Raw genomic sequence first — 144,179 nt, 5'->3', positions numbered from 1 at the left:
GACCTATCGCATAAATAGTCACGTGCATTTGTATATATATATATATATATACACAAACTGACAATCTTACAAGAAATAAGGACTTTTTTTTTTTTTACTTAACTTTAACGACCTATCGCATTGTCACCATTACAATCTAATGAAAAGAAAAGATTTTCTAATACTGTAAATTAATCTGATCACTCTTTATTCTCTACATTCCTTAAGAAAAATGCCCCAGCTCAATGTTTATCAAAATTGAAATGTAAAGCACATACACGCGCTACAAGTTAAATAATGTAGCGTACTAAGGTCCTGCCATTCCCTTATTATATTATCAGTCTAGATAGCATTTAAATACGAAGAACCTACGTGTTTAATTCACAAAAAGAACGTGTCTTCTTTGTTTATATTAATTTTATGCTTTCTTGATTTAAACTTTTCTATTATCTCTAGCTAACAGTTGTTTTTGTGAACATTAAGGATTGGTAATTCAGAAACCAGGTTACAGTGTTAGATGGCCTATAAAAGGAGGAGGTAAGGGCCACCATAAGGGCATGCTTTATGAGCAAAAAGGATTTGAGAGATCAAAGGTTGTCTTGAATTGCTATCCATTTTCTTGCAAACCTAGCTCACACATCCATTCATGGCATTGCTTTCAGTTCTCTTTCTGTTCTTCCTTCCTGTCCTGTCTCTTCTATTTCTGAGAGGAAAGAAGAGAACTGGGAAGGCATTCAAGCTTCCACCTTCCCCACCTGGGCTTCCTATTGTAGGCAACTTGCACCAAATTGGTTCACTTCCTCACCACACTGTAGCCCAGCTCTCCAAGAAATATGGTCAGGTCATTTTGTTGTACTTTGGTGTTACTCCTGTAGTGTTTGTCACAACCCCTGAAATGGCAAAAGAAGTACTAAAGAACCAAGATTCCAACATGTGCAGTAGGCCTCCTCTTCCAGGTCCAAGAAAAATTTCCTACAATTTCAAAGATATTGCTTTCACACCCTATGGAGATTGGTGGAGAGAGATTCGCAAGATTTGTTCCCTTGAGCTCTTTTGTTCCAAGGCTGTTCATTCTTATCAGTCCGTTAGAGAAGAAGAGATTGCTAGCATGGTTGCTTCCATTGCCAAGGCTTCTTCGGCTCCTGTAGATCTCTCTGAAAAGATAGCTTCCATCACAGATAAAATAATATGCAGGACTGCTTTTGGGAAGATATATGAAGGACGAGAATTTGATAATGGTAAAATCACTGATGCAGTCAGGGACGTCTTGGTCTGCTTGAACAATTTTTCTGGAGAAGATTTCTTTCCCTCTTTTGGGTGGATGATCAACATGCTCACAGGACACACTGCACTGGTTAATAGGGCTCTCAGAAATCTGGATAGTTTCTTTGAGAAAGCTATTCAGGATCACCTTGATTCTAATAGACCAAAGCCTGAGCGCGATGACATGTTGGTAATACATCAAAAGTAATTCAATTCGATTAATTGATGGGGAAAAAATTCCTTACCTGAATTCGCTTTCCCTTACTTGAAGTATTCGCGGAAGTCTAGATCCACGTTCTCGTTCCACCACCAAAGATTTACCGCGAGATTCCACAATCACGGGGAAGGGATAATATCCACAACCCAATGCCGTGGATTAATGGATGAAGATCAATACTAGGAAGAGATTTCTAGCTGCGATTCTAAGAGAGGGAGAGAGATGGAGCCGCCGTTTTGGAGTTCGCTCGTGCGATGAATCACTCGTTTCTTACTCACTAATGCGGTGGTTACTAAAATATATAACCTATTTTGTAACCGCCCTAATAGTGAGTTTCCAATATTGCCCTTGGGCATTTAATTTATTAATCAAATTAATAAATTCCAACAGCTCCCACTTGCACAGGGCAAGTGTTAATCTTTCAATGTGTCCCGGCACCTTGTATATCCCGGATATACACATTCAATCTCTCTCGCTATGTATCCCGATACATAGACCTCTTGTGTCCCGACACACTGCATATCCGGTTACATATATTTGATCTCTTCACTATGTATCCCGGTACATAGACCACCCGTGTCCCGGACACTATATCCACAATCATCTTGGCAATGGGTTGTGCGACCGGTGATATCCTGCCGCGTGAGCCCCAACTAGAAACCTTCCCGAAGGCCGAATGGCACATCACTCATAGAAACAAATCAATAAGCATTAGTATAACACGTGTCCTAGGTTTATTCAAACTCACCGGACTAAAGGTATCTCGATCCCTCGAGAGATCACCTTCTTGTCCTTAAAATGTTCACTCTGTAACACATCTTGCGCCCAACACTTTTAGGGTGCGGTTGAATCAAACCTTTCCTTTCGCCTGACCATCACTACACTTAGGATTGACTCCTTTCCCGTAGTGCCCCTTTAGGTCGAATCAATCATGACCATAGGTAACACCCCAAGTAGCCACATCAACCCTTCGTTTCATGATGTCGTCGAAAGTCACTAGAACACTAATGGACCATAAGGTCCAGGACTCACACATGAGAGACGGGATCCATCCTCTCATTTCCATGATCGCTAAGCACACATAGTATGATATATGTGCTATGGTGGAGCATTCTATATACAATAGAACTATGTCCATCTCAACACCATACGTCTTAGTCCAGTCCACCCCTTGCGCCTAACCCAGTTTCTTTATTGTCGCCACCCTAGCGCCACTAAGTACTCTTGCTCCTATAGGCAACATGAATGGTGGAACATTCTGTCATTCTCTTCACAATAGAGAAACTCATCTTGATTCCAATCGCACATCTGATTATGAATTGACCTACACAAGTCATTCCAATCCGTCTCATCTCTCTCGCCTCCAGGCGCCGAGGCGATGCTCTGTGAGTGAGCCTTCTCTTGCCTATTGACATATGTTGTTTTATGCTAGAAGAAACACAATCACACGGAAGTGAATAAAAAAAATGCTGAATGAACTCATATTATTCATTATAGAAGTCTCGTCAATGTCACATCTCCAGCCCAGGTTTCACATGAGAATAAACATCCTTGGCTATAGGTTTGGTAGAGGGTCCTCCTCAACTGTAGATATGTGCTTGTACAACTTTCTTTCTTGATGTATGTCTCTAACAAAGTGATATCTCACTTATATGTTTGGTCTTCCCATGATACTTGGGGTCCTTGCATAGCTAGAGCTCCTACTATCCAAACAGGCGCCTCTTTGGATGTCATCACAATTCCGTATGTCAGGAATCTCCTCACCACAGCCTCTCGACGCCGAGCATGCCACTCTCCTTCCATGGTCGGGATATCGCTCTTCTTGCTCCCCTGGCCCCGCCATTCGCAGAGCATATCCAGTTGATTTGCCTCTCATGTCTCCCCCTCGGCATCCTTAGCCAACTCCGCAATCCGATCCTTGGTAACACACTGTTTACTCGTTCCTCGATATCTCTATCCTCTTGGCCCTTTCGTGCTCTTGCGTTTGTTGTCCCTCCACCCCCGCATCAATATCCCCTTCACATCTGCGTCTGGCTCCCCGCCCGTTGGAACTCTTTCCATCTTGGTTTTCTCCTCGGAGTCTTGGACCCATATCGCTCATGCAACCCTTCTCCCCGGGTATCATTGGTTTGCGTTTGCTCTTATCTCTCCATTGTCTATAGGTCTCTTGAGATAAACCCATCTCTTTTGCCTATTTCCGACAATCTTGACACCAGCCATGCTTGCTTCCCCTGTCCTTCATATCAAATCGGGACAACCATTTCTTATGGTTTCCCCTCCTTGCTATTGCTGCCTAGTATGTCATCTCTTTCAATGACATAATTATTATCGATCTCTTGGTGTAAACACGTGGTCTTCCTCGCTGGAACCATTTTCCTCTGCTTTGGAAGCCACTTCCCTGTCTAGATGCTTGCTTTAGCCTATTGGACTTCTTAACTTCCCTTTGCGCTCGTCCTGTCTTCAGCCTTGAGGTTGATCCTTGATCTCTTCCTCGTTCTCCATTGAGAAGCTTTTTCTCCTCCTAGCTCCGTCCCGCACATGCTCTTACTTGAGGCAACCTCCCGGGTTTCCTCTTCCCCCTCTCTTGGTGTAGCCCTTGCCCTCCCTTGAATCTCTCTGTCCTCCCCTTTCTTTTGATCTTGGACCCACTTGTTCCCCGCCTTTCGGCCTCCAGTCCCAAGTCCCGCTGATTAACTTTCATCGACTCCACTCTTCCTTTTTGCTTTTACCATTCCTTTGAGCTTGCCCCTGGCTTCCTTCCCTCTTTGGTTCTGCTCTCGCAATCATCTCCTCATCTCTTCAGTTCCTTGGCTTCATCCTCTTGTCGAGTCCACTGCCCAGCCCACTCGCCAGGCTGTCGTTGCTCCCTCTGGTGCTATCCTCTGCACTCCCACTCCCACTAGGATCTTTTGGATGACCCCAGTTCTTATCCGTCTTCCCTGGGTGACAAGCCACTATCTTGTATCTCAAGATTCCTTCTTTGTTACTCCTGAGATGGAATCTTCTCCAGAATGTTGCATCCCTAGACTCGTTCCTTCTCCTCTCCTCTCATCTAGTCCATGACATGGCCCTTTGAGGGTTCTTCTCCGATCCTTTCTTCCTCGGTCCAGCTTTCCATTTGGTGAGAGTAGAGTGAACATATCTCCATCCCCATGCGCCAGTACTCTCCTTCCTTCCGGTCCACAACTCATTGGTGTGGAGGACCTTTGTTGAACTCGTTAGGATATAGCCCCCAGCATCTCCCCATAGATGGTAATTTGCCTCCCATCATGGATCTCCCATGTCTGCGGTTCTATTCCTCCTCTCCCCCATTTTTCTAGTCCCCTGTTTTCTGATATCCCATTTTCTCCTACCCTTTGAACATTCGAGATACTCTCTCCTCTATCCTTCTAGTTTTATCCTTTTATCTCGATTCTCACTAGCTCATGATTTCTTAAACATTCCCTTCACTTATGAGATTGTATGTGACCATACCTTGTATAGTCATCTATATTGATGATATGCTTCCTTTTCTTATGCCTTCTGTCCCCCTCCTGGTAGTTCTGGAGAGAGGCTCTCAGCCTTTTCTGGTTTTCTAGTTGCTTTTCCTGCTGCTGACTCCTTCTCTTCCTTGGCCTAGAGACCTTCTCTTGCCCCTTTCATCCTATCTGCCTTGTCTTAGTCTCTGCCCTTGACTCCCGTCTTGCAACGCACTACTATATTATGATATCATTGTATCCATACTACCATTCAAACCTACTTACTATCCCCGTCCCAGATTTTTTCTACACTCTAAACCATGTCTCTCCACTCTTTTTCTGTTCCCCCTCTTCTTTCCTCCCCGTTCTCTCTCCTTCTTCCTTGCCCCCTTCTGTGCTTCTTCCCTCTTCTCATCCCCTTCTCCTCCTCTAGCTCGTGCTTGCCTTCTGTCTTGCCTCTCCTGTCATCTTCATTGCTCCCTCTTTGCTGACTTCTCACTTGCTCCTCTCTCTTCCCCCTTCGCTCACTCACTATCTGTTGCTGATGGTTATATCCCTCTGGTGTGACCCGGCCATCTTATCCTCGGTGGTCCGCTCCCTCTTTGTGTCCCTCCTTTGGACTTCCCCTCCCCAGCTTTTCCTTGCTTCTCTCCTCTCTCCTCTGCTCTTGTTCCCCTCCCTCTTTCCTCTTCCCTTTGCTCGTTCCCTTCCTTCCTTCCTCTGGGGACATGGTCTTTTCTTTCCCTGTTCTTTCTTCTGGAGATCCCTTTCTCGGTCTTCCTCTCTTCTTTTCTCCTTTCCTTCCTCTCTTGGTCCCTTTTTCTCTTCTCTTTCTTCTCATCCCTCTCCTCCCTCTGTCCCTTTCCTTCCTGCTCTTCTCTTCTCTCCCCCTCTTTCCTCTTCTTCCCACTTTTCCCTTTTTTTATTTCTCTCTTTAGCTTTGTTCCCCCTTCTCCTCTTCTCCCCTCCCCTTCCCTCTCCCCTCCTTTCCTTTTCCTTCCTTCCCTTCCTCCTCTCCCCCCCCTTTTTTTCCCTCTCGCCGCGGAAATTCCTCGCATCGACCCGATGCCGCCGTCCCCCTCCCCGACGATGACGTCTCCCACATTCCGTCGGTCACTCCACTCGATAATAGCCGCCGCGCTCGTCCGTCGTCCACCGGCGATTTTCAATTTTTCTGAACGAAATTAAAAACGGTAAAACCGTTTTTCACTCAAAAATCATCCAAAAACACATGGAAAAATCCAACAATAAATTTTTTAAACAAAAATTATCATCATGGATTAGCAATTCATGCAAATCATCATTAGGGAATTCACAAGGATCTCCCACCGGATCCGAATCAAAATTAAAAGGTTTCCAAAAACCCTATCAATTCTCCCATGGGTTTCGTAAAACCCTTGATCCTCCCATTGGATCCATACAATAAAATTAAACAATGGGGAGGAACAATAAACGTGGGAACCAATGGCTCTATGCCAATGTTGGTAATACATCAAAAGTAATTCAATTCGATTAATTGATGGGGAAAAATTCCTTACCCGATTCGCTTTCCCTTACTTGAAGTATTCGCAGCGGAAGTCTAGATCCACGTTCTCGTTCCACCACCAAAGATTTACCGGCGAGATTCCACAATCACAGGGAAAGGGAATAATATCCACAACCCAAATGCCGTGGATTAATGGAATGAAGATCAAATACTAGGAAAGAAGAATTTCTAAGCCTGCGATTCTAAGAGAGAGGGAGAGAGAGATGGAGCCGCCGTTTTTCAGAGATTCGCTCGTGCGAATGAATCACTCGGTTTCTTACTCACTAATGCGGTGGTTACTAAAATATATAACCTATTTTGTAACCGCCCTAATAGTGAGTTTCCAATATTGCCCTTGGGCATTTAATTTATTAATCAAATTAATAAATTCCAACATCATCGATGTCTTGCTCCGACTACAAAGAGATCAGTCCACTAACATTCCTATCACCAAAGACCATATCAAGGGAGTACTCAAGGCAAGTTCCTTAAAAACTCAATAGGTTCCTATATAGGTGTCATTCATACATGGTCCCTTCTTTTGAGTTTTGCTTTATAAGCCAAATGTTAGTTGTGGTTGGTCTTAAATAATTTTGTTTTCTATGTGCTTTCCAGGATGTATTCCTTGCAGCCGTGGACACAGGTTGTCTTAGCATGGTGTGGGCAATGGCAGAACTCGCAAGGCACCCAAGAGTGATGAAGAAAGTGCAAAATGAAATTAGAGGTCATGTTGGAAGTAAAGGGAGAGTTGATGAAAGTGATATCCAAAGCCTTCATTTCTTCAGAGCAACAATGAAGGAGAGCTGGAGGTTGCACCCACCTTCCCCTCTCTTGTTTGCTCGAGAAACCATCCGTGATTGCAAGTTGGATGGTTATGACATCCCCAGCAAAACTAGAATCCATGTGGATGTTTTTGCAGTCCAGAGAGATCCAAGATATTGGAAGAACCCAGATGACTATAACCCTGAGAGATTCATTGACGATCCCATTGATTTTAGTGGGCAGAGCTATCAATATTTACCATTTTCATCTGGTCGTAGGATTTGTCCTGGAATTACTATGGGACTCGCAATTGTTGAACCCATAGTTGCAAATCTTTTGTATGGCTTCGATTGGAAACTGCCTGATGGGATGAGTACCGTTGAGGACATCAACATGGAAGAGTGGTTTAATCTCTCCAGCAACAAGAAAACACCTCTAGTTTTAGTACCTACTGCATATGAATTCCAAAAAGCTTGAGTAGTACCTACCAGAGCTTCAATGTAAGCAAAAGTACTAATACCCTATTATAGGCAGTTATTAAATGGTGTGTGGTCTATCAGTCCTTGTGGCGTGCTCAGTTTTCGCCCTTGAGGCGTGTGGTATGTAAGCCCTTGGGGCGTGGTTATGTCTACATCAGTGTCCACCTTTGTGGTGCATCTCCGCAGACGGTGGTGGTGGTTATGTTTATCACATCCATTATGTTTTTCTGGCTCTGTGATTGTCATAACTAGGTTTCTGAGGGTTTATTGGGCTCGGCCCATCCCTTAGTTCTTGTTTTTTTCGGTGTCTATGTGTACAAAAACAAAAAATTTGTAGTGGTATGTTGTCAGTGTTGTTGTCGTTGTTTTTTTTTTTTTTTTTTTTTTTTTGAGTAATAGTTGTTGTGTCTGATTTGTATTAAGAAGTACTGATATGAGGAATAAATAAAAATATATGGAGCTTCAAACAAACTTCACCTACTTGGACATTTACCACATGATTTTTGGTCAACACAAAACGCGAACTCAAGACCAAATATCCAAATAATAATAGTAATAAATAAAAAATAAAAAGCGTGCCTTGTGCATCAGTATGTCTTCATTTGCCAGAGCATACCATTTGATTAAGGTTAGAAAGAATATCCATTGGATATTCAAGGTAGTCCACCATTTTTCACTTCTATGTAGCAAACCCTGACCTTTGAATCAATTTTTAATTAAATCCTGAGGAGCTAACTATTGCCGTTGAACAATCCAAGGAAAATTCCATTTAAACATCAAGATCACAGTGGCCTTAGAATCACATCCAATCCATAGTTTCCAAAGCTGAAACTTTGCCAGTTCCAACACTTTATTGGAGCTTTTAACTCGTCAATAAAATTTATAATGATGACCAAGAACCTTCGCATCACTGTACAGAAATTTTTCCCTAGCATCGTCCTTTTAGGGTTGCCAAAGAACATCCATCAACTTTCAGCTTAACCAACCTTGGATGAGGAAGGCATCAAACTACTTCCATGAATATTTTGGAGAAGAGTGAGGCATTCAGATCTTCAGTTTTTCAGAATACGATTCTGCAATCTAGCTATACTTCCCTTCAAGATTCGTAGCTAAGGACCTAAATTCCCTCAAGGTCATAGAGAGGTGCAGGTTTCAATTTCTTGAGATGCCCTAGATTCTCCTCGAATTTCTTTCTTTCCTACTAAAATAAGGGATTTCTACCACTATAAAGGATATTTCTAGCAAAACACACAAAACCCTAGCCGCCACTTCTTCTCAAACTTATGCCACTAGGGTTGCTCCTACAAAGTCCAAAGTGGATCAAACTCCTGCTACTACACTCAAGATGGATTTTACAAATGATACTCACAAGGACTTTAAGCGATTCAAAAAAGAGTTTGAAGTAGATTACAATTTCTACAAATCTGGTTGATATTTTATGTAATTTCAAATTCTTATTTTCATGTAAATCCAACCTCTAGAAATGTTGTAACACATGGAATCTAAATGATAACAACTATAAGCATCATAGAAGACTAATGAACAGATACTCACCCTATATAACAAGTCATGTGCACACCTCATTAACATAGTGGAAACATCTCAAACTTTCTCGTGGACGTGGGTTGCATTCCACCGAACCACATAAATATTGGTGTGTGTGTGTGTGTGTGTGTGTGTGTGTGTGTGTGTCTCTCTCTCTCTCTCTCTCTCTCTCTCTCCTCTCTCTGTCACACCCCACCCAACCGATTTCGATCATACCCGAATACCCCTAGGGTGATACACCACAAGACCTAGGTTTAATACAATTTCATACAACATATGACATAGCATGATTAAAAAGCTAGGAATAAATCAAGTTCAAATAATAATAAGTTATTAAATCTGAAATAATGATTATAATTATCCAAAACTTCAAATCAAAAGTTAAACATCAGAGTTCTAAGAAAAGAAAGAATGTCTGCAGAAAATAATCCAAGGAAAACTCTAATGGAAGGCGACTCCATAGGAGCAATCCTGATATGAACATGAAGCATCATGTTCATCCACATCTTCTTCGAATTTTGGTGAAGCCCATTTTTTCCGCGAGTGTAATTCATCTCTTTAAGGCTTCGAACTCTAACTCTTAGATCCCTTTGTTCGGATCTGCACCACCAGCAATGACACATAAAACACTTCCCTGGTGATCTCTAACTATGACACCATAGCCCACTCCATCTAATCTTCCAGATGCATAAGTGTTGATAACATATTGATTTTCTCCAATATCTTAATTGTACAATTCAAGTCTTCATTACTAACTCTATTTTATATTCTAACATGTAAAATGATTGAGAGGCTAATGGATATGGTGAATGGTGTAAACTGAATTCTCTTACTAAAAATAAAATAGACAATTTTCCTTTGCACCCTGAGTATGTTTCATGTCATTTTTTATTCAAAAAAAAATTTTCTTTTGCATTTGCTTCCCTTAAGATATTCGAAAAAGTCCAACTAAGACACACCGTTATAAACTAAATGGTCTCCATTGGTTAGTAATTTTTGTGCCAACACTTTTATGTCCTTTTAATTAATTTCTTTTATTTAGACTTATCAAATTTATTTATTTTTTTTGGGTGAATTTTATCAAAATAACTATAGTCTAAAAATTAGATTTCTTTTACTAGAAAAAAGAAAAAAGAGTTTTTTGCTTGGCACCCCCTTAAGTGGGCCCTAAATTCTTGACTACCTCCTTATATGGTTTAAATTGCATGGTGCCCCCATTGGTTAAGTTCAAATATTGCAAGTTACCCCTCTTAACAACCAACCCTTTTGACCGTTAAGTTGGGTTATGAATTATCCAATATATCCTCTTAAGTGTGTAAAGACCAAAATATCCCTCAGTTAATTTCCTTAATTTTGCTTTCTAAATGAATGAAAGGATTCTCCTGTCACCCATCATCTTTCTTCATCTTTCCAGAAACCCCACCACTACCCCTGCCCCTCCCTTGCCAAGGACCACTGATGGGGAGAATCTCCGTTTTCCTCATGGCTACTGCTTTCTTTTTCAAGCGACACTTCTATGCACCATTGCTGTTGCACCTTCTTAATCAGATTGGGACATGCATCAGACAACAAGAGCTTGATCAAGTAGCTTGAGGAGGGTTTTTTTTTTCTTCCTTCAATTAGATGTCTACTGTTGTATTTTTATTTTGGTAAGTATTCTAGTAGATCGTTTTTTGTTTTTTTATTATTTTTTTTTTATAGGTAAGTATTCAGGTAGATAGTTGTAAACTAATTCTGATTACTTCATCTATTAGTTGGAGTTGACTCCTAGTAGGACTAGGAGTTGTCAGCTCTTGACGTTATCTATAGTTACCATTGACCTGAACTTACCCACCACTCGCCTTGAACAAATTCTTTTACCGTCGAAGGGTGGTCTTCATCATCACTTCATCATGGAGAGTCCTAATGAATTAACTAAAAAGAACTTAATCGATCCCTCACTAAGTACCTGAGACTCGTGCTAGGTGGGTGTTTTGCAAGGAGACGATGGGAATTTGTTGTTCCATTGGATGAGATTGCATATATTGTAATTGTCAGCCACTAAAATGCATTGTATTCTAAGAATACATGACTTGTACTGAAGTGAAGCTCCCAAAGAAGGCTTTGGGCATTTGTTATATTTTTAGAGGGTGATTAACATTATTATAATAGTTTTGAGTGTTTGTGAAAAGATTTAAGTGTTTTGGGTGAAGAAAAGTTTCCTTGAAAAGGTGGATTTCACAGGTCACTGCACAAGGGTCATGTTGGATGAAATTTTTAGTAGTCATACATTTGTTTTCTGGGTTCGACTTCAACTGATTAAATGTAGTTCATGAAATCTTCTTTCCAACGTACGCACTTTTCGGTCATGATTCCGATATCAAACAAGGAAGTCATGAGGTTTCTCATGAGAGTATGCGATATGGAAGCAAATCTGGGCAATATATAAATATTATGAAATTTGGCTACTGTGATGAAATTCGGTCTCTGTGATGTAATCTACTTTCAGGGGTTCGAAAATTATTTTAAGAGTTTGGGGTTCTTTGTGAAATAAGTTTAAATCTCAAGGAGGAAAGTGTAATTTTGAAATTTTGAATGATACAATCTAATGGTCATTAGAAGGACGTGGATGAAGATCCAATTTTGAGGGTCAAGATTGATGCACATGGTTTTCAAGCGTCCAAGACGGAAAAGATTCCATCATGTGCCTTTTGGTTAGTCAGGAGCATGAAAATGTGGTGCACTGCAAAGTATAATGATCAACATGATCCTGTGTATCGCAGATTAAAGGTAAGATTAGAAAAGATTCCATTTGAAATAATCTGGTGAAGAATACTCTAATCTTACATCACTTAAAGGATCTGATGGCCCAGATCTCACCTGCCTTTTTAAAGTGGATATCCAACGGTTATGTGATTAGATTCTCTTTGGGAATCATCTAGAAGATGAAATCCAACGATTCTTGTGCTTTAACGTTCATTCACTTTAAAAGTCCAAATTTGAGCGGAACAGAAGTAGGGGTTTTGAGTGTTTTGGCTTGTGGAGACTAAGAAAAACAAGGAGGAGAAGCCAAAAAGCAAGATGGGTATGGAGAACAAACTCGGATGAGTATTTTGGTGAAAACGTTGAAAAAAAAGGTAAATTATCTATTGTAATCTCCCTCAATTTAAAAATTTTCACCTTTCAAGTAGTTGCTTGTTAGGGTTGAGTTGTTTGAGGTTGTAGCCTTATACTTTTGTGGGTGCAAGAGTTAATACTGGAGTAGGTGCTTCATGTTTTGAATTAATTGAGAGTGGGTGCTGATATGGAAGATTCCTACCCGACCGGGTCTGACCCGGATGGGGCTCCACATGCTAGTTAATCGGGACAGATGCCTATCATCCATGACCAAAAGCGTAACATACGCCACATATATAGCAATCATCCTTGATATAGAATGTCAACTCAGCAACTGATTGAATGGGACCAACGACAAGGAAGCATGATCCTAGGAGAAACAACAGCCCTTGTCGGGCTAACTTACCAAATACATAAAAGGTAACACTTAACAATATAAAATCATAGACATACCCCTCCGATAAGCATCCAATACACTCTAAATTTAATCTTGTGTAGCTTTTGCATGAGACCTCACTCTATTCGTCATCTGACTTTGTCATCGGAGGCGGCTACCCGGCATACAAGCCGACCCGCATCTAACCTTTCTTGCAGGGTTCATTGTCCTGGATACGAGAGGAGGCTCAGTCGGATCCAGAAGTATAATTGATCCACATCAGGTGCTTTCTGATCATTGTAACAATCAATTTTAGTTGGAAAGTATTGAGTAAATACAAAGCTCTATTTAGGACATTATTCTGTGGATTTAGGCAATTTGGTGTCTTGTGTTTCTAGTTTATTTTTCATTGCATATATTGAAGTGTTTTGATTGCAAAGTGGTGGTGCACCTTAAAAAAGCGTCGCATCAAAGAGAATTTTAGAAGACATTGATTCACCCCCTCTCAGTGTCAACCTGGGAATAATAGAATCATTTAACCTAGACTATGATGTAATGAATTCTCAGTGTTGTTGTCTAATGTATAGTCGTGCTGCCATATACAAGTATTTGCTTTCCATGGAATAAAACCATACATGAAGCATTTATTCGAATCACTTTTAATACCATATATATATGAAGTATTTACTTGATTAATTGCTTCTAAAACCAAAGCACATGGTGAGGGATCCTTGCATGGTTGCATTGAAGGACTAGATGATCTAAAAGGTCAAGAGAGAGAGAAAATATTGGTCCATCAAGCGATTGACAATTGACGTCATAAAAAGGGTGATCAGAATTCCCTTGAGGTGGGATGGGAGAGAGGTGAGCAGCCATGATTAATAAGGCGATTTATTTGAAAGGGAAAGGCCTAGGCGCCTAGCCATTGTGTTTTGATTTTAATCTGAATCAAACCAGAAAATATCTGAAAATGCCATAAATAGACCAGCTGAGATTGCAAAAATAAACTTCACAAATCCAATATTCAGTATTCGATCTAAAACTCCATGAGAATCTTCACATTCTCTTCCACCAAGCATTCTCCTTGCAAACCTTTCTTGCATGTCTTGGAAATTCATGCGGTATACCTGAAAGTAGGTCGACAAAAACAAAATTGGATAGCTACTGAAATTTTAGTGAAACTCATTTCTACCGCCAGTGTGATACCTCTCTTAAGGCTTCAAGCTCTAACTCCAAGATCTTGTTCGGATTTGCACCACTGGCGACGACACTTATAACCTTTCCTTCGTGATCTCTATGACACCATAGCCCACTCCATTTAATCTTTTGATGAATCAGTGTTGATAACATATTGATTTTCTCCAATATCTTAGTTGTGCAATTCAAGCCTTCATTATCCTAACTTTATTTAATATTCTAACATTTTAAAAAATTGAGAGGCTAATGGATATAGTGAATGGTGTGAACTGAATTCTTTGGTACAATGAATTATTATGAACATATACGATGCTGACAAGCTATGTTGTTTTTATTCATTCAATGATTGTGATGAATGCATACCATTTAGATGTTCAACATACTTAATATGCATCTTTTGAAGAAAATTATTTTTTTGTCCTTTCCTACCATCCACATGACATTGTTATCCAACTTAATCAGCTGAATGTAGTTAAGGGTGTCAATCATACTATTTTTTGTTTATCGAAAATCAAAACCACGTTGCTTATACATTACCCAATAAATATGGTATGGTAGCAATATAACAAAATTATATGGTTTGACAAATGGTATGGTAATAGTACGTATAAAATGATACAAATGAACCATCCTGCAATCAATACCTACTTATAATAATGGTACGGTAATGGTACGACATACTTGTACCATTTTGTATTTGATATAATAAAGATATAAAGTAAACATATTCAGTACTACTTATGTATTGAATTGACACCCTTAGATAAAAAAAGTGAACATGTGACAAGTTACTAGTATTTCTCAAGTTTTCAAAAAGTCTAAAACATTATATAGAACCGAAAATCTAAAGATTTTCTTGAATTTCTTTTTGGGGCTTAAAAAATGAATTTTCTTTAACATGCAGTACGGATAAATAATCAATTCCTCCAATAAGTCACCACTTTGCCAAGGGGTTTCTCCAAGCGCGGGGGGGGCGGGGCCCCCCCCCCCCCCCCAAAAAAAAAAAAAAAAAAAAGAAGTCACCACTGTGTAACACATGATCATGGCTCACAACCATAATGCATGCATCTCACCCCAAACAACCGTAAAATTAAATTTAAAAATTGGAGGAACATGGGAGATTTTTACCACATTAATCAGGGAAAGGATTGGCAGTCATGTTGTCTCCATAGGTTTCTTTTAGAATTCAAACCATGGAGCATAAGAGCAATTTCTGATTTTGTTGAGAATTAACAAATCTATCTCACATGTAACACACAGCACTTAAGATTGATCATATTCTCAAAATCTGTACTACTTCGAAGTAAGAATATTATCCTTCAAGTCTTTAATACATAATCTACGTTTATTACTCTATGATTGATTCAAATTTATAATTAAACCTCTTTTTTTATTCTTTTTTCTTTTCTCCCCACAAAATAAAAAAGATTTAAAAAAATGTATTTATTAAGTTCTCCACTACACACGTCCAGATGCATCTCTAGCAATAGCATTACTGAGATATTCTGGGGTACAAAGTAAATTTACATGATATTCGTACAAGAAAGGTATGCGCATTTTTTGACAGTATATCTGCGCAACTGTTTGTCTCCCTATACACAAATACAAATTTAATATTTAAAAAAACAGAGATCAACTCTTCAACCTCTTCTAAAAATTTTCTAAAGCACCTAGGGGCTGGTATCTCTTTGTTAACATATCTTATTGAGAGTTCTGAGTCAGAATTTAGTTGAATTTTGGTGAAGCCCATTTCTGCCGCCAGTTTGATACCTCTCTTTAAGGCTTCAAGCTCTAACTCTAAGATCTCTTTGTTTGGATCTGCACCACCGGCTACCGCACATAAGACCTCTCTCTGGTGATCTCTAGCTATGACACCATAGCCCGCTCCTTTATCTTTTAGATGCATCAGTGTTGATGGCAATCCAATCAAGAGGTGGTGACTCCCAAGTCAACAACTTCATGGAAGACGAACAATAATCTAATTTGAACGAAACAAAGAAATCTCTTGACCAGAATGGTGGGTCTGACTTGAGGCGAGCAAAATAGTCATTTGTCAAAGTATGAATCCATTTTACAGAAGATATTCTCAACTGCTCGAGGATGCAGTCATGATGAAAAAAGAAGGTAGAAGGTGGGTTCAAGGATGGATGTTCGCGGAAGCAAATCATACAAGCGTCTTGGGTAGGATCATATTTATTCATACAAGCGTGCTTGGTGCTGACTAATGTTTAGTGAGGGATACCCTGTTTTTTGGTAAGAAATTATACATATACGATATCATCAATGTATCCTACGTGTACAGCCTATTAACCGTTCACTCGATCATGATGAACGTATTGGATCAATTAACTGAGCATTACATCACATCCTTCATGCCAGCGAGATATGAAATATGCAAATCTCAATGGTTTTGTCATTTTATATCCTTTTTACCGTTGAAAAAAAAGGGAATTTGGAGTTTGGACCACTAGGTTGGGTGGGAAACAACTCGGTGGGTAAGCCAAAAACGGTCCATCCAACCATCCTTTGGTTTTGGCTGGCCAATTTGCCCCTCTTGGCTGAATTCTATGAAGGAGAGGATCAAATACGTTAAAGGTTCAACTGACATTAGTTCAAAAGTTTAATGATAAGATCCCTAAATAAACATGATTATGGCCTCCATCTTTAAACACCATCTTACTAATTTGAAACTTTTTTTTTCTTTTCTATAATCATCGTTCGGGTGAAACCAAGGTTCGAGAAGTCGCCATGTGTCGGAGGTGTTGCCAAGCTTTGCACCATTTAGAACACCTGGCAAAAGCCGACCAGCATGTGAAAATTTCGTTTTCGACTTTTTGAAAGGTACCAATGAAAAATCGACCCCCCAATTTCGAGGAGTATTGCCTGAATTTTTACGTGTAGCCTAATTTAAGGCCAATAAACACATTGAGAGTGTTATTTTGACCTAAAATATCACATAAACTAACATCCCTGATCAACACATGCCCGACTATATATAAGCAAAACTAAAAGTCTAGAAACTCATATAAACCAAATCAATATAAACTTGCAAAGAGAACACAAATAAACAACTAGTAAAGATTGAAGAGAAATACGAAAGTCTACAATTCATATACAAGTACATAAAGTCGTCCAATCATCTCAAATCTCCAACTCTCAATTCCAAGTATTGTTCCTAAGTGGATCCAACTCTCATTGGTTGTGCTCTCTCCAACCCATAATGTCAATCATCCTCGCCCCCAACCAATTATTGATCCCATCTCATTTGATACTAATAGTGCTCTCGATAATCATAAATTGCAACTTTATAGCGGTCATCTTCAGCCTACAAGAGAACTCCTATTGATCTGTGAGAAATCCCTCTTGATCGACAAAAACAACGTGATATCCGACAATAACGAAGCAATATGTACTAGTAGACGTCAAAGATCAAACCAAAATATGGTAAAAAGTGCAAGAAATAGGAGACAGAGGCTCTCGAGAAATTTGGATAGGAGAGAGAAAATATATAAAATCGAATTGAAATTCAATCATAAATTCGACCGACATTTCATTATATCGACAGAAACAAGCGATATATTGCCAATATCTCGACGTTATATTGTCGACTTATGGTTTAGATCGCCTCGGTTGGGGGTTTCAGGTCACCTATGGGCGACATGGCTATATATTGCCCTGTGTTGGCAACCATTGAACCTTGGGTGAAACCTACAAACTTATTTATAACGATCTTCATCAGTTCCTCTCCATATTCTTATATCTAAGTGCAATTATGCTGATAAACCAAAAGTAGTTTTCAAACCCATCACTCCCATGCAATTAGCAAGTATGTTGGTACTATCATTTGATTAGCTTCTAAACAATTTCTTATCAATTGAAATGAGAAACTCCCCTCTCTTTTTTTCTCCTCATCACGGATCATAGAGCATACTTAGATGCCAAAGAACTGTCGAGTCATGCTAAATTAAATGTATCCAAAGAATTCCAAGGAGTGACAAACCATAGAGCATAATTAGATGCCAAAGAACAGTATAATGCAACAGAGCTAGTTTAAATTCATCACACTTTCAAGTAAAAGGGCATGCTCTAAACTCCAAAGAATCAAAATCCCACAAAACTTTGGGTTTGAACACTACAGGCTGGCCAATATTCAATCCAGTTACACTTCTAACACAAACAACAGCTGAGAAGCTGAAGAGAGATACAATGTGGGCAGTGCAATTTAAAGTCCATAACCCAGGTTACACAAGAAAAGAATGTTCTACTCAGACATTCCTAAATACCAATTCAGTAGTAACAATTGCCATGTCTGAACACTGAAAGCTTACACCAAAAGGGAAGGATTACATAATCTTTAGAACAAAATTCATCCAGTGAACTAAAGAACTTCCAAATGTGTACATTTGTTATGCTTTTACAACCTAGAACTCATTTGTCTAAAATGAATTATGACAAAAACCAATAGAATAAAAGGTTGCTAAGTACAAATTTACAGCTACTCCAAGGAGAATCTATCTTTAGGATGACTATTGGATCTGTTTGGTATATTGGTTCAGTTTCTGTGAAGAAAATTTAACTAAACTTCATGCTCTGCAAATAAAATCAAACACATGAAGTATAAAATAGAAGTCAGGGTGACCTTTTAACTAATTCTCATTCGATTTTAAAGCACAGTGAATCAATCACACAATGATCAGGGTGGGGGACAGACAAGAAGAGAAAACACAACAATGAAACGATGGAATATTGAAAGACTACAAGGATAACTTATCAAAAACGGGTGGGGAAGAAGGGAGATACAAGTCTAGGAAGACATGAAGAATTCCATCACAGAGGGGTGGGGTGTGATACAGAGAAAAGCGGGAGGTCCTAAGAAGCCTCTTTCTTAAAGTGTCTGACAAATAGCCAACAGCAATTGATGTTTTCCAATAAATTTAGATACACCTCACTGAGATAAATAGTCTTTTCTATGCAAGTCCAAATTTGAAGCAAGCATCGCTCACCCTTCCATTTATCCATATCCTTTTATTTTCACTTCACAAACTATAATCAGATTGAGTTTTTCTTTATGCAAAAAAAAACTTTTTCCACCTCTAGGCAGGTCCCCTTTTTTTAAAAATTTTTAAGCCTTCCCTAAAAATAATGAACAAGTCACAAACTAAGCATAGCAGTCATACCAAATGGTGAATCCAAGAATTAGAATGGCTCATTTATTTGTTCTCATTAAGGGGGAAAGTGAAAGAGTCTTTCATTTTTTGTTCCATTAGAACTGAATGGCTGGAATTTGGCTATTAAATAGTTTGCTTCCGATCTAAAAAATCACAACTTCCAAAATTTACTCAATAACGCAAGTCAGGGGGTTTCATCCTCTTTCATTCCTTTCCCTTCAAATATGATGAATGACAATACTTCATCAAAATGGGTGGGAGATACAGACTACTGAAAAATTTTCAAGATAGACCTTCATTCTCTCTCAAAAGGAAGGATAATTCTATAATGAGGCCAACAAGCTCTAGAGACACATTTCTAATGGCTATAGAGCAACAGCAAGAAGATGTGCTCCACAAATTTGATTAGAGTTCCAGAAAAACAACAATTTGATAAAAGAAAAATACATTTCTCTTCAGAAGGGACTTCTGAGTAAAGAGAGGTAATGTCGAAGCCAGCCACACAGTAAAAATTTGACTTGGAATATGGAACTGAACTAAATGATCTAATGCCAAAGAATCTTTTTCAGATTTGAAGGGGAGGCAGAGTTTAGGCAGAGAATTAGAAAAATTGCAGGAGTTATAGGAGCAAGGCAGCAGTTACCATAATGGAGGAGACTTTGATCAACCAAATTGATATTGTATTTGAACAATCACCATATCAAGAAATTAGCACACTATTGGAATGCCAATTACCAAGCCACATGAATGTTTCGCAATTCACTACCATCATCAATAATTGAACAAACAGCATCACAACTGAAATCTCCAAACAAGATTTTCTACCGACCTCAAGGTGAATTAAAAGGGCAAGTAGAGTAGTGGAACTGGTGATATTTGAAAGTTAACAGAACATAGAAAACATGACAACAATGAATGTGCCATATGACAGTAGTAAAATTATACACCTTGTACTTATTGCAAATTGTTTTTCTATACTGCAAAACCTATCTTTCAATATATAGAAATCTTCCTAATATTTTGGCCATAGTGTTCGCTTGATAGGTGAACCATAGGTGAACCAAGGCCCTCCCACATGATATTAGACATGAATATTTGTGAGTAGGGCCCATGAAATAGAAATCACAACACCGAGGTCAAGTTGCAGTGCTAATAAGCAAGGGAAGGCTTAAAAAGTCAGCATAAAATATCATAAAATCAAAGCTGCCATCATTTAATAATAGGAACCACAGGCATTTTATATACCTAGTGTAGATTTACACAACTCAATTTCCTAATTCTCCACTTGTGTAGGTACAAAATTTTACTAATGAGATAGGTTTGAGGTCCTCATCACATGAAACCACTTCCATCTACACATGGGATGGAATGAAACTTAATACAACCAAATATAGGCATGCAATCCTAAAAAGTACCTACAGATAATGACAAAGGTAAGTTAGGCCGTAATGAATCCATATTTCACTAACCCAACCATAGATTTACTAACTATGACCTAAGCTCAGTTAAATTTTTATAAAGAAACAAAGAAATATGAATTTGATGTAATAATTTATTAATTAATTAATTTATTTATTTTATTTTATTTTTTGGGGGGGATGAATAAAGAATTCATTACCAAAGGAGAGAAAGAAAGGGGGAGGGGGAAGTACAAAAGCTAGGTAGGTCAAAGCCCATCCAGAAAAGGAAACAGTGCAACAAAAGGCACCGAGCCTGAGGCAAACTAGGGAGCAAACAACAAAGGAAAGCAAACTAAATATATCAAATACAAGCCAAAAGGACTCAAAGCCTAGTGTTTCTCTCTATTTGTTTTGTTCTTCTTCTAGGGGATATTAAATCCAAAATAAAATCAACGTCAACACCGAAGCACCCTTTGTTAGGTCGATTACTTCTTCTACAACCCTCCCAATCCAAAGCATGATGGAATCGGATATTCAGTGTTTGTAACACCCTCAGGAGCCTCCAAATCACAAACAAAAGACTAGTCACCAGTGGGGGGAGGGAGGGAACTAGAGAAGGGCCTCGCTAGGGACTTGAGGAAATTGGTAAACCCCTAGGTGAGGAGGAAGTGAAGGGGAAAGAGCACTAGGCAAGGAGGGAGAAGGGAGGGCCAGATAAGGGAAGGGACTGAGAGTAAGGGAGAGGTAGAAGAAGCAGGGATTGCAGGAGTATGGACTTGGGAAGAGGAGAAATAAGAGGAAAGTGGGTTGGGCTGGGAATTAGAAAGCGGTTGGGTCAGTTCAGTGTCATGTAAAGATAAAGAGGCCACCATAGATTGGAAAAAGCAAGAGGGAGGTGGTGGTTTGGAACTGCCCCCAAACTTCCCATCAGGAGAGAGGACCTCATTAAAGCACCAAGAATGATGAAGGGTTTGTCAATGGTTGACAAAAAGGAGTTTAGTGCCTCCAAAAAGTTTTTCGTTCAAAGTAAGAGGGGGGGGGGGGAGCATGCAGGAAGAGAACCACCCAGGGTGTTTGACTATCACAAGTTAGGGCAATAAAAATGATCACTTGTTTTTAGGAGAGAGAAACCTAGGATGTTTCGGTCTCATTAATCTTCCTTAAACATTGAAGGGTAAACCGTCCATTTATACCCCCAATATTCCAAGTCAGAAGTTTCATCTCAACAGTATGTTTTATTATTATTATTCTTGCTTCAACAGAGGCTTCACAGCCTTCTACCGCACACCACCGGGGTAGAGAAATACCGCGACAAAGGAGCACAGTACACCAAACAAGCAGGAACAAAAATAGAAAGACACTAGGTAAGAGATAATACACCAAATTTTAGGAAGCCAGCAAGACAAGAAAGCATAGCTTGAGGTGCACCCCCAGTAACAGTACAGGAAACCAAAATGACAGCAATGCAGATGTCTAAAGCAGTATAAAGAAACAAGCTAAGACAAATACTCAACCAGGAAGAAAGAAACAAAACTCAAGCATGAAGACAGTCATGTGACTTTAAAGGAGATTTTGTTGCACCAACAAAAGATAGATAGAGATAAAATATACTATGCAAAGATCAAAGAATTCACTGTAACAGTGGTAAGGAAAGGCCTCTGGGGCATTCGATGCCAAAGCCATGTTATCCATCTGAAAGTTTGAAGCCACTGTTGGTTCAGCCACAGGGTACCCAAACATGCCGCAATAGCGGGCTTTCATCTCCCAAAAGATGAGGGACTGGGCGATTGGTTCACGTGAGGCCCCAAGCAGAAGGATCCAGGGGCTTATGGAGGTCATCAGGGGGTGCCATCCTCTGGCGCTTGCAGTTAGGTTGCCTCCATCCTCCACTCCCCCTCCTTGAGTTCCTTGCATTCCCTCCCCACCTCCAATTCCCTTTCCGGACTGATTTGTGTCTTCATTGGCTGAAGAGCCTCCATTAGCCTTCGAGTTGCACTGACAGCCTCAGAGGTAGACCCCTTTTTTCGATATGTGGCGGAGAGGTGTGAAAGGGGCATAGTCCTCTACCTCTGTGAGTAAAGGATCCAGACTCACGGTACAGATTCCATACCAATGCCAAAACATCATAATCAAGATGGTACTTAAATACTAATACTCCTCGGAATCAACTCAGAACCCAACCAAGTACCCAATTTCAAAATACATACTGCTATGGTACTGAAAATCACCTAAGACTATTGTACTTCCCATGATCCTTTGCCACTCTTCCAGGGTGAAAATAACATGGTAAATCCCAACTCTTTAAGGATTAGATGAGATCTTCCTAAGGTTTTAAGGCAAATTTACAATTGGAGAATTACAATTTGATCGATCTATATGAGAATTGGTTCCAAGCATAACAAAAGTTGCAAAATGGCTTAGTTATCTTCCCTTGCAAATTGGTATGTTTGAATACATACTTCTAACCAAAACTCTCAGATGATCAAGTGATGACATGAACCACTTACACATGGACATGATAGAGAAGACGACAAATTACAAGAAGATCAGCAAAAATCAACAATTACTTTAAAACCCTTAAGTGGATTTCTACTTCCTAAACTAGGCTAAGAACATCCTTTAAATAAAATTCTTTAACATTACATTTGGTAACAAAGAAAACAAAAGAGAAAAAAATAATTTTCAAAATTTTTTGAAATTTGAGGAAAAAGATAACACATTAAACAATCATTGCATCATTATTATTATCTTATTCAAAGTTTTCTTTTCTTGGCTGCCAAAACTAATCTAATATAATTGGGATTGTTTGAAGCAAGGGGCTGGTTAAAAGTGGATGTCACATCTTCCATCATGAAAGGTAGAGAGTCTCTTAAGTGGAGCATACTGAATTTGGCTAGGGCTAACTTAGCTTTAACCACTGGGCTGGCCTTAATTTGGCTTGAGAACATCATCGGTCTTGTGGGCTTAAGCTTGACTACAAGTTGATCTCCTTAGGATTCATTTGGTTGCAAAGGAAATTTAACAGAAGGGATGGAAAATTTCATACTTAAACTATAAACTTTTGTAATGATTTCTATTTATTACTTTTTTAACTCCAAATGGTTTCATATTTAGTCATCAAATTTCACTTGACTTTGCATCCATTTCCCTTTGATTTAAACTCAACAATAAATAAAGATTACATGTAAAATACATCATTACTAAATATGGTACGAAATTTTGGTAGCTTATGCAGGAGACAAAATACATTAACATAAGCAGAGAACTTACATATGGGATATTTATGTTCCCCACTTTTGTTTCTCCTCTCCCTTCTGTTTTGTACTGCTAAGAGTAATGCAGGAGACAAAATCTAGGCTCCTCAGGACAACTATAGATAAGAGTGCTACTGCAGGAAAAAATCTGACAGGGGAAGCTGAGATCTTATTTCGTATATAGATCTGTTAAGGCTTCGAAGAGCTTGAATATGAGGCTCGTCTTCCTCCACAGGCTCTATCTTTGCAAAGCTGCCCTCCTCCAGGTGATCCACCACTCTATTTGCAGCTTCTAGTCCAGTAACATAAGCTTTTTCCTGCAAACAAAACATACATTTAGTATGCTTTAGTTCATCCCTGAGTGTTTCAATCGTAAGCAGTGTAACTTTTACATGGACAGGAAATCTTTTCATAACCTGTGCCCATGATCCATGCCGAGTAATAATCCAGTCCCCAGCCATGAACAAGTTAGGGAAAGAAGTAGAACCACGCATCATATATTTGTATGATCCTAGTGATGACAACAAAAACACAGAAAATGAAAATGTCACTGGTGTGAATGTCTGCGTTGCTGGAATTAAATCTTAATACAGAACAACTCGAGCATATAAGTTTACTCGAATACCTATATTATCATAAAAAATTAAAAAATAAAATTTTTTTTTTTTAAAGTTTCAGGAGAAAGCAAGATAAAGACACATAAATCAATCATTGGGTCGACATGATTTCATCTTGCTGTATTTTATTTTTATTTTTTTTCATTTTCCGGGCATCCTAATGTAACCCAAGGTCAGAGGGAGCAAAATGGAGGATGGCAAAGAATGCAGTGAAAGGAGAACAGATAAGCTTGTCATCTTATGCCATCAAGAAATCAATATCACACACTAGAAAATTTGTTCACGAAATCAAATAAAATCATTCTACTCGTTAGAGCTTGATTGATTATCCATACATAATGCAATACTTGAAATTAGAAGCCCATCTTGCCTGAACCAAGAAAAACAAAGACAATCCTTGATTCGTCCAAGCAAACGTAGTAAAATCCTATCTTCTCATCAATTGAAAATAGCCATTCCTAATATAATACAAGAACAACTCAGCCTTGTCCTAACTTAAATGGGGTCCACTACATTGATGCAAACAAAACAACAAGGGGGGGTGAACTGAGACCTACAACGAGGAAAAAAAGAGATGGGGGGGAAAAAAGATGGAATATTAAAAAGTAAAACGACAAATGAAAGATAAAGTAGAAGGAAAATAGAATAAATGAAAGAGGAAAGGGGCACTCAGCACATCAGGAATATCTCAGCAAGAACAGATTCGCAACGTTGATCCTTGCCCTCCAATAGGCTCTATCCGAGATTCCGAGGTCTTACTTGGTAGAAGACCTAGCCTATGCACATCCTGTCACACAACTTTTCCTACAGTCAATTAACGAATGCCGAACTCTTTTAGCACATTCAAATCGAGATCATATCACTCCTCACCAAGACATAACCAAGCCAACTTTCAATTGAGATCCCCTTGTTGTGGACACCCTAAGGAGGAGGCTCATTGTTGTTACCTAGGGTTTAGCTTCCCCTTTTCAGCATACTAGCTAAAGGCTGGCTGTCCCCTCCTCCCCTCCTCCCTTGTGTATTCTTCTCGCTCCCCCTTTGGGGGTTTTAATAATGATAGTTTTATTCATATCCCCTCCCCCCACACCCCCCCCCCCCCCCCCAAACAAACAAACAAACAAAAAAAGCTCCCTTGGAGCGTGTTATTGATTGGTGCAACTGCTGAGTCAGCTCTGTTACATCCATTCTAGTTTTCCCGCACATCCATCTAAACATCCTTGTCTAAGCTACACATAGCTTCTCAATGTGAACACTTTCTTAACTGCGCAACATTTTGCACCATACATCGTAGTTGTTCATGTGACTTTCCTTCGAACCTTAAAACAATATATCAGTCACACAACTCATTGAACACACCTCCACTTCATCCATCCCACTTTTTCTTATGATATCATTTGACCTCCACTTTATCCATCCCAAGGTCTTGCTTGGTAGAAGAACTAGCCTATGCACATCCTTCTACAATTCTCCTACAGTCATTTAAGGCATGCCATACCTCTTATTGCTCTTCCAATTGAGATCATATCACACCTCACTGAGATATTCCTAGGCCTTCGTTGGACATAGTAACAGAAGTATCATCAACTTTTTGGGATAATAAAAAAAATGAAACAAGTTACTAGTATTTTTCTCAAGTTTTCAAAAAGTCTAAAACATTATATAGAACTGAAAATCTAAAGATTTTCTTGAATTTCTTTTTGGGGGCTTAAAAATTGAAATTTCTTTAACATGCAGTAAGGATAAAAAAGCAATTTCTCCAATAAGTGACCACTGTGTAACACATCATGGCTCACACCCATAGTGCATGCATCCCACCCCAAACAACCGTAAAAATAAATTTAAAAATTGGTGGAACTTGGGAGAATTTTACCACATTAATCAGGGAAAGGATTGGGAGTCATGTTGTCTCCAAAGACTTCTTTTAGGAAAATGCATGCAAGTGTTGGTGGCAAAGTTTGCATCATCCAAATCATGGAGCATAAGAGCAATTTCTGATTTTGTTGAGAATTAACAAATCTATCCCACATGTAACACACAGCACTTAAGATTGATCATATTCTCAAAATCAGCACTACTTCGAAGTAAGAATATTACCTGGAAAAAAATGAGTCATGGATTTAGGAAATCTCCCAACTTGTCCCTCAACCACGTTAGCATCCTTCAAGTCTTTAATACACTGAGAGAGGTAAGAGAACACTTTTGCAACTATCTGGTCGTCCTTCAGTGGCATCAACTCATTGGCATGATACTGAACATAATAAAGATTTAGAATTTGTAGAGAAATAATCTTATCAATTTTCATTATACTGAAACTAAATTTCTACAATCGGCAAATGCCAGGGTGGATAACTCACAAAATTAGCTCCAATGACTGTACATGGATCAGCTTTATACTCATCATAAATGGCATTTAAATCAAAGAAGGTCCACCCATATGAATCATCAAAACCAAAGCAAACATTGCTTGCGTTGGGAATGTTAACCTGCACGTATGTGAAGTCAATACCATAGAACTTTCCCAGTTACAGAAATTCACATAATATTTTTTTTATTTTACTAAAACTCTACATCCACTGCCAACGTATGCAGGGTGACTACAAACCCTGCATGTGTGATAAAGTTAAGCCAAGGGCAAATTCTAGAATCCTTGGAACTGAAAAAGAAGGGTTAGCACTGTGACACACCTTCTTATCAAGCCACAGTCTAACAGTGAGGATGTCAACGCTAGCCAAGTTAAAAGCCTTCAAAAACTCCCCCCTTGTCCGTAGCACTGAACTACATAGGATGAAAATCCCAACGGAACAGGAAAAACAACATGAGACAAATGAAGACCTCAAATGCGAACTTTATTTAATGAATCAGAGACAATAATACTATCCGTTTGGTAACTTTTGTTCATATTGTTACAACAGGTTTTGACCGTAACAACGTTCTTCAGAGTGTGTAAATAGCGGGTTGAAACTGGGAAAAGTGTAGTTTCTATTTCCATGTTTCCTAATAGAAATAGGACAGTTTAAAAGCTTCAAATAGAAACAGACCACACTTCGTTTTGTCTTACTTACATATTCAATTTTCTATTCTAGTTCTCCACTTTGTTCCAAATTACTTTCCAGAGCCCTCTAAAGGATATGTTCAATACGAAGTTCATCATGAAGAACTCTTTTGATTCTTCTACCTTATATTCTTATAAAAATCAGACTTATCCCAATTAAATGGGATCAGTTACATGGATCATAGAGTCACCTCTATTCAAGGTCATATTTGACATAAGGCCGAAGCTATACATGTCTTTTTTCAGCACTTCTTCCAAGGTAATTTTAGATCTGCCGGTGCTTTCAGTTCTTTCAATCTGAATCCAATCATTCCTCCACACCGGAACATTGAGAGGCCTCTGCTGAACATGACCATTCTATCTTAGATCATTTTTTCAGCCCAATATTCCACACCATGCATCATATGACTGTCCTATAAGTTTTTCCTAGTTTTAAAGAAATACACTGGTCACACAATGCCCTGTCCACTTTATCCATCATATTTTAAGTCTCTGTTCAACATCATCCTCTATATAGTCTATCTCAAGAACACCACCCTATAAGCTAATCCCCCCCCCCCCCCAACCCAAAAAGGAAATAAACAACAACAATAAGCCTTGTCCCAACTAAATGGGGTCGGCTACATGGATTCTTGCCTTCCAATCAGTTATGTTTGAGGCCATACTAGATACTAGGCCTAAGCTATGCATATCCTTTCTCACCACTTCTCTTAAGGTTATCTTTGGTCTACCCTCAGCTCTTCTAGTTTCTTCAATCTGTATTATATCACTTCTCCGTACAAGGGCATTTATAGGTCTTCGTTGAACGTGACCGTGCCACCTTAAACGACTTTCTCGAAGCTTATCACTTATGGGAGCTACTCCCAAACCAGCTCTAATATGATCATTCATTATCTTATCCATCCTAGTTTTGCCACTCATCCATCTTAGCATCCTCATTTCTTCCACACTGAGTTTATCTATATGATTCTTTTTAACAGCCTGAAGGGCGGGCCTAGCGCAATGGTGGAGTCTCTCCATTATGCGTTGGAGGTCGCGGGTTCGAATCAGTCTCTCTACATAGTAGGGGTAAGGCTGCCTAGAAAGTCCCTTCCCCAGACCCCACAGTGTGGGAGCTTCGGCACTGGGTACGCCCTTTATTCTTTTTAACAGCCCAACACTTTGCACCGTACATCATAGTTGGTCGAACAACAGTCCTATAAAATTTTCCTTTAAGCTTTAATAGAATACGCCGATCACACAAGACCCCAGACCCACTTCTCCACTTCATCCACCCTAATTTAATTCTTTGGGAAACATCATCCTCTAAATCACCTCTTTTACTTATGATTGAACCTAGGTACCTAAAACATTCACTCTGAGGAATCTCCTTATCATCAGGTGTAATACCCCCCGTATTTCTAACCCGAGATCCGTATTCCAGGTCCGAGAACCCGAAGGTCTAGTCGAGTGAACTTGTGGAGTATCCGGATTGAACCCATGATCCATACCCGGGACCCTGGATCGGATCCTATGTCCGCCGCCTTGGCTGGTGTGGGAATTCGAGTCATGTGTCGTTCGGAGATGTCCGGAATGAGGTAGATCTCCCCATCTCTTATTTAGGGCTAGGTTGACCTTGGGTATCAACCCCTAGTAAAAGCACCCTTGTATGACAAATTACATGGGGCGGTTACTAGTGGCGGTCGCTAACCTAAGCGACCGGCCCAAGCGACCGCCCGGTCTCTTTGGGATTTTGCCCTATTTTGCCCCCGACTTCTATAAAAGGTAAACTCCGTCTCATTAACGATTATTTTATTCGTTATTTCTTATTTGGGAGTTAAGCGGCAGTGGGGAAGATCCGAAAGAGTCTCCGGAATACGACGGTGGTTTGGAGGATCGGTTCTCTTCTTCTCCGACTTTCGGGTGTGAGGTATTGAACTAACCCTTCGTTCTCTACTCTCTTATCTCCGTTAGTTTAATTTTATCCTTTTTCCTCGTCACGTGATTCCCCTTGGTTATTCTTTACCCTTTTTTTTTATCTGCGTGAGATGGAATAACCATAAACGAACCACGCTTCGTGAGATGGAAAATTCAATAAAGGAGAGGGTTAGGGATAATCCACCGATGATAGGGGATTGTTTTCTCTTACCCTTTTGGCTTAGGGAGTGTTTAATTCGAGACTTAGGATGAGATTACTCAAAACCGGATTGAAATCGAGTAATCGAAGCCCGAGTTTCGGATTGAAGCTCATCGTTTGGGCGGTCACTAGTGGCGGTCGCTTAACCTAGCGACCGGCACAAGCGACCGGCTGGAAACGATGACCAAATAGATTTCGGTTTTGATTCAATTTGGTTTATGTAACTTATATATTCTAATAACCCCGTGTTTAGGTGACTCTTTTAAAAGAAAAGTCTACTAATAATTACTGGATTCCATTTTACGGACGTTTCGATATGCAATGTAAGGACGTCTATCTTATCTATTTATGTATATTTCAGATGTTGATTTAGTAATTGATATTCTTAATCACTGTACCAATATATCTGCTGTAGTTTCATATATAATGTTGTCATACTATCGCTGTTTACTTTGATTTCATGTGTACTTTATGGTTTGTGATTGTTATGAGATGGTGGTAGTTGGTATATGATTATGATAGTTGGGGTATTCCTTTTGGGATATCTTGGCGATGTTATCGGAGGCCGGGTGGGGACACAAGCTCTGATGCCTTCAGCTATCATGATTAATTGATGACATTGTTAGGATGAGTCTAGATTGCTGGCTAGGTACCCCACATGCTACTACCCTTTCGGTAGGGGAATTGAAACCGAGTGACCCATGATGACGTGATGTGACTTGGTGGTCCACCGTTGGTCGTGAAATGGTAGGGTTGCATATGTTAGGGTTGGGCTCTGGATGTCCAAGGACCGGACCGGGTGTCGGGAGGAATCGTGAGAGCATCCGCCCAATGATATGTGGATGACCATAGGGTTATGGAGAGAGTCCAACGAGGTAGCCGCCCGTGAGGATTCTTACTCCTAGGTTGCGAAGGATACTGAACCGAGTTGGTCGGTGCCATGGGGATGTATCTCGACTTCATGTAGACATGTAACCATTATGACCTTGCATTGGATTAGAAACCCGGACATGCGCCGACTCATTACCAATGGTCGTGGTGAGAGAGTGTGGACTTAACCCCTAACCATGGTTTGTGAGCCGTGTGGACTTTCCCTTTTTCCCCGGATCCCTACGAGGTAACCAGTCCTGCCGGATCGAGTGATGAGACTTACCCGGAGGAGGGCTGGTGTTTATCTTAAAGCATGTCGGCTATTAGAGACTTGCATAGTTAGAAATCATAGCATCATTCATGTTTTTGCATTCATTCATATTACGATGTATCTGGTATTTTTGGATGATGGATGAGATATATGATTGTTTCTTACGGGTTCTTTAGAACTCATTCCTTTATTCTTTGTATGTTTTTAGCTTATACCGAGGAGGGAATTGTATCGAAGATGGGTTGGTTCCCTATGAAGGAACCATCCCGTTTGAAGAAGACGTGGCACCGCCAGCGGGAGATGGAAATAGCATGTGCGGGAGTTCTTGCGGTTGCGTGGAGTGCGCTTATCGCACCGGTTGATGGTCCGCGGAGAAGAATTGGAGGACCCTCGCCTCATTAAACTGGAATCTAAGTTCATTAACTTAGAGAAACAAACTGGAAAGAAACTGATTTAAACACTTTTATTCCGCTGCCCTCATTTTTGACTTATTCATTATTCTTTATTTTCTTTCCTTTGTTATTGGAGCATTTTGGGCTTCGGTAATTCATTTAATTTAGTTATTGGATATTCTTGCTCATGATTATCTGTATTTGTCTTAAATATTGTTGATAGACTAAAACCTTGGATCTTGTGACGGATCGCACCCACGGGTTGTCGGGCGGGTAACCGAGACCGACGGGTGGGGTGTGACATCAGGTATCACCACCTCATCATCTACCCGATCATGACTAAAGTTACAAACTAGATATTCTGTCTTCGTTCTACTTAGTTTGAAGCCTTTTGATTTCAAAACTGCTCTCCATAATTCTAATTTGGTATTAATCCCCACTCGAGTCTCATCAATCAACACAATATCATCAGCAAAAAGTATACACCAAGGGACCTCATCTTGAATGTCTTTGGTTAATTCATCCATTACAAGTGCAAATGGATATGGGGTTAAAGTTGATCCTTGATGTAGTCTAACTATAATTGGGAATTGTTAGAGACTAGTATCATACTGTGTATTAGTTGTGTATTCTACACATATATTGTATCGTATATTGTACTTTATACTCTTGATATATATATGTGTTGTACTCTCTTTGAGAGTCACACGAGTCATTCTTATTTCTACATCTAACATGGTATCTCAGAGCGAGTGTTACGATCTTGGATTCTAGACCTCTCTGGCGGCTCTTGATCTCTTTTTCTCCAACGATTCTTCTCAGATGTTCGAGTTCTTTGTCTGTGGAGATTCTGCTCAGGCTTTTTGTGTTCTTCGTCTGTGCTGATTCTGATCTGTGCTGATTCTGCTTGTGAAGAAGATCTGGAAAATCTCTTGCTGATCTTTATTTTCTGCGTTTCTGGTTTTGAAGAGCTTCTTCTTCTGTTTTTTGCGCTGCTCTTTCTTTCTGCATTTTTGGAGTTGCAGATCTTCTGCTGTTTTTCAGATCTGCTGCAATTTTTTAATCTGTTTTTGGAGCTGTGTTTTTCTGATCTTTCTGCGTTTCTCCTTTGTTTGGTTTTTCAAGTCTTCTGTTGTTTTTCAGATCTGCTGAATTTCAACTCTGTTTTTCGAACTGAGGTTTTCAGATCTGTTCTTGCATCTCCGAATTGTTGTGTTTCTTTGATCATTCATTTGGTTAAATTTTTGCAATCGGTTCTTGATCTGCAGCTTCTTATTTTTCCCATTCTACAAGTGGTTCTTTCTTGATTGATTTTCATCTAATGGCTTCTGAGATGGCTTCTTCTTCCTCCAAATCTGTTGATCCTTCATTGTCTGATGCTACCTCTTCTTTTTCGGTGTCTCATGCTCATCACTATCTCCCTATTAAATTGAATTCCACCAATTACTTGGTTTGGAGATCGCAATTCATTCCTGTTCTTCGCACTACAGGTTTGATGGGATTTGTTGATGGCACTAATCCTTGCCCCTCCCCTTTTCTTGCTTCTGAGACTACACCACCAACCCCTAATCCTACCTATTTTACATGGCATAAGCATGATCAAATGTTGTTATCTTGGATCTTGGCTTCCTTAACAGAGTCTGTACACTCCCAAGTTGTTAATATCTCTACTTCTCAGGGTGTTTGGTCTTCTCTCGCTTCGACTTATGCATCCTCTTCTCAAGCTCGTATTATGCAGCTCAGGATGCAGCTTCACAGCTTGCGAAAAGGCTCTGACTCAATTTCAGCTTATCTTCTACGGGTCAAACAACTTACAGATTCTTTGGCTCTTGCCTCTTAACCTGTTTCAGAACCTGAACTTGTTCTTTTCATTTTGGGAGGTCTTGGACCTGAGTTTCAAGCTTTTGTGACTGCTGTTACTACACGTGAGACTCCTATCAAGCTTGCTGATCTTCAGGGTCTTCTTCTTTGTGAAGAAATAAGATCTACTACAGCTTTTCAAGATATTACCAATATTGTTATTCTCGCTAATTTGGCTCACACCTCTCCGTTAATTCCGAGCATCAACGGTCCGCTTCTTCCCTACTCCGAGGAATTTTAGACAGAATTTCTCAAGCGGGTCTTACACTTGCTCGTGGTCGGGGCTTTGGTGGTCGGTTTAATGGTCGCAGATTCGCGAGAGGGGGTCGCACTCTTTCTTGTAATATTTGTGATCGCTATGGCCATGTTCCTCGATTCTGCTATCACCGGTCTCGGCCTAATGACTCTCCTTAGGCTCATATTGCCACTCTGCTACCTCTCGAGTGTTCAATGGCTTCCGATCTCTGAAGCGTCTCATCATCTCACCCCTAATCTGCGAGACATAACTACCCCCGTTGAGTATTCCGGAACAGTTCGGTGATGATAGGGGATGGTTCGGGTTTGAAAATTCAACATATAGGTCGTTCGATTTTTCCGTTAATCATTCGGTCTTCAACATGCCTGATGTCTTACATGTGCCAACCGCATCTTCTAATTTGATGTTTGTAAGCAAATTTTGTGATGATAACAATATTTGTTTTGAATTCTACTCTGATTGCTTCTATGTAAAGGATCTGTGCTCGAGCCGTATTCTTCTCCAAGGCCCTCTTGAAGGCGGTGTGTATCGGCTTGATTCTGTGGGGTGTTCGTCTCCTCCAGCTATCGCTTTATCTCATTGTTAGACGGTCTTCCAATGTTTGGCATCTTAGACTTGGCCATGCTGCACCTGCTGTGGTTTCTAGAGTGGTTTCTCAGTTTCATTTACCTTGTGGTAGCTCTAAACTTGTTGGTGTTTGTTCTGCATGTCAACTTGCCAAGTCTCATAAATTGCCATTTGTATCCTGCATTTCTCTCGCAACTGCTCCTCTCCAAACTTATATATTCTGATTTGTGGGGTCCGTCGATGCGGTCTCTAAGGAAGGTCATCGTTACTACATCTCTTTTGTTGATGCTTTCTCCAGATACACATGGTTATATACTTTAGCACATAAATCAGATGCTATCAAGGTTTTTCAGGTTTTTAAAACCCTTGTGGAGAATCAATACCATCAAATGTTTTCAATCTGATTGGGGTGGTGAATTTCAGAGTTTCTCCAAACTTTTGACCTCTTGTGGGATATCTCATAGACTTTCTTGCCTGCATACCTCCGAGCAAAATGGAGTGGTTGAACGGCGACATAGGCAAATTGTAGAAATTGGACTTTCTCTTCTTGCTTGAGTCCGGTCTTCCGTTTTCTTTTTGGTGTGAAGCCTTTTATCTTGCTTGTCTACATTATGAACAGACTTCCCTCTTCAGCTATACAATTTGATTCCCCCTATCATAAGCTTTTTGGGCGTTGGCCAGACTATACATTTTTGAAGGTTTTTGGGTGCTGTTGTTACCCATTTCTTCGACCTTATAATGCTCATAAGATGGCTTACAGATCTGCAGCTTATATTTTGTTGGTTACAGTCCTCATCATCATGGTTACAAGTGCTTTAATCTTGTCAATGGAAGGGTTATCATATCTAGACATGTGATTTTTGATGAGTTTTTGTTTCCGTATAAGGACAGGTCTTTTACTACAGCTCGGCCTCCGGTGAACCTTCGAGATCTCTTTTCTACAACAATTCGGGTGCCATGTACATTGCCTGGGGTTGGTCAAGGAGCTGCTACTTCTGGTCCATCTAGTCTTTCTACAAATTCTGTTTTGCCTATAGTTGCTGATTTTTGTAATAATACTAATAATCACAGTACTCGTGTTGAGTCTGTTGGGCATGTACCTAAAAGGACTATTGGACTTTGCACTAATGGGTTTAATACTTCTGCTTCTAGTATGCAACACATTGATTCTGCTGAGGATGCTTGTAGATCCCTACCCTCTTCTATGCTATGTGATTTTCTGACCTTACATGAACATGGGCCTACTAATGCTGATGTTGCTAATGGTCCTCACAATGTTGTTGTTGCTCATGGTCCTAATAATGTTGATGTTGCTACTGGGCCTCCTAATGCTGTTGTTGGTCATGGGCCTCCTAATACTGTTGTTGGTCATGGGCCTAATAATGCTGCTATTGGTCATGGGCCTAATAAAGATGTTATTGATGTTTATGATCATGGTCCTAATACTGTTACTGTTGGTCATGGGCTTTGTCTTCCTAGTCAACCTTCTTTGGTTAATGATCATAATAGTGGGCCTTCATCTACCCTTCTCAATGAAGTTTGTCTTCTACCTCATGCACCTCTTCGGTCTCACTCCATGGTCACTCGATCCCAAGATGGGACTCGCATACCACGTGTCCCAAAGAGTTTTCATACGACACGCCACTCTCTGCCTCATGCTTTAGTTGCATCAGTCACTACTGATATTGAGCCCACATGTTACTCTCACGCATCCAAGCATGAGGTTTGGCGCAAAGCAATGGATAACGAATTTAATGCTCTCATGTCTAATCAGACTTGGACTTTGACATCACTTCCTGCGGATCGTCAACTTATAGGTTGCAAATGGCTATTCCGTATTAAGCGCCGCTTCGATGGGTCCATTGAACGTTATAAGGCACGGTTAGTAGCTAAGGGCTACACACAGGAGTATGGCGTGGATTATACTGAGACTTTTAGTCCAGTGGTCAAACCTACTACAATCCGCATTTTGTTATCTTTGGCGGTGTCCTCCACTTGGCCTACTCGCCAGCTTGATGTCAATAATGCTTTTCTTCATGGTCATTTATCTGAAGACATTTATATGCATCAACCTCCTGGTTATGTTGATTCTCGTTTTCCCACACATGTTTGTAAGCTTCAACGGTCTCTTTATGGCCTTAAGCAAGCTCCCCGGGCATGGTTTCAGCGTCTCAGCTCGTTCTTACTAACCCTTGGTTTTCAGGGGTCTAAGACTGATTCTTCGTTATTTTACTGTCATCGTTCTCATGGGCCTCTCTATATGCTGATTTATGTTGATGACATCTTGATTACTGGGCCATCTGTTGTTGCCATAGATGACCTTATCCACTCTCTTAGCATGGAATTTGCTCTAAAGGATCTTGGTCCTGCACGTTTCTTCTTAGGGGTTGAGCTTATCCCTCTTTCTACGGGTTTGTTGTTATCTCAGCAACGTTACGTTTGTGGGCTTCTCCAACGGGCTGGTTTATCTGATGCAAAACCTATTATTACTCCAATTGTCCCCTCTCACCACTTATCTAGTACGGGAGGGAAATGTCTTTCTGACCCAACTTTGTATCGTAGTTTGGTTGGTGCTCTTCAGTATGTCACTATGACTCGTCCAAAGATTGCCTTCACTGTCAATAAGCTTTGTCAATTTCTTGCTTCTCCCACTGAGGATCATTGGGTGGCTTTGAAGCGGTTATTACGATATCTCAAAGGCACTATCTTGTATGGTCTCCACATTACGCCTTCTACAGTCTATTCTTTGGCAGCTCTTTCTGATGCTGACTGGGCAGGCTGTCCTGATGATAGGAAGTCTCAATGAGGGTTTCTTATTTTCTTTGGCAATAACCTGGTTTCTTGGCAGTCACGCAAGCAAGCTACTGTGGCAAGATCTAGCACTGAAAGTGAGTATCGTGCCTTGGCTTTGGCTACTACTGAACTCACTTGGATTCAGTCATTACTTACTGAGTTGAGTATTCCTCAGTCTTCTCCACCTGTGTTATGGTGTGATAATATTGGTGCTACCTACTTATCTGCCAATCCTGTGTTTCACGCTCGTACCAAGCATATTGAGGTGGATTTTCATTTTGTTAGAGACAAGGTTGCCAAGGGAGATCTCCATGTTTGCTATATTTCTACTAATGATCAGTTGGCGGATATTCTCACCAAAGGACTCTCCTCCTCTCGCTTTCAACTTTTAAGATCCAAAATCAAGCTTCATTCTGGCCCCTTGACTTTGCGGGAGGGTGTTAGAGACTAGTATTATACTGTGTATTAGTTGTGTATTCTACACATATACTGTATCGTATATTGTACTTTATACTCTTCATATATATATGTGTTGTACTCTCTTTGAGAGTCACACGAGTCATTCTTATTTCTACATCTAACAGGAATTCATTACTTTGGCCCCCCACTATTCTTACACCTGTCACCAAACTATCATACATATCCTTAACTATATCTATATATTTACTTGCAACACTTCTTTTCTGTAGTACTTGCCAAATTAAAGCTCTAGGGACTATCATAAGTTTTTTCTAGGTCAATAAATACCATATGAAGGTCTTTCCTACATTCTCTATACCTTTCCATAAGTCTCCTAATTAGGTAAATAGCCTCCGTTGTAGATCTTTCCGGCATAAACCAAAACTGGTTCTCTGTAATTGTAGTTAAGTGTATCAAACGGGTTTCAATTATTCTCTCCCATAATTTCATATTATGGCTCATCAATTTAATGCCCTTATAATTATTATAGCTTTAAATATCTCCTTTATTTTTGTAAATTGGAACAACGACGCTTCTCCTCCATTCATCTGGTATTTTCCCTGTGCTCATAATCTTATTAAACAACTTACTCAACCAAAAAAGAAGAAGAAAAAAAAAAACTTGTTACATCTATAAAGCCATTACACCACCTCATTGACCCTTCATTGTCTAACCATCCAAACCCCATTGTCAACATCCATCCCGAGGACCTCTTTTGAGATCTCCATTGAACATGACCATTCCAAACTTAATCAACTTTCTTGTACTTTATCATATATCGGACATCAATATGAAGCTTTTTAACTCCCCAAAATTCCACACCATACGCTCAGTGTTGATTATATGATTGTCTTATAAATTTTCCTAGTTTTAAAGGAATACATTGGTCATACAACGCCTTGTCCACTTCATCCATCATATTTTAAGTCTCTGTTAATATCATCCTCCATATTGTCTGTCCCACACAAATCTCCTATCTCAAGACCACCACCCCATAAGCTATTTTCCCCTAAAAGCTAGTTTTGACCATATAGCCATCACACCACCTCATTGACCCCTTTATTTTCATACTATCTAAATCCCGTAGTCAACATTCATAAAGAGGACCTCTCTAAGATCTCCCAATTTTACCCTAGAAAGACTGCAACTGAAATTGCAACAGACCCTTTTCTTTTACTTCTGAAGTTGTCTCCAATCAAGATCTTGGTTATTTGGTCCTCATTCAATTGAGGCCACATCACATATTTGGTTGGAAAAAACTTCTCTTCTTTAGTAGTTGCCAAATTAAATCTCTAAGGCTGCGTTTGTTTGCAAAGGTGGGGTGGGAAAAAAGGGGTGGGAAAAAAAAACATGTGGGTCCCACATGTAGTGGGGTGAGGGAGAAGAAAAGGAAAGGAAAGGGTTTTGTGGAAAAGTGATGGGGTGGGTCCCACTTTTTACTTTTTCCAACTTTCCCACAAAATCCCACCAAATATGTGGGGTTTTAAAATAGCATGGGGTGGGAAAGTTGAACTGCCACATCAGCAAACAAGGTTCCTTGATTCAAGGAACCTTGTCTCCCACTTTCCCACCCCAAGCAACCAAACACTCTACCATTTTAGGATTTAAAGGAAAAGTAAGAAATTTACACATTTTTCAAGAATTTTCCCACCCCTTTTTTCCCACCCCACTTTTATTCCAGCAAACAAACGCAGCCTAAGGACTGTCACATGATTTCTAAGTCAACAAAGACCATATCAAGATATTTCTCAAAACCAACTTTTGTCAAGGTCTTCCTGGAACAAAACCAAATTAGTCCTCTATAATAGTAGATTTTAGTCTTAAGTCAGTTTCAACTTTCGATAATTTTCTCCCATGATTTCGTAGTATGACTCATTAGTTTTTTGCCTCTATGGTTATAGTAGCTTTGAGTATCATCTTTCCTTTTCTAAAGCGGAACCATGATGCTTCTTACCTGTTCATCACGCATTTTCCTTGTGCTCATATTCTTATTAAACATCTTGGTTAGACAAGATAAACATCGATTCTTATGCTCTTTTGACATTTAATATTAGGATCTCATCTAGGCCTTGTACCTCACCTACTTTCACACTCTAGGTTTCTTTTACTTCAGAATTCCCAATTCTACGTATGTATGTATACGATATGCAGTTTCCTGAAGCACTATTAGTTGAAGTATCTTCACTTAGAAGGTTTCAGAAATAACCTCCCCATTTTTCTTAATATTCCTACCTGTTATTAGTAATATATCATCTTCACTTTTTTATGCATCTAACATGGTGGAGATCCTTATTCTTCCTTCCCTCGCTTTAGCCATTTTATTTGCTTATCTCATTCAAAGTTGAAAATGAAATTTATATCCCCCAAAATGAGGATTATAAATAAAGATCTATATTTTTTTTTCCTTTATCTAATCTTATAAAGTTTCTATTTTTTGTTCTATAGTGCAATTGTAGGTCATGAGTTTTTCACTTTCATGATGTGTTGGAACATTAATTATGCTTGTACCCCAAGCCACTACTTCTTATTAAGACAATGTGGATTCATAGGACGGTGATGGTTTCTGATAAAACCCTATAATATTTCCCAAAAATTCATACAAGAATGCAAGAAATAACAAGATAGACTCTGGTTTCTATGGTGCCAGTCACCCCCCACAACTCACGGTGTTCCCTCAGCCTCCAGCTGCCCACAAGATTCTCTAAAATTATTCCCCCCTTTCTCTCTTCCCTCTTTCCCTCTATTTATTATCTCAAATAACCCTAACTAACCCTCATTCCACATGGCCTCATCCCTAGGGTAACCCTAATTATTCCCTCCTTTCTCTCTTCCCTCTTTCCCTCTATTTATTATCTCAAATAACCCTAACTAACCCTCATTCCATATGGCCTCTCATCCTAGGGTTCTAACACTATCGGCCCCTCGAAAATCACCTTGTCCTCAAGGTGATGGAATTGTTGAAGTTTAGTCGTGTGATGGTGCCGCATAACCGTAGTAAATCAAAATCATTCTCCTAGGCTGAATAACGCACCCACTGCTCAAAATCAGACTCTTTTTTTTTTTTTTTTTTTTTTTTTTTTGCCTACAACTAAATTAATCCCCATCGCACCGCTGCATCTCAAGGAGCCTGCGTGCAGCTGTTGGAAGACAATGGATTTTCCTCAGTCGCTGCAGCCCCAACGTTGCCGCCTCCCTTTCTATTCTGAAGTTCAAAGGTTGAAGATGATGGTTCCCCAACTTGTTGGTTTGATTGTAGGGATTAGGTTTTGGGTTATGAAACTGTAATAGGCCCAAAATAATTCTATTAAATGGGCTAGACATGAACATTTAAAATCGTGGGTTAACAAATATGGGTTGGATATTGAGTTAATGAAATACGATGGGCTGGGGATTAATGGAATGGGCTGGGCCCAAGGGGGTTTCTTAGGAAAACGTATGGCCCAATCTTTGAACTTGGATCTCTTAGGCTCTAAATCTGATTCTAAGCATACCTGAATTGGGCCCGAATTAGAAGCTCCTTGGCCCTTAATGTTTGAACCAAACTGATTGACCGGTTTGGGTTAAGCCGAACCAACCTCAAAAACCCTAAAACTCCACCGTCTTCTTCCTTTCCTGCAAATCGAATTTTTGGCTGCCTGCAACTTGCCGTCGATTGTACCTGGCCTCCTTCTATGCTTCTTCACTTCACTGCATCTCGATTTTATAGCAGAATATTGCTCCTCCACTCTGGTCCGGTAGGTATCTTCACTCAATCCTATCTTCATCTTTTTGCTCCACGTTTGGTGATGCGTGACTTCCATAGCCGGCAGTACTTCATCCTTCATTCGATACTTCTCAACGTGGTTGTTGTCTATCTCCAAATTTGATGTCGGTTGTCTCCCGTCACTAAACTCACACCTCAGGGCTTCTTTGAATCCCGTCCAAGAAAATGCCGTCCAATTCTTGTGATAGATCCAGTCAAGTGCCTCTCCTTCCAGATGTTGGATCGCTACCCCCAACCACTGCTCTTCCTCGATCTGGTTCTCCCAGCAGAAGAGAAGAACCTCTAAAATCCATCTCTAAACTCCTCCTTCACCAGAAAACAAAGGTAGTGCCATCACCTCCCTAGATCGTTACAGCTCTGATGCCAATTGATAAAACCCTAATAATATTTCCCAAAAATACATACAAGAATGCAAGAAATAACAAGATAGACTATGGTTTCTATGGTGCCAGTCACCCCCCACAACTCATGGTGTTCCCTCAGCCTCCGGCTGCCCACAAGATTCTCCAAAATTATTCCCCCCTTTTTTCCTTTCTCTCTTCCCTCTTTCCCTCTATTTATTATCTCAAATAACCCTAACTAACCCTCATTCCACATGGCCTCATCCCGGGTAACCCTAACTAGGGTAACCCTAATTATTCCCTCCTTTCTCTCTTCCCTTTTTCCCTCTATTTATTATCTCAAATAACCCTAACTAACCCTCATTCCACATGGCCTCTCATCCTAGGGTCCTAACAGTTTCCTTGATTGAAGAGCAGATTTTCTTTTACATATTATATATATATGTAGAAATACAATGTTTGGCAGAATGACTTATTGATCAATGATCTCAAGCCCTCTATTTATAAATAAGTGGAAAGATTATTACAAGGAAAAGAATTTTTCATGAATACAAACTCTAATTTAACTCCTAATAGAATCCAACATTCCCCCTCAAGTTGAGGCATAGATATTAGTCATGCCCAACTTGCCTACAATAGGGAGGAAATCTCTTTCTTTCAAACCCTTAGTGAAAACATTTGCTACTTGGTCTCCACATCTTACAAAAGGCATGCAGATAAGCCCTTGTTCCAACTTTCCTTTGACAAAAAACCTGTCAATTTCAATGTGCTTAGTTCGATCATGTTGCACCAGATTATTAGCAATACTAATAGCAGCCTTGTTGTCACAATATAACATCATAAGGTTTGGAACTTGGACTCCAATGTCTTGCAGCAAGCCTTTCAACCATAGTAGCTCACAAACTCCACGAACCATAGCTCTATATTCAGCTTCGGTACTAGATAAAGCTACCACATTCTGTTTCTTACTTCTCCAAGTAACTAGATTACCTCCAACAAAGGTACAATAACCTAAAATTGACTTTCTGTCTGGAGATCCAGCCCAGTCTGCATCAGTGTATGCTTCTACCTTTAGATTATCAGTGGGTGACAAAAGTATTCCTTTTCCAGGAGTTCCCTTCAAATACTGTAGTATTCTGTTAACAACCTTCATCTGAGCTAAATATGGATCATGCATGAATTGGCTCACTATACCTACAGCATAAGCGATGTCTGGCCTGGTGTGGGACAAGTAAATAAGCTTCCCTACCAGCCTTTGGTATCTTCCTATGTCCACTGGTTCTCCCTCTTTTTCTTTAAATTTAGCTCTAGCTTCAATAGGGGTATCAATTGCTTTACACCCCAACATTCCCACTTCTGATAATAGATCTAGGACATACTTTCTTTGGGATAGGAATATACCTTTTATTTGATCGAGCCACCTCAATCCCTAAAAAATACTATAACTTCCCTAGATCTTTAATTTCAAACTTTCTGCTAAAAAAGTCCTTCAACTTTTGAATTTCTTCACCATCATTCCCTGTGATGACAATATCGTCTATATAGACAATAAGAAATGTACTGTTAGTACCTGACTTCTTGACAAATAGTGTATGATCAGCATTGCTTTGCTTGTCCCCAATAGAAGTCATTGCCTTCAGGAGGCGTCCAAACCAACATCTAGGAGATTGTTTTAACCCATAAATTGACCTCTTCAACCGACAAACTTTCCCTGCAGTATTGTCGTCGGAGAAACCATAAGGGATTTCCATATAGACCTCTTCTGCTAACTCCCTATGTAAGAAGGCATTTTTTACGTTTAGTTGGTGCAAGTTCCAAATCTTTGTTCACAGCTACAGACAACAGAACTCTCACAGTGTTTAGTTTCGCAACAGGGGCAAAGGTTTCCTGATAATCAATCCCATAGGTCTGGGTAAACCCCTTTGCAACTAGTCTATCTTTCAACTTATTGACTGATCCATCCATATTTTGTTTAACCACAAATACCCATGTTGGAAAATGCCATGTCACCATTTGCCACATCAGCCTCCATTGGTTTTGATGATAACAAACATGAATTACTAATGGCTATATTGAGTTGTGTTGTTTTAGTTCAAAATGAGAAACAAGTGTACCAACTCCAAGTCAAAGCCATATGCTCAAGTCAAGCCAAAGCCAAGATCATGCCAAGATGGACATGAAGTCTAAATCAAGATGACCATGCCAAGATGGAGATGAAGATAATCATGAAGAATGGAATACAAGAAGACTCAAGAACTTCAATGATCAAGACTTAGATGAAGTTAGGACTTAGGACACCTCCATATGCACTCTCATGTAATTGTATGCAATCATGTGCATATCATGTCACTAGACTGACCTAAGACATAGTAGGAAGGTGTATGAGGCTTAGGGTTGAACAAAAAGTCCAAAAACCTAAGCCAAGTCCATGTCCTAAAGTAGGACAGCAAACAGGGCACCAGACGATCAACCGTCTGGTTTGCTGTCAGTGTTTCTAAGTCACAGAAGCTCAGACGAAATTCCGTCTGGTTAAAAAAATGCCTATAACGGCTAGTTTGACCAAACGGACGTCCATCTGAACTGAAAATTGGACTTAAACTGTGTTCGTTTTCTATCCGTTGGGGATTGGGTTTTGGCACTCAAAGGTGCTTTATATAAACCAATTCACCCCTTTTGAGAAGGTTGAACCTCACACTTGATCAACTACTCCCCAAGTAATCTCAAGCTCTTAAAATATAAGAAAACCATTGGGTTTTGCCTCTCACCCTCTCTCTAACCTTGAAGAACATACCAAGGTGTTAAAGTAAGCTTGTGGAAGTCAAGCTTGAGGTGATTGAAGGCTTTGGTGGTGCATGCATTTCATATCTTGAGCATACAACTCTTATTGCATCACACACACACAAGAGGTAAAGTGTCACACTTCTTGTTAAGGTGACATCATTCTCTTGTAACTGTTTTCAATTCTAGTCTAGGTAGATTAGAATTTGTGTTGGGTGCTCTTGCCCGTGAACAAAGATTGGTTGGGTGCTCTTGCCCGTGAACAAAGATTGGTTGGGTGCTCTTGCCCTAAGATAAACAAAGATTGAAGAGGGTGCTCTTGCCCTAAGATAAACAAAGATTGTAAAGGGTGTTCTTGCCCCGTAACAAAGATTGTAAAGGGTTCGATTCTCTACCCATTGTATTAAAAGAGAATCATTAGTGGAAATCTCTCTTGAGGCTAAAAGAGGAGTGGACGTAGATTTGTAAAGTCGAACCACTATAAATCTTGTGTTGTGATTGCTTGTCATTGTTTAAATTCATTTGAATTCTTAATTTACATTGTATTTCCGCATAAACCGCAAAAATTGGGACAATCCACTAGTTACAACCGATTCACCCCCCCCCCCTCTAGGTTGCACCAACAACCCATTTGTAGCCCACTGGTTTTTTTTCTGGAGGAAGTGTAGCCAGCTCCCAAATGTCATTTTTCTTCATTGCCTACATTTCCTCTACCATAGCTGCCTTCTATCTCTTATAGCATAGGCTTCCTGCCAACTTTTAAGAACAGATACAGATGACAAAGAGGATATAAATGCACAGTAGGAGTCAGACAAAGAGTTATAAGAAACATATTTAGCTATGGGATGTTGAGTGTACAAGATCTGACCCCTTTTCTAACAGCAATAGGAAGATCAGAAGAAGATACCTAAGGTGAACAGTAGAATCTGATTCCTGAGCAGGAGATTGAAGTGGTAACGTATCACCTTTCTCCACCTGCTTTAGCCGGTTGTAATTCTTCCTCTGATAAGTCTGCACCTCCTTATTCTGGTCAATCTGGTTTTGAAAGACCCCAACAGTGTGTCTCACAGGAGTGGTCTCCCCCTGGCTAGGTTCTTCACATGGTTCAGAAAACGAAGGGGAGGATTAAAGTCCTCAGTTATCCTGGCCGAAGTCTCCCCTTGGTCAGGAAACTCTTCTGGGACTCTTATGTTGTGTTGGTGTGTGATAGGAAGATCTAGAGTCGGAAAGAACACCTCTCCTCTAGGACTCTCCCCCTGGAGAGGTGTATAGTAAGGGCAAGACTCATTAAAAATTACATCCATAGATACAATGGTTTTCCTGGAGGGAGGATGATAACATTTGTACCCTTTCTGAGTAGTAGAATACCCCAAAAATATGCAGTGTAGGCCACGGGGAGTAAGCTTACTCTGGTGGGCTGTGATTCTGGTATAACACACGCATCCAAAAACCTTTGGGGGAATAACAAAAGAAAAGGCTCCCTGAAGAATCTCATTAGGACATTAAAGACCAAGTATCCTACTAGGCATCTTATTCATAAGGTAAGAAGCAGTGAGTATAGCATCACTCCAGTATTGGTCAGGTACACTCATAGCAATCATAATGGAACGGGCTATCTCTAAAAGATGCCAATTCTTTCTTTCAGCAACCCCATTTTGGGCAGTCGTATCAACGCAACTGGTTTGGTGTATTATGCCAGAGTCAGAGAGATATCTCTGAAATTCACCATCAATATACTTTATGCCATTGTCACTGCGAAGGATCTTCACAGTGGCATTGAACTGAGTTTTAATCATATTATGAAAATCACGAAAACATCGAAAAACCTCATTTTTTGTTTTAAAAGATAAATCCATGTAGAACGAGAGTGGCAATCAATAAAAGTAACAAAGTACCTATGGCTAGTAATAGACACACGTCGCCAGAGACCCCACACATCAATATGAATTAACATAAAAGGAATAGTTTTTCTATTATGAAGAGAAGGTAAATAAGTAGAACGAGTCTGCTTCACAAAAATGCAGGCTTCACAAAAAAAAATCATCCTCATTACAAGAAGAAACTAAATCATGAAATATTTTCTTAAGAGTTCCTAAAGGGGAGTGACCTAGCCTACGGTGCCACTGATGAAGGTCTGATATTACCGAATCAACCTGATTAGAAGATGTAGTCAGAGCAGAAGTAGATCCTTCAATCCGCTCGAGCAAATAAAGTCCATTGTCTAGTTTACCACGTTCAATCTCCTTCCCCATGACCAGATCCTGGAAGACACAGTAAAATGGGAAAAATGTCACTTTACAATTCAAGTCATGTGTAAGACTACTGATAAAGAGCAAGTTAATAGAGAAAGAGGGAACATGTAAAACTTTAGACAAAGAAAGGGATGGAGAATGTTGAATGGTCCCTTTTCCAACAATGGAAGAATAGGAGCCATCAGCAATTCGAACTTTATCCTTTCCAAAAGTTGGAGAATATTGTAAGAAAAAAAAAGATAAACCTGTCATATGATCTGTGGCTCCTGTATCAATAATCCAAGGAGTAGAAACTGAAGAAACTTGGAAGCTTGTAAAAGTTTTACTAGAAGTAGCAAGGTAGGAGTTGATTTGGTTAGTAGAGGAAGCAGTGGTAGAGGCTGTACCAGCAATAGAAGATTGTAGAATACATCGCAGAGTAGCTAACTCCTCCTGTGAGAGACCAACATCTGTAGAGGGTGTTGTGGAAACTATCTCAGAAATATGAGCTTTTGGTTTTCATCTTTTTTGTGCTCTTTTTTGCTCAAAATCAGCAGGCTTCCCATGGAGTTTCCAACAATTGGCCTTGGTATGATATGGTTTGTGACAGTGCTCACACTTGACAATCTCCTTAGCTGGATCAGATTTAGTGTGAACAGACTGTAAGGCTGATTTTTCCACAATAGGAGCATGAAGCATGGTTAATCGCCGACTTTCCTCACACTGAACAAGTGCAAAAGAATGTTCTAGTGTAGGAAAAGGAGAACGACTTAATACTTGCACTCTGATCTGATCATACTCCACATTCAAACCTGCCAAGAAGTCATATACCTGAATCTTATCAATGTGCTTCCTATAAGTAGTCACATCATCTGGATTAGTGGGGTGATAATCCCCATAATGATACAACTCCTGCCAAAAAGAGCGCAACTCAGCATAATATTGGGCCACAGTCAGTTCCTTTTGGGTATTCTCATGAAACTTCTTTCGTAGCTCATAAACTTGTGCATCATTCCCCAACTGTCCATAGGTTTCAGTAGTAGCCTTCCAGATTTGGGCTACAATATCAAATAATAGGTAACCCCGGGCAATATTTGGATGCATGGAATTCAAAAGGAATGACATAATAAGAGAATCATTTGATATCCATTTATCCTGTAAAACACCTGCAGTAGTAGGTTTGATAGTGGTGCCAGTAATGTATCCAACTAGTCCTCTTCCAACAATAGTTAGGTAAGCAGATCGAGACCAGATCAAATAATTTGTGCCATCAAATCTTACCGAAAGAGGATGAAGAGTGGAATAATGTTCGGATCCAGTGGGAGCAGTAATACCATCGGTGGTTGCCATCTTGACAGAATTGTCTGCAGTTCTTCAGTCTTCACTCCTTCAAAGTAACTGAAATGTCACAGAATGCAACAGCCAAACCACCAAAAAAGTTATAAATACCCCCTATCCTTTTTTTTTCCAGTAATGACAAATGTCCCTAAAGAATCTGAATTTGCAAATAAATCTCAAAACTTATACAAATTTACATATAAGTCCCTGCAATGCAAATTTACCAAAATAACCCTCAAACATATATTTTGTTTGGGTTAATCAAATTACTTCAGATGAAGAATCGATCCTCAATCGCAGGCTTAAGAAGAACAACCCAATCGAAGAACCTCAATCGCAGAACGCCAATCGAAGAACCTCAATCGCAGGCTTCAGATGAAGAATCAGAGAAATCAGAGAAAAAAAAGTTGTAGAAGCAGCGGTAGTGCAGACTTCTTCTGCTCTTCTTCTTTCCCTTTTTTTTTCTCGTTATTGCTCTTTTCTCACCGTATGCAGCAGTGTTACTGAAGACTAGCCAGAAAGAAGAGGCGATAGGTTTTGACGGGTTTGAAGAACTGCCATAAAGAAAGGACGATGGATTTTGATGGGTTTCGATCGGTTTCTGATTGGTTTGAACAGCTGCGACAGGAGAAAGGCGATGGTTTTTTAAAGAGATAGTTCAACACTCTTCGACACTTTGTGACAGCGAGAGAGAGGCCAGGAGGTAGGGTTTTTCTCACTTCCCTAATCGTATTTAGGCTTTGATGCCATGTAGAAATACAATGTTTGGCAAAATGGCTTATTGATCAATGATCTCAAGCCCTCTATTTATAAATAAGTGGAAAGTAGACTATTACAAGGAATAGAATTTTTCATGAATACAAACTCTAATTTAACTCCTAATGGAATCCAACAATATATATATATATATATATATATATATATATATATATAATATAAATATAATATATATAATATATATATATATATATATATATATATTTTATATATATATATCCTTAAAACACTGCTAAGGTGGATTTATTAGTTGCCAAGAGTAGATTTTGTAGGGATGTTTAGTTGAAACAAAATTCGTGCAGTATTTTTGACCACCCACAAGACAGAGGTGACTCACTATGTTTCAGAGATGGGGATAAGCAGTCACTTGACAACAAGGATATGAACACTGAACATATTCTAAAGCAAATAAAACATGTTTATGAATTATGATAGGGACTGCTTTCCCCATAGATAGCATTCAAGAAGAAACTCTATTCCTAATCTACTAGGTCTTAGCAAGAAGAGAAACATGAGATTGCATTTTGTAATGAATAATAATAGGCAGTTCTGCAGCACTGAACTAAGTTTACCACCAACCAAAAGAAGCTGTTTTAAAACAGTTAGGACATAAGAGAGTGAAATTAAATATGTAAACTACTAAGACAAGGTACCTGTTCATAACTATTTCCTGGAGGGTGGATATTCCAACACCCAGTACTACTGCATCAGCCTCATAACTCTCCTTGCCACATAGCACTTCCTTAATGCTCCCACTTTCCTCGTTTACAGAGAAATCTGTCACCACACTTCCCTCAATAAACTCACAACCATTATCTCTCATAAAGTCCATCCATGGCATGAAGATTTTTTCTAGAACAGTCCCACGACACCAAACCACATCAAAATCTTTCTACAGGGATCCCAAAAGAAAGTTTTGAGTAGACCGCACTTCACACAGAACCAAAAAACAAACTAACAACAAATCAGCGAACTATTGAACCTGGTGAGCTAGGATGAAATAGTATAACATTCCCAGTGTTGCAGCTGCACTGCATTGCTCTGCTGGAGCAAACAAGCCTACTTGAACCATTGGATTAAAAACATCTTGATATAGCCTCTGTGAGCACCCAAACTGTTTAAAAAGCTCCCTTGCAGTCACTACAAATGATAAGCTCTTCATAAGACCCTAGAGGATTATGCAACAGAAGCAATCCAATAAATAAAAGCAAGCAAGCACGGGACACTTACTACCTGAATCATACTTTCTCCAGGCTGTGTCAGTATTGTCAAAGTCAACAACTGCACAGGTTAATTGGATAAGTCAATTTGTGTCCTCTTTCTTTTCTTTTTTTTCCTTCCAAAAATCACATATTTAGAATCTTAGAGGTACCTAGAAGTCTCAAAAATGAAAACAGCTGAGGGTTTAGAATAGAAGGGACAGGATAGCTCAGATAATATGGCATTTCCATAAAATCAGATGATGGTGAATATAACTTTTGCAACCCCAACATTCAAGAAGAAAAAAGGAGGTAAAAGGAAAAAAAGTGAAAAAGGTAGGAACCTTAAGCATGGCCTTTGGAACAGATGAGTAATACTAACAAAAACACCAACAAACAATAAAAAATATACAGATTCAACCAAAGATGGCACAACCTTAATGTGGGTTAGACATCAATGTGATGTGCTACATTTCACAGGCAACTCTGAAGATGATTCACTATGTAATAGCAGAAAAATACCACAAAAATTTCTGGAGAACACTAAAATCCAGATCAAGAACTCTCCCCAGGATACCTCCTTTAACTCAAAAATCCAAAATCTCACTCCTCTCTCTTGTTTACAGAAGAAAATAAAACAAGTAAATCCATGTCAGGTTGATCCATCAGGTCAGGTAGTACCACCTCCACTTCAACCATTTTTTCCAGGCAACCAGAAACATATTCAGTCTAACACCCACTGTCTTGTGAACTTCACCCATTTTCCCATTTCGCTTGACTTTTTTTGTTTTTAATTATTATCATTATTTTCGTGTGATAAAAAACAGAAATGGTGTTGTCATGCCTACATGATGAGGACAACCCACAAGCCACCCTGAAAGTTTCAGAAAAGCAACTCTTTAATGAAAAAGAAAAAAAAGGGTGGGGGGGCAGGAGGGACAAGAAGGTTACCTCTTATCCCACACCAAAAGTTTATGTTGTTGTGTTCTGTATGAATATTAAACTGAAGAATAGAGGTGTCATGAAAACCAATCACATAAAATCCCATTTTGCCTTCATTTTTCACATAAAAGAGTTCTAAGACTTTGACAGACAGCACTATGAAGCAAAAAGTCTAGTGAATGACCAGGTAAAAAGATAACAGGAACATGACCATAAATATATATAACAGTCTTGTAATTCAATAGCATTGATTGATGACACCAATGTAGATATTGTGGCATCATATATTTAAACCTGCTAGACCATGTTAATGCTGGCTAACAAGCTACTGTGTCTGAACAATCAAACATTTTTATACCTGCAGCCAAGAGAGGAAGTGATGTCAATCGTTCCACTGGAGAGAGGCGAAGGAACTACACATGTTGGGATAAGACTAATCATATTGATGGGGAAGCAGCAAGTTCCTATGGTTCTATGAAATACCAAGAAGCAACAAGATTATGAGACATACCTGAGTGTAAACTAAGGTCCCCAAAGGAGTAGGCAATTGTGGGAGGTCTTGGAATATAGGATATTCAACCTGCATAAAAATATTAAAAAATTCAACATAATTTGCATGCTGACATGCAGATACAGGGTTTGTAGGAAATTAACGATTTGAAATTGCAAAGCAAGGGACTTCAGTGTCCAAACACATCATCAATAAGTAATTTCAAAAAGCAAGAGTATAAATAATTTCACATTTGCACCTACATAATTTCCCACAAGTCCAATTTGGAACTAACTCCATCAACAATAAACTCGTTCCAAATCCAAAACTGTCTATAATAAACTCATTCCAAATTAAATGATCCATGCTTTGTAGCAGGCCAGTCACCTGAGGAGTAAAGATGCAGCAAAATTCCAAGAGGTGGATAAAGTCCATCCCAAATAAAGGTGTTATATAATAGATCAAGGATCAAGAGGCAATGCCATCATTTTACTGGTCTAGCACAAAATAAAGTTTACATTGAAGCAGTAGTTTGCAAGTAAATCTAAAACCAAACTAAGTCAGCTGTAGTTTTATCTGCTAAGAAGACTACCCTATTCATCAGACGCCTTGATATGAGTCATTCAGTACAGGGGAAATGGATGGGAAGGGTGCTGAAACGATGTTAGAGTACAGACAAAAGGGAATTCCATGGATGGAGGCAGTTTTCTTATGACTACTCAATATTGAAACTGTGCTGGAAGATGGCAAGCTTCGAATCTGTTAAAGCTAGGTACCCAGAAGCTTTTCCGCTATTCAATACAATAAACCTTCTGACACAATCCAGGGAGAAACAATTCTAAGTATTCCACTGCAGCAGTGACTTTCATTACCTCCAAGCCGTCTGGAGAGTACTGGGCAGAACTAGTCCAATTAGTGAAAGGTTTGATACCAATCTCATCAACAAGGGAAAATATATTGCCGTACGGGTGCCAGAAACCTGAAGGAAAAGAAGACAAGGTCCTAAGGAGTCAGGCTCTTTGGAGAGACAGGGAGAGATTTTAGGGGGCGATTCCACAATAAAGAAAGAGCAGCTATACTCTCACAACGGCTCTAAAGACTAAGTAATGTGTCCTTGATTACCATCGATGATACTGTGAACTCCTGAAGTATTGGGATTGTTTGTTGACCCAGAAATTTTATCAGCTCCAAGAACAGTAACGTTGAAACCCTGAAACCAAATCCCCAAACAATCAAGTCAGCATTTCAGAACTGAAATTAGATAAACACAACTCTTTCTTTCTGGGCTTTTGGGTTCTTAGTTCAGATAAGGATAATGAACCCCTGAAATATCAGAGGGAGAGAAGGAGACCTGTTTGCAGAGGTGATGAGCAGCACCTAAGGCAGCCCAGTCAGAACCCACGACCACAACTTTCTTTCTGTAATTCTGCAGGTTTCCATGATTAGGCAGAGCACCTGATGCCAAGCAGCAAAACCCAACTCGAGTTCCGTACGTCAAGCAAAAATTGACCGTCCAAAATCCTACCATGCTTCTTTACTGAAGACAGAACAGAATGGCCACTCATCCCCCTTGCTCCTGGGTTTATTAGAGACACAGGAATGTAGAGACCAGCTTCGATGGATGTCGTTGGGGTAGTAGGGCCCTAACCTCAGCGGGTGAAGCCAACAATGGCGAATGCATTTGGGTGACTATGGAGATTCCTCGTCACCTGATCACCATTTGTCATTTAGCAGACCTTTTGATTGGATCCATGCATGCCAGATGATAGATAACGCAAGTGATCAAACAGCTTCTTTCCATTCCTCGCCAGTCTTCAACGCCCACCAAATTTACTAAGCAGCGATAAAATGCCAACTCTACCCATGCACCAGTGAGGATCTATTTTCATTTATTATGTGAGAAAGATTGGAGAGAACTGAGACGAACAGAGACCCGATTGAAGCCCAAGATGAGCCGCATTGGGTATAAACACTCCTTTTTCTTGAAAAAAAAATCTTGCATCCTATCTGGGGTACTGCGTGCGGTTCGGATGGTTGAAGGGGAAATTTCGACTAGTTGATTTGCATTTTTTTTTAATTTTTCAACTATACCCATTTGTAAAATATATATGCAAAATGAGTGATCAAAATTTCGATCTGATCACTCATGAGATTGTGGCCATATGCAGCTCATTGCTGCACATTTGAACCCTTCTAACTGATGTTGCTTATGCTACTCGTGTTGAGATTCTATCTCATCCACTCAGCGTTGGAAGGTTGCATTGATTATGGGCATATCCGGGCAAGACGAGTCTCATCTGATAGAACTCCCATTGGCCAAGGGGGTATAGTTGCACACACTAATCCAAAGGTCCTCCAACTTCAATATGCAATGGATCAACCAACACTCCAAAAAAGCCCTCATGAAGCTCCACCATGCAGGCCATGCCAATGCCGCCTTCCTTCTTTGATAGCTCACGCTATTCTCCTGGACAAGATCTACAACCTCATCACTCAGTCTCATCCCACCGTCTTCTTCAACATCTCCAATTATATAGTTGAAGTCAAGGCTGCCGGCACTCAATAATAAATGATGATCCCAACATTAAGTAACATAAACAACATTAACTAGAATGCAACATTCAAGCAAAATCCACCATTTAGACTCTATATAGTAAACGTTCGAAAGTAACATCCCTAGTATTTTTTCACTATTTTTGAACCCAAAGAAGCCAAATTGTTTATGGGTATTCTGATTTGTTTTTTTCTTTTTTTTAAGGCCACAATCCAGTTACTTAATGCACTTTTCGAACTTAGACCCAGTGTTTCTTTTAATTGCAGTGCCACAAAATGTACACTTAAGTCACAAAGGAAAAGAATTATTTACATATAAAACATAATATAACTCTAAATTACATCTTTTAAGCAATGCAGAGTTGTTTGATTGGTAAGACCAACTTTTTTTCAATGAAGAGGTCATAAATTCGACTTTTGTTGATGACATATATAATATCCACATCCGTTGTACATAAAAAATCTCCCTTGTATCTTACCTTAAAAAAAACATTTTTTTCAAGAGATCATATATAGATATAAAATGTACAAATGTGCAAAAAACTCAAGAAATGATAAATATACATCCATTAAAAATGTAAAGGCTTACATAAATATATTATTACAAAATATCTACTGCAAGCACATACAATCGAACCATTGGGATAAAATTTGTAAAAAATAAAAATAAGAATCATGGTCAAGGTCAAATATTTAACCTAATCTTACCCAGACCAACCAACATAATCAAAATCTATGTTAGACTATGTGAGAATTCAAAAAAGATTGACCTAACCCAATCCTATTGGTATTTAATTCTAAGTGTTCAACGAATTATAAAATTCTACCGCTTAAAATATTATGGTGATAATGTATAATAAAACATCAAGAAGAATAAATGTCCAACTTTCCATGAAAGCATGATGACCACTAACACTATGATGTGTTCCTTGGCCATAAAATTTAATTAATTAAACGTCATTCATAAATGATCTAGAAAAGGGGGAAAATCATAAAAAAAAAAAAAAAATAAAAAAAACTTCTCCCCCCCCCCAAGGGGGGTTAAAAAAAAAAAAAAAAAAACCGTTTTTTTTTACCGAATAAAGCCAAAATTAATAATATTTATTATGGATGTCCATTACCCCAAAGAGATTGTACTTCCAATTGAAGATCTCAATTACCTCGGATGCATATTGGTGAAGATCACACCTCTCTTCACATATTCTTATTTCCATTCTATCACCTTCATCTTGGGCGCATCTATGTTTCTATATCAAGAATATCTTATTGTTGCAAGATCATATATTGTATTTCCATATCGGTAGATGCTCCTTCTACTATAATATGTATGCACTCAACATGATCGTTCGATTGAACTCATCTTGTCTTTCTTCTTTGTATCTAATATATTTTCTCTTTATTTTATAACACGTTATCGACGATTCCGTGCGTCCGCTCAGTATTGCTTTTGGACGCTATGTATCATTATGTTTTCTATTCCAGTGAAGAATGATTGACCTCCTCGCCGTTTTTGTACATGGATTTACCTTGTCCATCTTGAAATGTAGTGCATCATGATAGGTATGTGTTTTATTGAATCTAAGAATCAATCAAATAATAAGATATTATGTTGCTTTAACGATTGTGGTTTTATTTATTGTATATAGTGGTTGCTAGCTTTGCACCACAATATTGTTAAATGCATCTGGTTGGTTTGAAATTGTAAATGATCGTTTCGGCCTGAAGTTGGATTTGCGTTAAGTCGTTCCGTGCCTTGGTGCGATTTTAAGCGTAAATGAATACAAATTGTACTGCATGCACTGGTTGCAGATTTGCTTAAATGATCGGTTCTCGTCATCTGGTTGCAGATTTGAGCTGTTTCGTTCTGATGCCTGTTGCGATTTGAAGCTGTAAATAAATCATTATGTAGTTTTTGAAATTAATTCTCTTTTGAAATTATAAAGAGAAATATTATTCATGAAAATATCTCAAAAATTTTCAATTTCAGATTTGTTGTTACATAGTAATATTGTAAGGATTTTAGAATACTCTGAATGGTATCATACCTATTTGTGGTGGTAAATAATGGACTATTAATGAAAAGTCATGAGCTCGTCTTATTGGTTCTGTTCCATTCCCTGGTGATCAACATTCATGATATGCCTAAAAGAAGGCAAAATTAAAATTATGGTCATACCGTGGGAGGATGATTCGTATTCCTCATTATTATGGAATAAATAAGAGAATAATAAGGATTCTCAATATAACAATTCAAGGAGTGAAGATAATATTTGTTACCAATGTGGTATGAAAGCCATTAGACATGTATCTGTCATACTCCACAATATTTAATTAAGCTTTGTCAAGCCTTAATTAAATAAATAAAAATAATGTGGAGATAAATTAGATTTTCCAAAATCATGATACTTGAGCAATTTTTTGCCTATAAAAAGAATGATTTTGATGGCCTCACGATACTACATATCTAGATGCTATAAACTCTTTTGAAGATAATAGTTGAAGATTTGATTATGTAATTATTTTCTCTTCAAATCTCATCTCATATGTTAGTTTATCTTAAATTTAGTATTTTTCCTTTATAATTTTTTTTATTGACTTTCTATATATCTTTTAATATATTATGTTTCATTTTGATGAGAATGTGAATGTTCTCTTATATGTTTGACGCATATTATATTGAGGAAAATATATATATTTCTCTTATTTGATGATGTGGAAGTCAATGTTCATATAAAATCGATAGTACAACATTGATTGGAAGCTCGGAAGAGCTAATCTATTATTATCCGGGAGATATTGGCTATGATAATTCATTATTTTGTAGTAAGTTTCAAGCTATTTGCCAAAATGATTATCGATTGAGACTACAAATAATGGTATAAGTAAATATCTATACAAAGGTATTAGATATTTCTCCCAATTTGTACTACGAGAATATCGCATGGTTGAAACACATGCTTGGGTAAATCAAATGAACATTGATTCCAATAATTTTATTATTTGGCATGACCGGTTGGACCATCCCGATTAAGTATGATGCGAAAAATTATTGAAAATTCAATTGTCATCCATTGAAGACCGAGATTCTTCAATTAAGTGATTTTCTTGTATTGTTTGTTCTCAAGAAATATTTATTATTAATATTCACCCTAAGTTGAGATTGAACATTCTACGTTTTTTAACGTATAGAGGGTGATGTTGGGCCCATTCACCCATCATGTGGACCATTCATATTTGATTTTAATAGATGCATCTATAGTGGTCACATGTATGTTCATTATGACTCGCAATTTGGTGTTTGCGAGATTGTTTGCTCAAATAATGAGATTAAGAGCATAATTTATGAATTATAAGATAAAGCAGTTTGTCTTGATAATGTCGGTATTTACATCTCAGGCTTTATGATTATTATATAACAACCGAGATCACGTTTGAATAGCCTCTTGTTTATGTTTATATCCAAAATGGTTTAGCAAAATCATTTATTAAATGTCTCCAATTAATGCTAACCATTGGTTATGAGCAAAGCATCATTTGTCGTCGGGCCAGGTTGTCTAAATTCTCCCTATTACAATTGGCTTATGGTCAGCCAAATATTTCTCATCTTATTTTTGGATGTGCGGCTTATGTTCTAATTCTCCACCACGCAAGATGGTTCCCAATAGTTGGGAATATATGTTGGATATAAATCTCCTTATATAATGCAATATATTGCCAATGATAGGAGATTTATTTAATGAATTAGTTTTTCAACATGAGGGGGAGAGAATCGTTGGGAGATTGATTGTATGCATTATCATTATCTCATTAGATCCTCGTCGGCACCGTGAACTTGAAGTTCAGGATAATGCAATATATTATAATCACCGCGATTTGTGACCTGCTAGGTTACTAAATCTCATATTCCAGCTGTGAATGCTCAATTAGAATTGATGTCCCGACAATCTATCGGTGCAAATGAATTAAACCACGTTTAAAATGTGGAAGATCAATCGGTTCCGGATAAAATCCTAGAGAGGATCAAATGATCAAGATGGTCATAATTGGAGACAATTGATTTGAAGATCCCGAAGATATACTTTCTATACCCGAGAGGTTCGTGTCTAATATGAGAGATCTCGATTAGTTATGTCATTGCGGAAAGTGGAACCAAGTAGTTGTCGACACATTTTTTATTGTTGAAATAATATATCAAGCGAGGATCTTGACATAATTTGTTGATGAATATAAATTAAGAATGATTGGCCATGTGCGCAATTCGCGATTGAATTTGCTTGCATAAAGTTTTTGGACATGTAGTCCAACATCCGAAGGTATAAAGCCGTTGGGGTACAATTGAGTTTTCTGCGAAAAAATGAAATGAGAAAAAGAATGAAATCGTGATATATAAATCATGAATTATGGCACAAGAATTTTCGCAGATGCCTGGCATTGATTACATGGAAACATGTTCTCTTGTGGTGGATGCAATCACCTTCAGATATCTTATTAATCTGGCAGTATATGAAAATTTTGACATGCGTCTAATGGATATTATTAAAGCCTATTTATATGGCTCACTCGAGTGTAAAATATATATATATGAAAATCCTTGAAGGATTCAAAATGACTGAAGCATATAAAAATTCCTAGGAAGTTTGCTCAATAAGGCTTCAAAGATTATCAAGGCATATATGGTAATCTCCTTAGTGTATATTTACTAAATGAAAAGCATAAAAATGATCCAATTTATTATTGTGCCTTTATTAAAGGATATGGATCTAATTTTAGTAAGTATATATGATGATGATTTAAATATCATCGAAACTCCGAAGAGTTTTCAAAAGCAATAGATTATTTTAAGAAAGTTGAAATGAAAATCTTGGAAAGACAATGATTTGTCTTGATTTGTAAATTGAGCATTTGACGAATGAAATATTTGTTCATCAATCAACTTATATAGAGAATATTTTGAAGAGATTTTATCTAGATAAAATACATCCATTGAGTACCCCAATGGTTGTGAGATCGCTCAATATATAGAAAGATTCATTTCGACCCCAAGAAAACAAAGAGAATTTCTTGGTCCTAAGTACCATATCTTAGTGCTATTGGGGCATTAATGTATCTTGCTGATAATACACAATCGGATGTAGCATTTTCTATAAGTGTATTAACAAGATTTATTTATTCTCCAATACGAAGACACTGAAATGTTATAAAACATATATTTCAGTATATTCGAGAAATTATTGACATGATATTAATTTTATGAATGTGGATATCAACTTACTAATTTTGCAAATGCAGGATATTTATCTGATCTACATAAAACTAGATCTCAAACATGCTATTTATTTTCAAGTGAATGTTAGCTATTTTATATTTGGTTAAGATCAATGATACAACACATTCATGAAGCATGCAATCTTCTACTAGAAGAAGGGAATTTCAACAATATTATATGAAGATTATGCGCATGCAAAGCTCAATTGAAGGGATGATACATCAAAGAAGATAGAACGAAGCATATTTCACCGAAATTCTTCTTCACTCTTGATTTTCAATGAAATGGTGAAATATATGTTCATTGAATTCGTTCAAGTGATAACTTGACAGGTTTATTTATTGAGGCGTTGCCTACTTCAAATGTTGAGAAGTTGGTATATGATAATGGAATGTACGTATTCAAAGATACTCAATGATGTTATCATCAGGGGGAGTAAAATACGTGTTGCACTCTTTTCCCTTAACCAAGGTTTTGTCCCACCGGGTTTTCCCGGTAAGGTTTTTAATGAGGCAGCTACTAATACATATTATTTAGATATGTATACTCTTTTCCTTCACTAAGATTTTTTCCCACAGGGTTTTTCTTAGTAAGGTTTTAACGAGGTACATTATCTATTGATGGACATCCAAGGGGGAGTGTTATAAATAATATTTATTATGGATGTCCATTACCCCAAAGAGATTGTACTTCCAATTGAAGATCTCAATTACCTCAGGATGCAATATTGGTGAAGATCACAATCATCTCATTACACAATATTGGCAGTCAATATTTCCATTCTATGCACCTTCAATCTTGGGCGACAATCTATGTTTCTATATCAAGAATATCTTATTGTGTGCAAGAATCATATATTGTATTTCCATATCGAGTAGATGCTCCTTCTATAAAAATATATAATGAATAAAAGAGGGAGTTGGGGGGGGAGTTTTTTTTTTTTTTTTTTTTTTTTTTTTTTTTTTAAAATATAAATTATAATTTTTTTTATTTTTATTTTTTTTGTGGTATATATATTTATAATTTTTTTTTTTATTATTTTTATTTTTTTTTTTTTTTTTTTTTTTGTTTTTTTTTTGTTTCTCTTTGTGGGGGGGGGGGGGGGGTGGTTGTGTTTATTTGGTGAAGGGGCGGGGGTTTTTTTATTTGGCTCGAGCCCGTTATGACTTTGCCATGATTATATAAATATATAATATATCTATATGATTTGGAACTTGGGACTTGATCCGGAGGGCCCATTTTGTCATGAGCCCTATTATGGACCGTTGCTGGGTGATTAAGTGGAGATGCCATTAGAGATACACTCTGTAGGTAGGTCAACTGGATATGTACCTTCTTGAAGAGAGTTGAGCTGAAAGGTACCCTCACAAAGAGAGGTGACCTTACTCTTTCACCCACAACTTTTGAGCTCTATATAAACTCATTTCCGAGTTCATTCTAAGCATTGAATTACCTCCTCCTCTTTCTTTCTCTCTCTCCTTGCTGTTATTCTGTCAAGCAGCGAACATTACCTAATACACCTTAAATAACCTTTCTAGGGTGCAACCTTACAGGTTGGGCTGACTGATCTTGGGGTGAAGACACTGTAGAAACCGTATTACACAAATCGAAGTGTTTAAATACCTTAAAGAAAGTACTTTTAGTACGTTTCAGTTTTCAAGTAGAATTGTAAAATCAAATATATTTGCAGATTCCTCAACAAAATTTCAACAGCTATGTGTACTGTTGTGCATGATTTTTTTTCCAGCTTTAACATCCCTCTTCCATTCCAACATCAGAATTTGTGATTTGATTTAAAATAAATCTAAACCATTCACTAGGTATCTAGCCGTCAGATAAGCCAAAATTTTCATTTTTGACTAAATCACTGTTTTTTTTTCCCCTAAATTTCATCATATCCCATGCATTTCGTAGACTACAAAACTTCCTTTTTACTTTGTTAAATAGCGTGAGCCAAAAAAAACAGGATTTTCCACCGAAAAAGAAATAGCGTGAACCAAAAAGTGAAAATCCAAACTGTTCTCGTCTGTGACTTCCATGCAAAAATGAGCTGGCAACCAAATCTGTGTTTTGAACACTAATAATGAATCCGTGACTTTTGCCCACAGTTTTCCTTTCCAAGGGTTTATTCCAAAACAAAATTTGTTCTGGTTGGAGTTTACTGCCTTTTTCTCTCAGAATTCAGATGATAAGAAATACTCTCTAGGGTTTTTCAATGGTTTCTCGCAGAAGCTTCTGATAGATATATTTTTTAATGGGTTTCTCAATCGAATCTCTGTGGCTCAAACACTAACAAAACCCTAATCTGGAATGAAAGATCCAAAGAACACTATTGCACAATCAAATCAAATCCCTAAAAAGATGAGTGAAGTAACAAGAACATTAACCTAATCTCTACCGAAAGATAGAAGATAATATAACATAATAGAATCAGAGGAGTATATGAACAGATTTAGCAAGGGCTATCGTCCTGATCTGGTTTGAGGATCTGATCAGGTTGCATTATAGCTCTGCAAATAGGGCAGATACGATTTTGAGAAAGCCAAGCATCAGCACAGTGAAGATGAAAACCATGATTACACCCAGGAAGCAATCGACCAGGTTGGCCTTTCTCGATCTCATCAAGACAAACAGCACACTCTGTTCCGATCAGTTTATCTTCTCCAGCAGTAACTTTGGGAAGCTTCTGCAACTCCTCAGCAGATAACCCTTTCTTCTGCTGCAGCTTCTCTGGGGTTTGGGCAACAGCTGCATTCCTTGAAGCACACCATAAGAGAATCAAGTATACAACGAACAGAAAACCCATCCCTGCACAGGGCAATAACAGAGCTGAAACGATTGGAGGAATCATCATTCTTTTACACTCTTTTTGAAAAATCTAAAATCTGGGTTTTGATCTCAAGAAGAAATCAAAAGGGGGTTCCCCTGCTAAGGAGGTGTTGGAGGTGTGAGAAGAGAAAAATTCACGGTGATTAAATCCATTTTCAGTAATGGTGGAGGAAGGTGTGTGAAGGGATAGTTGGAAAGGAGAGGGTTTTATATAGGGAGAGAAAGAGTAGTGGTTGATGCGTTGGAAGTGATTTGGATTGATATTTCCAACTGATTTTATTATAATTTTTTGAAAATTAATTTCGATTACTTTCATCATTTTCACTCTGATTTGGGGTGTGATAGAGCTGGCGCCTGGCACTCCTGCTCACACACGTCGCCACATTATTTCGTCTTTTTATTCATTACCCTTTTTTTTCCCTTGGGCCGTACGTATGGTTCTTCTCCAATCTCCTCAAAATCTTGGAAGATTTTACGTTTCACTCCCCCAAATTGGGGGCAAAGGTACAAGAAAGGGAGATTTTTTTTTTTTAATTAATATATGGTTAACTTTCCGGTGTAAAGTATTACTATCTAGTATCTAGTATCTAGTATCGAGTATCGAGTATTGTATGGTTAAATGATTTTAAGAGATAGTGTGTGCCAACGTAGAGCTGTTCTAGTAGTTGAAACCAACACTTTTGAATATGTCATGGGTTTAACTTGCTGAAACATATTAATATCCCCATCCCCCAGCTATTAAACCCTTTTTTACCCCAAAAAAACAAGAGATAGTGTGTTATATCGAGTATTTTATCGTACTGGTACTATATATTAGCGTAATCTAATAGAGAATGTATCGATATGTATGTATCGGTTAAGTTCCTTATCAAGAAGAACACTTATGCTTTATAGGCGTGTGTCTCATTTCTAAGTTATTTAATTATTTTTAGACATGATATAGACAAGTTATTGATAATGACATTTCTATTTTCTATCCTTACAAAATATAGATAAATTAAGCATGAGGATCTAAAAAAAACTCTTTTAAGTCTTAATGAATATTTTCTTTCACGAAAAAAATCTTACAAAATGAAAAAAAAAAATGATTTCAACAATAAAAGATTAGACGCAAATCAAACATGGTAGTCCCCTATAATTTTTAGATAATTCATTCACAATATAAAATCAAATAAAAATAACTTTAAAAAAAAAAGAATAATATAAAATAAAATATCAATAATATAACAAAAAAAAAAAGAAAAAGACAGGGGAGAGAGAATAAATAAATTGAGAATGAGAGACAATACTTAATTATAAAAAGATTTAGGGATGAAGTCCTAATGTTAAGCTTTTCCAAGTTTTCCTAAACTATGTATGAAGAAAGAGCGGAGAAGAAATAAGGAAGGAAAAAAGAAAAAAGAGAAATAATCCATAAAAAGGAATTTTAGGAATAGATGAATTTATTTTTAATTGGGATTTAACTATTTCTTCTTAAATGTAGGGTTCAACTATAATCATTAAATATTTATTGAGAATGACATTTATACATGTTATCTTTACATTCCAAGCCCTAGATCCTTGACCTTTGTTTGTTGAGTTGCTTCTGCATGCAAGTGTATGATGAGTATTAAATCATTGACAAAAAAAAAAAATGAGTAAGGGTATATTGATAATTGCATTTCTTCTTATTTTTAGACTTTTAGTTGAGGGTTATATGTTCATTTTCCTCTCCGACGTTGACACCCTTCAGAGCAATGTTAGTTTGAGGAGACCAAAATATAATTTATGGAATAATAGGAATCACACATTCACACGTTAGCTTAGCCCCAGTTTAAGAGATCAACATAACAACTTTCTAAATTCTTTCAATACTTTCTAAATTCTTTCAATGAGTATTCAATGAGCTAATGGATTCTGTGAGATATGATATTCTAATATAAAGAACTCACTAAATTTATCTTAATCTTTAGATTAGAATATCATTGTGTGGTAGAATTATATAATCCATTGAATACTCATTGAAAGAACCCCTCCAATGAGATGATTCAAAGTTCAAACCCAAGCCTTAAAATCTCAAGTTGTGTTTTGGTAGCCAAAGAGAAAATTATAAATCCAACTCTTGAGATTGTATGCTATTAGTTTTATGTTGTTTTGAATTTATTCTAGGGTAAGTATCACTTACCTCCTCTCTTAGCTAGACAAATAGCACTTACACCCCCCTCTTACTTGGATAATATCATTTATCTCCCCTCTTACCTAGCAAATATATATCAAACACTTCATTATGTTAATTTTCTCGATTAAATTTAACTTTTATCGTTAAATATTTTTTTAAAACCCCAAAATACCCTTGGCTGAAAACATTTTTTAATTTAAACCCTAAATTACCTTAATCAACCTAGAAGCTAAAATATTAAATTATCCTCAATTAAAATAATTTTTAAAAACTAAACTAAAATACCATACTTAAAACCCAAATTATCTTTAATTATTAAAACCCCAACATGCCCTTTTTGTTTTATTTTATCAAACAACTAAAAAAACCACTAACTACTTGATATAAAAATGAAATTTCAATACTGAATTATCAAAATGGTATATTGGGCTTTTAATAATTAAATATAATTTGAATTTTAACTATAGTATTCAGGTTTTTAATATAAAATTATTTTAATGAAGGTAATTTAGTATTTTAACTGTTAAGGTGATTACGAGAATTTAGGATTTAAACTAAAAGAATATTTTAGCCAAGGGTAGTTTGGAGTTTTTGAAAATTATTTAATTAAAAATTAAATTTAATCGAAAAAGTTAACAAAGGGGGTAGTGTTTGACATATTTACTAGGTAAAATGGGAGGTAAGTGATATTATCCAAGTAAGAGGGGGGTAAGTGCTGTTTGTCTAGTTAAGAGGGGAGGGAAGTAATATTTACCCTTTATTCTATTACATTTATATTTTTTGTATTTCAATTTATATATATAAACTCGCTATTCCAGTTAGAATAATGGAACTAAATGATGATTTAATATATTCTATATCTTCAGAATTTCCAAATTATCCTCGTTCCTCAATCGTGAGCTTTATATATATATATATATTATAAATAATGAGGCCAAAGGCCCAATTAATATATTTTTTAACTTTTTTCAGTTATAAGATGATTTAGAAATGATAAATATGTTTTTTTCTATTTAAACTTTAAGATATTCAAAATAGAATGATATTTTTAATATAATAAATTTCAAGGTGCATATATATAATATATTTTTTAAAAGACGAAGATAGAGCCACAAATTAGACCATCATTGCATCATTTGCATGCATCATCATTGTTTTTTTCTTTTCAAAACTTTGTTCTTTTTTCTTTGCTTTCCTATCCAAATGCACTCAAAGTCTTCAAGACATATTTATTAAAATTTTATTATTTTTTTTATTTTTTTATAATTGAATCCACTATCTTTGAGAAGTTGAATATTTTTTTTTTTGGAATTAGTAGCTTTTTGTAGGGGTGGTAAGCGGTATCTATTACGTATATCTTAGGAAGCGTCGAATCTGTGACTTCTTCATGGAAAAAATATTGGTTATTACATATTATCAACTGAGCAATCCTTTAAAAATTGAGTCTTTACAGTTCTTGGTATAACTTTTTGATCTTTATACCCAACCACCAACTTGTTAGTTCCAACCATCCTAAGCTCCTAAATGACCATAATCAGCCTAGATTGGGCTACCATGTGTTGGCCCTGTTGACTATATTTGGCAAAAATCCACTCAGAAAAGCGAAAATGGTGGAAGAGCAACCTAGCTCGCCTAAATCCATGAAAAAATCTCTTCTTTCTTGCTGAGAAGAAGAACCCTACCTGGATACCCAGACTGAACCCTACCTGGATACCCAGACCGAAATGCCAGAAACTTTTGGAGCTCTCTATCAAAACCTTTTTTTTAGTTAAATGAGTTTTTTATTAACCAGATTTTTGAAAATTTATACTTAAAATTTACTATTTCAATCTCAACCATTGATTTGGTATTTTTCAGGTGTCAATATGTAGTGTTGCACTGCTATGCACAATAAAGCAATTGTCACGAATACTGTGCGGTTGTTGGTCGTCATTGCCACATATATGTACCAGCAATCAAAAGTTTGCACAATTTGCTGTTGTTGTGAGATGTAAGAAGACAATGATCAAGGACAACCCATACATTACTCCTATTATGTACAAAAAATAAATAAGGTGCTTTATTATTATTATTATTATTTTTGGTAAAATAAAGTGTGTTTTCCTTTTTTTTCTTTTTTGGGTGAAAAAGTAGGTTGTTACTATGGGATGGGAACTAAATTATTAATATGCTGCTAAGTGGATGCAAACCCAGGACCTTCCCGTGGGAGGACAGGTCTTTAACCGTTTGACTAACCCATCATTGACAATAAAGTGCTCTTATGATGGCTCACTTTTATTGGTCATTTTCAAATTTTTATCTATGTTAGTGTCTATGTTCCATTTTAAACAAATGATCCTAAAACTGAATTTTCTTTTTCTTTCTTTTTCTTTCTTTCTTCTTCTTCTTCCTTTTCTCTTCTTTTCTGCCTCAGTGTATTTGAAACTTACCAAACTGGATTGGGTCCTTGCAATCACTAGTCCCCAGTCCAACTTGGCACTTTTTAGCTCAAGGTAGCTTTACCCTTTTTCAGACTCGACGGTTGACCTTTAGGCTGCGTTTGTTTGCAAAGATGCGGTGGAAACAAAAAAAAAAGTGGACCCCATGTGTAATGAGGTGAGGGAGAGGAAAAGGAAAATAAGGAATTTTATAAAAAAATGTTAATTGTGAGTCATATTTTTTACTTTTTTTTAAACTTTTTCACAAAGTTTCCACATATTTTATAGGGATTTGAAAAGATTTAAAATGGAAAAGTTAGCTTACCACCTCACCAGATAAGTTTTCTTAATTTAAAGAAACTTATCTCTAACTTTTCCACTTCAAACAACCAAACAAACTATACTTTTAAGATTTAAAGGAAAAATTTGTTTTTAAAATATTTTTTTCACGGCATCTTTATTCCAACAAATAAAAACAGCCTAATTTGTTGGGCTGGGCTGGGCAAATTGCCTTAATTATTTTAATTAATTTTATCCTTCTATAAGAAAAATCGTATTTTTAGATAATTCTATCGGTCCTCACAAAATAGAGAAAAGCGCAGGGGAAAGGAAATAATGAAAGCAAAATTTCAATAGAAAGAAAGTCAAAGCTAAATAGAGTTGGGTTAGACAAAGCCAAGTTGGGCTCGGGAATCAACCCTAGCCCAGCCCAACCCAACCCAACCCTAACCAAGACATACAATTTCCAACCTTGACTTGCCTGCCCAACTCTTTTTGGACACTAGAAAGTTTAGACAAGTTTCGCCCATCAATATAATTCCATGTTGTCAAAATAAAAATGAACTTAAAATAAATAAATAAATAAAATATATGAAAATAATTTGGGTATAATTCGATTTGGTGGAATAATTCAGAATTTCAAAATAATAAATATTTTAGGATTTTTATGTCAATTCGAATTTGGGTTCAGTCATTTATAGTATTTGGAAATCATGGTTAAAAAAAAGGGTGGACAATTTTTCGAGTAGGTTAGTTCCCAAACACAATTACATAAGTCATATAAACAAACAGTCTTTTAATTGATTTCTGCTATATTGACAATAATGAAACAATAATCGAAAATGATATACACAAGACAATGCAACTCTAATCAAAGGTGGAGCTACATTAGGGTTACGGGCTCTGCCACCCCCCACTCCAAATTTTTAAAATTTCCCCTTTTGAATCCCAATTTTTGAAAATTTTCACAGCAAAGACAATGGGTATATATATATATATTTTAATGGTAGAAAATTTGTAACTATATTTATCCTTTTTAATATTAAATCTTCCTTGAGTCGGAATAAAAGTAAATTGATCTGGGGTTGTGGTTTAACCATATCCTATGATCTTAGAATGAACATATAGAATATATGACATCTCTAGGTTGTCTAGATAAAACATTGTTAGGCACCCTATCATGTCATTATCCCTATTGGCGGGGATATTGAGGCTGAGAAACTCATGACAGCAGTGTGGGGTGGTTGTTGGGTAATTGTATTACAAATTATAAAAATACAATAACAGAATTGCAATACAATTGAAAAATGAAGATCCTTAGCTAATCCGAAGAACTTGATGTTGCAATCGAACGAAGCACCAACAAAAGAGATTTAGTCACACCTTAAGTGCTAACTTTAAGGTAATTGATGCACCAAGGGTTTTTTGCACCACTACCTAAGGTAAAACAACCTCTAACTACAATATGATGTAGTTCTTCTAGTTCCTTCAAGGAGCCAAAGTCATAGCACAACACTAAGACAAACTTAAAGGAAGAAATGAATTTTGTAAAATAATAAGTAATAAATTATGCAAGTGTGAAGAGTGTATGTATTGCATACCATATGCAAGGAAGATGTTGGGTTTATATAGGCTCAAACCACACCTTACACCCCTTGGGGTAACGATTGTATCTTAAGTTATGATTGAACCGGTTGGGTCATCTTGGTCATACCTTTGTAATGAGGAGGTGGGGTTTTGCGGGTGCACGTTCCTCCCCTCGGTTCTTGAAGAACTCTTGGCTTTCCATCCGGTTCGCCCTTTGGTTTTCTTTGATCTTGTGCGTTGTTGGGGCTTTGCGGGGCGTCCTCTGGTGTTTGGGGCTGTTGCGCGTGTTCGGATTCTCCTTCTTCTTCTGTCCCTCCTTCTTGTGGTTGGTTCTCGTCCCGGGTGGCTTTGCCCTCCGTATCTCTCTCGTTCTTCTTCTCTTGTTTCTGGTTTCTCCCGTGGTTGGCTGGTTGGGTTTGCTTCTTCTTTGTTCTTGTTTCTTTTGTTTCACTTTGCGCATGTGCTTGGGACTCTACCCCCTTGAGATTCTCAAATGAATAGGGTCATTGAATTATAATGACTTACCTCCTCACAAAGAGGATAATCAATTCCTTCCTGATGGAGAATCAGTGGATTTGTTCCTCTCCACTAATAGGAATAAACCACCTTGACCTAATCTTCCCATTAAATGGAGAATGAGATTTTATATTCACTTCTTTTGCATGAATAGGATTTAATATGTTCAATAGCCTTAATCCCACTCATGTTAATGGTCATGAATGACCATGAAGGTGCAATAAGAATTTAAGGTCAATGGCTTGAATTTAAGTAAATTTCATCCTACAAGGATGCCAACCTCATTACTATAATCAAGACCTTTAATTGATATTCGTGACCACCTCACACCTCATTAACAATGTCATGAAGAGCCTCATAATCAAGGTCATGAAGGGCCTTTTTTAGTCAAAGGTGCCTCATTATCATCCTTCACTTATGGGTCTCATATACTAAGAAAATAATTAAAATAAAAGAAATGCAAAAACTAATTTTGAAATAAAAATCTAACATGGGTGCTCAAGACCAGTAACTGACCTATGAGATGAAACAACAACATTGCTGGAGCCCATTCACTGTTAGGGTTGCATGTAATAGGCTTGGGCTCATGGGTGCTCAAAACCGGTAACTTGCCCATAAGAGGACATGAGAGATTCCCACCCATTATATGTGAACATCCAATAAGGTTAAGAGAATACATAGTCCGAGTTGGTTGGAGCTATATGGTACGTTGACTTTGGATAGGGAAGGATATTGAATCGAGCTGGTTGATGCCATAGGGGAGGTACTGAACCTAGAATCATATGATTGAGTAGATGGCTTGCACTAGGTTAGGTTTTTCCCTGACATGCACCCATTACTCATGCCAATGGTGTAGTAAAATAATGGTGACATGAACCCCAACCAAGGTGTAAAGTGATTGTCCTCCTTACTCGGGATCCCAATAGAGGTAACTAGTTCGTGTGAGGGATCAGAGTGATAAAATTTACTCAAAGGAGACTGGTGTTATATCTTAATGCGTGTCTACCTATATAGAGGACATGCATTAGTTAGAGTATACGAACATTATTGCATCACATTTGCATAATTATGACACTTCATACTATGTCAGCTATTATTGTTATTACCTTTCATATGAATGAAGGATATGCATATTTATTTGAATTACTCGATGAGTTCTTCGAGATGAGGTTATAGATTGAGACTGACTCAATAGTAGTTGTAGTTTTGCTTCAAGGTGAGAAGATTTCATGGTGGATGTTGCAAAGATGGAGAGAGTTGAGTGCATATCTACTTGCTATCCGATTGAAGATTTTGCACTTTCACAGGAAAACAAACTTGCTTGTAGTCTGCCTAGCAAAGTTGGCAGCAAAAGCAGAAACTTTAGAGGGGGGATCATCATTGGCCTCAATCGATGGCTAGAGAGAAATATTGGGATGCTTTAGGAAAACCTAAATTTCGGTTTTAAGTAGGCATTTGTTGGTTGCTGAATGATTTGCTGCTGGTGCTTTCTTACACTCCAAAAATTTGTTTTTACAAAATATTGAGAGTAGAATCAGTGACGAGGTTGGGTGGGGTGCAACTAATTTTGCATGTTGAGATTTTTGTTTCCCTATTTTGACATGGTCTTGCAATTGTTGTTCTCTTTTCTTTTAATTTAAATGACCCTTAGCGAGAAGAAGAAAAAAAATCCTTGGTCCGTCCTTGACTCCAACACCAAAGCTTCAAAACTCTGATTTGTAACACACAAATTTGGAATCTCATATCCAAACCTAATGTCAAATGGAGAATTTAATTAATTTTCAAATAAAGCACAAGCATGGGATCATTATTAACAAAATACAGTATCTGTCTATCCCATTATACCCCATTCTTATCATTATAGCAGTGTCTAAAACTGATTAATGTGTTAATAATTCAATTAATATCATTTTTTTTGGTAATAAAACTTTTATTTTGAAGCCTGCATGGGAAGGACATATGGTGATGACATTGCACCTACTCATCAACCATGGAGTGAAAACTGACCAAATTGTCCTACTTATCACAGACGTGACCTTTTGAGCCAGGTAGTCGACAACGTTGTTATTTTTTTGGATAAAGTTCTCTTTTATAGATACGTATCGGCTAGTATCTTATGGTATTGTGGGATACTTTAAACCTTGCTTATAATATGGTGGGCTTAAAGGTTACCACTTAACTTCCTCGTTGGGCTTATTCCTGGACTCTTGAGGTGCAATTTCTATTTCCATCGAGCTCTCAAACAAAGTCCAAACCATTATGGCCAAGTGTATGATATCTGGTGGTGCTGGCCCGCCCTCCACAAAAATGTCCTAATTTGTTAAGACTAGGGGCCCATAGGCCCAAGGGATCAGAAGGGGGTGGAGGGACAGACGTCCAAACCCGAGATCGAGCTCATTGGTGTTATCACATTCACATAAGAGGCTACGACTATTATGCTAGAAGAACATCCATAAGTTATTAATAATTCAATAACAAAACAGTTGCAATATTTGGTAATCTATCTCATATTAACACTTTACCCTTGAATAAGAGATTAATTTATGAAATATTTGGTATCAATTCTCATTATTTAGTATGCCTATTTAAAAGAAATGAGTACACAAATTCATTTCTAGTCAAAAATGAAAACGGTTTGATGACTTTTGTCAAGAATAAATTATGCAATGAAAAATAAGTTCGGTACGTCAAGATGAAAAGTTGTTAAAAAATGATACTGAAAATTGATACAAAAAAGTCTTATTAACAAATTTTTGGTAATAATATCAAAATTAACAATGAACTAATTATAAAAAACGCATCAAACAAAATATTAAGTGAACGATTTCCATATAAACTGAATCTTGCAAGAAAACAATCATACTCACTAAAACTTCAATGCAATGCCTAAAAAAATTAAACTACACCAAACACTTCTAAGGAAAATAAGTATGTGCTTGATAATGTTTTTGTTATGAGAGGCCAATTCTTATGTAAATCCATTTTTACATGTTTCTGTGCTATAAGACCATTCTTTGTTTGAAAATGGGTGCTTGATAAACCCATTCGGAAAATATTTTCAGAACACTATTAGAACATGTTGATGTTTAATTGATAAACTCGTTCTAGGAATGAAAAAAGAATACTTAATAGAACATATTACTGTTTGATAAACTTGTTATAGAAAATATGTTCTTATTATAAAAATTTACTAGTTAACATAATAATTATGATTGGATTTATGCCCCACGAAACAAAACATGGGTAACAAATCGAAATAAGTAATAAGTTCTCAATATCAATCAATACCAAAAATTTCAAATGAAGTAGTAAGTTCTAACAAAAGATTTAAATGATGGACCCTAAAAATGGTTCCATTTGGTCTGGAAGGGTCCAAAACATAAGAACCCAAGAGAACTCTTCAAAATTCCTTACGGTTTAGTCAAAAATTAAAAAAAATACTAAATATATAGCCTTTCAAATTATTATTTTTTAATTATCGATTCAACCAAAACATGATATATCATATTTCATATATATAGGGGTGGAATTGGGTCTTGAAAATAGTTCTATTGTGTTCAGAAGGGTCCAAAACATAGAACTTAAGAGAACGCTTCAAAATTCCATATAGATTGGCTAAAAATTAAAAAATATTGGATATATAGTATTCTGAAATTTATTTTTAATAATATCCAAATTGGTTCAACCAGCAATTAAAACGGCCCAAAAACAAACTAGAAACCATATTCGGTCAAATGGAACCGAATCAAAATCAAACCATTGACTAGTCAAAACTAGTTGACTTGCAGTAGTGATAGGTCGACTCGCTTATTCACAACTAGTTTGGGCCATCAAACCAGTCTAATTATCAAATCGCTACACTCGAAACAAGCCAAACCAAACCGAATCAGTGGTCAAACCCTTGATAGGTCAACCGGGTCAACCTAGATGACCCAATGGGTCTCAGAATCGGGTCATGGGTCCGGTCGGCCCAAACCGTTGATCAATCAATTTGCCACGTTAGCATCAATATTAATTAAATATCGATTAAAATTTTCAGAAAACAGTTGTCGGATTCCGTCAACGTGCCTGAAATTCGATGGTGACCCATAATATATCGATCTCTTCGTTTTTCAACATCTAAACATTGATGGTCTCGGATTTTTAAAATCCTTTCTAGAAAAAAAGTTATTGGCAAAAAATCGTACAGTTTCGATGAAAACTAGGAGAGAAAATTCACAAATTACATACGTTCGATTTTGGAGCTCTAAATTCATCATTCAACATTCCTATGAGTCTTTAATCAATTTAATGCAGACTTTGATGCCACATGTGATAATAAATCTATTCAAGATCGCATAGATCGATTAAAAACACCTTAATATAATAACAATATAAGATGATAAGCAGACCTTCTTTAAAATCTATTGGAGATGAAGCGCAGCGAAATCTTTTTTTTAGACTCCCACGAAGAACTAACCTGAAGTTGATTCTATGATCAATTCGATGCTAGATCTTTTCCTCTAGACTTCTACCTATTCACTAGCTCGATGGAACAACCTCTCTGAATTGACACTTTATATAGAGAATTATGTAATCAATTAGGGTTTATATGAGGGACCTAGCATCCTTTATATAGGCAAACTCATTAGATCGTCCATCAAGATCTAATAGTCCCTATTAGCCCACGCTAGCTAATCCATATAAGAGTTTTAGTAACCATATATTACCCATATCAGACCAATAAGCAAACCAAATCAGAGTGTAGCATAATCAATGAAGCTCATCTTATGTGAAATATTTTATTAATATTCTAACAAGAGTCACTAGAGATGACCTTTGTTGCAGAGGCATCTCCTTTTGAGATCTTGGACAAGACGAGCCTCTCAGAGCTTAGCGTTGACAATGGGAAGGATGTAATTAGTAGCGGCGGGGGAAGCCGGAGGAGCGGAAGGAAGAAAACTGTTCAAGGAGGGACTGGCAATGGTGGCAGGAAAATGGAACATGTGCAGCCAATGTCGGAGTCGGAGAAGGGGAGGGGAGTCAAGCTGGTGAGTCAGGGTGAAGGCACATGATCGTTAAAGTAATTTTACTGAACATAGGGCATTTAAGTAATTTATATTTTAAATTTAAATGAGTTGAATGCAATTAAGGGTATTTTGGTTTGCCTTGTCCACCTAAGGGTTGGCTATGAGAGAATTAAAATGAGGTTGGATTGGTCATTTTAAATGAGTTGAATGCAAGTAAGGGTATTTTAGTCATTTTACACGTCCACTTAACTGAAAATGTAGCTGTGGGTAACTTGTAATTTTGAGTGTGGGTGTCATATAATTTAAGAAGTAATAGCAGGTGGTCAAGAGTTTTACCCCAAATATAGCAGGTGTCATGTAATTTGCTCTAATGGCTGTAAGGGTTGGGTTTCACATGGCACTCATTGCCTCTCGATGAAATGCATGACTGATTGGTCTCTTTGGAGCCCTTGATCCTAGCCCCATCTTGTGGGATATTGGTTCGAATCCAATTCTAAGATGGGAGATTTGATTCATTTTGAATGAAAGGGCTCGCTTTGACCGTTACTCCATGGTTGGTGTCCTTACACAACACTTCTAGGAGCTTTTTTGCCTTTTGAATAAATTACTGGTTTACAAAAAAAAGGGGGGTTGTATTTGCTATCGCGGTGTGTACGTCGAATGATAACAGTGTGAAATGTGAGCTCCTTGTGCAAGTGTGGAGCCCACTTTTTAGAAATTTTATTTTTCCTTCTTAATTTTTTTAATTAAAAAAAAATCCTTGTGTCATCTTCTTGTATGTGAAATACTAGTACTTGGTCCCCTTTATCAATTTTTTTCTTAATGGATAAAAAAGTCATTGTGTTTTACAGCTTTTCATTAAGAGGATTGTTTTTGGCCCCTCCTAATGTTGAAACCTGGCGCTGTCCTTGCTCTTGGAGATGTGGGCAGGGCTTCGTCAAGCCAGAAAACTCTAGTTTAGTAGCATTGAGTTGCACTCGGACTCTCTCAATGCAGTCCAAGTGTCTCTAGTGGTACACTAGATTCGTCAAACTAATCATTGTGCCGACGTCTTGGCAAGTCTTGTGTCAGCTCCGATGGAGCTTCTTTTAGATAAGAATGGCCCCCCTCATAAGCTTCACAGTTTGGTGTGTGAAGATAGATGCAAGGAAAGCGATTTTTCTATTATTAGCCATAAAAAACAAAAAACAAAGGAAACTGACCTTTTTTTTCTTCTTTCCAGTCAAGATGTCCTTATTTAGATATTCCCTTTAACGGTGGAGAGAATTAATTGGATTTCGGTATAAATTCATAACGCTCTTTATAATGCCTATATATATAAAAGCATTTGACAAAGAACGTACACTGACAAAGAACATTGCGTCTACCGATACAAGCATTTGACAAAGAACATTGCCTCTACAAGATTCTGATAAAGAAATGGCTTCACTTAGGCTTCACCTAGTCTTTCTCCTCGTCCTCTCTTCTATCTTTTTTTCTGAATCTATTGGTGATTCTCTCTCTCTCCCTCATACATAATTGCAACATTGGTTAAACCAAGGCTAACTCTTCTTTTCTTTTCCTTTGTTTATTTTTCTTGTGCAGCTACAGAAATAAAGGAAATAAGTGGAAAGGATGAAAATTGGTTAACAAAATGTGAGAAATGCAATGCTGGTGAGGAAGGATGTGCGTTGTTATGTTTAGAAAGAGGAAGTAGAACTGGTCGTAAATGTGGCATAAAGTATACACATGAAGGTGGCATCCCCTATTGCTGTTGCTAACTAAGAATATAACAAGAAAGCAATGACTGAGGAGACCCAAGTACATGTAACTCTATCATCAACAATTAACAAACAAATAAATAAATGGCTCGGTCACTAACCATGCATGCATTCAAGCTTGTCAGCTTCCCAATTTGCTTTTATTTGATTAAGGTTATATGTTATGTTACTTGTTTTATGTATATCTTTTTTGTTTGAATTTGATTGAGGATTGACTATAGTGCCTATAGGATCCATACCGTTCGATTATAGTTTTGAGCAAAGTTTAAAGTATCGATGTCGAGTATCGTATTACTTAAGTGATTTTAACAGACTAGCTATCATCTTATATCGAGTATTATTGTATTATATTGACCAATACGTTTTGGTGCAATCTAATTTGTACCCTTTTTCACACGTTAGATTGTTTATTTTCAGTAAAATAGGTAGGGGTGTCAATTTGTAGCCCAAACCATTAAACCGAACCGAACCGGTCCAGACCGAACCCTAATAGGTTGTGTTTGGGCTAAGAGTAACAGAGCCCACACCAACCCGAACCCAAACCGCAACCCGTTATAAACCATTTTACAACCCGCTTTATAGTTTTACATCAAATATTGTTTGAATCATCATATTACCACTTGGTATAGACTATATAAAAAACATAAGTATGAATTCAAAGATCAAATAGGCTTCTACTACTTGTAAAAAATAATTAGAAAGATTAAGCATGAATGCCAATTGAATGTACCAAGTTTGTTTAAATTAAGTAAATATTTATCTAATCCAAAGGTATTTCTTTGCATATCAAACTAAATACCAACAACAACAAAAATAGACAGATTTCATAGAAAGGGAAAAAAAATCAACATTCTCACAAAACAAGAACCCAATTTTAAATAGTGTAACCTCAGTGCTGTGCATTAAATGCGCATCACTGGCTGCCGACCGTCGATATCAAAATCTCGACCGAGATTTCGATATCGAACGTTGGCTTCACCGTGTTGCGCATTTAATGCGCAACACTGAAGCACGACCCAGTTTTAAAACAATCAATTATAGCACAAGTTGGAATTTAAAAGGGTTTTTAGTTTGAAGATTTGCTTTAGGAGGACTATCAGTTGGAGCCTGAGGAATGAACTTGTATATTTGTTTTAGGAGGACTATCAGGTGGAGCGGTTTCGGGTTAGGCCCACAAGTAGTCAAAAACTAGGACTTTCTATTTTTTTTTATAGATTTTTTAAAAGATTTTAATTTGTTAGATTTTATTTATTTCTCTAATTAATTTTCTCTCTCTCACCATTTTCTATTCCTTTCACTATTTTATTTTACTCCTAAATTAACCTAAAATCACTTTTCTAAAAATCTATTTTTCCCCTTCTTTCCTTCTTCCACTCTTTCTTGGCCAACTAAAGAGCTCTTATAATGCATGGCTCCCTTATAAACCAATCCTTCTGCGTTCAACTTTGTTGGACTTAATATTATTCAACATTGATTGTCTAGCTTTTTATTCACTATGTGGGCAATACGCTTTTATTCAATTAAAGTTTTCTATTTTGATTTGAATTGAAAAAAATGGTTGAATTTGATGTTAATTTTAATCTAGTTCCATAAAATAAATAAATAAATAAATAAAAATTGGCCGCACCATTCCAATAGTAGCATTTTGGGGAAATAAGTATGTTACCAACTCAGTTTGATGTTATTCAGTTTTGCTATGTTCGTAGGTCAAATAATTTTCATGCTGATTACCTTGCCATGTTCATAGGTTTACAAATTTTGTTTGAGTCATGTGTGGTGACTGTCTCCATCCCTTTTCATTGTACATGCTGATTTTAATGCCTTGAGAATGCATATGAGGACTCTAATATAATTCCTCTTTGAACACCCCCCCCCCAAAAAAAAAAATAGTGATGTACGAAGCTTTTGGGAGATTATATAAAGATTCTTCAATGAAATTGTGAAATCTATGTTCATTGAATTCGTTCAAGTGATAACTTGACAGGTTTATTCTTGAGGCGTTGCCTAATTCAAATTTTGAGAAACTGGTATATGATATTGGAATGTGCGTCTTCAAAGATACTCAATGATGTTTTCATCAGGAGGAGTAAAATATGTGCTGCACTCTTTTTCCTTTCACCATGGTTTTGTCCCACTGGGTTTTTCCCCACTGGGTTTTTTCTTAGTAAGGTTTTAATGAGGTACATTATCTATTGATGGACATCCAAGGGGGAGTGTTATAAATAATATTTATTTATGGATGTCCATTACCCTCAAAGAGATTGTACTTCCAATTGAAGATTTCAACTACCTCATGATGCAATATTGGTGAAGATCACAACCATCTCATTACACAATATTGGTAGTTAATATTTCCATTCTATGCACCTTCTATTTTGGGTGGCAATCTATCCTTTCATATCAAGATTATCTTATTGTATGTGATAATCATATATTGTATTTATTTGTAAACTCTGATATTACCATATTAGAGTAGATGTTAGTTCCATTATAAATATGTAATGACTAACTCAATAGAAGAGAAAAATTGATCTTGTCTTTTTTCTTTGTATTCTATATTTTCTTTTTATTTTATAACAGTGTGAAGCTTTTGGGAGATTATTTAAAGATTGTAAAAGTTTAATAACTAAAAAAAATTCAATCAAACAATATTTTGAAAAGGAAATAATTCTAATTGTAAAGAAAATGATTTTTTTTTTCTGGTTGGGGAACCTGAGGTTCATCTGGGCCAATTCACGCACACCTCAATTGTATTCTCAGGAGAGTTTTCTATGGAGTTTTGCCCTTAGTTCCGAGGGGATTCGAACCTACGTGAAATGAAAATGTTTGGTGTGAAGTGAAATTAAAAAAAAACCAAGGCACCCAGAGAGATAATATTAAATGAGAGTTCTTTTCTTCTCTTTTATTTTTATTTTTATCTATCTATTATTATTTTTTTTGGGATCTGAGGTTCATCAAGCTAGCTTGTGCTAGTCACGATTACATCCTCAGGGTAGCTTTTTATATTAATGCAGAAATTAAATGTTTACTTATATATATATGCCGCCAAGTGGGTGCAAACCCACGATCTCCCTGTGGGAGTGCGGGTCTTTTTCCGCTAGACTAACCCCTCATTGGCTAATGAGAGTTCTTTTCTAACAAGTAATTGGTGGGTGTTGCCGTGTAATCACTTGAGGCACATGGTCCATTGAGCTAATAAAGTGGCTGATTGGATGTCAAGGGTGAAGCTTAGTACCGAGATTGACTCCGTGCTCTTTTTGGGTCCTCCTTTGGATCTAGAGGAGATCTTTTAGGCCGATTTAGTGTCCATTTCATCTTATTTTCTTTTTCCAAGTTTCTGACATCGTTTTTTGTACCAAAAAAAAAAAAAGGAAAAAAAAAAAAAGTAAAAAGAGAAAAGAAAGAAGAAGAAAAGAAATGGGCCGTAGCCCCCATTAACAAATATTTCAGACTTTCTACTCCTTCCCATTTTTGGGTCAAGAACTGCTTCCCAATTAATGACTAAAGAAAGAAGAAAAAAAAATCGTGCTGACATCTTCATCCTTATACTCTTGATTATAGTACTGCCAGTTTTTGATAATTTAGATGATTTTATATAATTCAAATAGGTGTCTTGGATTGAAAAATAAAATAGATACTTTAACAACATTTATCATTCAGTAAAGGCATCTTTGGTGTAACCAACGGGGGTTGGTCCAAGTGGTAAGCAGTTTGGTTCGCTTAAGCAATGTTTCGGTATCGAGTCCTTATGGATGCAAAAAATCTCTGCTGGGAGACTCACCCACCACAGCGGGCGGGGTCGAACCATCGGTTTAAAGCCTTTCAAAAAGAAGAAGGCATCTTTGGTGTCAATATAGAGTTGGTAGTGTGGTAATATCCATGCTTCTCAATGGAGAGATCATGAGTTCGACCCTTTGATGATGTGATTGATGATGTGATTGATGTGCGCGCAAGCTAGCCTGATGAACCTCAAACACAATAACAAAAAAAAAAAAAAAACCTGTTACATGAATCTAGAGATTTATCTAGAGATTTACGCGTATAAGCGTGAATATGTAGATTTATGGAAAGTGTTAAACATTTGCACCATGACTTCATAAATGTTTTTTAATGATGAACCTATAGATTTCATTCCAAAGATTGGACTACTGCGTATAATTAAACTCCAACTCAACATGTCATTGCTTATCAAAGATGAAGTGGAACTCAGCTTTAAAGGTTTTTGTTTGGAGTGCTGGAATTCCTATTAAAAAAAAAAAATTTGGAGTGCCAGAGCAATGTTTTTAATTTGCTCTTAATTAACACTCAATCTTTTATTCATTGCCAAAATAAGTAAGCCAACCCACATTTTTGAAACTATTACCATTCAATCTCTCTTACGAAATGAATGTGTTATGAAATGATTGGTTGCAAGATTTTCTGAAATTGACATCGCAAATCTGTTATTAAAAAACTTGATTACACCTAGATCTCATTGGGTCACTTACGAGCCAAAGTCTGCAAATCTGGATATAGAGTCATTTAATTTTGAGAACTTGTAGAAGAATCTGCACGAAGACTTGAAATGTTATAGTAATCACAATATTTCGTCAGAGCTGAAACGTACTAGAGGTACTTTCTTTAAGGTATTTAGACACCTCAATTTGAGCAATACGGGTACCAAATATGTCTTCACCTCAAAGATCAATCAACCCAAAGAAGTTGCATCCCAAAAAGGTTACTTAAGGTGTAATCAGGTTATGTTCACTGCTTAACAGAATAACAACAGGGAGAGATAGAGAGAGAAAGAGGAGGAAATTCAATGTAAAAAATGAATTTGAAAATGGATTTATATAGACCCCAAAGGCTGTGGGTGAAAGGGTAAGGTCACCTCCCTTTGTGAGGGTACCTATTTAGTTCAACTCCCTACAGGAAAGTATCTATTCAACAGACTTCCTTAAGGGAAAGTGCCTCTCGAATGGCATCTCCACACTTCCACCTGGCAGTGGGCTTTCCGAATTAGGACCCATGACCAAAGTCACATAGAATTATTAATATTAATTAATATATATAACTATATAACCATGGTTAGGTCACTCCAGGGTTCAAGCTTGGTTCGTGTCATATAAGGATTCGATCCTTAACCCTAAAAATATATTACATAGGTCCATACTATATATAAACGAGATAATCAGCTCTTTTTTGCCCGATATGGGAGTAAAGTTTTTCTTATTAAAAATCATAAGATAAAAGACATGATTAAAATATATATGTAAATAAAAATAAAAATAATATACATAAAGTTTTAAGCATATTTCCAACATTTAATCGAAATATTTGTTTCATAAATTTAAGATTTCAGAAAAGACAAAAAACACAAAAGCATACAAGTAAAATTCTAGCTTGGGTTTAAATAAAAAAAAAAAAACTTTATAATTTGGACATAATTTTAATATTTATGAAATCTATTTAAAATAATCAATCATGCAAAATATTTGAATAAGATACCATATCAAATAGATTCATTTATCTGGAACAAGCATAAGATACTAGAAGAAGCAATCGATTCATTTGTTGGAGTTGCAGAGAGTTTGGTCTGGTAACCGAAGGGGAATTAATGGTTGTAAGAGTTGGGTTTCACATGGCTTTCACTGCCTCTCGATGAAGTGCATGACTGATTGGTCTCTTTTCACTCCAGGGTTGGTGTCCTTATACAACACTTCCATGAGCTTTTTTGCCTTCTGAATAAATTATTGGTTTACGAAAAAAAGGGGTTGTATTTTCTATCGCGGTGTGTACGAAAAACGATAATAGTAAGAAATTTATTAGGTCCATTTCTTTGTAGATGTGTGTCATGTGTCCCAACATCACATCAAAGAGTTGATTGATGTGAAATTGATGTGAATGATAAATAGATTTTACCATTTGATGTGATGTTGGGACACGTAGCACACATCTACAAGCAGAAATGAACCTGATATTGGTCCGATAACATTTTAAAATGTGAGCTCTTGCGCAGGTATTGAGTCCACTTTTTGGAAATTTCATTTTTCTTCCTAACTTTTTTATTTAAAAATTTTTTCCTTGTGCCATCTTCTTATATGTGAATTATACTAGTACTTGGTCCCCGCTCATCAATTTTTTTCTTGACGGATAGAAAAGTCATTGTGTTTTATAGCTTTTCATGAAGAGGATTGTTTTTTGCCCCTCTTGATGCTGAATCCTATTCCTACCTTTGTCCTTGTTTTTGGGGATGTGGGCAGGGCTTCGTGAAGCCAGAAAACTCCAATTTAGTAGCGTTGAGTTGCACTCGGACTCTCTCAATGCAGTCCAAGTGTCTCTAGTGGAGCACTAAGTTCGTCAAACTAATCATTGTGCCGACTTCTTGGCGAGTCTTGTGTGAGTTCCGATAGAGCTTCTTTTAGATAAGAATGGCCCCCTCATAAGCTTCACAGTTTGGTGTGTGAAGAGATAGATGCTGGGAAAGCATTTTTTCTATTCTTAGCCATAAAAAACAAAAAACAAAAAACAAAGGAAACTGATCTTTTTTTCTTCTTCTTTCCAGTCAAGATGTCCTTGTTTAGGTCCCTTTAACGGTGGAGAGAATTAATTGGATTTCGGTATAAATTCATAACGCTCTTTACAGTGCCTATATATATAAAAACTATGACATTTCTCTACCAATACAAGCATTTGACAAAGAACATTGTCTCTACAAGATTCTGATAATGAAATGGCTTCACTTAGGCTTCACCTAGTCTTTCTCCTCGTCCTCTCTTTTATCTTATTTTCTGAATCTATTGGTGATTCTCTCTCTCTCATACATAATTGCAACATTGGAAACCAAGGCTAATTAACTCTTCTTTTTCTTTTCCTTTGTTTATTTTTCTTGTGCAGCTACAGATATAAAGGAAATAAGTGGAAATGGCGAAATTTTGGGAACAAAATGTGAGCAGTGCAATGCTGGCGGAGAAGGATGTGCGTTGTTATGTTTTCAAAGAGGAAGTAGAACTGGTAGTAAATGTGGCATAAAGCATGAAGGTGGCATCCTCTATTGCTGTTGCTAGCTTAGCTAGTATATAATAAGAAAGCAATGACTAAGGAGACCCATATACATGTAACTCTATCATCAACAATTATCAAACAAACAAATAAATGGCTCGGTCATTAACCATCCATGCAGCATTATGTATCACTTCTTTGCATTCAAGCTTGTCAGCTTGCCAATGTGCTTGGTTATATGTTATGTTACTCGTTTTATGTATATCTTTTTTGTTTGAATTTGATTGAGGATTGACTAAAGTGCCTATAGGATCCATACTGTCCGATTATAGTTTTGAGCAAAGTTTAAAGTATCGATGTCGAGTATTGTATTACTTTAAGTGATTTTAAGAGACCATCATCTCATATCGAGTATTATCGTATTATTCTTTGGTTACGGTCTGATGCGTCTGAAAATTGTTCAACCTTTGGAGACCTGACAAAACAAATGCCAGGTTTACTCAACTGTCGACAAGCCTCCTCCAATGGTTCAATCAATAAAAGCCCTGGTGGGTTGTAGAGCTTAATTAAAAGATTCAATAGAGGGAAGTGATTTAGTTACTTTTATTTGTGATAATCCTTGACTTATATATGATTTTCCTCTTGTTTCCGACTGTTGGAACAATTCACAAATCTCATTTGTAATCGTATGATCATAGGGTTTAATTTCTCTAATTCGAGTTAGTTGATGTTTCCTTCTTGTGCACGATTGCCCATACAGAGTCTGGCGGGATCTCATTTCATTCTATAACCATCAAGTTCCTTTGTGCCCAAGGCATCCCTAGGTTAACTTCTTGTTTAAGTCCCAACCAGAAATAGTCAGAATTGTGATTTGTGTCTCCGAAAATAAAAACACTTGATAGGTCACCAAACGATCCTAAATACAGGGAGAAATAGAAATTTTCCCTTATCATCATTATATTTTTAAAATAACAAAATCTTTTTTTTTTTTTCGGTGGAAGAAGTAACAAAATCAAAATCAAGAAAATGTTTATTTATTTATTTTATTTTTTTTGGGAGGTGGGAGGTGGGGGTTGGGGGGAAAGATCAAGATATAATGAAAGAAATGTTTTAAATAGAAAGGTTAAGAGAGTCGGCTATTATTTAAATTTCTTAAATTAAAAGATATGTTGAGATTTAAAAGAATTGACTAAGGACCTGTTTTGATACATGAATCCAAAGATTTGAAATCTTCAGATTCACAACTGAGAAATTTATACCCTTTTAGTTGTGTGAATCCATGAATTCATGAAATCTAGGGATTCATTTTTTTACATTAAAAACGTGAATATGTGGATTTATGGGTATGAGGTGAAATCCTGAGATTTCATCCCTACTATAAAAGCACTAAACAATTAAACCATGATTCCATATTTTTATTTTTTAGGATGAATCTATAGATTTCATTCCAAAGATTCAGGCTAATCAAACAGTTAATTTTATAAACCATGACTCCATAAACTTGAAACCTATAGATTTTTGAAATCTCTAGCCTCAAGTAACCAAATGTGGTGTGGAATGTTTTTTTTTTTTTTTTTTTTTTTTTTTTTTTTTTTTTTTTTTTTTTTTTTTTGTGTGAGGGGGGGTTTTTATTTAATTTTATTAGGGGTAATAAAAAAAATAAAAAAAAAAGGCCCCCAAAATATAGAATTTAAAACCCTCCCCTAAAGAACCCACGCCCTAAAGTAATTGAGAGATGAAAAGGTTAACCCCACATGGAAATACACTAATCTAAATATATATATTCCGCTATTTGGTTCAATTTCTGTTAGAACCAGTAGTTGTAGCCTCCAAACCAAATCTCAACCGAATTTGATAAAAAAAAATGGCAAGTGATTGATCTAGATCAAATCTAACATAATTTAACTCAATCTGATGTACATTGTTTGGTATGGTTTTGGTGTTGAGTTTTCATTACAAATTAACACCCTCATTTCTAGGTTGCTTTACCTAGAATCTGATTTTTTTTTTCTTCCCTTTTTCAGTCAAAGTATCCTTCATTAGGCATTTCCATTGATGGTAATGAGAATCAGTGAGATTTAGTACAAGCCAATAACCCTCTTGAGCAGTGCCCATATATATGAAAAAAGTTATGATGTTTTTTGTCAACACAAGCATTTGATAAAGATTTCTGTCAATACAAGCTTTGAAACCGACAAATGGCTTCACCCAAGCTTCACTTAGTCTTTCTTCTTGTCATTTCTTTTATCTTTTTTGCAGAATCTATTGGAAAGCATATATTCAAAAATATAGAGCAAAACTAACTCTTCTTCTTCTTTTGTTTTTCCCTCCATAGGTACAAAATGAAGGAAGTTAGTGAGATTGTTGTGAAAGCGGCAAGAGATTGCATAACGTGCAGGAGGTGGTGCAGAAGGATGTACACTAAAATGTGCTGAATATGGACTTACAACTGGTAAAAAAATTGCAAGTTAAATGGGAGCCTGTGTTGCTGCATTTAAGTGATAATAAACATGTGTTATTCTTTATCATGAAAAATTAAATAAATAAAGAGTTCTTATAAGGACTTGTTCATTACCCTTTCTTCAATTTTTAATTGTGTTTAGTACCCGTGTTGCACTGTTCTTTATTATTTTCAGAGTTGTTTTCAATTTCATATTACTTATGGGTTGTACAATTAAGGAAACGGAATGAAGAAACAAACTAAGGCACCTACAAAATTTCATTGGGAACAACCCATGAGAAGTGCCTACAGTGAAGTTGGAATTCAAATCCTCATATCATAAAGAACTGGTGATCTGTAGGAATGCCAAGTCACAACATATCCCTACCATGTATATGCAATTTTTCAAGTAATGCAAAGGAAACCAACCTCTAAATAAAAAGATATCAATTAGTGAAGTAAAACTTCCCCGACCTTTTCCTAAGAAGAGATTGTCCATGCAATGGAACAAGACAGACTTATCCTCTTTACTCAAACAAACAAAGAAAGTATAAATCATGATCTCAATGAAAGGCATTATGCTTGATGAATGAAATAGCATTACATCCATAGAAACGATTCACAATTTCGTAACAGAATCTGAATGATGGAATTGTAAGCATTGACCTATTTCTTCTTCATACAGCATGATAATTTACTAATCCTAGCAAAGCATGAATTTTGTACGATTACATGAAAGAATACACAGCTGAGGAGTAAAAACTATCAAGATTTTAAGTTATGGTACATTATCTTCAAATCCTACCTTAGGTACAGGGAGACCAAGAACTGAGAGAAGAGTATGAATTCGCTTACAATAACAGCAGGGGAATGTATACCAAAAAATGGGACGATATCAACCTGCAACCAGTTCTCAACCACTGAGCCCACTGCAGCACCAATGACGAGTCCACCAATGGTTATTACAGTAGCCTTCCCTGTGTGAACACATGCCAAACTATCAGATTCCTTAGCCAAATTTAAGTCCAACAAAATGAAACCAAGCCATGAGGTACATCTCCCTACACTACAAAACACATCTTCTATGTTACGTGGTCATGGATGTAAAGGGTTCACCTTCCTAAAATAACTTTTCTCAAAATGAAACCTGGGTAGAAAATGTAGAAGGTGATAAATAATAAATGTACTCTGTTTTGTGCTTGTATATTACAAGACGAAGTAGAAAATGTCTGTCTCCTGCCAAATTCAGAAGACATTATGCATTTATACCAGAAGAGAAGATGTCAGGAACCTTTTTCCCTAGCCCTCATCTCACTATAAGCGAAAAGTCATTAGATTCCTCCACTAACAATCAGCAAACATAGAAACTGAATCCATTGAATAACAAGAATACTACAGTTAACATAACCTTTTACCCCAGCCACCACCAGGAAAGAAGAAAAAGGCAGAAGTAAGCATAAGCATAATCATCAGATTCTTCCACTAATGGATTGGAAAAACTAGAAATCGAGATATAGGTATATAACACAACAAGAAATCTACATGCCAATGATCCTGTCATAGTTTGAGCTATTCTGATATCCAATCAGGAAAAGGACCTTGGAATTAAGACCATTTAGAATAGTGGATGCATAGGACTCCATGGAGGTTTACAAGGATGGCATTTCAAACTTAAATTCATACAGTAGGAAAAGAAACAGCCAGAGGGTGGGTAATGCTAATGCTCTATGCTGCCTCTATTATGAGCAACAATAGGCAGAAGATGTAAGGAGACATTTTAAATTCTTGAACCCTAATGAAAGAGCAATAACAATGTCTCCTTACCTAGGTTTATGTTCTTCTTGGTAAAGAAGTATAATGAAGCACCAAAACTAGTAGCTAAGATCAAACCAGGGACATTTGGCCCTGCATATATCTCTGTTGAAGATGTAGATGTTCCATTGGCAAATGTTAGGACCATTAGTGCTCCATATACCCCTGCTTGTAGGCCCAAGTTCCCAGTGGATGGTGCTTCAACTGAAACAGGTATATTTTTAACTGTGGCTTGTAGCCACTGAGGCATTGATCCCATTCTTGAGCGATTTAGAGGTTTCATGTCCGCATAACGAATGCTGCTATTCACAACTTTTCCTGCTCGTCTCTGCGATAAGCTTTGCATAAGCAACATGTCATATGCAGCCTCTACCTGCAACACAAATGACCATGCAGCTTCCATGAATAAGATGATGTGGAAGTTGTGACATACCTTAACTCTTAACAAATGTATACTGATAAAAATAGCAGTGGACAACATATCCCATTACCCACAATTTGGTTTACCATGAGAGCAGCATATAAAAATCAACAAATCAAACTGGTCAAAGAAAGTATCTTCAACTTGATGGGACTGAATGACATTATTTGTGTAAATCTGGTACTGACTTTCAACAGAAAGATTTCTCTATCAAGAGTGATAGTATAGTGGATAAGTCATCTGTCTTTTTAATAGAATTCGGTAACTTGGAAAAAAAAATTTTCATTTTGAACAGATCAGGTATGGCCATGTTTTGAAAATTTTCAAGAGATTTTGCAGAGTTACATCCAGCTCTGCTTAATTGATTTGGAATCTAAGTTGTGAGATAAGAGTAGAAAAATTGACAGCTTGGTGAGATCATCAAATTAATTGGTAATCAAGTCTAAAAGATAAGGTTGTTCATCAAGCAGTGAGGATTTTAACCCACCAATTACAAGGCGTCACATTAAACTCCATCTGCACTAACACCACCCTTCCAATGACTCAGATAAAACTTTCAACCCAGACTTCCTTCTACCCCCAGGATTTTTGTTCTTCCTTTTTGGGGTGTGTGTGGGTATTGGTGGTGATGAATACAGCACCTGCAAAGTGCTAACAATGTTTTCCAATTCTACCTATGTATCTGCTTCACAATTGGACAAGCACTGAAATCCTAAGGTTCTTGAAGACTACAAAATCAATATGCTAAAAGTTGTTCAGATGCGTAATTGAGCACAAGCGCAATTTGGATAAATTTGTAAACTGGAAATACCAGTGATGCCCAAGAGTACATGTGATCAACATATATGGAAATGGGAATGGAGGTGGCAATTATACCCATTTATCTGCCTAAGACAACCCTAGTTTGAATGGTTAGCATAAGGATTTCATAATCTCTAACAGAACAATTAAGGTAAAAAGAGCATTATCCTCCTTTATTTTGTGACCCCAAAATAATTAATTTCTTGCACTCACTAAACAAAATTGTTTGTTAATTTGAGATAAATGATCAAAACTGAACCTTTGCCCGCTTATCAGGAGTGGGAAAAAAAGCCTTTCCCAATGGATCTTTTTCAATAAAAGCAACACTAATCCCTTCAATTGCTAACAAATACAGCACAATCGAGATTTCATCTCCTTTGAACCTCTTCATCTGTAAGCTTTACCTCTGAATCTACTCTTATCATATCATGCTTGCCACTGCTCTGAGTGCTCTCTCCTCTCCTTCAGAGATGAACAGCAAGAGAAAATGAGTTGTAACAGTGGCAAGCAGCAGCAGCAAAGGTTTGTTGTTGCAACAGATTGAATAGAACTAATGGTAACAGCAGCCATACCACAACAGCATAGTAGAGAACCATGCGAGGGAAAACAGAAGGAAATGACTGAAATTGATAGAGAATTCAACCTCAATTCCCAGTTTTAGTTTTCCATTGAGCCCAACTGCATTAAGGGATCACTGTAAATGCAAACTTCAGCAGCGCAGCTTAAATTTTTAGCTCAACTAGTGAACCCAAGGCTGTATACCCATATTGGGTTTTTCGATAAGGAAGCCCAGATCACAAAATTCGAAAACCCAATTGCAAATCTTGGTTAACTTTAGAGGAAACAAGATATTAACTCCAAAAAAGAACTACATGTTCAGACAGAAGAAGGGAAACAGAAGTGGGTAGCAGAAGAAAAGGAACCACCTGAGCGATAGTCTCTTGGTCATCTTTACATGATGCAATAATAGAATTCTTTGCACGAAGGATATCATCAAACGAAGCCCCTTCAGAAACACCAAGAAGCTTGAGAGCGTTCTCTACAGACATCTCAAAAGGAGCAGAGGAATCATCTGCTCTAGACCCAGCAAGAACAGGTGAAGCTCTCCTGATTATCAATCCATGGCGAGAAAGGAAGAAAACACCCCACGAGCCATTTCTCTTGGACATCCATAGCTGCGGAGATTTCGTCTGGCTTCCCAGGGGCCGAGCCCAGAGAAGAGACCTGCAAGTGGGTTTATGACCGACGATAATTCGATTGGCTCCGGCAGAGACAGCGGCAGCCATTTTCAGTGCTTGCTTGTTTCCTCTGCAACACCGTGACTGTGTTGAAGTTTATGGTGATTCTATGCGATTTCTCTACCTGGGTTTTTGCCTTCTTCCATATTCACACCATAAATCAAAATTGTTATATCCACTCTGTTGTTGGTTCTTCCTTCAATCTTTTATGACTTTAAAGCGACAGTTTTGTTTGGACATTTATCACTTTCATGAATTATTTTACTATTCAATAATATTTTAACTAAAACAAAACTTTGGGTGATAACTGAAAAGCAAATTCCATACTGCACTGTCCTAGCAGAAAACTGTACTGCTTATTTGATCTTGATTGAGTTGATTCTTCCATCAACAATCACAAAAAAGATATATAATAATAATAATTAAAAAAAATTCAGAGAAGAGGGTGAAAAGCAAATAACTGATTTTTAAGCATCTCTTCAAATTATTTTTTCAATTATAAGTAGATTGAGCAAGGGTAAATATGCATAGTTTTTTTAAAAGAAATTTTTTATTTGAAAGAGTTATACATCTTTAACCTTTATAGTATCTATAAGAACACCAAAGATGTCATGACCTACAATATATTAAAAATATTGTTCAATCTTTGTCCAAAACTGCATTGTTTGAAAAAGGTATATAAAATGATTCAATTTGTTAGATGAATAATAATTATATATAAAATAACACTCAAATCTTTTCTTTTCTTTTTTGTTGATAAACACTCAAATCTTATTTATCATTTATTTTGTTATGAACCTAGTCTACATAACTCTTGACCAACACAATATATAACAATGGCACCCTCTCATAACTAAAAGATTGACCTTTTGATGATTCTAAAGGCCAAGACCGATTCTGATTCTTAAAATGAGAACTCGATCCTTTAATGAATCAGAATCCATTGACTTTTTTCTCGGAGGAATGGTAACTTTATTAAATTTACAAATAGTAATTAAAAATCACAATCGATAACACTTCTTACCATTAGCATCATCCCGAACAATACTAGACAATAACAATGGAAGAGTAGAAGGATTAAATTGAATTTTCTATTTGGATTGCACAAATCCAACTAGAAAATCCACACAACAGTTTACTTCCCTCGCATGATGAACAAAAGAGTACAATGTGAATTGCCCAACCGACAAATATCCCATACTAAATCACGAACATACCACGGCACCTGATACACACCTCCGATCATCAAAATGGCAACTTCCGAACAAGAACCCATTTGAACCATGGTAATGTTAACCAGAACCTTTCCTGTGACAGGAGAGAAACTTGGAGCCAGAAAGAATAGATGGACTGATTGGATTGATTAGGGATAAATTACAGTGACATAAACAAAATGCCCTAGAAAACCAAAAAAAAAAAATTGCTGATTTCATTCTCCAGCTCAATTCTCCCCCCCCCCCCCCCCCCACACACACACACAAAACAACACAAACAAAATTGCTTCCAGACCACCATGCAAGACGTTTGTTGCATCTCAGCTCACTCAGGATCAGTCATCAAAACCTCTTCAGTTATCATCTGTACCTGGAACTAGTATCCATTTGTTTTCACATCTACAAGAATAAAAGGGGAAGAAACAAAGCAATAAATTATCTAAGGAGAAAAATATACTTTAATGGCCAAGATGTTGTTTCACACAATTTACAAAACGCCTATGTTCCCAAAGAAAGAAAGATGGTTGAGTAAGAAAACACACTTAAGGAAATAATTCACTTTGGTCATCTCGAAAGTTCCCATTCCTGCCCTCTCTTGTTTCTTATGGTTTTTTCTGTTATATACCTTTAATGTACTAAACTAAATGTACCTGTGCTCAAGCTAAATGTTACATTTTATATCAAAGAATTTGAAGATCAGCTCATCCTTCTTCGATGCTACCTGATAATCACGGATTGAGTGAAGTCCAGTATTAGTACAACAATGCAAACACAAGGGCCAGCTTCATCAAGTGGGACCAAGTTCAACAGGTGTGGCACAAGGGGCAAGAGAATTTGCAGGAAGATTGATCTCACCCCCTCTTAAGGACAATACGGGGCCCTTCATGGAACTTGCCCTACTCACGAGGTTTGAGTCAAGAAACACAACTACCACTGTAATGTCATCATGGAAATGACGCCGTACACCACGGTCGATCTTCTTCAAGTCCGAGTATCTCATTTCTCTTTTCTTTGCTGCTTCTTGCAATGCCATTTTCACAAGCCTCCTAGCAATTCCCTGCATCAACAAGAACAAAAAAAACAGTAATTTTTCCCTTTTTTCATTGCTAGTAGGATTTCAGATAATATTTCACTAGAATGCAGGCTGTGGCACCATTTGCTTTTCAAGATGGCAACAAAGAAACACAACCAGCCAACAGCAAAGTTTGTCAAAGAGGTGATCATTGCCAAAGCTTGAAAGAAGTTGAAGCAAGTTTCAGAAGCAGCCCCCATCTACAGGGTGTACCTGGACTACACTTGACAATTGACTTATAGAGAGGCTGCAGAGGTTGCAATCAGATGACGAGTAAATATAGGTAACAACTAAAGTAATAGGAAAAACCACTTTACAGACAGAAAATGATGACGAGTAAATGTAGGTAACAACTAAAGTAATAGGCAAAATCACTTTACAGACAGAACATTAAACTAGACCTGGGGATGGTAATGGCATGTGTGAGAAGGTTGATCCCTACCCCCTTCCCCCCCAAAAAAAGGGATTGATTTCAAAGCCAGCCTAGTCCAGATTTAACGATGTGGTTCATTGGGTGGTTGTATCCCTTCCATATTTATCAAACACCATATAGTTGAGTGTTTCTAACCTAACCATTCCAACACCTTCTATAGCTGTCTCTTGCAAAAACAATCTTTCACCAACCCCCACCACAACCAAGATATGTAAGCTGCTCAAATCACCAAACACCATAAAAAACTTGGTGGAACTTCACTTTTCTGTTTGTAACTTTAGAGTAGCCTCAAATAAAAACTGACTGCCATCCTTTCGACCTTACCAGAATGCTGGTTTCTCTTGTCAAGACAATTAAGCCTTCTTATGAGTCAAAACTGACATCAAAGAATTGCCTGAGATAATAACATACAAATACCACCCAAATTAACTACAACCATGCAGGCATCATTAGCCCTTGACTGAGCCAGGTAATCCATGCAACCTCAATTCAACTCCATCAAAACATCAACATCTCTAGGGGGTAAATGGCTGGTACTCGCCTAAAATCAACGCCTAGAAAGTAGCAACAACTGCTAATTGCAAATCCCTGATAGGTCACTTTCATCACCTGAAGCCAAGGACTCCCATATGCATATTCTGTGTGTGGATCTGCCTGCCCAGGAAAACTCTTCATACTGTAGAACTTTACAGTTTCAACACCTTAAATCCAAGCACTTCCCTCACCGGTATCAATGAATCAAATATTTTATTATTATATACATTGAAGCTAGTATAGTTTTTAATCACAGGATATTCAAGGGAGGAGGGAGTAGAGAGAGTGAGGGAGAGGACCGGGAGGCACAAAACAAATAATAGGCATAAAACCAGAAACTTGAGAGCAAGTTGTATACTGAATTAATATCTTACATTGCGGGGATTCTTTTGAACTATATCAACTGCTTCCTGGTTGCTTAGGTGCTCCCAAAGTCCATCAGATGCAAATATAAGAAATTGATCATTTTGCTGAAGTTGATGCACTGATACTGAGGGTTCAGAGCTCAGAATGGGCCTTTTGAATGGCTCACGAAGGCGAAACTTGGCAAACAAAGGCTCCCTATTAAATTCAGTCTTCTTTAAGTATACATCACCAATAGATCTAGAAATCTGCAGATCAAATGACTCTGAAAGTCAGAAAGCAAATATTCAAATTTGATAATAAATACACCCCACTCAATAACCAATAGCACCCCCGCAGACACAGAAACTACTATTTCACAGGTGGATTTCCTTTCAAAAGCTTAAAAAAAGTGAGGCCTTATTTAGCCGTAAAATTAACAACTCTATCTGGCATCCCCTGAAGCACATCAAATGCTCCAAAGATAAATGAAAGCAGCTAAGAGTACAAAACATTCACACAAAAGGCTGCAGTTGTCTTAAAATAATTAAGGTTTTTAAGGTTAGAACGGTCCGACCAAGCCAGCTAAGACTAATGCATTAGCAGAATAACCAAATTAAAACCACTCATACAATATAAATATGTATATTAAAGTGATCTAACAATTCCACAGCAGTTGAACTCAAGTAAGATTTTTTAATTAAAGCGCCCTTGCTCTGGATAAACACTTTCACAGATCGAGATTGGATTTTTTATCATTGAAAATTAAGGCTGAGATGGCCAATGGTGCATGTTATCTGAAGGGAACGTGTTTTTTGGAGCCTTCACTCAGTGCAAGATGCAATGTTTTGTTGGAATTTGGAAAGGAAATGCTTCTTGCCCTCTATCATCAGGGCAATATGCAAAGACTATGGAAAATGAGATGAATCAGTTTTTTTTTTTTAATCAACCCGAGCTTTCGAGCCTATAGGTCTTCTGATTTTGTCGACATCCTTTTTCACATCCATCAAAGAATTTTCCCCACTACAAACCCCCCCCCCCCCAAAAAAAATACTATAATAGGTATATTAGAGGCTAATCTATACAACAACGTACCAAATACAGAAAAATGATGACTGAGGAGCCGCAATAAAGTTAAATCAAGGTTTGAAGATTAGACATGCCTGACCTAGCAAACACGAAAACTAGGGTAACCCTGATATCTAGTACTTCATCATCAATGTCACGAAGACAAATTGATGATTCGACCAACCAACATCAATTCCTCCTATTCAAAACAGTCCGGAAGGACCGGAACATCTTATTCAACAAATTCATACACCAATCTAAGAACATAGAAAATGAATGCACCATGCATTTTCTGTATCACATGAAACAAGGTATAAAAATATTCTTATGCAAATGAGAAGAGACATAACATATGAAGTTTTAAAACCCCCAGCAGAGAAAACACTCAATGAACGCACTTAACAAATCCACAGTTGAAATGAGACATTTAGAACCTTAGAAAATTATTATGGGAGGGTAGGGAATTAATAATATGGAGAGGGTTTAGGGTAAGTCAGGGTTTTAACAAATAAATACAGAATGGTGGATTGGAGAAAGATATGGTTTCGAAAGAGATTTGGGAAAGGTTTGGTTAACAAAATCTAATTGGGTTGGGATAAATAAGGAAAAGGTAAAATTAGGGTTTAACAATACCCAAGATGGGATGGTTTACTTGGCAATAGGGAATCCAAGCTCACCCTAGGTAAGACAGGATGAGAAAAGGGAGCCTGCAGTTGGGTCTGGGGACGGTTTAGGGATGATGTATGAAGGTGGGCCTGTTACAGGGTTCGTGGTTGATCTTTGATTGGGTCCTTGAATTCTTGGATGGATCTTGGGCTCTTGAATTCTTGGATGGATCTTGGGCTCTAGCCTTTCGTTCTTGATTTCTTTCTTTCTTTCTTCTTTCTTTTCTTTCTTTTCTAGGACTACCGCAAGATCAAGAAAGGAGGAAAGAAGGTGGAACGGAGAGAAAGGGTGGGGAGGGGTTGCCACAGGTTTGGGAGGGGTGGGATCTTGCTGCTGCAAGATTCAAGTAAAGGAAGGGACCAGTGATTAAGGGGAGGGGGTGGGGGAGGGCTTGCATGGGCTAGAGAAGGAGGGGCTGTACTTACTGGATTAGTGTTAGGAAAGTGATGTAGTGTTGCATGGCTGCTGGAGGATGGAAGAACCTTGCTGAAATTGGAGAAGATGACTTCCTACAACCGCTGTGGCCGTCCCAAGAAAGCCACGACTTGATTTCCCTCAAGATTTTGATTTTTTTATTCAAATTAATTCCTTGTTAATGAAGAGGTGGGGGCTTAAAATAGCCTTACACTTGGAGGAAAAGACTTGGACTTAAACAAGGAAACCAAATTAGACTCAATTAGGGGATCCTTTATAGACTAGGATCCCCTTTACAACTTAATAAATAAAAGACCATTAAAATGGAATCTTCAAGAAAAGAACTTGCAAAACTAATAACTAATTATCCAAAAGGAATCTCACTTTAAAACTGATTCCAATTGGGACTCCATCTCTGACTAGGACTGTCAATACTAACTCAATTGAAAAAAAAAATTAGATATGGACTCACAAAAATATAGAGAAAATTATCGGACTATCTTAGAGTCCAAAAAAGTAGGGAAAAGACCAAATTACTCCTTGTAGGGTTCGGCCAGCCCGCTTGGTGAGCCAATGGGCTTGGTCCTTGGACCCAACTTGCTGGTTCAAGAAGGGGAGGGGAGGGGAAGTGAGCTTGCTTACATCACAGACCTATCTGAATGGTCATATACTCATATTTGAGCCTCAAATTGGAATTTGATGATTAAAAAGTGAGCTTAAAATCTCATAAGTTACAACAATGCCATTTCACTTTATGTTATCTTTGCAATTTTTTGTCACATTGAACTTGCTTTTAAATTTTTAATACAATTTCAGATCTTCCAACTTGAATGGTGAAATCTGTCTGGGTACTAATATGACACGGTTGCATCAATCTTTAGTAATGTGGCCAGTAATTACAGATTTAACTCACCACAAGCTCTGCAGTTTTTAAAACCAGACTGCTGGCCCAAAAACCCCGAACCAACTTCTTTTCCAGTTTGGACTGGTCATACGACCTTCATACAGAACTACAATAGAAGTGGATACTCCTGTTTCCAGAAGAAAAAAAATCACCTAATTTGGTTTAAACCAAAGCCAGGATTGCACTTTTTCTGGTTTCAACTACCTTTTTAGAAACTAGGATCAGAGCAGCTTTCTGATGATTATTCAGTTTCTAAAAAACACCTGATTTGGTTTTTTCGTCACGCAAAAGTCTCCATATGTAAGGACTTGAACCACCACCTTCTTGTTAATGCATTATAACACCAACTAAAGCAGTTGAACCCCATCTGTTTCTGCACCCATACATTAGTATATCATGCACATCTTCCAAAGTTCAAGTATTTATATATTCTTTTTTTAACCACGTTTTGGATGATCAAAAACTACACCAGTGTTTGCTGCTGGCTGAAGCCCAAATAAAGGAGGAGGCTGGTGCATTAGGTCAACAGCCAGGACCAAAGAAAAGGCCAACCAAACCCTTTTTACATGGATGCTACAACCTTACATGATAAATGCTATGCTGGGAGGTTTCCTGACAAAATAAGCAGCATGCTACATTATGGCATGGGTTTAGTGATAAGTGAGCAGCGGTTAGCTAGGGCATCCCCTGCAAGCAACACATCACATTGATACTAGATGCGTTGATAAGTAAGCAACGGTTCCCATGCCATGGAAAAGTGCGGATAAAGAAACTAGTCCAAAAACATAAGATTAAATAGGCATCTTGGAACATAGGATCGTTAACTGGTAAAAGTTTACAATTAATAGATGTTATGAGGAAAAGAAGGATTCAATGAGTGGCAAAACTAGGGAAAGAGAAGGTAAGGAATAATCATATCAAAGCTGGACAAGAAGTGACTCAAATAAATGATAAGTTATGAGAAAGTCAATTGAGGTGGCGTGGCCATGTTCAACAGAAGCTTTTAAATGTCCTTGTACAAAGAAGCAATTTAATTTAGATTGAAGCAATTAGAAGAACTACAGGTAGACCTAAGACAAATGGATAACCTTAAGAGAAGTGATGAGAAAGGATATGCATAGCTTAGGCGTTGTATATACTATGGCTTCAAATAAAGCTGATTGGAAGGGCAAGGATCCTTGTAGCTGATCCCATTGATGTAAAACCCAATTTTAGGGTTAAGGTTCCAAGGATGGTTTCCCAAAAATTAAGGATTTGTTCAGGATAATCTTCTTTTGAACCAATATATAACTATCAAATCTAGGTGGGATGCATAATATTGTTAAATATAATTTGGTTCTAATGGGTAGGGTTCAGATATGGATTAACAAAACTAAATCGGATGATAGGGAAAGGTTAGGTTTTCAACAAATTCCCATGGGATCATTTTGAGATATCCAAAATTAATATGGTCGTAACTCGTAACTCGTAACTCGTAACAAAGAGACACAAGGTGTATCAAAAGATTCCTAGGAAGCCCACAGTTGAGTCTGGAGAGGTTTAGGGATGGATACGCACGTGGGATTTGGGTAATAAAAGGGTAGGGTAGGGATTGTGGGTAACAAAAGGGTAGGGATTGTGGGGGAAATTCTAGGTGTTCACAATAGAATTGGATTTGAGACTGGATCTTGGGTCTTTCACTTTCTTTCTTTCTTCTTTTCTTCTTTCTTTTCTTTTTGTCCTCTTTTCTTTCCTTTTCTTTCTTTTTCTTTTCCTACTATATTTTCAGACTTGCCACAAGTCAGTAGGGAAGAGAGAGGGGGCCGAAAGGGTTGAAGGGAAAAGGGAGAGTGCTGTGGGGTAGGGAACTGGTAGGGATGGGGTTAGGTAAGGTTGCAAGGATGGAGGAGGGGTTTTAGGGGATTGTAGGGGGCTGGGAGGGTGCTGTGAAGGGTGCGGTAGCAAGGTGGGTGGGATCTAGGGTTGCACAGAACAAGGGAAGTCTTGTGATGGGTTTTGGAGGTGAGGGAGGGGGCTGGGGACGCTGTGAATGAAAAGGAAGGGGTGGGGAGGCTTCTGGTACTTAGTAGAGTGCAGAATTAGGGGAAGGAAGCGTACTGGAAGTTCTTGCTGGATCGCAAGGAAGACTTGGCTAAACAAATGAACTAGACAACCACATTGCGGTCCCACCCAATGGGACCCTACTCCCCCTTTCTTGGCTGCAATACTTTGATAAAATTTATTAATCCAGACTTCAGAGAATACAAAGAAAGAATAGGCCTATTTATAGTCTACTAAAAGACTCTAACCCCAAACCAGTTTCCTCTATAGATTAGGATCCCCTTACAAATAATCTCAGCTGTCCAAATAAATATTTAAAGATCTTATAGAATCTCCTTAAAATAGATTCCCCCTAAGATTCAACAACAAATAAAAGAAACCATCTTGAAAAATAACACCTAATTATCCAGAAGGAATCTTAATTAAACAATATTCCAATTGGGACTCTCTAAATTTGACAAAGTATCCCAAAAACTCAATAAATAACCCTAGAGGACTCCGATCCAAAAACTGAAGATAGATCCATGACCTGGATCGAGGGGTTTTCAACAGGGCCCTTCTTGAGCCCCAAAAGGGGTTGAAAATGACCAAAATGCCCCTGGGTCATTCGGCCAACTTCAGATTGGGCCTTTTGGGTCTGGATTTTGAGCCCAATTATACGGGAGTCAACCTAGTTACATCACCCATTTAGTTGGGGAAAGGCTTGTTGTTGTTGCTATTGTATGAGGAAAAGAAGGATTAATACAACTTGCATTCAAGAAATAGATGTAAGGAGTTGAATGACTTTAAACCTTGGTACACTGAAGATAAAAGTAATAAAAGTGGAGTAGGCATAATAATGGATAAAATTTAAAACATAATGTGATGGGTGTCAAAAGATTAGGTGATAGGCTTACAGCTATCAAGCTTGTACTAGAGAAAAAGACCATAAATATAATGAGTGCATATACGCCTCAAGCAGGAATGGGTAAAAGTGTAAAGTCACAATTTTTGGAACATATGGATGGATTAATGCAAGGAATTCATAAGGAGAAATGAGTATTATAGAGAGTGATCTAAATGGACATATTGGGAAAGGCCAAAGAGGCTATGAAAGTGTACATAGAGGTATGGTTTTGAAGAAAGGAATACAAAAGGGATCTCAATTTTCAGTTTTGCTATTGCTTTTGATTTATATATCATAAATATTTGCATCAAAAAGAGAGATGCATTTAATTACCTTCCAAAGTGGACACCATAGAAGCCAAAACAGATTTCTTTCTAACTAGAAGGTCGGAAAGATTGTTGTGCAAGGATTGAAAGGTGAAACCAAGGGCAAGCTTAACCGCATAGCATAAACTAGTGGTCTGGGATGTGTCTCTCCCCACAAACTCGTAACAGGTGTGAGGTATCCTAGAATAAGGTGATCGAATTTAAAAGGAGATCACTTCAAATCTTTCACTAGCGAAGTAATCAAACAAAGAAAATGGGAATTTGAGGGGGCACTAATGCGATGGAATGAGATGCTTACAAATATTAGGAAGGTGGCTAAAGATATCATAGGTGAATCAAAAGGAAAGCACCATTCCTATGGAGAGACCAAGTGGTAAGATGGTGAGGTTCAAGCAGCCATTAAGAATAAGAAAGTTAACTTTAAGACATAACAAAGGATTAACGGATGTAGAGGACCTACAAAAGTATAATTTGGCAAGAAATGAAGCTAAAAAAATTGTGGGAAAAGCAAGGGAGAAGAAGTATGATTATTTATTTAGTAACTTAAGCACAAGAGGGGGGGGGGGACTATTTATATAATAGCCAAAAATAAGGGGTAGGAAGAGTAAAGATATATACAATGTTAGATGTCTTAAAAGTAAACATGGTAAAGTACTAGTACATGATCAGGACATCAAAAAGAGAGTTAAAGGTTATTTCTCTAACCTACTAAACAAACATACTTTAGGTACTTGACCCAGATGATTACACCATTTGTCACAGCACCAACTTTTGAACATATCTATGGAGAAGTAGATGTCTGAAGTAAACAAAGCTCTAAGGAGGATGAAAGTAGCTAAGGCAAAAGGTCCTAAAAAAATCCTAATAGAAATATGGAAGAGCTTAGAAACATATAGGCTAGATTGGCTAACCAAGTTGTTTAATAAGATTATTAGTACAAGAAAACTGCCAAATGAATGGAGGAGAAGTATCGTGGCCCCAATTTACAAATAAAGGAGATATCCAAAGTTGCAATAACTATAGAGGCATAAAACTAATGAGTCATAACTGAAAGCAGTTTAAAGCAATAAACTACTATTACGAAGAACGTATTTGATTTATGTCAAGAAGGTCTACAACATAACTTATTTACCTCATTAGGATACTATGGAAAGGTATAAAGTATAAGAAAAGTCTTTTATGATAGAGTCCTTTGAGCTTTGATTTGGCATGTACAAGAGAAAAGAAATGTTGTAAGTAAATATGTGAATTTAGTTACAAATATTTGTATGATGGTTCAATGACAAATGTAAGAATGGTGGGGGGACAAGGTAGTGAACTCCTGATTACAGTTGAGCTATATCAAGGATCAAATATATGTCCATATATATTTGCACTTAGTATGGATAATTTAAACAAAGACATTCAAGATGATATTCCCTACATATGCTTTTTTGTTAATGATATTGTCTTGGTAGATGAGACAAAGTAGGAATTAATACCAAACTAAAATCATCAACACCAAGTTTGAAATCAGAATGCCTTTAACTGATGGAATATTTTTTGTGTAACATTGTTCATAATTGGACAAACGATGAGGTGGTGAAACTTGATTAGGAGATTCCACAAAACTATTATTTTAGGTACTTCGGCTTAATTATAAATAACAAAAGGTGATATAAAAGATGATATCTCCCAAAGAATTAAAATAAAGTAGATGAAGTGTAGAGATGCATCTAGGGTATTGTGTGAACAATGATTCTTTTAAAGCTAAAAAGGAAAATTCTATAGGACTTCCGTAAGACCAACTACGGTGTATCGTGCAAAGCGTTGGGCAGTTAAGAAACAACTAATAAATAAACTTAGTCCAACAGAAATAACGATGATAAGATGAATAAGTGGCAAAACTACAACAGATAAGGCAAGGAATTCACATTCGAACTGATCTAGGATAGCTTCGATTAATGATAAGCTATGAGAAAGTTGATTGAGGTTGTGCCACGTTCAACGGAATCCTTTAAATCCTCTCTATGAAGAAGTGATTCAATTCTTCAGATAAAAATAATTAAAAGAACTAGGGGCAAACCTAGGGTAATCTTAGGAGAATTAGTGAGAGAACATAAGCATACTTAGGCTTTGTATTTAGTATGGCTTCATAAAAAGCTGGTTGGAAGGCAAGGATCCAAGTAGGGAACCCCATTTAGTTGGGAAAAGGCTTGTTGTTCTTGATGTATGTCTGGTCAAAATCAGAAATGGACTCCTTTGTAAAGCCAAGTTCAATTTTAAAAACTAAGACAAACGTTCAAAGACTTAGACATCCTAACCAAGGTTTAAGTATCGATGTTTAGGCGCTTGTATTTTAGTGTATCATGGAGGCGTCGGTGGGTCAATGGACGTCGGTTCGAGGTTCGTGGGATACTTTAAACCTTGATCCTAACCACAAGTAAGCTTGATCTGATTCCTGTCTGACTTTTGGATTCCATAGAGGATTTGTAACAGCACAATGATATCACCAATCCATAATTATCAGGCCAACAAGGTGACCAAGGCATTACAGGGGGTCCAAAGAAAGGTAGCAAGGTGCACATGGCACACAAGGAGCTTGGACAGGTGATGCCTTGATAACTATGCATATCATTTGAGCACCTTATCTTTGTTGGTCTAAAGCTTCTTGGTTTGTGGTCACACTTACATAGTTAATCTGTCTCGTAGGGTTACTTCCCTTAAATCTGATTTTTACACTGGAGAAACAACTCATTAGTAACCGATATGATCTGACAGCAGAGATCCACGACCCCCTTATGATCCGGCCAATCTGCAAAAATCCTTAAACCAGTAACCAATATGATCTGTCAGCTCATCCATCATTTGACAGCTAAATAAACAGCATCATCTTAACACTGTAGTTGAAATTTCGGCACCACTAAACACACTATGATTTTGGGAAGGGAACCACAAAAAACCTCCACTACACAACCCACTTTCGAGGACCACATTTGTGCTCACTTTTAACGCAGACACTCCTAATAAATGCTTAGCATATGACATCATAAAGTTGGAGCTGAGAGAATATGACAATCAAAACCCTTAGGTACTCTATGATTGGATGTGTTGTTTGGATGACTTGACAAAACCAAGTAAGCTACAAGAAACTTGAGCCAACCTGGAAATGGTGGAGGAATAATAAAAGACGGTTGCAAGGAAGGAAGCAGCCCAACTACCTGGAATGAGAAGGAAGAGGCACTGAAAGACAAATGCATGCCACAAATATTCAAAATGTGCCTGCATTAGCAACTCAACTAGTTGCAACGAGGTTCATTATCAGAAGTGTACTACATGGATCAATCCGTTACTGTGCTGTCACTTACAGGTATTGAGAAGGATGACCAGCTGGTATCCCGATTCAAACAAGACCGTGGCCAGATATCCAAAACTAGATACATGTGCAAACATTTACAACCTTAAGGATTGTTCACAGAAGGCCTGGTAAGCATGGAGTTACTGAGTATTCTTGTGAAAAGATTTGCCACTCAAGCCAGAGGTAGTAGGAGCCCCATGGCTAGTGCCAGGAGGACCCAATGGTTTCACTGTCAGGAATTTTGATACGGTTACCAAGCTCTCTCCTTTGAGATAGCACTTCAATATAGTAATCCACAGTATCGAAGTTGAGGATGCGTGAAAGATGACTACACTTAACTCACCAGACAATGTTGACATAGCAGATGAAGTTGATGTGGTTGAAACTGAGGACATGTATTGAGTAGAAGTGGTTAGCCGTATCCTGCTAATGGAAATCAATGAGAGGATTGCCATCAGTTTTGCATCTTCTACAGTGTGCTGGAGACAGATACACACGCAATTATTGATATTAGCAGCCATGGTAACATGATTTCAGAAACCTTTTCTGACAAAGCTTAAAGGTATGTTCTACCCCCCCCCCCCCCCAAAAAAAAAAAAAAAAAAAGGGAAAAGCAAAAGAATAAAAAAGGCCACATTCCTAGAAAAACCCACAGCCACACGAAGTTTCCTTCCTCAATGGCAACATAATGGTGGCAAACCAGTGCTATCAAGAAACTTGGTGGTTATGATGAGGCAGTATTGTGTGATGGCATCCCACAAAATCGACAGATGTACCTTTAGACAGACTTTGAGGTGGTATAAAGAACTAACACATCTTCAATTTCAAAGGCAAGCTCATCATTCTCAAAAACATAAAACATCCATGTAGAATGAGCCATAGAGCTCTGAGGATAATCAAAAGGAAAACATACTAAAAATGGTACTGGCACTAGTCACTAAGCAAATGACTGCCTCTAAGAGGGTAAATTTCCTAAGTGATACAGGACCTATTATCAGAAATCCTCAAACTTGGTACCCAAGGAGCTAGAAAACGAACTACCCCTAATGCATGACATTCCTCACGCTATCAATTTGGTATCCAGATAACTATTACCTAACTTACCAGCCTATAGACTGAGCCCGCAAAGCACATTGGTTCTCGAGACATGAGGCTGAAATTGCTGAAAAAGGGGCTTCATACAAGAGAGAATGTATCCGTGTGTGGTACCAGCTCTCCTCACACACGACATAAAGACGGAGCATGGTCTATGTGCGCCAGCTGTTGAGCTACAAATAAGGTCCCATCAAGTACCAGTATTTTATTCCCAAACTTGATGACAGGACATGGTGGCAGTTGCAAAGGTTTTTTCCAAAATAGATCTCAAGAGTGAATATCATCAGACAAACATCCGCTAAAAGCGACAAGTATAGAAGTGCCTTAAAAAACAAGGATGGTCTATATGAATAGAATGTTATGTCATTCTCACTAATGCCCCAACATATTCATGTATCTCATGAATTAGGTATTATGCCTCTTCGTAGGTAAATTTTTGTTTTTTTACTTTAATGACCTTTGACATACAACAGAAAGGAGAACCACTGAATCACTAGAGAAACATGATGCAACTACCTCAAGCAGAGAAACTGCATATCAACCTAAAAAGAGCTTTTTCATGCTGCCCAAAGGCCAAAGTTATAACCTGGGGTCTGTCATATATCAAATTGCATTGAAGTAGATCCAGAAAAGGTTAAGAGCATCTTAGACTGGCCACTTAAGACTCTTACCAAAGCCAGAAGCTTCAATGATTTGGCATCATTTTAGTGCAGGAGCACCATCATGACTCCTATCACAGAATGTATGAAAACCAGCATAAGTAAATTTCAATGGATGCCCGGCAACCATTAAAACCCTCTATAATATCAAGAAGCAGATGATGGAGGCTCTTTAACTACTACTTCCTGTTTCTATTAAAGTGTTCAACGTAGCCACTGATGCATTCCACAATGGCAAAGGTGGTATCCTTATGAAAGGATAACACCATATTTCCTTTATCATGGAAATTTGAATGACGTAACAACTAGATGTTCAATATATGACTTGAAGACGAAGGCAGCTGTGCAAGTATCATGCATTGGCACTGTTGCTACGCAATCCTGTTCGTCCTCTCAACCAGATGAACCTACAAGAATGAGCTCGACTAGGGAGGTCGAGTGTCACCTCCGGCAATTTAGTTAGGAATATCTCCGATTAAGGAAGACAAGAAAGCAATGAACAATAAGGTTTAGATAGTGATAGCTCTATTCAGTGTACCTTTCTCTTGTGCCTTCTTACCCTTTTATAGGTTTTTTATGATACCTTAGAGTATGAGTTCTTCGTGAACTAAAACATTGTTTGACTTCAATACGAATTTACATGATTGAATCCAACTCAAATACGGATTATTGAGTCCCAATTAAATACCTTTTCTTTGGCTACAAGTCTCATAGAATTCATCTTGATATCCCGTATATATGCTCATTTGACCGACCTTGACCTGGCCGGTCTGGCTTGGTCCAACCTGCTCAAGCTAAGTTTATCCGAACTGGTTCGAGCCAATTTGTTTCTTCTTTATCATAAGCCCCCCAGTCTTTTAAGTCTGAATATCGTATTGTTCGGGCTTAATAGACTTTATGCTCGATCGTATATTACAAGGCTTGATATCCGAACACTGGAACCTGTAGATATTTATCATTTCTGCTGACGTCACTTTGGCAGAGCACTGCGCCATAAAAACTGAAGAGTCTATGCACGTTTTCTTAAGTGTCAGTTTTTTTGACACGTGGCCCAGTTTTTATGGCACTTCATTATTACTTCTTGAATTTCAAAAGTCTCAGATTTTGCAACCGTTCAAGTCTTTTCCTCCTGTCCTTTGGATTCGAATCTTCTAAGAATCAACTTTTTTGCAACCGTTCAAGTTCTGAGGTCTTTATTTCTAATCCATCATATTTGGATTTTTCCAAGAGTATAAAAACACAAATCTTTCTCTTTCATTTCACTTCTGCTATCTGCATTTTTTTTCTTCGTGAAGAAGAAGAGTGTTGCTAAGCCTTTCAAAAAAATTTCTTGACCTTTCGAGAAGCTCTTTCAACAATTCTTCTTACAAGTAAGTTCATTTCTTCTAAAACAGAACTGGTAAAAATAATCGTAAAGAAGAAACGAACTTACTTGTAAGAAGAATCGCTAAAAGAGCTTCTAGAAAGGTCAAGAAAATTTTTTGAAAGGCTCAGCAACACTCTTCTTCTTCACGAAGAAAAAACGCAAATAGCAGAAGTGAAATGAAAGAGAAAGATTTGTGTTTTTATGCTCTTGGAAAAATCCAAATCTAATGGATTAGAAATAAAAACCTCAGAACTTCTGAAAGAGGTTCTAATCTAAAGTCTTTAAGAACAATCTCATCTGACGATCCAAGAAGTTGATTCTTAGAATATTCGAATCCAAAGGATAGGAAGAAAAGACTTGAACGATTGCAAAATTTGAGACTTTTGAAATTCAAGAAGTAATAATGAAGTGCCATAAAAACTGGGCCACGTGTCAAAAAAATTGACACTTAAGAAAACGTGCACAAACTCTTCAGTTTTTACAATGCAGCGCTCTACCAAAGTGACGTCAGGAGAAATGATAAATATCTACAAGTTCCAGTGTTCGGATATCAAGCCTTGTAATATACGATCGAGCATAAAGTCTATTAAGCCCGAACAGTACAATATTCGGACTTAAAAGACTGGGGGGCTTATGATAAAGAAGAAACAAATTGGCTCGAACCAATTCAGATAAACCTAGCTCAAACAGGTTGGAGCAAGCCAAACCGGCCAAGTCAAGGTCGGTCAAACGAGCATATATACGGGATATCAAGATGAATTCTATAAGACTTGTAGCCAAAGAAAGGTATTTAATTGGGACTCAATAATCCGTATTTGAGTTGGACTCAATCATGTAAATCCGTATTGAAGTCCAAACAATGTTTTAGTTCACAAAGAACTCATACTCTAAGGTATCATAAAAAACCTATAAAAGGGTAAGAAGGCACAAGAGAAAGGTACACTGAATAGAGCTATCACTACTCTAAACCTTATTGTTCATTGCTTTCTTGTCTTCCTTAATGGGAGAGATTCTTAGCTAGATCGTTGGAGGTGACATCAACCTCCCCGGTCGAGCTCATTCTTGCAGGTTCATCCGGTTGAGAGGACGAACAGGATTGCGTAGCAACAATTTTCCTGATGATACTCCAAAGGCACACTTTTCAGGGTTAAGCTTCATTTTGTATGTGCGGAGTACGTCAAAAACTTCTGCAAGATCTTGGAGGTGGTCGGATTGAGATGTGCTTTTAACTAACATGTCATCGACATAAACCTCCATGTTTCTGCCTATTTGTTGTTCAAGTATTTTGTTGATTGCTCTCTGCTAAGTTGCTCCTGCATTTTTTAGGCCGAAGGGCATTACCTTATAGTAGTAACTGTCCCTATCAGTCATAAATGTTGTATGCTTTTCATCATCTGGATGCATCAGAACTTGATTATATCCTGAATAGGCGTCCATAAAACTTAGCATCTCATGACCTGCAGTTGCATCTATGAGCAAGTCTATTCTTGGCAGAGGATAGCAATCCTTTGGGTAGGCTTTGTTGAGGTCAATGTAATCTGTGCACATTCTCCATTTTCCATTTGCCTTTTTCACCATTACCACATTGGCCAGCCAAGTTGGATGATCAATGGGTTTAATGAATCCAGACTGCTTTAGCTTCTGTACCTCTATTCGGATTGCCTCATGCTTCTCTTAAGAGAAGTTTCTTCCTTTTGCAATGTTGGAATTGCTTGAGGATTAATGTTTAATCTATGTTTGGCAACTCTTCTTTCAATTCCGAGCATGTCTTCTGCCGACCAAGTGAAGACGTCCGAATTCTTCTGCAGAAATTGGTTTAACCTGGCTTTAAAATCTGCTTCTTGTTCTGCTCCAGTCATTGTTCCCTGATTTTCTTGTTTTAAACAAATTCTTTCCAACTCCACTGGTTCTACCCTTTGCATAGCTTATTCGTCTCGATCATCCCTAATTTCAACCGACATAGTTGAATTTGTTTTTGCTCTTTTTCTCATGTAGTTGGCGTAACTTTGTCGGCTTCCTTTTTGGTCGGCGGAGGATTCTCCTACTCCCTTTTTTGTGGGGAATTTCATCTTCATGTGTAGAGATGATACTACTGCTTCTAAAGTACAAAGGGTCGGTCATCCAAAGATTATGTTATAAGCAAACAGATCCCGAACGACCATAAAATTTGATTAAACAACCCTATCCCTAGGTTATTCGCCAATGCGGAGATCTAATCTGATAGTTCCTTCTGCTTGAGTTGAGGACCCTGTGAAACTGTATAGGTGTGTTCCACATTGGACGAGCATACTTTCATCTAATTTTAACTTTCTGAAAGCCTCTAGTGATAGAATATTTGTTGATGATCCTGTATCAACTAGAACTCTATGGACCTCTATTCTGGACAAAGTGACCTTAATGACTAGGGCATCATCATAAGGAGTATTTACCCCTTGCATGTATTTGGTTGAGTAGGTGATTGGTTCTGATGCAACCCTCTCAGTTGGCTTTTCAAGTTCGGCGTTCTCTATGTATCCTGAATTTCTCTTAGCTTGTCTACCTGACTCTTCTGTTGGGCCGCCGAACACTGTAAATATTGGTGGACGTTTCCGATCACCTCCTCCCTCCTTTGGTCGGCTTTTATGATTTTGGTATCTTTCTTTGCTCGGAGACCTCAATCTTTTTTTTTTTCCTTCTGTTTGTGGTCAGCCCACCTGGCTCGGTTGGATATACTTCTGGTTGTCCTTGAGATATTAATTTCTCAATTTCAGTTTTCAATTGTCTGCAATCATCTGTCCAGTGTCCGTGATCCTTGTGAAATTCACAGTACTTGCTTTTCTCACGTTCTTCTGGTCAAGAATACAGTTTACTTGGCCACTTGAGAATTCCTTGATCTTTAATATGCATTAGGATTTTCGATCTCCTTATGTTCGGTACACCTACTTGGTCAGGCCGACCATCTATGATCGGGTCTATGGTCGGCTTCTTGACTAGTAGGGGTTTTTCCTTCTGCAATCTTGCTTCAATGATTGGATGCTCCTTTTTTCGGGATTCAATTGTTTCTGATATCTCCACTTGTTTGTGGCATCGTTCAAGGAGATCTACATACGATTCGGGCATATCCAACAAGAGTCACTCTAGCCGGCCTTCGTGGCTAAGTCCCTGGTATAATGCATGGAAAGCGATCTTCTCATCCAGGTTTTCAATTTGCATGGTTAGATTGTTGGATCTTTTGAAGAAAATTTCGAATGGACTCCGTTCGACCTTGCCTTATAGAAAACAAGGTATCTTCTCTCTTTTTGGTACCTACTCCGCTTTGAAAGCGCAATAAGAACACCCGACCTAGATGATCGAAATTTTTGATTGAGCTATTTGGAAGTACCAAGAACCAATCTAATGCTGCTCCGGCCAGAGAAGCAGGGAAGCTTCGACACATTGCAGCTTCATCGTGTCTATATGAGGACATGACCAACTTATAGTGCGTGATGTGATGCCTTGGGCATCATGATCTATCAAACGCAGTGAAAGTGGGGCATTTGAATCCTTTAGGCATCTCTGGCTTCGAGATGGTTTGGATGAAAGGATCTTCTTTTAAAATAGCATATAGCTCGTCTTTACTAGGGTCCTTTAATTTTTTTCAACTTTTCATCCAATTCCAAGATTCGCACGCTTGTTCATATCTTCATCCCGCTTACTCGAGCCATTGTTGCTCTTTTTGTCCTTTGGATTTTTGACTGGATCAATGCTACTTCCTCGATCTTTGTCTTTGTCGACTGGAGGATTTCCTTTGGAATTGCCTCCTTCGATGCTTAAGACGTTTCTCCCTCCTTCTCTTTTGCTTTCTGTAGTTCTTTTTTAGATGGCCAGGCTGTCTGGTCGGGTATGATTGGTCGGTCATGTCTACTCCCCTCCGGGATTGTTAGGTTTTCTTGATGACCTTCTCTCGGGGAGATTATATGACTCATGCTCATCCTGACTAGTTTGTTCAGAGATGAGATTTGTTTTTGGAGCTCATCGATTTGATTCTTAGTTGCAAATTGATTTGATTGCTCGGGATGGTCGGACTTTTCCTTTCGTTGATCAGGATTCTCCTTCTGCTGAGGAATCTCCAAGGTTTTTTGTGGAGGATTTTCTTTATCAACTTCATCCCCGTTCTCTTGATTGTCTCCGAGCATCGATCTTGTTCGCACCATGACTTCTTGATGTGTTTCCCACAGACAACGCCAATTGTTGCTATGCAATCTTGTTCGTCCTCTCAACCGGATGAACCTACAAGAATGAGCTCGACCAGGGAGGTCGAGTGTCACCTCCAACGATCTAGTTAGGAATCTCTCCGATTAAGGAAGACAAGAAAGCAATGAACAATAAAGTTTAGAGTAGTGATAGCTCTATTCAGTGTACCTTTCTCTTGTGCCTTCTTACCCTTTTATAGGTTTTTTATGATACCTTAGAGTATGAGTTCTTCTTGAACTAAAACATTGTTTGGACTTCAATATGGATTTTAATGATTGAGTCCTACTCAAATACGGATTACTGAGTCCCAATTAAATACCTTTTCTTTGGCTACAAGTCTCATAGAATTCATCTTGATATCCCGTATATATGCTCGTTTGACCGACCTTAACCTAGCCGGTCTAGCTTGGTCCAACCTGTTCGAGCTAGGTTTATCCGAACTAGTTCGAGCCAATTTGTTTCTTCTTTATCAAGCACCATTACCTAGTCAACAAGGAATTTGTCTTGTCTATAGGCCACATCGCCATGAGGCATCTTCATTTCCAAATGATGGTCAGTGATCGACGTGCCAAATTGGTGGCCTATCTTCAAGAGTTAACCTTACCCTTTGATGTAGCCACAATTGAATGAGGGCCAGTTCTTTTAAAGAGAAACGATTGTAAAGGAGTATTTTGGGTATTTCTAATGGTTGGATTTATATTCTAAAATTATTAATAATAATTTAAATAATAAAAAATAAGGTGGTATGCAGGCCCTAAAGAGGATAGGTGTGAAAACTGGCTAAAAATGAAGGCTTGTTTGTGAGACCTAAATTTAGTAGGAGTTCCAAGCTTAGCAGGACTTCTACAGTTAATGTTAGTTAATGGGTCTAGAGGACTTGAATGGAGCTGCTGCAACTTGGGGGAGAATGAAGACCTAATATGGGAGAAAGGTTCCTACATGTGTGAGTCAATTCCAATGGTCAGACTGGAGTATATACAACTTGGAAATTTTGGTGTCTAAGAGAATCCAAAATTTCAAGAAAATAGTATAAAAGGCGAGAGAGAAGGAGAAAGAGCATGCTGGCTGCCACTTACATGGATGTAGGAGCCTTGTCTGAACTGTGGAGGACATGGAATGACTTGAGTGAGGAATGAATCCACAGCCATAGAGGAATCCATGCTTGGTTTCACAAAAAACCCTAATCTCATGCACTTGGAAGGTTTCTTACTAACGCTGAGAATATTATTCTCAATGAAACAGCAAAGCAAATACAAGCCTGAGTTTAAATTTGAATTTTATTAATCTGAATCTGTGCATAGGGGCTTATTTATAGCCTTACCATTGTACTCCTACTTGCATTTGAAATACCAGACAAAAGTAAGATGGAACTCTAATAGCATCGACTACACTTAACAGGGACTAATTATAGGTAACATGTATCATCCCTGATACACAGATTATTTAATTAATGCGCATGACTCTTAGTAGACTGACCTAATGTAGACAAAATAAATAACTTATCTTCATTCTTGACCTAGACACTAGACAATGGGCCCATAGAATATGCCCATAACCAGATAAACATATAAAACAAAGGCCCAACCCCCATATATATCTACCCTAAGTTGATTTCAAAGGAAAATAGACGAAATGGGTGCCAGACCTACGTCACACTAAAGTAGAAAGCAGGTAAGGAGAACATCTAATGGTTGGCTCGAGTCAGAAGGTGTTCTACATGTTTTGTTGGCTCACACTATGATCATTTGACACATCAATGAAAGAGACAATTAAGTATTTTATCCACGACAGATTTCTGTTCTACAGTGCTCATCTCTGCATCCAGATTCATCCCTCAGACATATCTTAAATGTGACTTACATGCTCACATAGACTTCCTAACTCAATGGTGGTAGATCTGGATTTCAAATTCGTCAGTTACTTTCAGAGGGAACTATGGATGAAGACAAATATTAGGCACCTTCATCTACCAACCACAATCCACAGACTGAATACCTAAACAAAGTTTGGGAAATTTGCAATGGTGTCTCTCGGGATTTTGCGAAGAATTGGAAGACTAGTTTGGACATAGTAGAAGTTGCCTGCAACAATTCTACACACTGGAGATTAGCCGCACATTGATTGAAAGGGTTCAGCCTACACACTCTGTGGATCAAATATCATTTCCAGCACCAGCATCGAGGCAAATGAGTCCTTACATCATATCACAAAGATACATACAGATGCCCACAGATGGATAGCCCTCAGAAACTATGCCTGCAAGGTTTCATTGCCAGTACATGGAGTTTGAACCAAGATAAAAGGAGATGGAACCTACTAGAGGTTCTAATGTAGGAATGCATTGAGTAATCAAAAAAGTAACCAATCAAGATCTTTTCACAGAGAATGAATCTGGATTTGGAAGGTTAACTATATAGTACAAAATCAGATGTGAAACAAAACTGAAACCTAGAGTGATATCAAAATGGAAACTGTAGAATAGCATTATAACAGGGACAAAATTTAGCTAGGATGAAGTGTGGATTACCAAAATAAGATGAGAAAGACAGCCTGAAATGTGATGTTAAGCAGATGGGCAGATCTGATTAGTAACCGAAAACAGAAGATTAATCACCAAGAAGAATTGTTAAACAGTTGAAGAAAGTGAAGGAAACAATATGAAGGAAACAATATGAAGGAAACGAAAGAACAATAGGGACAACAGAGTAACACTCAGGCTTCACACCACAAGGTGGATTGATTGGATAGGAATTAGGATACCATCCTACCTTGATGAAAGAGACAGGGTTCTCCATAGAAAAGAATGACTTGCAAGAGCAAATATTGATTTTAATCCATCAGTGAGGTGATCAACCCCTCTTACATAAGTCCCTTTATATGGTCAATCTAAAGACATGGATGTTAAATACAGCACTAGCTAGCACCCACCAATTAACTCAAACCTAAGACTGACTCAACCAGTACCCATTTATTGACAAAGTAAAGCTCATTAACAACAGAGTTTCTTATTTTCACACTAAAGCCCCATTTATTGTCTCTGGGACATTTCTCAATTTTCCTTTCATATTAGGCCAGATTTAGGCTTAGGACTAGCCAATGAAGGCCATAATATGTGGGCTAACTTTAACCCACTTGAGTAGTCCTGGCCCATGAAAGCCATGGACTGGTTGGGTTATATTCCAATGCCATTTATTAATCAGACCCCTTTTGGGCTTATTCTTTTTAGCTCACATCAGGTTCCCCACGTGCAAACACAAAACTTCGCTTGTAGTGTATAGCTCCCCTTCAGGACCTTAAACGATATCACCCAATGCCCATGTGTTCAGCTCCCTGACATAAAATGCTCAACATAGCAGACATAACAACCTATTCGGTCTAATGAGGGAGATTATGAAGGCATACTCCAATTGTCCCAAATGAAACCACCAGATTGAGGACCACATTGATTAACTACTGGATGGAAACTACACTACGAAAAGATATGGTGGTCACTACCTTTTAGTCCCAGTAAAGTGAAAGGAGGTCTGAGGACTGACGCTACCTTGATTCATGCTAATGATTATCAACGGCTCGAAGTAGACTTGTATGAGCGTTATATGACTCTTAGCCACATACCGGGGACAAATGACTCCAAGCTAGGGACTTAGCAGAAAGAACTAATAATGTAAAACTGTAAACCCAAGGATAACTAATGTACAGCTGAGATCAAGGATGATTTAGCTCCATTTAACCCACAAGTTAGAGACAGAGATATAGGAACAAAAATTAGTAATTTAATATTTTATGGAGAAATTTCAAGTGATGAAGGGGAAAGCAGATTAGATGTTTCAACCAATTTAATTCAATTAGAGGAGCACCAGGCCTATATTAGTAGCTTGGAGTGAAATAACGACAACTTGACAGTCTTAGTAGCAGCAACTTAGGAACGGTAACAGCAGATTTTCACAGGAGAAGAAAAGAAGGATAGATTGATTTACCTCTTGAAGGCAAGGCTTCTTCAGTTGCTAACAAGGCCTTTTCAGCCCTAGGCATTTAGCTCTCACAGCAAAGCCCCAGCCACCAAGGACTGGTCAAGGTCAAAATATTCCGGCCTTGAATCACGGCAAGAGCAGGCTAGGGATCAGTGTTTGCCCCGCCCTACCTGCCTGTCCATAATTTTTGCCCCTGATCTTGACCCTGATTTTGGCCTAGATTTTGGCATTGAGCCCATCCCTGATTTTAACCCTAGATTCAACCTTAATATTGACCCTCATATTAACCTTGATCTGGGCCCTAATTTTGACATTGAGTCATTTCAACCACATGACTCCACTTCTTTTTATGTTATTTTTGTAACTTTTCCTTTTTGTTGTCATTTAGTAAAAAATGAAAGACTTAATGTCTTCTTACTTGTCTTATGGTAACATATTACATTGTACATTTTTATTAAAAATTAAGTAATTGGCTACATTGTACATTTTATTAAAAAAATTTTATATAAATGATTGATAACTCACTTGGCTATGCAGCACTCTATTACTGTTCTAAATGGGACCTAAAATTCAATTAAACTATGCATTTTAGGATCCAAATTCCAACTAAACTAGGGTACGTTTTCAAGGCCAAAAGTTGAAGGTCATAATCGTTACTCTTAGAATCAAAATTCCTATTAAACTACTTCATGTGCCTTGTAACACATGGACAATAAAAATAGACTGGAAGTTTTTTTTCCCTTTAATTCTTTATGTCAAATTTAATAACAGTCTTAATTTTGGAATTTTTCACTGTTAGATTGTAGATCTCATTTTCAATTTAGCTGAGATATTTTTTATATCAAATATTCTAGGGCCACGGTCAGGGATGCAGCCAATCACAGACAAGGCCAAACCCAACCCAACCGGACCTAATCAGGACAATCGGGGCAGGATTGCACTTGGCATGGCCCATCAAGGTTCAAGGTTCAAGGTCAAGGTCTCAAGGATAAGAATTTCAAGCAAAGGCAGAAATGGGCTTAGCTAAGTGCATTCAGGGTTGGGGTTGGGTTTTGAAAAGCCTAATCCAGCCCATCCCTGTTGCAGCTCTACTTTATGGTATAGTAGTTATTAGATCTCTCTAAAAGAATGGTAACCTGAAAGTCAAGCACCCTCCCATATCTGGCTAGGTTTGAACTCAGTGCTTGTCGATCATGAGGTGTTGATCTTTGCCAACTGAGCTAACCCATGAGGTATATGACAGTTACTAAATTCTGTAGCAAGCATTCATATTTAATAAATATAAGATAAGAGTGACCAGTCTCTATTATTTTGCCATACATGGTGAAGTGCAATGCTACTATGGTGGAGCAGCCAGCTAACAAATGATTAAATAATCCATCATTGGCAATAGTTGCTTGGGATTCTGAGAACATTTAGGACAGGAATCTAGCTAATTTTGACCATTTTCTGGATCTACCCAAGTACCTGATCATCTTTCATTTAAGCCTCTTAATTCGTGTATTCAGTTACACTACTAACATGTCTTGTGGACTAATTATCCTAAGATTTCTAGGTTTGCAAATCACATCACATGCACACAGTAGTAACAATTTAGAAATACATATCTCACTAAAACAATACTTATCCAACTATTTCATGATTCATTTGTTAAAGATTTCAGGAAAAAGAAACTGAAGCCATGCTATGATGGCTAAGATGCATGATGATTTTACGCAATGTTTAGATGAGAAAAGTGACTACTAAAAGTAAAGTTATGTTAGAATGGATTCATCAGAAAAACTATTTTCAGATTCACTTGAACAAAACAAGATATCGCACTGTCATTTTTGCATTGAAGTTGAGTAGGTGATTGTCTAGAGGAGGGACTTCGGCAAAATGCTAAGGTAGCTCCACAGCAACCATACGGTCACGGCTGGGTTCTAGTCAAGAAATAGCCTCTGTGCAAAGATGCAGTAGCACTGCGTATGTTATGACCCTCCCAAACCCCGCAAATGGCAAGAGCATCACGCACAGGGCAAGCCATGTTGTTGAGTAAATGATTGTATGGTTTTCATTCATTTCAACAAAAATATTAATATCAAACTACGAGACTTAAATTGACCCGAATAAAAACTCCCTCCCAACTTTGATCCGTCTCAAGCTCGGCAGCCCGAATAGAATCCGCCTTAGGGGATTCCCCTTCTCTAGTCAAGAAACAGCCCAAAAACAGGAAGCTAAAATCCAGTGCAAGCTCTAATTGGTTTGATAGATACGAAACGTATAAGATTTTCTATATATATGTCTAAAGTACATGAGGTAAAAGTTTCAGAAAACTCCATTCATTTGTTGCAGCTCTCAGCCAGAATAAACAAAAGAAAGATCTCCTGCAGATATGGATGTGTCTGTTCAACCTTGAGCAAGATTTCTGGATTGAAGCAACCTTATGGTTCAGTTCCCAGTAAGAATTTGGTCCTATGGTTACCATCCAAGGTTACTGTTCACAACCAGTTGTATACTTGTATATTGAATTTATTTCTTCCATTTTATTGATGTTTACTTGTTTAGACAAACTGAAATACATATTAAAATTTTGTATTATTATTCTTCTTCTTCTTCTTGTCGCTGTTGCTGTTGCTGTTGCCTCTGTTTATTAGTCTACTTATGTTATTGAGTTTTTTTCATGATGACCACTGAAGTTGGGCCAAAACTCTTGACTACCCACTTATAAGTGGCAAAAATTACATGCTGCCCACAGTGGCCCTTTTCAAAAATTACAACTGACCCACTATTACATTTTGACCATTTGACCGTTCACTTTTCAAATTTAAAATGTTTTAAGACAAAAATACCCTCACTCATTCAAATTACATTATTGCCCGTGTAAGTCACTTCCCTCCCATCGTCTCTCTCTTCTCTCACAAGTAACCGTGCACAGCACCAGATGTCCTCTTCCTCCAACTCCGGCTACCAAAATCCGTCACCACCCACCACTGCAAGTATTGAACAGGAACTATATCTATGCGCAATTCCCCAAAAACATTCTGGGGGGAAAAAGTCGGTGATAAATTCTAGAGGAAGGAAAAATCACAATAAACCCCCAGAAAGTTGGTCCATTTGTCGTACTTTCATAGGCATGGAGCCTAGAGGAAAAGACGAGTTTTTGGAGAAAAAAAATAACCATTAAAAACATCGAAAGAAGAAATCCAAAAGAAATTTTAAATAACAGAGAGAACGAGTGAATTGAGCACAGCCAGCAAGATAAATTCACCTCAAATTTGGAAACCGTGCTGAACTGGTTTCTTTCCGGCGTGTTCCTCGCAAGAAATAGAAGAGTGAGATAGGTTTGGGACTCTTCTGCATATCTGTTTCACAACAAGGTTGTTTTCCTTCTTTCAACTCACTCTGGTTAACCCTGTGAAGAGATAGATTCAAGAAGAAAGCAAGGCGGGAAAAGAGTTCTTCTTGTGGGATAGATATCTTCCTTGGGATTCCTCTTTCCAATTCCTTCTATTTTCGAACTTTTTTTAACTGCTTTGCTCCCCCTCCCTACAAATTACTCGCCTCCTTACATTCTAGGTCTTAAGATCTTTCGATTCCATTTTGCTGAAATCAATCTGAGCTTTTTCGAGTTTCTTTCTTATTTTTTCACAGAAACATGTACGGTTAAAAAATTTTTCTGATTTTTTCTGCTACAATGTCTTCCCAGAAGTTAGATTTGAAGAGTTCGAATGGTGAAATCGTTGAGGTTGATCGATCCGACCTGGTGCTCAATACTTGCAGCTGTGGGTGGTGGTGGATTCCTGTAGCCAAAGTCGTCGAAGGAAGAGGACGCCTGGTGCTATGCACAGTTACTTACGAGAGAAGAGAGAGACAATGTGAGGGAAGTGACTTACAGGGGCAACAATGTATTTAAATGGGTGGGGTTATTTTTGTCTTAAAACATTTTATTAAATTTGAAAAGTTAACAGTCAAACGGTCAAAACATAACAGTGGGGAACTTGTAATTTCTGAAAAGGGCCAGTATGAGCAGCATGTAAATTTTGCCACTTAAGTGGGCAGTCAAGAGTTCTGGCCCAAATTAAGTGGGCAGCATGAAAAAAAACTCTGTTATTTTCAAGTGAGCCTCTCTGTCTAATGTTATCATGGAATGAGATCTCCAATATATCTCATTTTTTCTTTTGAAGGTCTGAGATGAGACAGAGGACAAGTTAATCAAACAACATAGACCCAAGATCTAAGTAATTTACATTAGTAGCATGTGAAGAAATAGGGCCTACTAGTAGATAATAACCAACCAACCTAGGATCCAAAGTCAAACTCCTATTTGGACACTGATATTTCAAAAATATGATAATACGGCTGTGTCTATATGGCCAATAATAGGCTGCATACCAAGTCATCGGACCTAACTAGGCCAAAAACCCACCAAAACCTAGCTTCTAGATTTTTTCAAACAAAACATGCACCAAATCACCAAGATCTCAGCCAACTTGGTTTTTCCACCTGGCTGAAATCAAGTAGGATACCCAAGCCCTTGAATCATGAATGCTGTTCTCAATGAAAGTTTATAAGCTAACGGCCCCACCAACCAATTTGGTAATAAGAATAAAACTTTTCAGCACAGCAGTATGTGGATTTTGAACCTTGCTTGGGTGTATTTTAAGGTGGCTCAATCGATTATGAGTGTCCTGTTAATCTGGATTTAGAAGGGTTTACATGGACCTGATTTTCTTTATCTCTTTCTTACTTCCATCAATGAAGTACTCAAGCAAGTGTCATGTACTTTTCTTTTCTTTCCTGTGTGAATTTAATTCCCTAATTCTGTTCTAAGTAAATTATCATTCATAAGTCATGCCTCTGATTATTTAACTATAGAATTCAACTCAACATACCTAATTTCTGATTCAGAATCAATTTTCAAAATTTGATTTTTTTCCTGTATAACTTTAGTTTCATCTCTCAACTAAGATGCATCAAAATTATCTTAATTGAAACTCAACTCTGAAATCTTCAGTTTGGTATCATATGGTCAGTTTCCACCCTTGGGATAGTTAAAAAAATCTGAATCTGCCATTATCAATTTTGAGTTATCCTGCCTCCAGTAGGATTTTTCATTAGCTAGTTATACAGCCACTAGGTCATCCTTATGCTTTATCTTTTTCTCCTAGCTGAACCATTTATTCCCCAGAAATTTGGGGTCTGCCTCACTGACTTGTCATTATAAATTGTCTTCTGACCGAGGTTTCTTTCAGTGTGAATTCTCATCCCCAAACCTAAGGTGATCTAGCACCTTATTACCATTTCCATGTGGGGGATGCAATTGCCATGCTCTAGTAACTGCTGTGACTCTCAACTAGCTGTAGAACAGTTTGGAAGTTCCTCTGGAAAGTAATGATAAATGGATAAAGAGTACTGAAATGTATAAAACTTTGGAAAGGCAATTTTAACTCTTACAAGGCAAGTAAAAATTTTACCTGTATGAGACCCTTCACACGCCATACGTTATGTTTCAAAACCACAATTTGCGAATCATCAGGATGCAGAGAGTGCAGCTCTTGTCTCACAGACTCTATACTTGCGTTATGCTCTGCCGAGAGCTGGACAGATAAGACCTCGCCAGTTGCCTTTACTAACCTCCCCAAAACAGCTCGAGAATCACCAAGATTGGCGATATAGAGGGTACCACTGCATATCAAACCAACCAAGCAGCAAGATCCAACAGCTGCAATTTGTGGTTTCATTGGCCATTGTCTGGCAACAAGAGAGAAAAACCCTTCTTCCGTTGCTTGAAATGCTTTCTTTATTACATCAACTGACACAGCCTGCTGCTCAGAAGTAAATCCTGCAGAACACCAATACAAAGTACTGGAAAGTTATCAACAGTTACTTGATCTCAAATGTCAAGAAGCACCACGGAAATAGAGAATGTAAAAAACTAAGCTTGAAAAAATGATAAATTCTACGTTGGAAGGAAAAACCATCAAATCTTTAATGGGTTTCAGCTCACATACTTTTTAGATGGTGAAAAAGATGATCATTGATGTAGCGCGAAGTCTCAGGTCCACCGTGGCCATCGTATATACCAACAAAGGTTCCATAGGGGCCAGACTCCAGTGAGCTTAAAGGGCCTGACTCAATCTGACTCTGATCCTCGAGCAAATTATTTGCCTGAACAACAGCCATGGAGAACTCGCCATTAAGATGCTGACCACTATCTTTGTACCAGAGAAGCCCGTCTTGTCTTCCCACAGCATCCGATCCGGCATGAACAGAACGCTCCGAAGACGGCCGCCAACAGGCCCTCAAAAAGTTCATCAACCCAGATAACATCCCTCATTTCACCCAAACTAACCTCCAATTTCTCCACATCCAAACTGGAGTTGGATGTACAACATCAATCCAATTGTGCCCAAATTAACAAAAATCCCTCCGGCTGCCCTCCTCCTCCTTCACTGTAACAAGAAAAAAAACGACAAACCCAAACACCACCGAAAATAAATCAGGAGTATCAGTATCACAGAGTTATAAGAACCTCAATAACAGAAAAAGAAATTGAAAATATGCAGCAAACCCAGCCATTTCTTGGTACCAATAGGTCGGAAAATCTCAAGCCCATCAGTGTTTCTCCTCTAACCAAATAAAACAGAACTACAACAGCTATGGAACTACAGAACAACAGAGATTGGGAAACAGAAGAGGAAATCAAGTCCACTACTTTTTCCACTCTTTCCTTATGCCAAGTGTTTGGTCAGACACTCCCAAGTCCAGAAGAACAAGAGTCAATACTCAATTTCAAAAACCCAATCTCTACTTTTTCACTACGAAAAACCCCAGAAAGCAAAATCCAAAATTCTTCGATTTAACAAAATTGTACATTTTCTAAAATAAAACCAAATCATAAAAGAAAAATATAAAGGGGAAAAACCCACCGTCGTCTTCGGTTTTTTTTTTTTTTTTTTAATCTTTCTCTCCTTCCTTGGTAGCTTCAAACAAGTTACTCGGCTCTACAGATGAACGTGATGGAGATCTGAAAAACGAATCAGTCCATGTGGTTCTGAAAGCGTTAGATCTGTAGATCCATCAAATCAGAAAAACAAACTTTGATATATATATAAATCCCTCCTTCTCCGCTTTCCTGTAAGGAAGAAAGAATAGGATTATACAATCTAAAAAGAACAACAGATTCAACTAGTGAGTAAAGGAGTTTTCAATGAATCTACGTGTTTGATTGGAGGAACTGACTCAAACTCTCTCGTCCTTCTTAGCGGACAAAGCCCATAAAAACCATCAAAGAAGGACTTAAAGCCAGCAAAGCAGAAGCCAGAGCCATGGGCTCCACGAAAACAAAGAGTGAAGAAAAAAACGATGAGAAAGCTTTCAAACTTCATTATATTTTTTTTTTCATAATTAAAATTAAGTCGAATTAATCATGTTTTAGACTTTTTAGTTTCTTAATCAAGAAACCCAGAAAACAAAGAAGAAAGAACCACGGGTCTAACTCTGAACCTTTCTCATGAATTCCTTCGAGATGTCACTACTAACGTGCGCCCATGGTGATGTATATCTCTTCACGCAATTCACACCCTTATGATGTACACATCATCCAACTGCAAAATATGGAATCATCCGTATGGATTGTGTGATCATTTTTAATGTGGTTTGTTTTCAACACATTCATCTAACCATCATGATTTTCTTTCCACCAAAAAAAAAATCATAATTTTCTACCAAAAAAAAATAAATATATAGAAATATGTAGCCATCATGGTTTGAGAATTGGTTTGTAACATGCTTTACAATCGGTACGGTTCCGATAATTCGGTATAGTTTCGATACAGTATAGAAAATTAATGCCCGAAACTAAAACTCCGTTCCATTTTATATCTATATTTGTAAAATCCTTGTTATACTAGTTTTGGTACAAAAATGGTATGCAAATGGTAAGATATGGTTTGGATATATACTAGGGGTGTCAGTTCGGTGTGGAATTGGTATTTAGTCTGATGTCAATATGATGTATAATAAATTCTCCACGTACCATTACCATATCAGATACAAAAATGTACAATATGTCATAGCAGTAGATGTCTGATACAAAACGGTTTTGATATTCAGTAGAGTTTTGTTGTATATGACTCATTCTTATCATTCTGTCTAAACGTTTTCTTTTTATTTTGTTTGTAAGATTTATCCATACCATTTATTAAACAGTCCAACTATTACACCAATACGATATTGTAGCATAGTTATTTATGATAGGTCTTCTAGAGTATGGTATAATATAAGTGACACAATTATGGTTTCAATTTCGTTAAATAACGCACAGGGTGAAGCAATGAGTTAACATTTGGGGCGGAAGGGGGTGTGGAATAATGAAAACCACTTGGAAGAGGGACATATTCATAGAGAGGTCTCTATAGGAAAGTTGCAACAAGTTCAAAGAGAGACCCAAATGCTAATATTTTATGCATTGAAAGATGACAGAAGGGTCTATCAAGCCAAATTTTAAAATATTGAGGGGCGGGGGGCCATGACCCCATTGACCCTTGGGTAGCTCCGCCCCTGATGATACATTGTACGGATTGACATCCTTAGTATATATGATATACCACATGCAAAGCTGTGATTGTAGCGTGTTACAATAACTGATCCAATACAATACAGGGACTATGTGATTGGTAATCCTAATTAATCCAATATCTTATTAGTTTCACTCCATTTATTATGTGGTGCTTATTATTATTATTATTGAGTTTGATCAAATTTTGAGATAAAATGATGATTAAAAAAATAATATTCCTAATAAAAATGTTAATATTGTTTTTTGTTAAAAAATGCTAATAATTTGATTGACTCAAAGCACACACTTTTAAAAAAATAAAATAAATAAAATATAATTCTATCCAAAAAAATAAAAATAAAAAGACATGGACCGGCACGTTTCATAGTATGATTCATATATATTTCATGGATTGCTAAGGTTGACTTTTTGGTCAGTTTGACATTTTGTTTATATTTTAAGAAAAGTGACTGTTGCTTGCTTGAATTATTGTAAGGCATTGGATCAACAAAATGCCAACAAATATATGAATATGAAAGAAATGTAAGGACTTGTTTGATAATTCACTGAAAAATAATTTATAGTATTTCTTATTTTGAGAAAAAAATATTGATAGAAAATTATTTGATCAAAATGTAAATTTATTTGTTTTTGGTGATTCTTGTGACATATATTGAAATTTATGAAAATTTTTCGCTTTGGGTAATACTTTTGACGAATGTTTGTAAATCAAAGATAAGTATAGGCTAGAAATAGATATTATAAAATTTAGCATCCTAAACACGAGAATCTTACTTAAATCATCTCATATTGCGGTGGAACTCTTCCATTGCTACTTCTTCAAGCCTAATGATAGAGATTGTTCGTTTCTCCATATTATTTATCTCCGATAACCGAAGTTTTTCTTCATATTCTCCATCTCCAATCAAATTCTAATCCTTAATTTTCGTATTTTATATCTTTAAATATTGTGATAAAATAACTACTAATGTTGATTCTACTTATGAAAGCAAGTTTTATCAAATGTATATAAAAATATGTATATATAACACTAAAAATGACTTATTTTAATATTTCTCAAAGCAGAAAGAAACAGATTCTAGATTTTTTTTTTGTTTGTTTTGTTTTGAGGTCCTATTTGTAAAAGATTCTAGAAATATGATTTTTAGGGTTAAAAGACTTTTTCTCCTTATGGTATTTGCCATTTGGCCACTTTATTTGAATTTCCAAAAATAATTTGAAAAGCATTCCAAACTCCCAAATCCCCAAAATATGAAATGTTATAATCCCATAGTCTTATGACTGATTTCCACAGGTTAGTTTCTAGAACATAAAGCTTTAATTAATAAAAAAAAGTATATGATGTTGTTTTTTTAATTTTTTTATTTGATTTTATTTGAAATATATAGTTATTTATACCAAATAAAATATCACTTAAGTATCACCTAGTTGAATGAAGAAAGAGTGCAAAAGAGTTTTGAGATTGCAAGTCAATTTTTTCTATCAAATCTATTTCTTCAACAATTTCTTATGTAAACACAAGAAAATGAAAAAAATGAAACAATTAAAAGAGAGATGCATAGCTCACAGAATTTGCTAACTAAGACAGAGAGAATCATAGAGAGACAAGATTTTATATACTCTTTAGGGTTGCAATGATCTCTTATCTGGGAATTCAATCTTATTTCATATACAGGGTGGGATCACATAGAGATTCTAACCCTCGACAAATGTGTGCCCCCTAGTAAACATAGTGGACACAAACCTTATAGGACCAAGTATGACTACAACAAGGTTGTGTTGATTGCACTGCACCGAGGCTTGACCTGACCTGGCCCGCCCTTAGGTTTGAGTTGGTGACAAGGTATCTCAACTTACGCCTACTCGGCTTTAGGATGGATTTAGGTTAACGATACCAAACTTGCAAGTTTAGGGCAAAACAACTTACAAAATTTTCTTCCTATTTTCTAATTTTGATTCCACAATCCCTTAATAGCAACCAAACGAATTGAAATTTCACATGATTTGTCACATGAAAATGGAAACACTCCAAAAATAGACATGTTTCATTAGCAAATCTTTCCAAAGTTATTTGAGCTTTATATTATTTCAAATGTATGGTCACTTTTGGTTAGGTACAGATTCATGCCAGAAATTTGTGAACCATAGTATCTCATAATGTAATCTTCTATTATTATCATTCCGATTATATTAATAGAAGCCCCCTTTTCAGAAAAAAAAAAAAATGTGAACCATGATTTAGATGAATATCAAATTGTTATTGTGGATGTATTTATAAAATACTGGTGATAGACTTTTATGTTGACGTAGAATATCCAAGGAGATCTTGGATTTGAACCTCCGTCTTTCTACACCATTTTCCTCCCTGTCCACTGAGCCTATGGCCCACACTCCTGGTGACGGATTGTGAACAATGATTCCTCGTGATTCACATGATCAAATTTTTAAGTAGAAAAATACCAAAAGCATTTCAATAATTAAATGTAAGGAAAAAAAATTGTCTAGGGAGATCTTGGATTCGAATCTTCGTCCCTTTACACATTCTTCCTCCCAACCCTTTCGCCATCCACTAAGCCTATGGCCCTTGCTCGCTTGTGACGGCTTGCGAACAATGATTTCTGGCGATTCACATGATTGAATTTTTTTAATAGAAAAATACCAAAGGCATTTTAGTAATTAAATAGTAGGGAAAAAATTGTCCAAAGAAATTTTCACAGTAAGCTGAAATGTTTGATAATTGGATTACTTAGAATTTAAGCTCTTTTTTGTATTAATTATCATTCTCAATTATGATAATTTTTTATTATTTTAAATTGTTTGGCATCTATTATTAGTTTTATTTTTATTTTAAATAATAGAGAATCCTTCAAAATCCATAATAGACTTAGTCTATTATGGATTATAGTGAGAATTTCATTATCTTCATTTATTTAAGAGTTTACTTCAAATTTTATAAATTTTATAGTTAAGATGAGGGTAAAATAGTCAATACACATTATTTTATAAAAAATTATACTTTTTTCCTCTTTTCTCTTTTTTTTTTTCTTTTTCACTTGGTCACTATTATTTTCTAATAAATTTTTAGTTTAACATACTAAATTTATTTTTGACAAAATTCACCAAATCATTTTTCATTCTTTACCAATAATGAATTCTTCTTACAAAAAAATAATAAAAATAATGAATTCTTATACTTATTTATTTTAAATAGGCATAATAGAGAATGAGAATTGCAAAAAGAGTCTTAGAATAGGGCGCTCTCCACAAGCTAGGGTGTACATATGGTAGAGCCAGAGAAATTGTCTTAGGCATAAAAATATCAAAAACAAATAAACAATTTCCTTTTTTTTTGGTACAAAGGCGTTTTTTATGTATGGAGATGAGAATATTATATATGCTATTAGTAAGAGTCGAACACATAACCTGTTCATAAAGAGGTGTTGGTTTTATCAACAAGGGCAAGAAGCCGAGAATTACATATATATAATAAGAGAAAATGATTATATCAAGCTAATTTCTAAAAAATAACGACCACACTGCTCCTCCTTAACAAAGATACAAGCTGGGAGCACCTCAAATCAACGGCCAACCATCATCACGCCAACCATCCGCCGTTAGTCTCACGAACATTACGGACCACCTGCCAGTGTTAGAACTCTACTCGTTTGTTGCCATGCGGGTATCTTTAATATGATTTTTAGATAGTAACATGTGGTATTTAGAAATTCAACGGCTATGATGTCTCATGCCGTCGTTATCGCAACCATTGAATTTAAAAAAAAAAAAAAAATTTATGTCCTTGAGGACCTCGTGGGTCCCACAAATAAAAGTGAAATCCTTTCTTCCTCTCCCATTAAATGAGAGTTGGCCCACTTTATCTCAATCCACCCCAATTTCTTAGGTAAAAAGTATTTATCTTCTATGAACAGTGTAGGGATGTAGTTGTCCACTAGTGTGTGGGTGTAGAAACAAAACCTCATTAATATTTCTATCATCAAAGATTTTCAAATTATAAAAAATCTTTAAATCACACCAGCCGACCTTATCTTGGCTGTTAGACTGTAATTTCGTAAGGTATAAACAAAATATATCATGAAGACTGAACAAGAATTCCATTTTCTTTATTTGTAAATTCAATTTTGACCCCTCATTTGGAATATTATCTGACCGACGTGACTTCAATATAATGATTTTTGAAAGTGCCAAAGCAAAAATCAATTCCATTCAAACAATGGTTCCTAAATTCTTGAATGGTTAGTTTTATGTAATCTCCACTTGGCTTTGATGGGAAAGGGTTTTGTTTAATTTTCTAGAATTTCTACTTGTTTCCAAATAAGTTGGGATTGTGTGCACATCACCATGGTCCCGCAAAAGAGATGGTTCTTTTAAATCAAAATTAATATTTATTGATCATCAAAGATTGCCTTTATTGACAATGATCAATGCTTCTAATTAAATGGGTTAGGGATTGACTCTTATTTCTAATATATGTCATATGTAATCCTTAGTCTCCCACCCTCCCCCGTATTAAAAAAAAACCATCAGTTCTAAAAAAATTAATGTTGTGGGTTTGAAAATGATATTATTGGAGCATTTCAATCAAATAGAATTGTGGCCTTGTGGGTTTGAAAATGTAAATTTAGAAAAGCAAGTGCCCAGCCGCCCAGGAGTTTAAAATAAAAAGCACAGCTAATCTTCAAAATCTCATTCGTAAATTTTGAAAGAGAGAAAGAAAAAGGCAGCGTGGAACCCCAAGGGGTGACTCAGTTGGCAAAAGACCAACGCTTCCATATAGGAGGTCAGAGTTCGAATCTCCTCGAGGCCAGGGGCGAAGCCTCGACTATATTAATTATATAAAAGTTCCCCTGAGAATGTAGTACGCGCAAGCTGGCCTGGATGAACCTTGGATTAAAAAAAAAAAAGGCAGCGTGGAGTAAGAGGGAACTATCAAATGAATGCTTGTAACTATGCAAGTCAAAATGGGTTCGAGGTAAAAGAGGGTAATTTAGGTATTTTGAAATACAATACATGTTGAGTCATCATTTAGCTCCATTATTTTGACAATGAGAGTGCACTATGATATATAATTTGAAACGTAAAATGTGTAATTATAATATTATAAGATGGTGCAATCATAATTGTATGCAAATTCAAAGAGTGTATATGTAATATGTTCTTATCCACGAATATGAACATGAATCTTAAAATCTCTGTATCTATATATTCCACGGCAACCGCACACCAAAGAGATAATAAGGGCATTAAAAGCCATGTATCTAGCTGAAATTATAAGTGCATGAATCTTCTTTTAGATAGGATTTATGCATTTGAGGATCTTGTCCCACAAACTATGAGACATGCGATAAATATTGTGGGGTCTCTAACATGTGGTTTCTCTAGAGACCTTAAAAAAATTTAATGGTTGTACATTTTAAGCAAGTAATTACAAGATTGAGGGAAATAAATTGTAGCAAAGTTTCAAATTGATGAGAAATCTTGGTTGCTACCAATGTGCAGTGTGTCAACGATATATTGCCATGTCGCTGGGGGGCGACACGACACCCCCTAGCCCCCTAGCGACACAATAAAAACAATTTATCAACGATATATAGTCGAGAAATCTGCGATACATCGTCAACGGTTGAAGGAAGGAAAAGGAGATTTGACAACAGCGGATTAGAGAGTGACAAAAACGGCGACGCAGACTGCGACGGCTACGGCTATGGTGACGGAAGAGGAGGTGGAGGAGTTCTTCACGATTTTCTGTAGGGTATGCGAGGTGGTAACTAGTAAGGTATTTCGGGAAGGGAAAGAATAGTGATGGAAAGGCGCCGCAGCCACGAAAGTGTCAGGGAAGGGATGGAATCCTTATTTCCAATGGGAGGATTTTGAAGATGTTCATCAAGGTAAACAAGATGGAGTTGTTAGCGACGAGGGAAACAAAATCAAAATCAAAGGAAGAGGAGCAGAGAAGAAAGATGTTTAGGAAATCCTTGTGATGGTCCCCCGGGCTCTCAATCTGAAAGCCGAACCAGAATTGTTAGCATAGATGAATTGAATAGAGATATTGGAGCGCGAAGGAGGAGCCGCATATTTGCATTAGGCGCATTTTAGATTCAACTGAAAGAATGCAAAGAAAACTCTAATTTTAATAAGTAGATTACTTACCTTGATGGGTAAGTTTTATGTATTTATAAATAAACATGGTTGTTGTACAAGATTCGTTTACAATATTCGAATTTGAATTCAAATTTAAAAACTTGAATTTAGAAATCAAATTCAAACCATAACAGATCCGTTATGGTCTTTCATTCCCCCTCAAACTCTGCATTGGCAAGTGCAAGAGTTTGTCTCTATGCTTGAAGAAAGCTTGTGATGTTAAGCCCTTAGTAAACACATATATAATTTGATAATCTGATTGAACAAAGTGCACTTTATGGTATTGTTCTGAACCAAGTCTCGGACAAAATGATAGTCCACGTTGTTGTTGGTAGTGTTGTTGCTACAGAGAAGATTGCCTTGTTGCTGTTGTAGCCAGTGGTCCTGTGGTTTTGGCTGCAGAATCGGTTGTGGTTGTAGCCTCAGAGTCTGTTATGCATAATCGGTTGTTGTTGTTGTTGCATTGTCTATTGTGGTTTTGGCTGCAGAATCGGTTTTGGTTGTGGCGGTAGAGTCTGTTATTGTTGTGGCTGCATAATCGGTTGTTGTTGTTGCTGCATTGTCTATTGTGGTTGTGGCTACATTGTCTATAGTGGTTGTGGCTACATTGTTTATTGTGATTGTGGCTGCATTGTTTATTGTGGTTGTGGCTGCTATAGAGTCTATTGCATAAACCAGTTGTGCTCTGTTGTGGTTGTGGTTGTCACAGTATTGTAAAGCTTAAACTAGAAGAAGAATTAAAATTGCATAAATGAGAAGAAGAATTAAACTAGGTGGCTCATACTGGTTTTGTGATTGATTACTATGCAGAACTTGAGAATTGGGCCCAGACTGGGGCTGACATGGATAACCTTGATTTATAATGATCTGAGACTGCATTGCAGCTGGTTGGATCTATTGCTGTGGGGAGGCATGCCTACTGGTTGCTGAAGTTGTGGATGCCCGTGGAAACCATAATTGGCATCTCAAGTAGATAGATTGTCTAGCTTTGTTCATACCATGGTTTCCACGAGAAAACTACTGCCATTGAAAAGATTGAAAGGGAAGAAGAAAAAAAAAAAAACTCAAAACCTTGGCTCTAATACCATGAAAGAATGCAAAGAAAACTCTAATTTTAATAAGTAGATTACTTACTTGATGGGTAAGTGATGCGGATCAATTATGCTTCTGGATCCGACTGAGCCTCCTTTCGTATCCGGGATGATGAGTCCTGCAAGAAAGGTTAGATGCGGGCCGGCTTGTGTGCCGGGCAGCCGCCTCCGATGGCAAAGTTAGATGATGAACCGAATGAGGTCTCGTGCAGAAGCTACACAAGATTATGCTCAAAGTGTATTGGTTGCTTACCGGAGGGGGAGATCTGTGCATTTATAGTGTGGGTGTTACCTTTTATGTATTTGGTAAGTTAGCCAGACAAGGGCTGATGTTTCTCCTCGGATCATGCTCCTTTGTCGTTGGTCCCATTCAATCAGCTGCTGAGTTGACCTTCTATAACAAGGATGATTGCTATATCTGTGGCGTATGTTACGCTTTTGGTCATGGATGATCAGCATCTTTCCCGATTAACTAGCATGTGGAGCCCCAAATCCAAATTCTGAAAAGTCCAAACCGCCCCCCGCCATCGGCGCAGGCAAATGTGCTCAACGCTGGTCAGGGTAGACAATCTTCCGTATCGAGAAATCTTCCGTATCAGTAAGTTTTATGTATTTATAAAAAAACATGGTTGTTGTACAAGATTCGTTTACAATATTCAAATTTGAATTCAAATTTAAAAACTTGAATTCATAAATCAAATTCAAACCATAACAGATCCGTTATGGTCTTTCATCAACCCCTTCGGACTTTGCCTGCACTGAAAACTGAAAAAGCTAGAGTGCGTGCGAATCATCTACCATCCTCATCCCCATCATCCGCATCATCAATTCATCATCCATCAGTACAGCAGCAGCGACACAGGCACCGATATATCCTCAAAAAGTCGCCCGATATGTCGGCCTGTGTCGCTAGGCACCACCATGGCGACACAAGTCGACATGTCGGACCTTGGTTGCTACTTGTGTCATTAGTAAGAAACTTTAGTGCATACCCACCCTTGTAGCAAGTCTGGTGACTGTTAGTAATCACAAATCATATCCTGCTTCAATGAGATTATTTACAAGAGTTTGAACTTGTGACTTTGTGTTAGGCAAGTGATCACTTTTTAAAATATGCAATATGACCAAATTAATAATAAGAGAGAAAGACCCTTAAAATCAAAGAGAACAACCATAAGTTAAAGATGTAGTAATCATTTAAACATCTTGAACAAGGATTGAGTTAAATGATTAAGATCTTGTTAATGAGCAACCTCATTATCTTTAAAGATAAGAATTAATTTAATAACATATCTATTCCGTTAAATTCCTCCACTAACTAAAAGTACTTAACACTAATAAAGATTTCGATTGTCAAAAGGTAGGTAATTAAAAACTGTTTAAGAGATCAAATGTTCAAACCTTGAATGTGACCTTGACCAAGGTGGCCATGGCTTAATTAGTGCTAATTTTAATCTTAAACGATGCAATTATCATTTAAGTAAATAAGATTCTTCATTTGAAAAAGACAAAGAGAGATTAGAGAACCACATCAACATAGCCCAAAGATGGTGTACCACTTGCATCACTAGCATTAGCTAGAGGTAAGAAGATTTTATCATTAGATAAGAGCACTTATATAAGTGCTTTTTATCTTACTTGATCTGACCTAAAAAAACATCATTAGATTCACTTAATAATTATATGAGAAAAGCATTGATGGATTATGTTATTATATTAATTAAAGTAACCATTGTTGCTTGGAAACCATAAGTGTTGGATCTTAAATCCTAATTCTCATAATTACTCACATTCTTAATTAATAATAGGTGGCATGACTTATGAGGCATTTAGAATGATCGACTTCCCAACTTATCAGTTGTTAATATTTGACTATCTAAGTGGTATGTACGGATATGGTTGTAACTAATAATGTCAAAGTTAATTGAGGGAGCTATCTTATTCAAGAAGTCCAAAATATTTGATAATTTTGAAATATAATGGGAGAAGGAGAGATAATAATTCACTTCTATATTTGATTTATTAGACTTTGAGTTTGCTTTTAACTTCTTTTTTTTTGGGTGGGGTCCCCGGGGGCGAAGTAAAGTTTTATTAAGATGAAGATTAGGAGAATCTCCGATTAGTATAAAAGTATAGTTGACAAATGGTGATGAACCGCACTAGTTCTTGACATCCTTATGTTCAAAGCTCTCTTAACTAAGGTTTAAAGTATTGGTATTGAGTATTGTATCGGTCAGATGATTTTAATAGACGTATTGTCTTGTATCGAGTATTATATCGCTTTGGCTAATGTATTTTAGTGTTATTTGATGGAAAGACGAATTGAGGTGTATTGTATCGCTTGGGTAAAATATGGATACGTATTGACTAGTATAGTACAATATCGTGAAATACTTTAAACCTTATCTTTAACTGTAAGGTGAACATCACAATTGTTGGCTTTAGGGATGTAAAACAAGTCCACAAGTAATATAAAATTTATTTACCAACAAAAAAAAGGTAATATAAATTTTATGCAACATAGTGAGGGTATCATCTCAAAACAATAATCCTGCCTAGAAAGAGCATTAACAACTGCTAAATTATCAATGATAATAATAAATAAAAAAAAAAAATATATATTTATGAGATTTATAACGGCAGCCAAAAAAGGAAATTTGGGAGCTGCCTTTGCTTCTACTTTAGTACGTAGCTAAAACAGCAAGCCTGGTTGGCCGATGGTTTGGCCTATTTCCTCTCCCTGACATTTTGATCTTTGTAATCAGGTTGTCTAGGTGGTTGTTTGCCATTTTGTTTATTTTAATGAATCTATTTCTTATAAAAAAAAAAAATTTCTTTAATCATTTTGAACATGTATGTGGCTAAGTCTTTATTTTTATTTTAATTAAATTTCTTAAATTTCTTGCCCTTTTTACGACCATTCTCAAGAAATTTTGTTCGTTAACATGCGGGAATCTCTTGTATGACTTTTTTTTTTTTGGTGGACTCCAGTATGACTCTTGAATCGCGGAATATGATTTTTTCTAGTTCCAATAAATATAACTTCTCTTGTTTCTATAACCACAGTTATTGGCTTTGAAGAAGAAAAAAAAAAAGAGTTTGTTACAGGTTTCACATTATAATAGGGATGGAACTCTAGATACCTCACTTTAGTGGCCTAAGTTTCAGTTGTACGCTTGCAAAATTATAAGTCGCACATTTTTAAACTTTCATTCGATATTCTGTTAAGTCACATGTAAAATGACCATATTGCCCTCAGTAGATAAAATAATATAACTACCCCCCATTTAATACTGTCCAATACCCAACCTGTATGTTCTCCTTTCACCCGTCTTTTATCCATATCTTGTCGGAAACCACCCACTACTACTGCCGAAAACCACTCGATGCCCTCTCCCTATTGGCGACCTCCGCCCCCACCTTCCCCTGCCGAAAATCACCCCCTTTTGTCTCTCTATAACTGAGAGAAACCAACCTAGAAGTAGTGGAAGTTGTTGCTCACTACAACTTTGTTTCTTCATTCTAGCATTGATGAAGAACCATTAATGGCTAACCTATAGTACAACTTATTCTCCGCTACCTTGCTTTATCCCTCTAACTTCGTTTATGTTTTGAAAGGAGTCTGAGCCTTTATGAAAGGATCAGCGGAGTTGAGGACTCTTAACGCCGCTTAACCAACATCTTCGTCTCTCTGGTCCGGTGTTCTAATCCAGTTACAGAGAGAGAAACAAAAGGGAGTGATTTCCGGCGGGAAGGTGGGGGCTTGTGGTTGCCCGGCAAGGAAGGGGGTGGGTTGGTTTCCGGTAGTGGTGGTGGGTAGTTTCTGGCAAGGTATTAGTAGAAGATGGGTCATCCACCTAAGGGTTGGATATGGAGAGGTAGTTATGTCATTTTATTTACTGAGGGCAATATGGTCAGTTTTCATATGACTTAAGGGTCTGTTTGGTTACATGAATCCAAAGATTTCAAATATCTGGATCTGTAGATTTATGGGTATGAGGTGAAATCCAGAGATTTCACTCTTACTATAAAAATACTAAACATTTGCGCATTCACAAAAATCACGTCAATGAAACAATTTTTCATAATGAAATTTTCACAAATTTAGGTTAACCAAACATTTAATTTTATGAATTATGATTCCATAGATTTGACATATTCAAACTCATGTAAACAAACAGATCCTAACAGAATATTGGATGAAAGTCTTATAATGTGCAATTTGTAATTTTGCAAGTGTGCAACCTGTAATTTAGGCCTCTAAAGTGAGGTGCCTAGAGTTTCACCCTCTTAATAAACTGCAAAATGTAAAAACTCCAAAAAAAAGGACACGTGTTAAAATTGAACCGAGATGGGTACCAAAAATTCACAAAGCCACTTGACAATTTAGCACCTCTTTTGGAGTTTGGACTCCTAATTATTTCTATGATATGGGCCTTGATCTGCTTGATAATTGGGCTGGATCAGGCTTTGAACCCATTTATTCATTCCCAAACAAAGCCCAGTATCGGCTAAAATTAAGCAAATTTGGATGCGTTGGATGAGCATACTTTATTACCTTTATACCCCTGGTGATGCGAAAATGGACTGAAAATTACAGTCCACAGACGACGAGTAATCTAAGTGGGCCAACTCATTTGATGGCCCAAAGAGTATGGGCCTTGTGTTGGACTTGGTTTTGATATTCTTTTTTTTTTTTGGGTTCAATTTGGTCTTGATATTCGAAACCCACGTACACGCTTGACGGTTAGTTAATCATCAAGCGTACGTTAGATTAGATTCGTATGCAATTGACTTTACTTGCTTGTGTCGTTCCAAACTTCCGGAAGAAAAGAAAAAGAAAAAGAAAAAGAAAAACAGATTTTTGTATGAGTGGAAGAAGAAACAGAGATTGCCCTGAATCACTTTCCAATTGAATTCTACAATTGTTTGCTTCGCCGTTAAGTTTTGATTACACATCACCTGTTCTATTTGATTTTCCTGCGAATCGAAGGTCAGATTCTGTTGCCACCTCCCGAATTATATGATCTGATCTATCTAGGGTTTTAATTTGTACGTGTTGATTGAATGGATGACGAAGAAAACTGGGAAGAAGGGTTTTAGAGAATTCTAAATTCTGTCTTGTTTTTGCATCTACCGTGGCTTCTACCTTGGCAATGGATAACGTTCTCTCTCCTCGTCCTTCATCTGATGGAGATGGAGATGTGGATTTCGGAGAGGCATGGTATGGTAATATACAATACCTCTTAAACATATCAGCCCTAGGAGCCTTTTGTTGTGTGTTCATCTTCATCTTCGTCAAGCTCCGTAGTGATCACCGGCGGATGCCAGGCCCTGCTGCCCTGGTCACCAAGCTTCTTGCCGTTTGGCATTCTACTTGTCGGGAGATTGCTCGTCACTGCGGTGCTGATGCTGCTCAATTTCTTCTTATCGAAGGTGGAAGCTGCGGGCTCCTGCTTTCTATTGCTGTCTTCGCCGTCTTCCTTCTTTTACCTCTCAATCTCTACGCTGGGACTGCAGCCATGAATGATCAGTTTTCCAAGACTACCATTACCCACATTGAGAAAGGTTCGCCTTTGTTGTGGGTTCATTTTATTTTTATGGTTGTTGTAGTTGGTTTGGTACATCATGGCATCTCCTCCATTGAAGAACGACTTAAGATTACTAGGTTCAGGGATGTGAATGGTAATCCTAGTGACACTAATGCGAACTCGATTTCGATTTTCACCATTATGGTTCAAGGGATCCCCAAGACTCTAGCGGCTAATAAAGCCCCTTTGGAGGAGTATTTTCAGCATAAATATCCAGGGAAGGTATATAAGATTATTGTACCGATGGATTTGTGTGCCTTGGATGATTTGATTACTGATTTGGTGAAGGCTCGGAGTGATATATCTTGGTTGGTGGCTCGAATTGACGCGCAGCTCCTATATAGTGAGAATGATGATGGTGAAAGTGGAGGAGAATCTCTTGATGGAATATGGGGCTGGCTTCACAATTTGTGGAGAAGACTGAAGGATCTTTGGGTTGAGGTTGTCAATCGGTTGGGTTTCACGGATGAAGACAAATTGAAGAGGCTGCAAGATTTGAGGGCTGATTTGGAGACTCAACTTGCAGCTTACAAAGAAGGGCGAGCACAAGGTGCTGGAATTGCATTTGTGGTATTCAAGGATGTCTACACAGCTAATAAGGCTGTACAGGATTTCCGAACTGAGAAGAAGAATAGGCCAATAGGGAAATTCTTCTCCATCATGGAACTGCAGTTAGAGAGGAACCGATGGAAAGTTGAGCGTGCTCCACCAGCAACTGACATATACTGGAATCACTTGGGATCCACTAAATTTGTGATGAAATTGCGTAGAGTGCTTGTGAATTCATGCCTTCTGTTGATGCTTTTGTTCTGTAGCTCTCCTCTTGCTGTGATCACTGCTGCTACGAGTGCAGCACGGATTATCAATGCAGAGGCAATGGACAATGCTCAGTTGTGGTGGGCTTGGTTCCAAAGCTCAAGCTGGGCTGCAACCATTATTCTGCAATTTCTGCCCAATGTTCTTATATTTGTGAGCATGTATATAGTAATCCCATCAGTACTGTCCTATCTTTCCAAGTTTGAACGGCATATCACACTCTCTGGAGAGCAGAGGTCTGCACTTTTGAAGATGGTCTGTTTCTTCTTGGTGAATCTCATACTCCTTAGGGCTTTGGTTGAATCTTCTCTGGAGAGTGCAATTCTGCGGATGGGTCGGTGTTATTTGGATGGCGAAGATTGCAAAAGAATTGAGCAGTACATGAGCGCATCATTCTTATCAAAATCATGCCTTTCTTCTCTTGCATTTCTTATAACAAGCACTTTCCTGGGGATATCGTATGATTTGTTGGCTCCAATACCTTGGATCAAGAGAAAGTTGCAGAAGTTTCGGAAGAATGATATGCTTCAGCTGGTCCCAGAGCAGGGTGAAGATCAAACTTTAGGAAGCCAGGAAATAGATAGCCTACGAATGCCTCTGATGACTGAAAGAGATTTTGACACAAGTGTGAGCATTAATGGTGTTTCACATGTTTCTCCGTTGAATGGAATTGATCTTCAGGGACAAGATCTAACTGTCTATCCTGTCAACAGAAGCTCCCCTGTTCCTAAACAGACATTCGACTTTGCTCAGTATTACGCATTCAATCTCACTATATTTGCCCTTACCATGATCTATTCTTCATTTTCCCCACTCGTGGTCCCTGTTGGTGCAGCGTATTTTGGTTACAGATATATGGTTGACAAGTACAACTTTCTATTTGTGTACAGAGTTCGTGGGTTTCCTGCAGGCAATGATGGCAAACTGATGGATAGGGTATTGTGCATCATGCGGTTCTGTGTAGACTTGTTCCTTCTTTCAATGTTGTTCTTCTTTTCAGTTAAAGGGGACTCTACTAAGCTACAGGCAATATTCACTCTTGGGTTGTTAGCGGCATATAAGCTGTTGCCTTCAAAGAGTGATGAGTTTCAACCGTCGCTATTGGGAAGCATACAAACTGTGGATAATATTGTTGATGGGCCTATAGATTATGAGATCTTCTCACAGCCCAAGTTTGAATGGGATACATATCATGTATAACAAGATTTTAAGCACCAAGCAATTTGTTGATGTGTAATTGTTATCCAAAATTGGTTTTTCCACTCAGGTCATTTTCTTGCTTCCTTAAATCTTCTTGGTGTTATAGCATTATCTGTAAATTGTTAGTGGGGTTTCCTTTTGAAAAAGTTTATATTGCATTCATTAAAGGGAACTGAAATCCTTGGCTGTGTGTCATTACAGATTTAGAACCAAACTTTTAGTTCCCTTTCTGTTGAAGTGCTGGTCACTTTACTGTTCGTAGGTGGTGATGCGTTTATACTATTCTTCATTCTCTGAATTAAAAGACTGTTGTGCTTTGCTGGATGCATCTGAGAAGCATAACAGTCACTTTGCCATTAGGATAGAAATGAACGAAAGCACTGTTTTAGGTTTTGGTCCATGGGAGCGGGAGATGGTAAAAGTTTGACCCAAAGCTGCATTTGGATATAGATTAGCTATTTGTCTTTCTTTCTTTTTCTTGTGATCAATTTTGTATTGTGAACCTCATTGTATGGAGAGGGAAGTAGAAGAGAATTATTGAGGTTACATCCTTGACTTATGCTCGTTCGTTGTAGTTGTTGGACCGAATTATTTTCAGTGGCAGAATTTTTCTGATGTAGTTCATTTGGTTTTGATTATTGGTTTGCTTTTGTGCAGAGTTAGGAAGCTTGCACTGCAAGAACAACGTCAATGCCTTTGATGTAAGTGATCTGTGTATATGCTTACCGATTGGATTAATGAGGATAGCATGAAAGGTGCTTTAATGCTATTACACTTAGTAAACTTATCAATCTTCTCTAGAGAGTCGACTTTTTGTCAACATAATGGGTGACTTTCTGTTGAAGAAACATGTCCAAATACAGGAAAAGGGGGCACTATCATTTTTATTTCTTAGTAAATTGCTGCTCACCATGGTGGAATTTGTTTACAACAGCAAAAAGAAGAAGCCTTGTCCCATCTAAGTGGGGTTGGCTACATGGATCTTTCCTTACCTTCCAATCAGCTCTATTTGGGGCCATGCTAGATATAAGGCTTAAGCTATGTATATCCCCATAGTGGAATAGTTTGCTATGTATATCCCCATAGTGGAATATGTTTAGATTAGCAGAGTGATTTCAGGCTGTTGAGGTTAACCATTAAGTTACGTTATATTGTACGAACTACAGCTTTTTGGGCCTGATTATGTTCAATCCATAGTTGCATGCCTATCGTGTTTCAGCATAGTTCTCTACTGAACATGTTTCAGATAACTACTGATATCTAATAATATATGAAAACCCTATCTCCTGCTTAGTGACCCAGTTCACCATTTCCTGCACATCTGTCTGTACCTGAAAGGAATCACACCCCATCTGCATTTCTCTGATGAGTTCTTATAGAAAACCATGTTATTTCTTCAACATAGGCAGATTGTGAGGATTGTTAGGTTTTGAAATAGACCAATGGAAGATATGGTGGATCAGGCTGTGATTTCACACCCAATTAGGGACTAATTTTTGAGCATGGTAAAATGGGGAGTGGTGTCTATAGCCCAGGTCTTTTGCAGCAAAGGTTGTTGTTCACAAAATCCAACACTGATGGAATTCTTCTGTGAATTTTTTTTGGGAGTTGGGTGGTGGTTGGGGGGGGGGGGGGGGGGACATGTAGATTTGGAATGTAACAGGTATTGATTAAAATAGGACTGCCATACCTGCTTGTTTCAGAAGATTACCCCTCCTGGAGATCCTTCAGTCAGACTACGATGTTCTTAGTGGCCCAACCGTTTGATCCAAGGAAATAGGGGGTTTTGTTTTTGTTGCTGAATGGATTTGAGGTTTTGAGAATAGATATCCAAACCAGTGGAAAAATTGTTTTAATGGTCAATACATCCTCCTCCTGTTCTATGCAGAAGATTGACATATCGTCTCCAATGAGGAGATGTGATATCTCCATTTGCTTGATAGATAGAATGTAGTTTGGGAAACTATTCCATTTTGATGATACTTTTTGAAGTGCTTGATGGATATCCTTGCATGATTCTTTCAAAAGGCTTTGTGAATTTGAAGCCATCTCTTGTTAGCTTGATGGAATGTGAATAAGAGTATTAAGCTACTAGGATGTAGATCATGTACAAACCAAAGCAACACAAAACCCAAGATTTCATTTATTGGTTTTGTGTATGGGGGATTGCAATTCGATGAGCTGATGCTTTGTGAAAAATAGATATATTAACCAATTGAAAATCTTAGAAAAGATATTCCCATTCCAGTGCTTGAGGAAAATAATAATTCCTTTGGTTTTCACTACTAAATTTGATTCTACAAGTAACTGCAGTTTGGTAGCAAAGAGATTCTGAAAATTTGGAATTCTTTTGTTCTTTGGAACTGGTAGAGGATAACTGTTTTATACAAGCCCGCCCGTTGCTCTTTTGACAACCACCAGCCAAGCCTTTGCGTTGTTGCGTTGCCCCCTTCTCCCTTTTCCTCTTCCGGTTTGGTTGGGGTTTCTTTTTTTCTGTCTTTGTTTCTTGCTTTCTTAATTGAAATTTCAAGACCTCATTGGTCTAATCTGTCTGATTCAACGATCTGTTTTTTTTTGTTTTTTTTTGTTTTTTTGCCAAAAAATGATTTATATTAAACTCTCTGGACTTAAACTGGAGGTGATAAAACCTGTATGTCTAAGAAAAGGAGGTGTGGACAGATACCAAACATTACTTAAGTTGATATATCAAATCTCATGGTCTGAAGAGATGTTATTTATACTAAGTATGATATTAGTATTTTTAGAATAGACGAGTTTTTATATATTAGAAATTTAATACATAATATACCATCAAACATGATCAAAATCACGACCTTTTTGCTAAGAGATGTTGATCTTGCTGGCTCAACAACTCTGTGATAGTAAACATAATATTAGTAGGATGCACATCTACATTGACCTTAACCATAAAATCATATAAATTTTTTTAACTATGAGACAATTTTATAAGGGATCTCATCCAAACACATCTATCACTCAATATTCAATTTCTCAATTTTAATACAATCAACACACGATCCTAGATTTCCCTTCCTTTACCCTGGCCAAGGAAAATTCTACCAACCTAATAATTAATTAGTGACACATTAATAATGCCAGTTGCAAAGTTTGAAGCTTGTCTCGGAAAGAAAAAAAAAAAAAAAAGGGTTTAAAGGAGATAAAATGACCAATCTAATGGGTCGTGTGAGGCATTCCTTTTATTCAATTAAGTATCTGAAGTATTTTGTAGAGGGAGAGGGTTTATGTTATCATCATAAGTATTGTTAATGGTTCTTACCATAAATAAATAAATAAATAAATAAATAAGTATTGTTAATGGTATGAAGAGATTCGCTTGATATTCTTTGAGGAGTGGATGTTTGGAGTTTGTTATCCCTTATTATCAGCCTATATTGATATTGACAAATTACAAAGTTAATACATACATGACACGGATATTGTAAAGCATGATCTCACCATTGATGTTAACATTTCAATTATTGTGATAATAAATCGAATTTTCCCAAAAAAATAAAATAATAAATAATAAATTAGTAATTTTCATTTGGACCCCTTGAGGTTTGGTCTATGTCATTTTTAATCCAAAAAAACTAAGACTTTGCATCTGCCTCCCCTGTACTATAAAAAAAGTCAATTTAAGGACAAATTATCATTTCTATGACGAATTTGCCCTTATTCTTTATTCTTTTCTTTTTTTATTTAAATTTTTTATTTTTACATTTTAAGGGGTTAAAAGTTTATTAATTTACAAAATCAGACACTCCTTCATTACTCGATTCTCAAATCCCTAGTTCTACAGATTCTAAATCCTTATTTTTCAAATCTAGTTCTTCATTTTAAGCCTTGCAACTCTTGGCATGTCAATAAAAGCATTTGATAATTGATTAATAATATTTTGTAAATGCATTATCTTTTAAATTTCAGATTTATATTGTTTAGTGTCAAGGATCTAAATGGGATAATGATAATGCATTCCAATCAATCTCTTTTTTCCAACTATTTATTCTCTCCCTCTCATGTTGAAAAAACTATTTCATCAAAATGATAATTAGTAAATCTTGTTTTAAATTAATCTTTAATATAACAAAATATTGAATTATATAAAAATATTCATATTCGACATATGTTTTCTGCTTTTTTGGGGGACTCATCTTTGTGAGTTGTGGTTGAGCAATTGAAATATAAACGTACAAAAAAATAAAAAATCCTAAGATGAAGAAATATTTGGCTTCTCACCATAATCCAACTGTAATAGGTAGATTTAAGGCAATTTGTTTGCGTGATGCGTATAAATAATGTTGCACATAAAATAATATATCCTTATGCCAACATAGAGATTTTATTCTCATAACCAATGGTTTAACTATTAATTGAAGACATTTGATAAATAATTTTATCAAACCATTTTGGGTACAAAATGAACAAACAGACTATTCAATTGTTATATATGAATCATAAAGCTTGAAATGTCAATTCATCAACATTATCAAGACAAATTGTCTTTATCTTATAATCTATAAATTATGCTTATAATATAATTATTTGATCAAACAATCTCACAATTATCACATTGCGAGTTCATAATGCTACCCATATCAATTGACATTTAAAAGAATTGACTAAAGTAATTGAGAGATAAATGCTAAACACACATGGAAATACACTAATCTAAAAATAAAACTTGTATAAATTTTGTTTTTTGGTTTAGTTTCCGTTATAACCCGTAGCTGTAGCCTCGAAACCGAATCTCAACTGGATTTGATAAAGAGTTCAAGTGATTGATCTAGATTAAATCTGACATAATTTAGCACAATCTGATGTGGTTAGTTTGGTTTGGTTTTGGTTGCTTTACTTAGAAATTGATTCTCTTCTCCACTTTCCTTTTTCAATCAAAATATCCTTATTTAGGCATTTCCATTGATGGTAGTGAAAATTAATGGGATTCCAATACAAACCAATAACCCTCTTGATAGTGCCTATATATATGAAAGTTATGATGATCTTTGTCAACACAACAATTTGATAAAGATCTCTGTCAATACAAGCTATTGACCGAAAAATGGCTTCACTCAAGCTTCACTTAGTCTTTCTTCTTGTCATTTCTTTTATCTTATTCGCAGAATCTATCAGTGAGTCTCTCTCTCTCTCTCTCTCACAAAAATATATATTAAAAAAATATAGAGCAAGACTAATTCTTCTTCTTCTGTTTTTCCCTCCATAGGTACAGAAATGAAGGAAGTTAGTGAAACTGCTGTGGGAGCGAAAAGAGATTGCATAGGGTGCAGCGGTGCTGCAGAAGGATGTACGCTGGAATGTGCTGAGTATGGACTTACAACTCATAAAAGATGCAAGTTAAATGGGAGGTTGTGTTGCTGCACTTAAGTGATAATAAACTTGTGTTACTCTTTATCATGAAAAATTAAATAAATAAAGAGTTCTTATAAGGACTTGTTCATTACCCTTTCTTCAATTTTTAATTGTGTTTAGTGCCTATGTTGCATTGTTTTTAATTATTTTCAGAGTTGTTTTTAATTTCATATTACTTGTGGGCTGTACAATTAAAGAAATAGAATGAAGAAATAAACTAAGGCACCTACAGAATTTCAATGGGATCAACCCATGAGAAGTGCCTACAATGAATTAATATGGTCATTATATCAATTTCCAATGTTTGTCAAGTCTCAAGTGCATCCATGATTCCTGGGTATTCATGGTGGTACAACTTTGAAACTATAAAATATTGGGTGTGGATATTACAGTCATTTGCTCTATTTGAGGGTAAAATGGTCATATTAAATTCTTAATTTGAATTTTAATGGTCGCAACTGTAAATAGGATGGTTATCATTTTAAGATGATGGTTGATATGCAGGCGAACCACGATGCGGAGAAGAGTGACCACGACTAGATCTGCCCCTTTGTGAAAAAAGCCCCCTAAAGGGTTGTCTTGGAGCTCAAATGGTGGAGGATTGGGTGCTTGCCAAGTTTGCCATTGGAGAAGGAGCATCAACAGTATTCAGTTCATCACTTGACCTTATCTCATGAGTTAACAACATGCCTCGTAATTCATCATAAAAGATAGGAGAAAACGAGTGGTTACAACAGTCACAAAGGGAGAGTATTCAATTCCCAAACCATTTAAAATATGGAGACATAGTTCATCATCATTCACAGATTTCCCAACAACAGCCAATTGGTTTGAAATATTCATAATACGAAGAAGGTAATCATGGATTATACCATTACCTCTTTGAATATTTTGAGGTTATAGGCGAAGTTGCATAAACGAGTAGAAGAGCAAGTAGAGTAGATCTTCTAAAGTTTTGACCAAACTTATTTGGACAACTTGTGCATGAATTGGTTCAATGAGGGAGGCAATGATCCAACACATGAGTAACGGATCTTGACGGTTCCACTTGTGATAGGCTGAATTAGATCTGAAAATTTCAGCATCATCTTGGATCTTCCACTATCAAATTAAGTCATATGTCTTAAAAGTCACTACGTAATCTCCTATTGATAATTTGGTTCATGCAACTTCGTGTCTAAAAAAGCCATTAAGCGAAGGAAAATGATGATTGAGAACATGGTGCTTTGATTCTGCAGCCATTTTCGAGATAGAGAGAGAGAGAGAGTTAAATATTCATAGTTGACTGTAATACATATTATATATTCATAGTTGCAAGAGTTTTGTGCAACATTAATCTTGGATTCTTACTACAAAGTTGATTACACTGGGTGTGTTGGTTGGTCCACTTGTGGTGATGTGGAGTCTCTTAAGCAGTTGAATTTGAGTTTGATTCTTGTAGCTTGACACATGGAGGAGGTAGTTGAGTTTGAGTGAAGTTCTTAAAGTCTTGCATCACATTGAGGTAGTTGAGTTCAAATGGAGTTCTTGAAGCCTTGCACGCATGGACTGGTGGCAGCTAGGGTTGCATGTGGTTTCCCCCCCCCCTTAGATTACGAAACCCAGAATTATCCTAAACACATCTCAATCAACAAAAGGAATTTAAAGGCAGGGTAGTCAAATTAGTGGACTTGTCATCCAATTGTTCAACAATGGGCTCCGGGTACTGAATAGTGACGAGAATACGATCTGAATTATTTGGGTGACATAATTTTCTTACCCCAAACTAATAACATATGAAATCCATAAATAATTTTCTTATACCCTTCTAATATCATAATTTTTTTATGTGATTTTTGTGGTGTGTTAGTAATGACTCGGTGTTCAGATTACTCTTGTCACTCGGTTCTTAAGTAGACTTGTAATGACTTGCAATCTGAGCTGCTTGCAATCAG

The 144,179-nt window shown here is 37.3% G+C and overlaps 6 protein-coding genes across 11 annotated transcripts; 2 read left to right on the top strand and 4 right to left on the bottom strand.

Annotated features, from left to right (window-relative positions):
* The first annotated feature begins 562 nt into the window (after positions 1–562).
* LOC149015386 (cytochrome P450 71B37-like) lies at positions 563–7,698 on the top strand. Its single transcript, XM_089157452.1, has 3 exons — positions 563–1,426; positions 6,838–6,921; positions 7,058–7,698. The coding sequence occupies exons 1-3, from the start codon at positions 626–628 to the stop codon at positions 7,679–7,681; spliced, it is 1,509 nt and encodes a 502-aa protein (XP_089013578.1). The 5' UTR covers positions 563–625; the 3' UTR covers positions 7,682–7,698.
* A 15,507-nt stretch (positions 7,699–23,205) lies between these two features.
* Positions 23,206–52,747, bottom strand: LOC149015385 (uncharacterized). 2 transcript variants are annotated; one of them, XM_089156998.1, is made up of 13 exons: positions 52,183–52,747; positions 51,954–52,041; positions 51,704–51,810; positions 50,853–50,921; positions 50,700–50,754; positions 49,431–49,481; positions 49,183–49,340; positions 48,854–49,092; positions 27,021–27,111; positions 26,691–26,819; positions 26,431–26,584; positions 24,136–24,230; positions 23,206–24,036 (listed from the first exon to the last, which is right to left on the bottom strand). In XM_089156998.1, the coding sequence occupies exons 1-13, from the start codon at positions 52,357–52,359 to the stop codon at positions 23,851–23,853; spliced, it is 1,599 nt and encodes a 532-aa protein (XP_089013124.1). In that variant the 5' UTR covers positions 52,360–52,747; the 3' UTR covers positions 23,206–23,850. The 2 variants fall into 2 exon arrangements, with proteins under 2 accessions (XP_089013124.1, XP_089013125.1); XM_089156999.1 differs by having other exon boundaries at positions 23,208–24,036; positions 49,434–49,481; positions 52,183–52,745.
* Positions 52,748–61,102: 8,355 nt separating this feature from the next.
* On the bottom strand, positions 61,103–61,504 carry LOC149015384 (RING/U-box superfamily protein). Its single transcript, XM_089156526.1, has one exon. It carries the CDS (start codon positions 61,502–61,504, stop codon positions 61,103–61,105), a length of 402 nt encoding a protein of 133 aa, XP_089012652.1.
* Positions 61,505–85,168: 23,664 nt separating this feature from the next.
* On the bottom strand, positions 85,169–89,102 carry LOC149015383 (protein CHAPERONE-LIKE PROTEIN OF POR1, chloroplastic-like). The gene is made up of 3 exons (XM_089157020.1): positions 88,587–89,102; positions 86,451–86,811; positions 85,169–85,603 (listed from the first exon to the last, which is right to left on the bottom strand). The coding sequence occupies exons 1-3, from the start codon at positions 88,944–88,946 to the stop codon at positions 85,428–85,430; spliced, it is 897 nt and encodes a 298-aa protein (XP_089013146.1). The 5' UTR covers positions 88,947–89,102; the 3' UTR covers positions 85,169–85,427.
* Positions 89,103–90,389: 1,287 nt separating this feature from the next.
* On the bottom strand, positions 90,390–120,770 carry LOC149015382 (putative protein phosphatase 2C 60). Of its 4 annotated transcripts, none has more exons than XM_089156049.1 (6): positions 120,640–120,770; positions 120,349–120,554; positions 119,431–119,871; positions 118,894–119,261; positions 92,526–92,762; positions 90,390–91,169 (listed from the first exon to the last, which is right to left on the bottom strand). In XM_089156049.1, the coding sequence occupies exons 3-6, from the start codon at positions 119,747–119,749 to the stop codon at positions 90,900–90,902; spliced, it is 1,194 nt and encodes a 397-aa protein (XP_089012175.1). In that variant the 5' UTR covers positions 119,750–119,871; positions 120,349–120,554; positions 120,640–120,770; the 3' UTR covers positions 90,390–90,899. The 4 variants fall into 4 exon arrangements, with proteins under 4 accessions (XP_089012175.1, XP_089012176.1, XP_089012174.1 ...); XM_089156050.1 differs by having other exon boundaries at positions 120,662–120,768; XM_089156048.1 differs by having other exon boundaries at positions 120,349–120,770.
* A 13,281-nt stretch (positions 120,771–134,051) lies between these two features.
* Positions 134,052–138,391, top strand: LOC149015381 (hyperosmolality-gated Ca2+ permeable channel 4.1-like). 2 transcript variants are annotated; one of them, XR_016173607.1, is made up of 2 exons: positions 134,052–136,924; positions 137,515–138,391. XR_016173607.1 is itself a non-coding variant. In XM_089156942.1 (1 exon), the coding sequence occupies exon 1, from the start codon at positions 134,407–134,409 to the stop codon at positions 136,855–136,857; it is 2,451 nt and encodes an 816-aa protein (XP_089013068.1). In that variant the 5' UTR covers positions 134,052–134,406; the 3' UTR covers positions 136,858–137,498. The 2 variants fall into 2 exon arrangements, 1 of the variants encoding a protein (XP_089013068.1); XM_089156942.1 differs by lacking the exon at positions 137,515–138,391 and having other exon boundaries at positions 134,052–137,498.
* Positions 138,392–144,179: the final 5,788 nt, after the last annotated feature.

The sequence above is a fragment of the Hakea prostrata genome, chromosome 5 (assembly GCF_041222555.1).
Source record: "Hakea prostrata isolate BN-2017 chromosome 5, UWA_Hpros_2, whole genome shotgun sequence".
Classification (NCBI taxonomy): Eukaryota; Viridiplantae; Streptophyta; class Magnoliopsida; order Proteales; family Proteaceae; genus Hakea; species Hakea prostrata.
Note: the sequence above shows the minus strand (reverse complement) of the source record. Positions and strands in the feature narration are given on the sequence as shown.

Excerpts from the sequence above, each read along its gene's own strand:
- LOC149015385 (XM_089156998.1), bottom strand. The coding sequence starts at position 52,359 with ATGGTAGGATTTTGGACGGTCAATTTTTGCTTGACGTACGGAACTCGA. Across the intron at positions 26,585-26,690 it reads CAGTCATTGGAGCTAATTTT|TATCATGCCAATGAGTTGAT; the intron begins GTGAGTTATCCA and ends TATTATGTTCAG. Across the intron at positions 24,037-24,135 it reads GGCATGGATCATGGGCACAG|GAAAAAGCTTATGTTACTGG; the intron begins GTTATGAAAAGA and ends TTTTGTTTGCAG.
- LOC149015386 (XM_089157452.1), top strand. The coding sequence starts at position 626 with ATGGCATTGCTTTCAGTTCTCTTTCTGTTCTTCCTTCCTGTCCTGTCT. Across the intron at positions 1,427-6,837 it reads CAAAGCCTGAGCGCGATGAC|ATCATCGATGTCTTGCTCCG; the intron begins ATGTTGGTAATA and ends ATAAATTCCAAC. Across the intron at positions 6,922-7,057 it reads ATATCAAGGGAGTACTCAAG|GATGTATTCCTTGCAGCCGT; the intron begins GCAAGTTCCTTA and ends TGTGCTTTCCAG.
- LOC149015381 (XM_089156942.1), top strand. The coding sequence starts at position 134,407 with ATGGATAACGTTCTCTCTCCTCGTCCTTCATCTGATGGAGATGGAGAT.
- LOC149015383 (XM_089157020.1), bottom strand. The coding sequence starts at position 88,946 with ATGGCTGCCGCTGTCTCTGCCGGAGCCAATCGAATTATCGTCGGTCAT. Across the intron at positions 86,812-88,586 it reads ACCAAGAGACTATCGCTCAG|GTAGAGGCTGCATATGACAT; the intron begins GTGGTTCCTTTT and ends TTTGTGTTGCAG. Across the intron at positions 85,604-86,450 it reads CAAGAAGAACATAAACCTAG|GGAAGGCTACTGTAATAACC; the intron begins GTAAGGAGACAT and ends GTGTTCACACAG.
- LOC149015382 (XM_089156048.1), bottom strand. The coding sequence starts at position 119,749 with ATGTTATCTGGGTTGATGAACTTTTTGAGGGCCTGTTGGCGGCCGTCT. Across the intron at positions 92,763-118,893 it reads GTGTGAAGGGTCTCATACAG|ATTTCTAGATCTATTGGTGA; the intron begins GTAAAATTTTTA and ends TTTGATCTGCAG. Across the intron at positions 91,170-92,525 it reads TTCAAAAGAATCCCCGCAAT|GGAATTGCTAGGAGGCTTGT; the intron begins GTAAGATATTAA and ends TTGTTGATGCAG.
- LOC149015384 (XM_089156526.1), bottom strand. The coding sequence starts at position 61,504 with ATGATGATTCCTCCAATCGTTTCAGCTCTGTTATTGCCCTGTGCAGGG.